Consider the following 144,179-nt stretch of genomic DNA (forward strand, 5'->3'; position numbering starts at 1 on the left):
TCCCCATTAAACAAAAACCTCTTTCCCGCTCCAGAGAACGTAAGTGCGATATAATCATTTATGTAATAACCCACAGGTCAACACAGCCTAAGCATATCCATGTACACATGGCAGATGCCTTTTAAAATTGCATTCCATATGCTTAAATACAAGATAACCACTTAAAGTCTATTTAGCAATTACTAAAACAAAGAACATGTATTTTTTTTTCCCCCAAAAAAAGCATCTTTGGATTTCAGTCATTCACTTACATTTCATCTGCAAAATTCACCTGCTAATGTCTCAGGACCCTGACTTCCACTAAATACGAGAGAAGAAAGTTCTCCATTATCTTAATAATATGCTGGCATGAGATGGTTTTCAAGATTTCCATGGTTGCTTCTTACTGTGTAAGGGAGCGACATCAAAACTGTAAAAGAGGAAATGACTGGGGATTTCTGCTCACTGTAGTTCTGTTTTTAAAGGAAACATTTTAATTACCAGACATGTAAGAGTCCCCTGAACCAAATTTATATAATCTTCGAACTAATATGAAACTTTTTCAAGTTCTTGCCCAATTAGCCAAAACTTCTTAATGGCATGTGTCAGCAGCCTGTGACAGCTGAACAGGAAGCCCACATCGCTGCTTCCCCACGCAAGCTCAGCCTCCAACCATCCTTCCGCAGCAGCTCTGAAATCCCATCCTCCTATTGCCTTCCCACCGGCCCTACACAGGGAGAAGGGAAAGAGCCCCAAAGTCCGGACCTGGTCCTGCCAGGCCGTAAGCAAGCCTTAGAGCTGGGCATGCACCAGTGAATCCCCGCAGTGGGCTGGGGCCTGGGGCCAGACTACAAAGCTAAGGCCACCCTGTTCACTGGCTTGCTGACCCCCATTCCTGCAGCCAAGTGGACCCTCTCAGGTGCCCCCTCGCTTTGGGATTCCATCTTGATCCTTTCAGCTGGGAGGGACTTCCACCTCAGAGGCAGTACAAGAAATGACTGGAATCACTTTGCCTTTTTGCTCAGACCAAACAAACCAATCCAGGAGCTGGACATTCCCTCTGTACTGGGAAAGACGTCCCAGTGCTCGGTGGCCGAGTCAGGCAAATGGGAATCAGCTTTTCTGACTTTCAGCTTTTGATCCCAGCATTGCTTATTGGGATTATACACTGGGAAGACATTTCCTTCTCAGCTCGAAAAACACTGAGGTTAACATCTCCACGTCTTCTTCATAAATCCTAAGGGATGTTGGGATTCTCTAACAACCTATGGTCTCCCAGAGGACTTTAAGTGACCTAAGATTGTCTCTCCCTAACCAGCTAAATAACGCAAAGTCGGATTTCAAATCATTCCCCCTTCAGAATTTTAGCAAGTCCAATGATTTTAATTCTGCCTGGAAAGGGTCGTGGAGAAACAGCAGTTCCGTTAACACTGTAATAGGGCAACACTTGTTTATCAACATTTTTATATGCTTTATTGAAAGTTGACAAGTGCAACAGTTAAATACAGTGACACCTCACAACTGTGTAGAGAACATGCACAGAAACATATGCATAGAACTACTATACAGGTAATATGCAGAACCCCTAGGGGAACCCCTCTCACTAGCTAGAACTGATCTCAACCCAAAGACAGGGAACAGGATTTACTTGAGGATCTTCAGCAGACTTCAGCGTACACACAAAGTGACTGGGCCAAATCTGTCAAATTTCTGGATGTGGCTTTTGTGGTGGAGCAGTTTCTATGTCCATTTCTCTATAAAAGACGATCCACACCTCTGCAAGACAGCCAACGAAGCTCCTAAACGGCAATCTGTACAACCTAAATAGTAGTTACAGTTCTCTATGGTACAAAATAGTTACACTACATACACAAATGTACAATAAGCAAAACAACCTTCGTGGGAAGATTGCCTAGGCCCCAGCTACCTGTCACCGTTTGCTTTTTTGTCACTCGAATAGTTTTGCGTCATCTGCTGTTTCAGTAGAGGCACAGTACTATTGTTTTGTATGGACTCGGGTGACGGTTGTCTGTTGGTGCAATGCACTCTGCGCCCCCCTTGGCTTAGTCTTGAGCCTCCCTGGATTGCCTCCTGGGGAGGAGAGGATAGTCTGGTGGGAAGCGCCAGTGCTAGGCGACCCCATGGAGAACCCTACATGTGCAGATGGGAGAGAGGCTCCCGGAGCAGGGGGTGAGGGGTGGGGAAGGGTTGCAAGGCACCCTGCTCGGCTCGGTTCCGCAGCACGCGACCTAAACTACTTCTCCGAGATCTGCCAAGCTGCCTGGGGGATGCCCGGCACATCCATGCTAATTCTCTGGTTAACCTGTAATTCACCCAACTAGGACATGTCTTCAAGCCGAAAGCATATGAGTGTTTAATACTGGGAAAAAGAGAGAATGGCATGTCAGTCTCACGTCTCTTTTTGCCGCGAGCAATGAAATGGGCGACTGTGGAGGCGGACGCTCCCTAGCACATCTTCTGCGGTCTGTTCAGTTCCGACAGCAGCAGCCAGTTCTGCGCGGGTGGGCCCAGGCGGCTAGGCGGTCGGTCCCGAGCCCTGAGACGCCGGCTGCGCAGGCGGCTGCGTGCTGCCCTGGGGCTGCGTGGTGGCCGGCGGCGACCCTGTCTGCAGCTGGGCCTGAAACTGGGCGAGCTGCTCGGGGCTGGCCAGTGTCTTCAGCAGGTTATTCTCCTGCTCCAGCTGGGAGTTCTTCTCTATGAGTTCTTTGATCTGCTCCTTCAGGACCTCCACTTCCTCTCGAACCGCATACATCAAATGGCTTTTCACCAGATCCTGAAGAAGGAGCAGAGAAAAGCAAAGCTGGTGAAGCGGCCGGTTCCTCCGCTGGGGCGTTTCCAACGCTGCCATGATCTTCCCCCAGGCATGCAGATATGTGGACCTTTTACAGTTTGTTACAAAGCATTCCAGCACGCCCTAACCGTACGGTGCTTTCAGTGCCAGGGATCGTGCCTTTTTACAAGTCTGGGACTCCTCTGCAGCCCTTTAGCCAGCAGTGCACAGGGCGGGGGGTGTCCCTGCTGCCCGAGATGCGCCCCGCGCCCCCTCGGCCTGCCCGGCCCGGGGTGTCCAGGCCCGCCAGGCGCCGGTGGCCTCCTCCCCGCCCCCACGGCCTCCGGCGCCGCCTCCCTCAGCACCGGCTGCAGCCAGTTCCTACCGAGCATGTTGCCGCATTTTCTTCCCTCCACCCCAGCCCGCTCCTCCCCACACCACCCCCCTCCGCGATTAAGCTGACATCACAGAAACCTGGGCAGCAGTCGCGGCCAATGGGAGCCCGAGTTATTTATAGCTCCGAATTAAAGGTTCGGAGTTTGCCTAGCAACAGTGGGCAGAGAATCCCGTGAGAAGAGCTACAGGCGCTGCTCCAATAACAAAGAATGGCCGAGGCGGAAATAAAAATAGGAGAAATCCAGGCGCAGGCTTACCATGAAACTTTGCCCCCGACCCCCGACCCTTCCCCATTGTTGCAGGGGCCAGCGTCACCCGGGGGTCCCGTTTGTGCACCGCCCGGGAGGGAGGGCTTCCCAGTGAAAAACCTTAAAGGAGTCCAGCTTCGGCCCCATCCCTTAAGAAAAAAAAAAGTGTTCTGGGCCCACGCTAGGGGACGCGGAGCCTGGTGCTTCCCTTAGCCTATCCACAGCAACGAGGAACGGGCAGAGCCGGGGGAGAACCTTTTAACACCCCCAGAGCCCCCTTTTCTCCCAGTGCGTGTGGCCTCGAGCCCCCCGGATGCCGAGGGGGCGACCCAAGGCATCCGATGTGAAGGGAGGCGCCGGGGTTCCACCCCAAGACAAGCCTGTTTGTGCGTGTGCAATGCGCCCACATGTAGGACAAAACAGTTTTCAAGCGTTACATACCATAGCTTGCTCGATTTTGTTGTCAATAGCTACCACGCTTGCACCAGAGGAGCTGAAAAAGAAAGCAAACAGATCATCGATAGCTGAAATTTATCGAAAATATATCCTAGGTTTTTTTTCTTTTAAGAGGATCTCCCAATTAGGCGACATTGCCAAGCGTTATTTTTGAATATATTCGTTGGTCCTAGGTAGTGTGCCAATCTCCAGAAAATACCAGCTATTCCCTAGCAAATAATCCAGGCATTTCCGTATTTTAGTTAACCACAAAAGAGCTAAATTACATAATGTGGGTTTTGGAAAAGCCAGAGCTCTGGGCTGGACCCAGCCACCACACAGTTATTCTCAACATTATCAAAAAGCAACAGCCGCGGTCACCGGTCATCTCTCGGCAACGGACAAAGGAATTAGCCTGGTTACTCTTCACCTGCAATATTTGCAAGTGATTTTTACAGCTAGAGGAGGGAAAAAAAAAAGATCCCGGCCGACATTTACCTATTGTCAAGTCGCACAGAGGCGTTCTCCGTCCCCAGCAAGGACGACAAGAAAGAAATCGAGAAATGTCTCAGCTGGTAAACTCCTAGATCCATCGCCACTGGTCTACACCATTGGGATTTCATGCAATTGCAGCCAAAAACACTCTCACGGAAAAAAAAAAAAAAAAAAGAGGGAACAGCAGCAGTTCTGTTGGAGCTAGATAAAAATCTTCGAGCCTTCTACAGCCCGGAGGAGAGAGAGCAAAGTGCAGCCCTTTAATTTAAGAGGAGACTCCGGCTTCTTGGGCTTGGAGACCTCGAGCAGGATGCGGATCCCAGCGCTGTGCCGAGCAGCCAGGCTCCGACTCGGATCTAACACCCGGCGCCCCGGGCTCAGTGCAAAATATCAGCGGGGCTTGAGGAGGAGGCGGAGGAGCGGCGCCCATTGGCCGCCTGCTCGCCCGTCCCGCCCTCCGCCTGCTTCCCGGCCTTTCTCCGCCACCCCGCCCCCAGGCGCCAGATCCCGCTCTCCCGAGCGGGGGGGAGGGGGGCGCGAGAGCCGGGCGCGGGGCTCGGGGGGCGTCCGCCGCCCCCTGCTCGGGGCGCCTGCCCACCGCCACGGCACGCGAGCCCAGGGTCCCTGCAGAGATGCGCTCGGAGCCCACCCGCACGTGCTTACGTTTCCAGGGAGTCAGACCCCGTCCCAGGAGCTGCCCGTCCCCGTGGCTGCCGCGCGGCGAGAAAGCTTCCTATTTGCAACCAGACCCGTCTGAGCTACTGGGCATGCTCAGTCCTTCCTGCTTCAAAGACTTGGAGGAGCTTGGAGTGTCTCGATTTCGATTTATCTAGTTCTCACAGGCAACAGCAATGGGAGGATTTTTCTAGACGGTTTTATTTATCAGGATAAGAACTGTATTGCAACAGTATATATTTTTGAAATGCCAGTGAATTTTTAGAGGGGAACATTGTGTTTGCTTTTTTCAGATACTACCTTTATCAAAACAAAACGTGTGTGTGTGTGTGTGTGTGTGTGTGTGTGTGTGTGTGTTCTCTGCTAGGCATACAAAAATAGAGCCAAAACCGAATCCACCAGATGGAGTCCAGTCGATCTTCCTTCTGTCCCTAGGACCATATAAATCATAGAGTGCATATCCCTAACAATGCTTTCTCACCAGTGATTAACTATGTATGCCTTCTTCCATTTTACAGCTAGAAAAGTCAACCCACGGGCTGAATATTACATAGAGCTATTTTCAGTAAGTCCTTAAGGCACGCTTTTGGAAATTAAGCAGACAATGCCTCTAAGACTCAATGCTGTGAGCCTTCATAAGGATTGGAATGTTGCAAAGAACACATCGAAAACACACAAACTCCTTCAGGTTGATCCCTTTGCCCACTCCCCGTGTCCTGAATCGGCTAAATAGCCCAGACTCTGCAGGCTTACTTCTATTTCATCCTAGGGTCACACAGACCACGTGTTTTCCTTCTTCAAGGCAAAAATCAAGAGATTCCCCGCTTACAAACTTTCCTCCATTATTTTAGAGGCATCAATTAAGTTTACAGTTTGATATAATATGCATGTAAGCCCTGACCTTTACTTGACCATGGTAAAACACAGTTTGCATCGCAATGCAATACGTGAAAGAAAAACTTAACCTCGACAATACTGCCCTCTAACGGCACGCTACTATGAGAACAAGAACTCCAAGTGCGCCGGGAGGCCTCTCCCAATCCCTACACAAATCCTGTCCTCACAATTTCCAACATGGAATTTGACCACAGAACCTACACAGCACGTATTGTGTTCACGCACACACAAGCACACACGCAATGCAATCTCTCCTGTCTCCCGCAGCAGCCTTTCCTGACAGCCTCTTAGATTGACCTGAGACCTGCAGGGCAAAAGTCTGGGTGTGGAAACCGTCAAGAGATTCAGAACCAAACCTAATGATACACAAAATAATTCTCTTTTGGGTTAAAAACCGAAATCTGACAAAATCTACATCTCCAGGACTCCTTTTTCATATGATCCAAATTTTGAGGCTTCGTTTTTGTGTACAAAATAATGTTTTCAGGGCATCTATAATGTGTAAAAACTAATTACATTATTTCATATAACACATTCGCTTCTAAGAAGGCACCAATTTTCAATAAGAATGGAACAGAGTGTAAGTGGAAGCCTAAAAAATCGTGATAAGTTGGGGGTCAGATCCCCAAGCCTACAGATGTTAAACAGAATTGCCACGGGACAGTGTCTGCATTTTTAAAAATTTATGGCTAAAACTGTGCATTTCCCTGATTGCCCTCTGCAAAAAGCAACAGAAGCTGATACAAGCAAGCACAGTCTGCTGAGCCTACCTCCCTACTCAGGGGCAGGGTGTGTGTGTGTGTGTGTGTGTGTGTGTGTGTGTGTGTGTGTGTGTCCGTCCTTAGGCACGTGGAGGTTTCTGGAGAATTCTGGAGAAATCTGCTTGGCCAAAGGACACAAACCCAGAGAAATACCAGAAGGTTACACAGATCTAGTCATTTCACGTAAATGTATCAGATCCTGATAAAGACTAGAGTTTATGTGAAACCAGAAGACAGAACTTGAGAAAGTGGAGTCACATCCTTGGATTACAAATACCTGGGGCCCAATTGTCTGGAACTACATTCAAGACACAATATCTGCTTCTTGGGGCCCATCCAGGGCTCACCAAAGACCTGCTGCTGGGACCAGGCACATGCTACGACTGTTCTCAGGGGCACCTAGACAGCTGTGCCCCACCAAGGGGCTTCAGGCAGGTGTCTCAAGTGAGTCCGGAGGTCTCACTCCCAGGAGTAATGCGGGCTGCAGGGTGAGACAGGGTTATTTTGCTGTTGTCTATGTAGTCTTCTTGTGTGGCAACCGCCTTTACACACTAGTAACATGGGGAGGAACCAAGGCAGGGACTGTGTTCTAGGTTAGTGACACCTGCCTTCCTCCCGAATCTGATCCGCCCTGGGCAACATAGCTACGGGTGGGAGGCTGCCACCCAGACAGAACAACCCGTTTCTCCCCTGTCCAGATTCCTTGCAAAGCTAAAGCGACTGCCAGAAATGAAACTAGGGTACTTCATTCAGCCCTGATAAATCACTGCTGTGAGTGGACTCCTAGGCCACCCCCACTTTGCTGGTTGACTGTAATTAGGCACTGGTAGAGGGTTACCAGGTTGAACAAACAAAACTACAGCAGAAAAGGTGGTACACACATGGGTAAAATACTTATTCAGCCCCAATAGAGAACAAAAGTGTGTTATTTGCAAAAACACAGATGAATGTGGAGGACATTATCTTAAGCAGAATAGGCCAGGCACAGAAAGACAAATGTGCATGCTATATAATCCCACTTGTATGTTAAATCTAAAACAGTTGATGACAGAAAAGCTGAGACTATATGGTGGCCTCCGGTGGCTGGGATGGTTAGAAAGGGGGAACGAGAGGATGTTGGTCAAAGGAAACATGAAGAGGCTTTCAAACATTCACGGGAAAGTGGAATTCAAGCATAACCTGCATTTTCCCATGAGCTTTTGAAAGACCTTCCATATAGTTACAGTCAGATAGCAGGAATAGTTGTAGAGACTTACTGAATAGCATGGTGATTACAGTTAGCAATCATAAACTGTATTTGTAAAAAATGCAAAGAGTGAATGCAAGTTCTTACTGCAGAGGCCTGTAAGACAGTGCATGTGCTAACTGGCTAGGTTTAACTATTCCACAGGTTACAGATACTGCAGAGCAATGGGTCATACACAATAAATGCATACAATTTTATCTGTAAACTTAAAAAATGTGGTCAGAAAGGGAAACTGACTCACAGATAAACATCAAATAATGCCTTGGTGTTGGGACCCACACACTGAGAATAAGCAGTAAGGCCAAACAGACTTGAAATTTCATACCACAGGGGACAGACAGCATTTGAAAACTTGCAAATGGGAAAAACAAGGTATAAACACAGGACTAGCATCAGAATGGTTTTGCTGGCTGCTGGCTAAAATTCCTTTACAATTCCCAATGAAAACGATTTTTTATCTAGAATTCCTCACTTGGCCAAATCATCATCTGAGTGTAAGGGTAAAATAAAAGCATCTCCACCCGCCGTCTCTGTGTCTCTTCCCTCCCTCTTACAAGAACAAAACAACACATTTTTAGACACTTCAGAAACTAAAATGGAAGAGCAAATTAAGAAAAGAAGCGAGGAAGGAAAAGAAAAAAGCAAAGCAAAGAAAGCATGAGAATAGGAAGCAGAGACTCAGACACCCAAGAGGAGGAGGAGAACCAACAGGCCAATGGTGATGAAATCTGAAAATCTCAAGCAGACAGCTGCCAAGCAAGCCTAACCAGCAGGTGGCCTGCCTCTAGGCTGTGATGCTGGAGGAAGATAGAAGATTCCAGACCAACAAACACACCTAAGCCCTAGCAGTGGACAGGGGAGCCGCCACAAGCATGGAGCAGTCTGAATAGGCCAACCAGATAACCCTCCAAGGCGGTTGTGCAAGATGACGAAAAGCAATGGAATGCTCATAAAATTTACAGGACTACATTCATTGTTTCAGTTTCATATTAACTTTCAAAAGCTTTTTGGGAAGTCTGTAGGGACCACATGGTGGGAATGGTTTATGAGTGCTCGGTTGTAATCCACTCTGTAACTTGACTATATGTTATCTAAAGTTGACAAAATATGAAGTAATATGGGGATAAATATATTATGTAGAAAGGTAGAGGTAAATGTTAGAAAAAAAAATAAAGTTGAAAGTGGGTCTCAGAAGGACAAACTGGAAGGAGTAAAAAAAAAAAACAGGAACTGCTAATTTTTATTTTTACTCACTTTTTTTTTTTAATCTTTAGGGATGCATATGCATTGCCTTACAATTTAAAAATAAATAAATAAAACCAAGAGAATCAGGCAAAGAAAAGGACTTGCGTGGGCTGGGGCTCCAGCTGAGTGCTTATCCACATGCACCAGGAGGAAACCACTTCAAACCAGCAGGGACAGAACTGGGCACAGTGTGGAATTCGTTGGTGTTAGTGCCCTCTGAGTGAAAGTACTGTGTAACTGGGACCACTGGACACGAAAAAGGATACTGCCTGAGGACAGATGCCAAGGCTGTCCTTGAGTGAAGGGTGTTCATCCTCTAAAAACTGATTCGAAAGGAGCAAAGTATTTCTAAGTTACTTAATTTTGTCCCAACACAAAATAAGTTCAAGGATATTTAACCCAACAAGGTCTTGAACATCCAATAATGAATAATGGCGCTAAAAGAAGTACCAGGCATATAAACAAGTAGGGAAATGAGAAAAATAAATTAGAATGACCCAGTTATGCCAAAGATGCTCAAATCTATAGACAAACAAACAAACAAACCAAAAAACCAGCTATTGGGATTGTATATTATATGTTCAAGAAGACAGAGAAATTCATTAACATATTAAGCACAGTGTGAAAAATATAATGGAAAAACACAAATTCTACTTACAAAGATGAAATATACAACATTTGGATAGAAAAAAGATTGGGGTGGGATTAGTAACAGATTAGATGAGCGAGAAGTGTTAGTAATATTATAGCAATAAAAACCATCCAAAACAGAAACAAAAATAATGACAATGTGTCAAAAACTGTGCAATCATTTAAGCAACCAAATGTACCTTAGTGAAGTCCTCAAAGGAGGGGAGAATGTTTAAGAAACAATGGCAATTTCCCCAAACTTTAATAACAAACAACATACCCTGCAAGTTCACTGAACTCTATGCAAGAGAATAATAATGAAATCTACAAGGTATATCATAATCAAATAAGCATAAGAACAGTGAAAAAATCTTCGAAAAAAAGAAAATTGTTGGAAGTGGCCAGAAGTAAAGAACCAGATTAGGTATAGAACAGTCAAAGGTAAGAGGAGTAAGGGTAGGCTCCTGGCCGGAACCAGTGCAGCAGCACCCTTCGGTTGCTTCAAGGAAACATCAACCTTCCACCTACAAATAAAACACCTTTCGCAAGTATGAAGCGAAACTTCGACTTTGTCAGATATACAAATACTGAAGATATCCATCACCAGCACACCTGCACTGTGGGATCTGTTAAATTTAAATCTTTCAGATAGAAGGAAACTGATACTAGGGGGAAATTTAGTTTTAAATATTTTAAACAATAATTGACTATTTAAAGAAAAAACAAAACAAAAAACAACATATGGGGATAGGCTATAAACATTTGGGGAAGTAAAAGGCTAAAACAAAACAAGGCCGGAGGTAGGAAAAGTACTTATGTGAGGTTCTATTGTCAATTGAGTGGATGATGGTGTTCAAGAATATGCACCTGCTGAGCATCCTTCCTCCACAGTGCTTGACACACCAAATGTTCCAGATATTGTTCCGCCCCCACCCCTGATTTTAGAGAATTATCTGTATATAGGGAAGGAGCTTTGGCAATGGGATATAAATCATAACATATAATTCATTTATGTTTCATAAACACTTTACACATAGACCAAAGGTAATCATATAAAATGTTTTCGGTGCATCTGCATTTTATGGAGAACTTATCATAGGAAGAATTTTCTACTGTGACACCATCCTATTGACACTCAGGTAACTTTCAGATTTTGAAGAATTTTAAATTTTGGAATTTTAGTTTAGGGATGCTCAACCTGTACTACAAACTCTAAAGCCAATAAGCCAACATAGAAGGAAAAATGCAACCATAAAAAAATGCACAGGGGTTGGTATTATAGCACAGTGGGATAGGCTGCTGTTGCAAGGTTGGCATCCCATATATGAATGCCAGTTTGAGTCTTGGCTTCACTGCTTCTGACCTAGTTCTCTGCTAATGACCCACCTACTTGGGTCCCTGCTACCCATGTAGGACACCAGGATTGAGTTCCAGGCTCTTGGCTTTGCCCTGGTCCAGACCTGGCTGTTAGGATCACTTGAGAAATGAACCAGGGAATAGAAGATGCTTGTCTGTCTCTTTGCTCTACTTCCCTGTTGTTCTGCTTTTCAAGTAAATAAATCTTTTTAAAAGTTTGTAATCTAGAGCTAGCATTGTGGCACAGTGGGACAGGTCATTGCTTGGGATGCCAGTATCCCATACCTGTCAAGCTACTTTCATCAAGATAGTCTAGTATTGGTAAAAACACAGAACGATGGAACAAAACAGAGAAGTTGGAAATTGATCCATATGCTTAGCAAGTTGATTTTCAACAAGGAAGTCAAGCCAGTTCACAGCAGAGGAGACACTCTTTTCCCCAGATGGTGCTAGAATGGCTGGGTAACTGCATTCATAAAAAGCAAAATCAGCAAACCCACCTTGATACATGCACATACCACATGAGACCTACTTGTAAAATCCAAAACTAGAAAGTTTGTGGAGGAAAACATAAGTGAAATCTTTCAGACATTGCATTTGCAAAGATTTCTTAGATATGACAAGAGCACAGTTCTTTGAAAGAAAAAATAAACTATTTGATTCAATATGAAAGACTACTATTCTTTGAAAGACAAAAAGTGAGAAATATATATATATAAAATATTGCAAGTTATTTATCTGGTAAGAGTCTTACACAAAAATACCTGGAGAACTGAAAACTCAATGGCAGGAAAACAATCAATAAGAGAAATTGGCAAAAGACTTTGAGACATTTAATCAAAGATTTAGGAATGGCAAACACATGACAAAAAACATACTAAACAATACTATTCACTACAGAAATGTAAACTAAAGTCATAGAAATACCACTGCTCACATATCAGAATAAAGAAAACATTTTACACCTGGAAATCTCCAGTGTTGATAAAAAAAAAAAAGCTTGTGGGAGCTGAGACAGTGGGAACGCACGCTCCTGAGACCACCTGGCCAATGGTTTTGCAGAGGCTTATAAAACTGGATATTCACTTCATAACACCCAGTAATTCTGATTCAATTTCTTTACCCTAGAGAAATAACACTATGACAAAACTTTCATTTGAATGCCTGGAGGAGTTCCAACAAATCACCCAAACCCTGATGATCCAAATCTCATTCAACTAAGAAAAGGAAACAGATCAGGAAGCATCCAATAAAAACAAATGAACTACTGACACACGTAACAACATGAAGGACTCTCAGACATACTATGATAATGGAAAGAGCTAGACTCAAAAAGGTTTGCAAACTATCTCTGACCTGCTAGAAAAGGCAAAACCATAGGAACAGAAAACAAATCAGAAGCTGTTGGAACCTGGAATAGGGAGGGAGATTTTTGAGAGTAATTGAACTATTTCACATTTTGACTATGGTAGCATCCTCATTATATCATTCTTTTGTTTTGTTTTCTGTGTTTTGCAAAATTTGTGCAACTATATACCCAAAAGAGAAACTTAATCTAAAGCATACCTTAAAAAAAAAAAATGACAAACAAGGGCTCAATACAATAGCCTAGTAGCTAAAACCTTGCCTTGTGTGTGTCCAGGATCCCATATGGGCATTGGTTCGTGTCCCAGAAGCTGCATGTCCCACCCAGCTCCCTGCTTGTGGAGTGGGAAAGCAGTGGAGGACAGCCCTAGGTCTTAGGACCCAGCACCCACGTGTGAAACCCAGATGAGGCGCCTGGCTTTGGATAGGCTCAGCTTTGGCCATTGTGGTCACTTGGGGAGTGAATCAGCAGATAGGAGATCTTTCTCTCTGTATATTTGACTTTCCAATAAAAATAAATAAATCTTTTAAAAATAAATGAAAAATAAAACAAAACCAAAAAATGGGTACCTCTTGATAGCAAATTGAAAAAAAAATAAAAATTAGTGTTTTTTTAGTTAATTCTATTTTATGTTTATATAGAGATGTATTTTAGAAAATAGTAAAAAGAACAAAAATTTACCATTGTAACAATTTCTAAGCATATGATTCAGTATTAAGTATACAAACATTGCTGTGAAATACACCTCCCTAACATTTTTATCTTGCAAATCTGAATACTTGTTTAGTATCTCCCCATTCTCCACCTTCTCCCAGTTCCTGGTAGCTGCCATTCTACTCTCTTGGTATGAAATGGGCTATTTTATATACTTTAATATATCTTTAATTAAAATAATACATATATATGAAAGTAGAAACAAATAAAAATATTTTAAAAATACAAGTACTTGTGTATGTTGATCGAAGAGACCTAAAGTTTCCTATTTTATGTAACTGATTTTTTTTTCTTTTAAAAAGACTTGTATATTTGAATGGCAGAGTTATATAGAGGGAGAAGGATTTTCCATTTGCTGGTTCAGTCTCAAATGGCTGCAATAGTTAGGGCTGGGTCAAGCACAGGAAACCGGAACCTCCTCATTTGGGCCTCCCACATGGGTGACGTTGCCCAAGTACTTGAGCCATTTTCTGCTGCTTTCTCCAGCATATTAGCAGGGTGCTGGATTGATAAGAGCAGCTCATACTCAAACCAGCACCAATAAAGGATGGCATCATTCTAGAATGGCTTAACCCAATGCACTCGCCACAGCTATTTTATTTTATCAACAGCTCTATAATCATATGAAATATATGATTGGGCTTGCACTTTAGTTTATAATCTTGTTCTTACAGCTACTAAAGTGGGCCCAGTGTGGTAGCTAGTGGCTAAAATCCTTGTCTTGCTTTCTCTAGGATCCCATATGGACACCAGCTCGTATCCCAGAATTTAATTTCTTCAAAAAAATTTAGGACAGGGAGCAGGGTGATGCAATGACTGACCGGCAGAACAGGGTTCAAAGGTAGACTTCAGGACTCCGTGTTGGTAATAACTTTTAAAATTTATTTGAAAGTCAGAATTAACAGAGAGAGAGAGAGAAAGGAAGAGGTGAGGAAGGAGGCTGAGGGGAAAGAGACTGAATTTTCCATGTGCTCTGGTTCTTTTTCTAAATGGCTGTAATGGCTAGGATCAAGTCAGGCCAAAGCCAGGAGCTTCATCTAGGTCTGCCATGTGGGTAGCAAGCAGTTGGGACCCAAGCAGTTGGGCTATCTCCTGTTATTTCTCTAATCTATAAGCAGGAAGCTGGATCAGAACAGAACTTCCAAGACACAAACTTGTACCCATACGGGATGCTGGCTGCACGGGTAATGGTTTAAACCCCTGGGCCACAATACTGAGCCCTAAGAATGCTAATTTTAAAAATCTTAACAACATGTTTGTAAATGTATGGGAACTCTTTGCATGTATGATACCTAAAGCTCTTTGTAAGTGCTGCTGCTTGGGATGCCCACATTCCATGTGGTAGTGCTGTCTGTTTCAGCGAGTTCCAGATGCTTCGAATCCAGCTTCCTGCTACTGTGACTGGGCGGGCAGCAGATGGTGGCTCAAGACCTTGGGTCCTTGCCACCCACATGGGTGACCAGGACGGGGAGTCTTGGCTTGTGGCTTCCACTTAGCTGAGCCCCACTTGTTGCAGCCATCTGAAGAATTAATCAGAAGATGGAAGGTCTTGCTCGCTTTCAAATAAGTATACCTTTAACAAATAATACTTTAAAAAAAAAAGTAGTACGGAAGACTTTAACTGAAGATCAACTGCTACAACAGGAGTTTCCCAGTAGGAGAGCGATGAGGTTCAACATTACTCAGTGCCAAAAGTACTTTTTAAAACTTTTACCTACATGAACATAATAAGCATTTCAAAAGGAAATCTTCCCATTAATTACCACTTCTGCTAAACAACAGATTATGAAATCTAGAGTCACATACAAAAAGAAGCATCAAAAACTGAGAAGCCAAATGACATTATAAAGTATCAGAACTAAAAAGTTGGCCTAATTATGATTTTCTATTTCTAGAACTTAGTGTTCTTTGAAAATGAGTTTTATTTCTATTCTACTTTTGTTCAGCTGTGAAAAATAGATGCTTTGAGCTTCTCTTTTACTTTTTTTTTTTAATAACTAGTTACTTCAAGTTAACTTTTCATGGTAAATTGCACAAGGTAGGGAGCTGGGCTAATTCAGCCTAGCGGTTAAGGTCTTCCTGTCCCACATTCAAGAGCTTTGATTCAGTTCACCACCCAGTACCCCACCAAAGAATTCCCTGGGTTACTAATGGAGTTCCTACTCTCCAACACAGGAGACCAGAGATTGCACTCCTGGCTTTTTGTTCAGACACCAGGTCATCTCTGCCACTGCTGGGGGCACCTGGTGAGTGAACAAGTTGATGGAAACTCTTTCTCTGTCTTTTTGCCTCTCAAAAACAAAACAAGGGCCCAATCTGATAGTTCAGTGACTAAATCCTCATCTTGCAAGCTCCTGGCTCCCATATGAGTGCCAGTTCATGTTCTGGCTGCTCCACTTCCCATCCAGCTCCCTGCCTGTGACCTGGGAAAGCAGAGGAGGATGGCCTAAAGGCTTGGGACCCTGCACTCTCATGGGAGACCTGGAAGAAGCTCCTGGCTCCTGGCTTCAGATGGGCTCAGCCCTGGCCGTCGCAGCCACTTGGGAGAGTAAACCAGCAGACAGAAGATATTCCTCTCTGTCTCTCCTTCTCTCTGTAAATCTGACTTTCCAATAAAAATAAATAAACCTTACACAAAATGAAATCTGGAAGTTGAGCAGTACCAACAGACGAGCCAGTAGAAATGATACTAATCATTTCATGTTTCCGTGCACGCAGACCCACATAGGACCATAAGAGTTGGTCCAAAATAATCTCCTGAAGCTCAACTGAACAGCTTAACTTACAAAGCTGCAGATAAATTCACAGACGTCACAGAGCTACTGAATGCTGAAGGTAGTGCAGCACCGAGTATGCATTAACACATGAAGATGACTATTCCATGCTAGGTATACGTGTTTGGTAACTCCGTTTCCTTCAATTAGTGGACACATTTCTACTCAGCTCTGTGATTACATAGTGCTTGAGGGTTATTTTAAGGGATCTATTTAGAATTTCAGAGCTGAAATCAGTTAGATTTCTAGATATCAATCAGTTTTAATTTCTTCATTATTATAAATGGAGGCCAAACAATGTTAAGTATTGTGACCCACACTTGTCTAATTAATTGTAGGACTGGGTTCAAAGCCAGGTTCCCATTCAACACGCTGTGTTCTAGAAGGGCAGCCTATGAATTCTAGATCAAGGCAGATGGTAATTCAACCAATGACTCTCACAGCTGGAAGAGTGAAGGTATAAAGCAGCGAGCCTTACTGCTCATCTCTGTGGGACCACAGTCATCTTCTAAGGTTTCCCACATTGGAGAAAAGGAAACCAGCTGGGAGGCTGGAGGTGAGGCATGTGAACCAGGTAGCCCAGCCGCAGGGCTTCTGGTCTAGTTTAGGGAAGGAGAGCTCTGGTGAGAATGGCCTTCTCCAGCACCGTATGCTCCTGGACAGCTAACAGGATCACCCAGGGGAGCTCTGGGGCCAGCGAGTCGCACAGTCCCAGAAGTCTGGAAGTGAGCAAGTCTTACCATAGTCACAGAATACCGGCCGACATCCCTTACGGGAATGTGCCTAAGAAGAATTGGCAGACAGCTTTCATCAACATGGTGGCTCCTTAGGAACCTTCTGGAGCTACCAAGAGGGTTAGAAGGAGTCCACGCAGGTTAGAGAAAATGGTTCACTTGCCAAGGGCAGTGTACTCAAGCCTGGGGACTAAACATGAAAGGGGAACTGGCCTTGGCTGCACATATCTCTGGGAGCCTCTGTGTTGTCCCAGTGGTCCCTCTGGATCTTCACTGTTACTGTCACCTAGGATCTCCCTCCACATCGTCACCATCTTATTGTGACTCTGGCTCTATGCTCTTTTCTTCAGTTAAATAAGGGATGGGGCCGGCACTGTGGCACAGCACATTAAGCTATCAACTGCGATACTGGCATTCCATACAGGCACCAGTTTGAGGTCCGTCCGTTGCTTCACCTCCTATCCAGCTCCCTGCTAATGAACCTGGCAAAGCAGTGGAAGATGGCCTAAGTCCTGAGTCTTGTGTGCCCACTTGAGATAGCATTTCAGACTCCTGGCTTCAACCTGTCCCAGGCCATTGAAACCATATGGGGAATAAACTGACAGATCAAAGATTGGTCTTTCCCTCCTTCTGGCCCCTTGCCTTTCCAATAAATAAGTAAATCTTCAGGAAAAGAAAAAATAAAATAAAAAATAAAGGCAAGGGGCCAGCATGATGGCTCCGTTGGCTAATCTCTGTCTGCCAGTACCAATATCTCATAATGGCACTGGTTCATGACCTGGGTGCACCACTTTCAACCCAGCTTCCCGCTTAGGCCTGGGAAAGCAATGAAGCATGGCCCAAAGCCAACCCTGCTAACGGTGTGGGAGACCGAAAAGATGTGCCAGGTGTCTGGCTTTGGATCGGCTCAGTTCCACCATTGCAGACATTTGGGCAGTGAACCAGTAAGATTTTTCTCTCTGTCTCTCCTTCTCTCCGTAAATCTGCCTTTCCAATACAAATAAATGCATCTTAAAAAAGGAGGGCAACAGGACAAAATAATAAAAATAATAAAGTACTGAATGGTGCTACCAAGGCCAATGGAGTATGAAATGTCAATTCATAATGATCATTAGGATTTTTTAGTATTTAAACTTGTTGCCTATACTGTATGACACTGTACTACAAAAAAAAATCATAAAGTTGATGAAAAGCTCAAATGTTTGAGGAGATGGATATGCTTACCCTGATGGGACACTGCTCTCTGCTGAGCAGCTATGTAAGCGCCTGGAGAAACTCATTAGGTAGGATAAAGCAAACGACAAGCGAAGGCTAACCCAGGTGAACGCCGGATGAGTTCCCTGCATCCCTGGGACCTCCAGTGACAGCCATCTGCAGAGCAGCTCTGATGGCCGGCCACTCTTCCTTTTAGGTAGACTCTGCTCTTACCGGGCCGATGGTGTCTGTCCTACTCCAGCACCTACACTTACACATGGAAACTGTTTTCTGTTCTTATCTTTTCTTTTTATCCTGGGACTCTCAGGTGAAAAAACAAAAACATGCTTAACAAACAATAAATGAGGACAAGTTTTCATGTCAGGACAGCAAATGCTGGTGTAATTGTTTAATTTGCGGCTTCTATAAACAACTTGTATAATGCAAGCGTAGAGAAATAAGCGTCCCTCTCCTTCAGATGACCCTTCACTTTGGCTTAAAGGCATAGTACTTAGTCCAGATTTCAGCAAGTCTGAAGTGAACTGGGGCAGCCCTTTGGTAAGACAGAGCCATGAGTCTAGCAAGCATGGCAGAGGCAGCTGGCCATGAGTTGTTCTGCAAGCACCTGCTTTGTCGGCCTAGCCTAAGGTATGAGGAAACCAACATGGCACAGGTGTTCTCATTGAGCAGGCGGCAAGTGATGGTCAGCTCTCCATTGCCAGGTCACCTAGGGTGCTTTCCAGAAAGCCAGCCAATATGACTCTCCTGGGAAAGAACATTCCTCTTTCTTCTGAAAGGGCCTTCAGCCAGACAGTGCGCAGGACACAGAACAGCAGCGGTGCAACCAAGACCAGGAGGAGCCTGCGGCAGCACCTTGCAGAGGCACCTTGCAGAGGCCTGCACCCTCTGTCCCTCCTGCCTGCCCCAGGACTGCATGCCAGCCCTGAAAAGAGGGAGAGGAGACAGGGAGAAACCAGCAAGGCTCCACACCACCACCAGCATCAGCACTGGATTTTCATGTTTCTTTCTTTCCTTTTCAGGAAAACACACACACACACACACACACACACACACACACACACACACACACACACAAACTGTACAGAAAGCAACAGTTTTTCACTTAGGAATGAAAAGAACTATTTTTTTAAAGTGTCTGTTTAAATGACCAAAATCTGTATAAAGATGTGGGAATGTGTCGGCATGTTGGTAAGGAAGCCTGCTACCAAGGTGAAAGGAGAGTCAACAGGACACACGGGTAGCAGCTGTCACCAGCAGAAATAACGCCAAACCAAGGCACGTTTGTTCTCCCCGATGAAGGCAGACACACTAAGTGAAGAGTTCTGAGGGTGAGCCAGAAGAATGAGGCTCAAAGCAGCAAGTCAGCTGGGACCTGGGGTCTTGCAGTGCACGAGCCTGCCAAGACCTCAGCAAGGACTGTGGGGCACAGGAGCACTGCGAGCTCATCTGGCACTGCCTGGTTACGCCTCCGTTCCCTCTCCTACACCCCTGTCCCACGTTATTTATTTATTCGAGAAAGGCAGTACAGAACAGACAGATGTGAGACCCAATCAGCTCCAGCTAACTCTACTCCAAACTGCTAGAGAGACAAGCTTAACCCGAACTGGCAAAAGAGAACTCTCAGGAAGGCACAACACGGAGGCAATCAATCCTAAACTAAGTTTTAAGAAATAAAATGAATCTGCTTAAAAATCCCAAAAGGTAGGAATATGAATTGCTACAGGTATTGTGAAAAACAGTACTGAGGTTCCCCAGAAAACTAAAAACAAATCACCCACGTGACCCAGCAACCCCATTAGTTAGGTATGTACTCAAAGGAAATGAAATCCACTTTTTCAAAAGGCATTTGTACTTCCATGTTTGTTGCAGCAATATTCACATAGCCAAAGTGTTCATCCATCAGTTGAAATGATAGATGTGGCATGCATACACACATACACACGAATATTACACAGCTAGAAAAAATGAAGTCTTGTCATTTGCAGCAGCATGGATTAAATCGGAGGTCATTACATCAAATGAAATAAACCAAGTAGAGGAAGGTAAATATGATATGACTTTACTGATGCGTGAAGTGTAAAAAAACAAGTTATGTCATGAAAGAAAATAACAGTGGCTACCACATGGCAGGAGGGAAGTTTGAAGCAAGGTTGATTGACAGGTGCTACATTACAACTGGACAAGACTAAGTTCTGGGCCTCTACGGCATTAAATGCTTCTTTGTAAAGCAGGCCCAGAAGTTAGGATCCGGGATGTTTGCATCACAGGTGTTAGATGCTTGAAGAGATCATTTTTTTTTTTCTCTGATAGTATACAATGTGTACACGTAATGAAATGTCACATAGCACTCCATAAATATACAATTTTTATGTCTTAAAATTTTTGAAAGTAAAATATTAAGAAACTAAAAATAATTGAAAAGTTACAGATCTCTACTGCGATACTCCAAAGCAGCTCCCTGGTACAGAAACAAGGAAAGCGTTTATAAAGGTTAAAGCTGGCTATAATTATTACAGACATAAACTTCTCCATATTCATATTCCCCAAAGGTGTGACTCCTCAATAAGCTTGTATGTACACATTACTTCATTTAAGGTGGTAAGGACTACACTTTAAAGTTTAAAAAAAAAATTGGGGTTGAGAACAATCAAAGACTTAATAAATTGCAGAATCAAGATTCAAACTCAGTCGGCTCTACTATCGGAACAATCCAACTATGAAATAGAACCAGAATCTGAGTTGTTTTTATGCATCGCAGAAATGGACAATTCAACTAATTTATGGGGAAAAAAAAGACCCATGCGGGTAGACCTTTGTTCGGCAATTAAGACTCCTCCTGGACATTCTTATTGTGTATCAGAGTGCCTGGGTTCGAGTCCCAGCTTTGCTCTCAATTGCAGCCTCCTGGGATGGCTCAAGTCCACGTATCCCTGCCGCCCAGGTGGGAGAGGGTGGCTTGGGTGTCTGCCTCCCAGCTCTGGCTTGGTCCAGCCTGGCTGTTGTGGGCATTTAGAGAGTGAATCAGTAGACAAGGGGTATAATAAAACAAAAATATAAAGCAAAAAAAAAAAATTAAGTGTTTTAAAAAAATGACACTTATCCTTAAAAAATGTTACTTGTAGTCAATATGATTACACAACTTGAACAGTTTATATCTTAAACTGATTTATCAATTAGATTTGTAGCTCTAATAAAAAAATTGTCATTTGTAATTCACTTGAAGATAAAACATAGTGATTAATATAGAGTGATGGAGGAAAAACTAAGTCCTTCGTTTCATTACAAATTTATCATTAGAAATTTTTAAATTCGGTGAAATTATTTTGAATAAGACAAGCTGTTTTGCAAAGACCACTAAAATTATATCAGTGATAAGATATAAGTTCCATGACCTAATTACTATCACAAGTCAGCATAATTCTGCAAAAATTATATAAAACTGGAACACCATGTAAAACATAATTACAATAAACTTCAGCCGCATTTAATAAGGTAGATGGAGGGGGTCGATAGGGTACCAGTTTGTTATAATAAAAGATGTACAAAAACCCAGCTTTCTGGAGCTAGCACTGTGGTACAGGGGATTAAGCTGTCATCTGTGACACTAGGATGCCATACAGGAGTCCAAGCTGCTCCACTTCTGATCCAGCTCTCTGCTAATGTACTTGGGAAAAGCTATGGTAGATGACTCAAATCCCGGGGCCCCTACATTCACACAGGAGACCTGAAAGAAGATCCTGGCTCCAGCCTGGCCCCGTCCCAGTTTGGGCAGCAACTTAGGAATGTAGCAGACAGAAGATCTCTCTCTTTATCCCTCTTTCTCTCTAATTCTGCCTTTCAAATAAATAGTCATTATAAGTCCAGCTTCCTTCCTAGTCAGATAATTAGATTTAATGAATGATTAATTTGTTTTAACACCAAAGTATACTTGGGATAGACAAAAGACTTTTTTTTTAGGAAATGATATATTGAAAGCATACAAAATGTATCATTTATGTAAATTGGAAGAAATAACAGTAAAACAAAACACTCGTATGCCCACCACAGGATGTCACCCTCACTGCTGGAGTCCTGTGTGCTCTGTCCCCCAAGCCCCATGCAAGGGGCAACACTGCACCAGCCCCAAATCCTTCTAAGTGACTGCCATGTACATACTTACTAAATTTATTGCTGCTTCCTTCTACTAGAACCTACCAGAAAAGCATGGAGCTTTTTACTGTTTTATCAATGTGTCGCAAGCAGAAGTATTCATCAGTAACTAATGATAATAAAATAAGACACTTAATCGCACTTATTAGTTGCTGGTCACTATTCCAAGGCCTGGTTCATACACTAGGCAACATTATAATGGTCATTTATACGCATGCGAGGAAACCAAAGGGAAGAAGGAATTACCTGCCTTGGGTAGCAGCCCACTCATTACCACCACGGAAAGTTGCCACAGGTGCCATCTATCCCGCTTTGGTAATGCTCACTCTCCTGAAGGCTGGCTACCAGTGGACACTTGGAAGTAGCTGGAAAGGTAAAGGAAACCCCACAAAAACACATCGTGTACCCATCTGTGCAAGGCACTGTTCCAGTGGGAGGAGGGAGGAACCCCTGGAAACATTGTTCTTGTTAAAGTTATATTCAAATGGGCTTAAAAATGGGCTTAAAAAACAAACAAGAGGGGCCTGACATGATGGCCTAGTGGCTAAATCCTTGCCTTGCCTTGCATTCCCATGATCCCATATGGATGCCAGTTTGTGTCCCAGCTGCTTCACTTCCCATCTAGCTCCCCTGCCTGTGGCCTGGGAAAGGATGGCCCAAACCTTTGGTACCTTTCACCCTTGTGGAAGAACCAGAAGTTCCTGGCGCTTGGCTTTGAAGATCCAGCCATTGCAGCCACTTGGGGAGTGAGCCAGCATATGGAAGATCATTCTCTCTCCTTTTTTTTGTAAATCCACCTTTCCAGTAATAATAATGATAATAATAACAATAATAAAACCCAAACAAGACAGGTAAGTACATGCATAGGAAGGGAGGCAGTGGCAAGGATTGTAGAGACGAGATCAGAGGCGGCCACGTTTTAGATAAAGCCTTTGAGAAAGGATGCCTTGAGAAAAAGAGTTTGACGTAGAGGAGTGGAGGGAGCTGGCTGCGCAGATGCTTTGACACAGGGAGCAGCCAGAAGACACGCATCCCTGCTATTCATGCTTTAACAGAGCCGCGCCGGCAGGCAGCATCGGTGGAGTGTGCAGCGATGCATGCGAGATTCCATGAGGCAAAAGCTCGCTCTTACCTGCTACCTTCATCAGAGAGTCCTCTGATGCTGGGGTAGAGAGGCAGCTTCTCTGAGCCATCAGCATGGTACACCGCACATTTAAGAAGCACTGTCACGCACTTAAGAGCAGCAGGTATTCTATCCCACCTTCTATTCTAAGGGACTGTCAAGGATTACCAGAGACCTTTTCATCTTTCAATAGAAATCCAAGTCTTTCCTGTCTCGAGACACACATTCATAACAGCCTATGTTCGAAGAAATAATGGTAAATCATCTGCCCACCACGCTTATGTATTAGATAGGCGATGATCGCTCTTTTCTCATGCTTGGTTTAGTCTCATGAAGCCATGCACTTAACCCCAGACAGAACTGACTTTATTACAGATTGTGTAAAACCATTTCTGTCTAAACATGATAGCTTGAGCACATTTATCTCTGTTTCTACCTACAGATCACTAAAGAGAAATTTTAAACACACAAGACAGCATAAATACAGGAGATGTGTCAATCTCAACACATTTCAAGGTTGTGGGGAGAAATGGTAACTTCTCAAGTGAAAACCTAGGCAAGCAGTAGAGAAAGCCTGGAGTATGGCTGATGTATGCGGAACAACTCTGACAGAGTCCACACTTCTAAAAGTGTGAGGGCTGGCATAAAGCACAGACTACTAATACAAACAAACAAACAACAGATGCTATGGAGAAATTAAAACGCTTTCAAAGGGGGACTGGGGTTGAGCACTTGCTTGAATCCGAGCTGCTTCAGTTCTAATCCAGCTCTCTGCCAATGCACCTGGGAAAGCTGCAGCAGATGGCCCAAGTGCTTGGGCCCCGGCCACCCATGTGTGACACCCAGACGCAGTCATAGGATCCTGGGCCCAGCTGAGGCCATGGCTGCCTTTGAGGCAGTAGGTGGAAGCACTCTAACGCTGCCTTTCAAGTAAAGGAATCTTTTATTTTTTTTTAAAAGAAATGTCCTGTAAGATTACATGTGTGAAAGAGGAAGGAAAGGACAGCACCACTCAGACCAAAAGAGCTCCTGGAAATCGGAAATTGATTTTACAAGAGCACAAGGGAAAATCTAGAATGAACAGAAAGTGAAGTTTAAGAAATAAGCCAGAAACAAAACAAAATATCAAACAGGGGAAAATAAAAAAAGAAAGAATAGCTGCTTACAATGGCTAATATCTATATGACAGAAGTTTTAGAATCAGTGATTCTATTCTTGACAGAAGTCAGGAATACTTCCTAGGAATGCAGATAAGGCTTTTTAAAAACTAACAGAGCCTATCAAGGTACAATCTGTTCTGTATAAAACTTATTTTAAAAATGCTAATTTGTTCCAACACAATTTACATGTTAGAGAACAATTTGAGCATCACATACATTTCTCATTTGCTTCCATGTGGTTTTGTCTGCAAGAAACACCAGGTGGATGCAAGGAATGGCACCCAGCTAGATTAAACCTCATGGCAAAACACAGAAACACTCTTGGGCCTGGCGCAATAGCCTAGTGGCTGAAGTCCTTGCCTTGCATATGCCAAGATCCCATATGGGTGCCAGTTCATGTCCTGGCTGCTCCACTTCTCTTCCAGCTCCCTGTCTAGAAAAGCAGTTGAGGACAGCCCAAAGCCTTGGGACCCTGCACCCACATTGGATACCCGGAGAAAGCTCCTGGCTCCTGGCTATAGATGGCTCAGCTCTGGCTGTTGCGGTCACTTGCAAAGTGAAATAGCAGATGAAGGATCTTTCTCTCCGTATCTCCTTCTTCCATAAAACCGCCTTTCCAATAAAAATAAAAACCTTACCTTTTCAAAACAAAACAAAACAAACACCTCAATCATACACGACCCACTCAGCTCACCACATTGCCATTCTACAAGATTAACTTGTGCTGTTCTATGGCAAACGCTAACTTTTCTATACAGTGAAGGACTCGGTCAACATGCTAAGCGTGTTTAAATATCCTGGCACATTAAGCAGTGCATGCAAAAAAAAAAAAGTATTAAGAGAAAGCCAGAAATAAGGGATTTCAAAAGAAGTTACAGAACACGTGATCTCTCCCAATCAACAGACTGAAGAGACTCCAAATTCAGGGACGGGCATCAAAAATAACTTGGGCGAAGAAAGAAACACCTACTGTCAGACCAATTTCAAAGAACTGCCACGTTAGTCAGAACAATCCTTAGAGAAAGAGAATGGAAAGATCACTGCAAATATACATTAAAAAACAGAAGAGAACTAGATTCCAGAATAACCCTTCTCACAGGGAGAAAGCAGGAGCTGTAAAGAACGAATGGAAATGGAAATCATCAGAGTCTGCACAGAGCGCTTTGCTCACAGCTCTTGGTTTAGGAATTTCAAACATCGCTACCATTTCCAAAGCCTTCAGCCGTAAGGTGAAGCAGACCGCAGGAGAGAAAGCTGTAAAAGGTTTTCTAACAGAAATCTAGAAGTTACTTTGAGGGTAGCTATATATTGAATCTTCAATTCGGATGAAATAGGTGTCTGTTTTAAATGCACACATCTGACTTAAGCCAAAGATCTGAGTCTTCTGACACTGTTTTATATTATTATTAGATGGACTAAGAAGATGAAATTTCTAAGGATATCGAGTTTTACTTACATCAAGACAGAGAAAGTGCTAGGCTCCACTTTCACTTTTTACACAAGCCAGTGAGCCTGGGTTACATCGGAGTCACTACACTCTATTAAATTTGATCCTAATTTCTGATTCTGATATCAGCAAAAATTTTCCATATTCTCTGCACAGCATAATTCTAATGGCTCGAGAGAGGCAAGCTAAATGATGCTGACTTCTCCTTTTTAACTTCAATTAAAGTGTCACTTCCAAACAACCCTTAAAAGCACCTATGATGTTATTTGAGTCATTTAAGTCCAGATATGCAATTAGAAAACCTTGCCGTCAGTACTAACTTTATTGTGCAGCTCTAAAGAGTAAACATCAGATGTTGAAATTTGGAGTTGGATTCCAATTCAAGTTTCCAAAAATAATTTTTTCATATGTACAATGAGATGATAATATCAATTTCATAATATTATGACTATTAAAAGAGATAACACCTGGGAAGAACCTAGTATTTTTCACAGCAATTAAGGTTACAACCGTGTGTTCTGAACTAGTTGTTTCAGCCGTAATTGGGGTTAATTAAAAGAGATTTGCACATTTCTTTGCTTAACTTTTTTTTTTTTTGAAGAGGTATTTAAAGTAGAAAGACTCTTGAAAATGGTCCAATATAAAAAGTACTGTTACGGATTTGACCCAAAAGAAATGTTTTTCTACTATTAAAATCACCTGTTACACAATTAATTGTCTTTTTCCCGAACAGAATGGTTACCAGAGAATGAAGGTGTAAGTGACTTCAGGGTTAAGCTCAAGTCGAATCAGTGACAGAATGAATCAGCTCAGGGAGTGATTCTCAATACACAGTCTTTGCATCTTTAAAGAGGAACCCCCTTTTCTTCCTCACCCATTTACTCCAGGTCCCGAGCTGTGTTAGTCACAGTCCTCGCAACTCTGTCACGCAGATGGCCACCTGCCATCTCAGCCTCTCCTCCGAGAAGAGATGGAAAGTGTGACTCCCAGCAGCTCCTGCGCGTCCATGATTTGGGATGTATGTGTTGTTCCAACAGGGAATCAGGTGACTTCTCTCCAGGGAAAGCCACGGAGCTGAGGAGGGCGGAGGCTTTCCCACCACAGCAGCCTCCTGCAAATGTCAACTGCGCAAATCTTTCTTTCATCGACATTTGGAAAGTTACTAGTTCAAGAGTGAGTGGCCCTTTCTTTAAAAAGCTCTCAAGTCAGAAAGCCCTAGACTCTGGTAAACAATAGTTTTTCCCAGCGTTTGATAAAAAGCAGGTTGGGAATTTGACTCAAAAATCTAATTTCTTTCTATACATTTAACTATGTCTCAGTGTTCATCTGTCCCAAGCACTTTGGTAGGTCTATAATTCAGTATTTAAAAGCAACAATTGCAGGACAAAGTAAGAGGTGTGATACCTTAGCACAGGTATGGCAAGTGTCAGGAGAGAACAGGAGGGAATAACCAGAGCAAGGGGCAAGGGGCAAGGGGCACACACACTGGATGGCCACGAAAGAAATGCTGATACGGACTGGTGGCTAAATTCTCGCCTTGCACATCCCAGGATCTCATACAGGCACCAGTTCTAGTCCTGGCTGCTCCACTTCCTATCCAGCTCCCTGCTTGTGGCCTGGGAAAGCATTGAAGATGGCCCAAAGCCTTAGGACCCTGCACCTGCGTGGGAGACCTAGAAGAAGCTCCTGGCTTCAGATTGGTTCAGCTCTGGCCATTGTGGCCGCTTGAGGAGTGAACCAGAGGAGGAAAGATTTTTCTCTGTATTTCCTTCTCCAGTATATCTGCCTTTCCAACAAAAATAAGTATTTTAAAGAAAAAAAAATGCTCTGATACATTAAATCTTCAAGAATAATCGCAAAGTCAGAGAATGTGCATGTCAACGAAAACGAAAAGCATTTCCAAAACACACACAAGCAGTCAGTCCCAGCCCCTGTTGAAAAGTACACCAGAAGTAGGGACACCTGAAACAGTTCTAGAATGCCAGGAAATGATGTCAGGGAGGCGTCACAAAAATATCTTTCAATCTCCTAAAATTTTCAAAGTACTTGTGAAGAATCCTCAATTGACCCCACATTACACGTTCTGCACTCAGTCCAAACAGATGCTGTTTGCAAACTAACAGGTGCAAGTTAGCCAGCTAGCAACCCAGCTTCTAAGGGAGGGTGCGTAGCCTGAGCAGTTCCATATTTAATCAGGGTAGTCCTGGACATGGTACCAGGGCTGAACAGAAACAGGACAAAAACAAAAACCAGGGAGGGATTCTGCTACAAGATCTCTGCTAGGGGAAGGAAGAGAGAAGTGGTTTTCAAAGAATCCAGGAAATCAAAACAGAATTATCACTTCAAATGAGTCTCTTTCATTACAGCAAGTAAGCAGAAACCATGACACATATGATGCATGAGAATGTTCAGACTGGTGACCCTTATGTGACCCATATGCATATGTGGAAATGCTATAACAAGAATAATCACTGGCACTTAATGAAGCATCTTCTATTCAAGTTATGTAACATAAAACATCAGTTTTACATACTGGCCAACAGAAATATGAGTCTGCAAACTCTACAGCAGCCTACTTTAATCCTTTATGGGTGCAGAATCCTGGGTTTTGTCCAACAAAACTAAGGAGCAGTGATACATTCCCAATTAGCCTTTCGTGTCCCTCTTTATCACTACTTCACAGCAGAAGTTCAGGAAACACTTTGGCCCACACTACGCTTAGTTAGACGGATCATCTACTCCAATAAATCATTTCTAATTCCGTAAATGATCATGAGCAGAAGCCCAGCACTTGAACTCTAAGAGAAATCTTACACAACATCAAGATACAGAAATTTCACTTAGAAGTCCATTATTACCTTGTAATATAAGATAAACTATATTACCTTGTAATGTAAGATAGTAGAGGTTACTTGTGGTAATTACCCAGGGTGCCTAAAGTACTTGATACACATTATTCCCACATCAAGGAGAGAATAACTCTTAAAAATTTCCAGACTCGTTTGCCATCTTAATGGATTCAACATAGTATGTTCATTATTTTCTGTGTTCCTTATTTTGCTCTAGTTTTCGAAGTTACTTTTTATCCTTTTGGGATTCTCTGTGTATTTTTCATATTCTCTCCTTAGTATTCCATCATATATATATGACTAGACCAGAGCAGCACACCAGCCACAATTAGAGCATTAGAGAATAGGTGTGGGGGAGAATTTTATATATATATATAAAATATATATTATTATATATAATATATATGTATATATATATATATATATAAACACTTTCTATTTGTCCAATCATCTATTGATGGACATCTGAGATTTTTGGTAGCTTTTTTTTTTTTTAAATTATTCCCTCCCCCCCATCTATTCTTTAATCCTCTAATTGTGGCTGGTGTTCTGCTCTGGTCTAGTCATTTGTAGCCTGGCTTCACATTGGAAGTACTTGGAAAGCCCCTGCCCCTCCCCACCCTGCCCCACATAAAACCAACTAAATTGGACTCTCTGAGGGGTGGGCCTGAGCGTCTGTCAGAGGTTTCCTACTAGATTCAAAAGTTCAGCCAAGGCTGGCAACCACCGAGTGATCCTCACTATGGTCCTATAGACCAAAGAATGTGCCACCATCTAAAGGGAATATGATGTAGGATGGTTTAAACACAGTGCTATTGTATGGAGGTACAACAGCGGGGTTGGGGATACCAAAAGCCTCTTAACTCAGTCATCAGAATTGCAGGGGAAACATTTTGTCAAAAAGAAATTCCTGAGCCCAGTGTCAAATCTAAGAATTAGAATCTTTCAGAGGTAGGAAATAATACTGGCAATTTCGCATTTACCATGTGCCAGGCAATCTTGTAAGCAGTTCTAAATATCATTTAATTTCTGGAACAACTCAAGTTCTTGGAACACAGCACAGGGAAGTAACTCACTCACAGAACAGAGACCCAGGTTTCAACCCGAGTATCCACTCGGTCATGACCTTCTGCACTACCTAGGGTACCCTTCCTTCACCCCAACAAACTAAGCGATTTTGAGGCAGCCAGTATTTGAGGAACATTTGGCAATGGGAACTTCAGAGTTAGCCGTGACTTTCCTTCCATGAAGTCAGGCTCAAAATCAGCAGGCTTGTCCACTACTGGGCTCTTAGTCATACAGCGTTATCCCCTATACTGTGGAAGATGTTACAATATACTCAATTCACAGAAATTATTTTCCTCCAGAAGTCAGGCTTGCGTCCCAGATTTCTTTTCTGACAGATATAGAAATTGTACATGACGTACATTTTTCCTTAAATTCACACAGCAAGTTTCCAAGTCTTCCCAATTCTGCCCTAATCATACCTGTCATCGTTGTCTTTCTGCTATCCTAATCCAGATTCTTAAAATTCCATATTTACTGGCTGCCATACCATCTGAAATGCTCAATTCAGGCACAATCTCTATCCAGCGAGATCTAAGCAAATCCATACTGTATACCACTTTCAGGCTCATTTTCTTATTTCTTGCCCGCTCCCCAATTACAACTCCTTTAACAATTACAGGCTACCTACAGGAGAAACCCTCAATCTTTAGCCGGTATTCAAGGCTGTAACCAACTGCTCCCTACCCATCTCCAATTTCTTTCTTATAAGTTACAATGTAGTATATATTTAATCCAAAACTCCTTCATAAAAAATAAGAATCTTATGACACATTTAAAATGGAAAAAAAAACCCTTAAATTTCAGGTTAATTTCTTAAACCCTTTTAATAGGATTCTAGCCATCTTAGAATTAAATGTTCAAATTTCACATTACTCCAAATGAGCTGCTTTTGTTAATTGTTCTTACGCTGACAGAACATGTAGGAGTATGTTCTTAACACAAGCTAAGCTCTTGCATCTGATGTTTCTGGTAATCTCAAAATTAAGAGTTAATTGTGTTTCAGAGGGTATAATTATACACGCTGCCCCCAAGGCAACAGGGAGAGTTTAAGCTGTGTCTTAAGACTTAAATCTTTTATATAATCCACCAAACCAGTTTGTCAGTCTTTAATAGGGTTATTTTGCTTTAATGCTTATGGTAGTCTGCTAGTAGAAAATGTATCCACTCTAGAAGCACCTGAGTCCTTCAGAAAGTCTGTGGAAAAACAGAATGAAGAGTCGAGTTTGGGGCAGGCATCTGGACTAGCGGAGGGAATGCTTCCTGTGAATGCAGGGTGGGGAGGCAGTAGCGATGGCTTAAAGAACTGGGCTCCTTCCACACACACGGAAAACCTAGACTGAGTTCCAGCACCACACTTCAGCCTAGGTCTGGTCTCCACCACTTGGGGCATTCAGAGAATCAATCAGCTGATGGGAGTTCCTTCTCATGATCTTGTTCTTCCCCCCCCTCTTAAAAAAAAATAAAAAGCTAAGTTTATTACATCTACATCCCATGTTTTTTTCATAGTATACATTTTCATTAACTTAAAAATTCTTCCTATACATGGCTTTCAGAGATTTTACCAAATAAATGTAGCTCTTAGTTCCATGTTTCTACTAACTTTTCAAAGCAAGCTCATACAAGCTAGAGACATTTATTCACATATTCTACTAATGAAAGTTACAGTTGGTCATCTACCATGTGGGGGTGGGGGGGTACTAAAATTATCAAAGTGAACTGGAAAAAAAAAAACAAACCAGGATCTAATGTCCACACCAAGTAAAGCCAACCTATCAGTTATTCACCCAAGATCCTCTGCATTTCCTATCAATGTTCTTCATTCCTCAGCGAGGACTGAGAGAGCTTTGAGGAGCATCTCCACAAGACGAGGGGTTCTGTAGCCCTTGTGCAAGATCCTTGCAACTTGGGGAGTGGCATCCAAGCTGACGGACGCTCTGGAGAGCCAAGAAGCGGAGGAGGGCTCTTGGAACCCGACTAAGTTCTTCTCCTCCTCCCTGACAGCTCAACTATTGCCTTCTCAGTGCTCATTCCGAGGTTAGATTCCTTCATCCTGAAAGCTGGCCCAATGAATTCTATATACTCTCACTTTTAAAAGATGATAACAGAATTATGAAGATAAGGACGGAAATAAAGGCAGAAGAAAATTGCTTCTGTAGTCTAATTTTTCGTATCAGATTTGCAGACTTGGAAGTAAGTGGGAGGCTCTAGAGAAAAACAGCAACCACAAGGGAGTCCTAAGACCTGCAGATTTTGCCCCATTGCTCGTGTCACTGGCAACAGATGAAGCTAGCTGCCCAGGAATAGCTCTCCAGCAATCAGAACAGGGCACTGGTTTCAGCAGAAAAATATCCTTTACAATCAGCATTATATCAGTCATGCAAAGTGCGGCCCACCTAGGAGCTATGGAGCTAAAGCTGTTGCACACCAGTAAGAGTCTAATATTTCCCCTAACTCCAGAATCCCGTCATGGTCTCTTGTGACCTTTACCAGAGTGGCCTCAGATGAACAAATTTCAAGGTCTCATAATTTGTTCTCCTCCCTCAAATACCCTGCTCCACAAACCCCTTTGGGAGAAGGCACTGCCTGACTACATATGCTACTTAATTTTGCAGAGAGCAGCTACGTTCTACCATGCCAGAGCCTGGCAGTTGACATAATTCGTCTCACCCTTAATAGGAAAAATGCAGATAAGCAAAAAGCATGCCGACATTAGGCAGTTTTAAGAGCAGAAGTCTCGAGTACCTAATGGAACCAGGCTTCATTCCCTCCATTCCACCATTATCTCCTGCTTCATCTTAACTGGTATTCCAATGGTTCACTGAGAACGGTGAAATTCTATTTAGTGTTTAAGAGATGAAAAAAGTAGGGAATTCAGTTCAGAAGTTTTCTATCAGAAAGGTTAAAATTTAAAAGTTCTGACACATAACATGATTAACAGTTAACCACATGGAAAATCTAAACTTAAAAAAAATCAAGGGTTTGTTGCATGACAAAGAAACACACTATAAAAATGCAATCCTGCCACCTTGTGGTACCTATTCAAAACTGCTTCATGTCACAGCAACAAATGTTACAACTTTTGGGGGAAAAAAAACCTCAAGGAATATAACAATTACTTTTAAAAATTAAATATTGATGTTGTTTCATTAAAGTTCACCAAATTTTTAACTGTCGCTATTTTTCTTAATGAAAGTATTTGAGGACAAAATTAAGCTGTTACTTTTTAAGTAAAGGAATCCAACGGTGTGGCAACTGAAACTGTCATGAAACTCTCAGCACCACCCTTTCCTCGAACAGCTGAATGACCATGAAGCTGCAGAAGCAGAGCAGCAAAAATGCTCCTACCTACCCAACGGCTGTGCTTGACCAGTTTTAAAGTATGCAAGAACAATAAGCTCAGCATGGAAAACTTCAATAGTATCTTTACTCAATGTATCTCATAGTTTTTATGTTGCCAAGTCTTCAATTAACCAAAAAAATTATGAAAGTTTTTAATATCATACTGGAATTTTAAAAGTTTTAAGGGATTGCCACTGACACTTTCAGAGTACCAGCTACGATAACTAATTTTTTTTAGAAAATTATTTGAGTGATGACTAAGTTTCCTCTGACCTACAAAGCACTAAAGGCAATCTTCTATCATCTATCAATCAGAAAATTCTGATGCTGATGACATTAACTGAATCCTGGGAACTTTTGATTTAGGCGGAAATGGATCCATGACCAATGCTTGTTAGATCACAATCCTGTGCTATGTATGTGGACCTGCTCTGTCTTACCCTAAGGGACACAGCCTCTCCGCTGCTTCTCACTCTTGATGGCCACACTCACCAGTCCTGAGATCCACAGAGAAGGAAAAAGGGATCCTCTGTTTAAAATATTCCTGAAATGGTCATTAATTCAGCCTTATGGTTAAAACTGTTTTCCTGTTAATGACAACAAGATATTCCTTCTTAGGTTTCCTGCTTCACTTCAAAGCTTTCAGGAGAGCAGGTGGAGAAAGATCATTGCATTTTTCTGTTCTAGGCATAATGTAAATTAACTTCTCAGGATTTAACAAACACTCATCTTTTACCTCATAACTGCTCAACTATTTTAATAAGAGCCAGCTTTTTTTTTTTTTTTACACTGCAAGCTGGTAGCAATCTGTCAGACACTCAAATCCACTGGCTTATCTAAATTTTCTCTCCTCTCTCAAACATTTAAACAAAGATTTGAATACCTGCTATGTGTATCTAGGTTCTGGGAACAAACACAAAAAGGCATAAACCTTACCCTCAAAACGTGACTAGAGAGACACAACAGGACTACACACGAGTAAGTCAAGACAAAGACACACAGCTGAATCTGAAGGACAGGCAAGGCCCATTTCTTGCAGCCCTTCTGGTGCTATCTCCCGCATCATGTGCAAACAAAGTCTCACATCTGATTGTGTAGCTTGGCCAACAGTTTGGTCTACAGCGCAGCCTTGTACTATTAAAAATGATGATCGGTATTAATAAAAAACAATATAAAACAAAAACCTTTATGGGGTAACAACTACGCAAATATGTCCAGACAGACATGGATACTGTACAATCTTGCTTTTTCTTTTCCTCAGTTAAAATGTCCAAATAAATTTACTAAACGGCTATGGGAGACATGTGGATATCATCTATAAATTCTGTAAGAAAACCGAGAAAAATGCAAGATTCTGAAAAATTCAAGAAACAGATTTGAATGCCGATTTGCTTGAAATTCCGTTGTTATTCAAGCATCATGTTTGAAGGTTCCTGTACAGCCCCTCCTGCAATTCTTTTTTTTTTTAAAGATTTATTTTTATTATTATTATTTTTTTTATTGGAAAGGCGGATATACAGAGAGGAGAGACAGAGAGGAAGATCTTCCGACGATTCACTCCCCAAGTGAGCGCAACGGGCCAATACTATGCCGATCCGAAGCCAGGAGCCTCCTCCGGGTCTCCCACGCGGGTGCAGGATCCCAAAGCCTTGGGCCGTCCTTGACCGCCTTCCCAGGCCACAGGCAGGGAGCTGGAAGGGAAGCAGGGCTGCCGGGATTAGAACCGGCGCCCACATGGGATCCCGGGCGTGCAAGGCGAGGACTTAACCACTTGCGCCACCGCGCCGGGCCCCCTGCAATTCTTCCATTCTGTCTTTGCATGTAAAATAAACAGCCTTCTTTGGCCTCTCCCGAAATACTCCCATAATTAAATGTAAATTCCCCTGGAAAAGCTTCTATACTTCTATACTCAGACAAGTATCTACTATCACATTTAAAATATCAAATATAAAGAATGATTTTAGTTTAATACACACGTATATGCAAATATCTATATAGATACTTAGGATATAATTATGTCTCAAATACAAATGTAGATACAAAACTACAGTTTCATATACAACAATCCTACAATGTGATAATTTTTTATCCTCATCCAATGTCTTCGGGGTAGACAGATTTGTATGAGATTTTTTCCTCCTAATTTTCCAAATTTATTTCTTCCATATTTCTCATCAAAGAAATTCCTCATGAAATCTTGAATGAGCATATATCTATGATGAGAAAATATTTATGATAATTTATCCACTAAATATAAGTTGGACCTCCTTTTATGGATTACATCTACATACAAACTACAAAATCAGGGTCCAGTGCAAAGATTCAATTGGCTAATCCTCCTCCTCTTAGTGTTGGGATCACATAAGGCCTCCGGTTCAAGTCTAGCTGCTCCACTTCCCTTCCAGCTCCCTGTTTGTGGCCTGGGAAAGCAGTGCAGGATGGCTGAAGGCCTTGGGACTCTGCGTCCATGTTGGAGACCCAGAGGAAGCTCCTAGCTCCTGTTTTGGATCAGCTTTGCTCCAGCTGTGATGGCAACTTGGGGAGTCAATCAGTGGTCAGGCGATCTTCCCCTCTTTCCTTCTCCTGTAAATCTGCCATTCCAATAAAAAAAAAATTCTTAAAAAAACAAACATACGGGCCCGGCGCGGTGGCGCAAGTGGTTAAGTCCTCGCCTAGCACGCCCGGGATCCCATATGGGTGCCCGTTCTAATCCCGGCAGCCCCGCTTCCCTTCCAGCTCCCTGCCTGTGGCCCGGGAAAGCAGTCAAGGACGGCCCAAGGCTTTGGGAACCTGCACCAGCGTGGGAGACCCGGAAGAGGCTCCTGGCTTCGGATCGGCATAGCATGGGCAGTTGCGCTCACTTGGGGAGTGAATTGTCGGAAGATCTTCCTCTCTGTCTCTCCTCTCTGTATATCCGCCTTTCCAATGAAAAAAATAATAAAAATAAATCTTTAAAAAAAAAAACAAACATACAAAATCAGTTTACCAGACTCAGCCCTACAACTCTGACCCACTGCACATCCATGAGGAACAATCTACTAACCCCAATATCTTAACTTGCAAAACAAGGCAGAGTGTGTTTGCCTTACTTCCCTCACAATGCATTCCACGATTCACTTGGATGGAAAGGCACTTAACACAGCTGGTAAGTTACTCGCAAAAGTAATAATTAGAAAGGTAAACTGCAATATAGAATTGGTATGTAAAAACATTATTTAGTACTATAATCAAAATAAAATGTATGCTACACATAAAATACAATAAATTAACCACTAATTTCAGTGCCAAATTTGTGGAACATGAATTTACTAGGTTTAACAAAAACATATCTTAAAAATTATCAGTTTAAACTCCAGATTGTCCATGAAGATCACCTACTAAAATCTAAGTTATTTCAATGATCTTTTAAAAAACAATCCATTTGCACCTATGTTGCTATAACAAATATTTGACGAGTAATTGTGTCACTTTTTATTCTAAATTATGTGGTTATTATTATAATGGCAGAAACACTTCTAAAACTCATAAATCAAAGATAAATTAGAATTTTGAAACAATGGACTCATTAATTTGTCACTAAAAGTTATTTGAAAATTTCACCATCACACCTAAAGGATTAAGTTGACCAAATGACTTATCTTCCTTTAAGATTCAAGAATTCAGGGCTGGCATTGTGGCACGCTGTAAGCGCCTCTGGTCAAGAGATCAGGCTGCTCCAGTTCTAATCCAGCTCCCTGTTACAATGCCCGAGAAAGCAGCAGAAATGGCCATGTCCTTGGGCCTCTGCACCCACGTGGGAGATGCGGAAGGAGAGCCTGGCTCCTGAGGATAACACCTCTCTCTTTCACCCTCTCTCTGTTACTCTTTCAGGTCAAAATAAATAAATCTTTTCTTAAAAAAAAAGTAAGATTCAAGAATTTTTATTTGCACAAGCGTAAATTTTTCCATTTGAATCTCAAAACTAATATATCATTTTTATTAATTTTTAATTAGTTTTAGCAAACTTAATGCAAAAACTTAATATCAAGTATTCTGAAGTATTTTAAATTTATTTGTAACTGTACACGTAAATAAGTACTTTCGCCAGCATTCAAATCAATTTAGAAAGACAGTATATATTTATACAAATGCACAAAGTCTAAATATATATCTATACATGTAAATATATACTGTTTCCTTTAAGTATATAAACATATTTATATATGTATATATAACATAAATATAATCATAAATATGAATGATAGGTGTAGATACATACATATATTTCTGGTATATATGTATTTTTAAGTCATTACGACAGAACCAACCAGCTCCAAGAGGCATTCATAGAAACTTTTGAATGTTTCAAGAATCATGTAACTGATATTCTATATATACATTTGAAGACTTCTAAAGACATGCTAACACACCTAACGTTATTTCTCAAGTCTGCATAAACTGAGTATTTCTAACAGAAAAGTTCAATATGGAATTCTAAATCATTTATGATTTTAAATCAATTCATAATTGCTTCAACAGAATCAAATTAAAAAGCCAATACTGTAATGTAACTAAACTTTACACCTCTTATACTAAAAAAAAAAAAAAAAGAAGAAGAAGAAAAGAATAGACTTTATGTTCACTTCAGTTAACGACTAAAGGGGGAAGAAATCTTCTGTCATGATGTCTAAATAATGCTCCAAGTGATTTTAAAATTTGCTGGCTAGGAAAAAAAAAATACCAAACCCCAAAAATGGCTGACCTGAACCTACTTCTGTCCTCCAAGGTGGGTACTGGGAAGCCAACTGCCTTTCCAGGTAGCAAACCGTGCTTGGGACAGAGCAGAGATCCTTCCTGCCACAGTTACCTGAGTCACAGTTAAGCACTCCCAGCAGCTTTATCCCTGGACTACAGCAAAGGTCTCATGGTACAGACACAGCCTGGCTGGCCTGGGTCTCACTTCCCACCCAGGCCCAACTGACACTGGGCCCCACAAGGAAGTGCTGCAGGGAGAATTCCAACCTTCCAGCAGCCCCTCCCGGCAGTTTCTACTTAAAGGGCCAGTGATCCAATTTATTCATGATGACTCGCTGCTTCAGAGAATAAAAACATTATAAACATGGTGATTTGCTCAAGGATTTAAAAAGGCATAGGAGATTCTTTTCTTTGGGGTTTTCCTAAGAATGTAGCAGCTAACATATAGCCTGTGATGATCATTTTTCCTTAATACAAAACTCAGGTGCTGTTGGTGTTAGGGAAAGGATTCAGAAGGGAAGGTGAAGGGAGGGTGCAGACGGAGGAGGGAGGGCAAAGGAGGAGCAGAAGCCAAGGAGAAAAAGCAGGCAGTCAGGCGAGCCACTCTGAAACAAGTGTTTATCATGAAGTCTCAGACCTTTTCTATTCCCATGAGATTTCATTTGTGTCCCACATATATACAACTATATCACTTTACTGGAGCCGAAGTGGGGATGGGGTGGGAAACAGAGAAATACACTTCTTTACAACAGTCTACTCCAGAAGGTAGAAAAAAGCTGACGATAGAAACAACCAAAGGAAAATGAACATAATTAACAAATAAATTGGATGGCATGAGTTAGAGACTGAAAATGTGTATAATTTGCAGGTAGATATAAAACTTGGATTTATGAAAACAGTCTAAATTTAGAAAACTTATACAAGTATAATAAAAAGGTTTGATAGCATAAAACTGTTTAAATTAAAAAATGAAATGAAATGAACTATATATCAAAATCTGTACAGTTGTGGCTAAAGCAACACTCAGACAACATGCATAGTGTTGAATATCGGAATAAAGACTGAAAGATTCCTGACTCAAAGATATATCCAAGAGCTGAGCAAAGAAGCCAGCAAAAATAAAAATAATATTCAGGAAATAAAGTAATAAAGACAACAGCAGAAACTACTAAGATGAAAAACATGTCAGATCAACAAAGCCACAAGGTAGCTCTGTGGAAAAGACCATAACATGAACTGGGAAACCTTCAGAATAATCAAAAAAGAAAAAACAAGCAATTTCAGGGATGACAAAGCCATGTAAGCATAATTTAAAATAAACCAATTAAATGGACAAATTAGACAAATATAGTTTACTCAGATTGACAAAGAAATAAAGATCTGAATAGTCCTCTACTGTCAATGAATAAAACTAATAGGAAAAAAGTTCCACCAATAAGATCCAGACTGCACAGATCTACCAGCCAGTCCAGCAAGACACTGAGTGACTCAGGCAGTGCAGGGCCTGCAGCTTTTAAGACAAAGAGCAGCACAAAGCCCACCAGGAGGGGCACGGCGGACAGCCCAAAGAGAGAAAAACCAAAAGCAATGCCGTGTGGTGGGCACATGGACATAATCCTCTGGCAACTCCAAAAAGTACTCGGAACAGGCCTGGTGTCTTTCATTAGCAGGCAAGGTCACCGCCACTGAAACAAAGATCATACTACCACTGGGAGCCAATATCCTGACAAAAGCGTTAAGTCGTTGAGGATGGAGGGATTTTAAAAATTAGCTGATATGTGATTACTGACATAGTATATCGCTAGGAATGATTCAAAGTCTACCTAGCTTTCTACATTAGCATTCATATAAGCCATAACACAACTTGCATAATTTATTTTCAGGGCATGAATATAAAACCTAGGAATTATTATTTGACAGGCTCATTAGTTCTATGCCAGTCAATATAGATATAAATTATCTGCAATTTAAAATAAACTTAAAATAACTAACAAAGCGACTCTTCTTTTCTTGGATAATCACGGAATGAACACTGTCCACAGACAAGAAGCCAGGATAAAAACAATGTGAGCAAGAGAATTTATAGACTAAATGATGATCTAATCTCTCCATTACCAAGAACAAATGTCTTAGCTCTTATTTTAAAAGCCAGATTTAATTTATAAGCCAATAGAAAGTTTTACATTTATTTTCTATTTTTAGCATTTATAATTTACATTAAAATACTTTATTTTTATTTATTCTTATATTTTCTAAATCATGGATCTTATTGAGAAAATTAGACTACTCTGGTTACCAACTGACTTAAAATGTAAGACCATTATATGAATTTTTTCTAAGTGGGATATATTTAATGGGAAAAGGCATATATAAATTCACTGCAAAAGTAATAATTTACTAATTTTTTTTGCTATAGTACATATACATCATATACAATAATGGTTGCAGTCCATCTCTGGGCATTTAAAATAAGCCAATGTTTGGAATGTATATCACATGGTTAGTCTCTCCAAGGTCACACACACCCAGCAAGACAGCATCGACATTCTGTAAACACACGCATCCCACATGCATGTTGTGTATGTGTTCAGTCAGGCTCTCCAACACCAAAGATTAAATCTTAACGAAAAAAAAATAACCCTTCTGCTGAGACAGCTCCGTGAACAGACACAATGATTCCAGAAAACACCAGAACGAACCATAAATCAATGGGAGGCATAGCAATGTATTCACAACCAGCAACCCTAAACTTGAGTCTAAAAAATGGCTGAACTTTTGCGCAGTTCAGTAAGTTCTCTCAGTATCAATACCCCAACCATTATCTTCTCCGGTAGTTAAGACCTTGCTGGAAAATCATGAACACTTGTTGATCATACAATCCTTAAAGCTTGATTTTCTCATTTTCTGAGCCTTGAGACATAAAATGCAACCAAGTCAAGATGACAATCCGTCAGCAGTCATTCATACTAACTCCAGAATTTTGAATATAAAGATACAAAAAGCATGTGGCAGTCACCAGCCATGAGATAGCTCATCATGCTCCACATTGAATCCAGTAATCATCAACCTATAATCTCAGGCTAAGATTAGAAGTTTAAGTTTTGATGATCTGAATAGTTTTCTGACAGCAAATAATCACACCTTTAGAAATCAGGTAAATAATTTGTTCACATTCAGGCTTTAGATGTGTCAGCCTTGTTAAATCTACTAACCCAGAGTGGCCCCAGTATGTATCATTCTGTATGTGAAATTTTTATTTCCAAAATAGTTGCAAAACCATATATTCCATTTTTTGCTATCAAGGAAGAAACTAACATGTCATTAATTCAAAGTATCCAATAAACAAACATGTTATTAAGTACTTTAACATTAACGTTAAAATTAGAAAGTCTATTGCTTGATAGTGCTTTGGCATGTTTTAAGGAAATAGGGCAAGGGTAGCAATTCCACAAGAATTAATGATTGCCGAAAATTCACCTCTACATATAAAAAGTATTGGCTGAGCACTGACCATATGAAAACTGTGACGGGTATTGGAGACAAAGATTCCAATGAAAGAAACAGACATTAATCAAATCATCAGAATATGACGCTTTGAGTTCTATCAAAGATGAAGGAGGTTAAGGTCCCAGGGATGCCAGGACTGAGTGCTGAAAATAAAGGAGTTTCAGATGATTTACATTTAATTTTAAAGGACAGAGTGCCTCTTGATACTAAGAGATGATAGAATATGGAGGGGACAGATTACACAAAATGAGGAAATGATGTGGGGCCCAGTTTGGATGGCAGATCCAAGTAGTTATGTTCACAGGAAAGCTGAAAACACAGCGAGCTCTAAAGAATAGTTGAGGAACAGGGTGAGCAGACACTTGGAGAGGCCGAGTCTCCGCACAGACTAAGTGTCCCGGGTTTTTGTTGTTGTTGTCTCACACAGATTTTATGTTTTAGCTTTAGTTTATAACAGATGCTGGGGAATGCGAGGAGCCAGAGTTCACAACCAAACCCCTCTGCAGCAACAGGTTATACAGGTAAATCTCAAATAGACATGGAATCACAAGCATTTGGGTAAGATCTCTGGAATGTGGTAAAAGCCTGCAGTGTGAAAAAACAAACAGCAGATGATAAAAAATAGGAATGCATCAACATTGAAGGGGATTGGAGAGAAAAAATAAACTCAACAGTAAGTAAATGAGGATGAAAAGAAGAGAAGTAAGAGAAAGAATTAGAAACAGGACAGGCTGGTGCACTGGAGTCAACGGTAGGAAACGCCAGGATGTTAACAGGCAACAATGCCAACCACGCAGAAAGAAGAAGATAAAAAAAATAGGTAAGTGTTCTTCTCACTTGAGACTGGGCAGTTAGAAAGTGACTAGTGGTTAAATGCAGATCAATTTCTGAAGTCCAGGTTGCAGGCAGATGAGCAAGAAGGAATGGCTTTCCCATCGCAGCACGACGGAGGGTAACAAGGAAGACAAAAGGCTGGATGGGGATTAGGGCTCGGTGGTTTACACAGTTGTCCATACAGCAGAAAAAGATGAACCACGGGCCAGCAATGTGTCATGGTGAGTGAGTTAAGTAGTGCCTTGTGACACCAGCATACAGAGTGCAAGTTCCAGTCCTGGCTGCTTTACATCCAGTCCAGCTAATGCACTGGAAGGCAGCAGATGATGGCCCAAATGCTTGGGTCCCTGCCACCCACGGAGGAAGACCAGAATAAAGTTCCTGGTCTATGGTTTCAGCCAGACCCCCTCCTGGCTCCTGCAGCCACTGGGGAGGGAACCAGTGGTCAGTAGATCTTATCTCTTTGCCTTTCAAATAAATAAACTTTTCTAAATAAGATAAATAAAGATTAAGCAAAGCAAGAGTTGATGCATTCAGATGAAGCAAAGTCCCAGAAGACACAGGAAGGAATTAGCTATTTCTAAATTTATACATTTATCTCACTGTGCTAAAAACACTAGTTTCAATCCATATACCTGTGATGTTCTCATTTTCGTTCATTTATTCAAATATTTATGAGTACTATAGTCAGGAACACTACTACTGGCCAGTTATCACCACACTCCCATCCTACCCTCCACCAACGTGAAGGCAGAAGGCACCCACAGCTCTGGACTGTGACACTGGGAGGAAACATGAATCAGCGAATAATGATAGTAATTTGTGAGTGGATTTTATCTTCTTCCTGTGTTCCTAGAACATCCAAAGGGTCATCCAGTTGACCTAAATGACAATAATAGAAGATGAGGAGCATGGACTCTGGGACCAGTGGAAACAGTGTTCTTCCTTCGAACGTCACGAAAAAAAGAGACCTGTATAGTTTACACAGCAACCATACAAATATTTCCACCTGAACCATTATTCAAATTTTTAAAAATCCACAAACATCTTGTAACCTCATATTCCTTGGGAATGCCATAATCTCTTTGTATCCTCTGAAAGTTTAGGAGTCTTTCAAATACAAAGGATGTTGAATATCTTTTTAATCTTAGTTTAATACAAAGCAAAACTTTAGACATATGTACATGTCAGAAAGTCTGTGGCATGCTATTGAAAGAGAGAATTAACATTTATGCTCCGCTGGTCTGTCGCACGCCAACAATGAAGAATTTGCACGGCCATGATATAATTCACAGTGCTGATAACCGACGGAGTACAGACTGGAAGCTCAACTAGCTTCAGCCACTCTACCATGCCATCCCTCTACTTCAAGTGACCTGCAGAAACAAACAATAGATTCTGAACACTTGTGGTCCTAAGCCACAGACTTTTATGTCAAATATCAAAGACTGCAATACCCCCAAAATGATATTAGTTATTAAGTTTTAGATATATCGATTGAAATATTATCTCTAAACATGGAAACAAATATTACTAAGAACAATGATAGCAGCTAATATTTATCAAGTGATTATTAGTGTGTCTGATGTTATGTCAGTGCTTGGGATAATTTTACTGATTTTCAAAGCACTTGCTTTTCAAAAAGCATTCAGTTACTCATTTGGAAGGCAGAGAGATAGAAGGAACAAGACAGATAAAACTGTCTGCCAGTGCTTGAACCAGCTGGGGCTACCCTAGCTGAAGCCAGAAGCTGAGAACTCAGCCCAGGTTTCTCACGTGAGTGGCAGAGACCCAACCAGTAAAGCTGGCATCACTACCTTCCAGGATGTGCTTTATGGGGGCAGAGCTGGCATTTGAACCCAGCATTCTAACAAGGTATTAAGTCATCCCAAACAGGGTCTTAATTTGCTATGCCAAACAAGCACTTCTACAAGGACAAAGGATATAAGCTTCACATAACCCCATGAGGTCAGTGCTATCATTACTATTCTCATTTACCAGTGAGAAAACAGAGACGCTGAGAGTCCCAAAATCACAAAAGGAACAGGTGGTGAAGTGAGCTTGTAACTCAGGAAGCCCTAGCTTTAAAGCTTAGCACTATTTACTATACTATATAAAACTTTCTACATAGTCTTTCTATTGAGAAATTAAACTACAGAGACCAGTGCTGTGTACAGCCAGTGAAGCCACTGCCTGTGATGCCAGCATCCTATACAGACACAGGTTCAAGTCCCAGCTGCTCCACTTCCCATCCAGCTCCCTGCTAATGTGCCTCCGAAAGCAGTGGAGGACGGCTCAGGAGCTTGGGCCCCTGCACCAGCACGGGAGACCCAGAACCAGCTCCTGACTCCAGGCTTCGGACCAGCCCAGCTCCAGCCTGTGGAGTGAACTAACACGTGGGTGATCTCTGACTACCCCTCCTCTCTGTAACTCTGCCTTTAAAATCAATAAAACTTTAAAAGACAAAGGATTTTTTAAAAAAGGAATTAAACTCCAAGAAAGTAACCTTCTTACTTAAACATAAGTATTCCTCAAAGTTACCAATACATTCGATACTGTGTTAAAACAGATTTGGATATTTGAATGATTAAAAAACAAGCAATAATACTGAGACGCAGCTTTACATGAATAATCTTTCAGTTACAAATGAGTGGTTCAACTTGAGTTGGACTCTCGATATATTAGTCTTTATAATAAAGGTCAAACAATTAACAAGTGCTCAAACATGAATAGTATATAGAAAGTCAACATAATCAGTTAGCTTTAACATCCTGAAATGCCAAGAAAATGATACGAAAATTTGTCATTGCTAGATGGACAAGCAAGATCTCCAAAAACTGGCAATCTCTGAACATCTGCAGGATATCATCTGAACAGCCTCAGACTGGTTAACTAAGTAACAGGATCCACAGTAAAACCTAAGACTCAGGATAGGCCACCACAGAAAATACAAAAGTACACCCAGAAGTGATCATTGTTCAACAGTAGGTGGCGCTCAAACATCACAGCCTATCAAAAGGTCCAACTACAATATGCATTGCTCACACACACAAACCAGGTGACTTTACATACAATTTCACTTATGCAGTATTTCATACAATTTCATTTCTAGTCTCATTTTCTTTTCATAAATATTTATTTACTTTCACCTCCTAAAAAAGTAAACAAAAGAGGCAGTGAGGGGTCAACATATTAGCTCAAATATAATCCTCTGACTACAAGTGTCTACAAGCCTTATGGCTGCTGATTTGTGTCCCAGCTGCTCCACTTCCCATCCAGTTTCTGCTTGTGGTCTGGGAAAGCAGTAGAGGACGGCCCATAGTCTTGAAACCCTGCACCCATGTGGGAAACCCGGAAGAAGTTCTGGGCTCCTGGCTTCTGACCATTGCAGCCACAGGGAAAGTGGAAGATGTTTGTCTCTCCTTCTCTCTGTATATCTGCCTCTCCAATAAAAAATAAATAAATCTAAAAAGGGGGGAGGGGTGGGAGGGAGAAAGGGATAGGGAGAAAGACACAGAGATGCAGAGAGATCATCCATCCACTGGTTCACCCCCCAAACAGTTGCAACAGCTGTGGCTGAACCAGGTGGAAAACAGAACCCCAAATTCCACTGAGGTCTCATGCACAGGTGAATAGGAGCCCAAATGCTTCAATCAGCTGTTGTCTCTCACGAGAGGAAGCAGAGCAGGTGGGACTCAGGTGGAAGTCCCAAGTTGGGGCTGAACTTGCTGCACCACAATGCCCTGCCCCACACCTAACTTTAAGCTGAGCATATTCTCATCTTACACACAAACCAAACTTTTACAAAATCAAACTATAGAATTTGTTAAGAAGTACAACAAACATACTAAAGTGTAAACAGGGGGCAAAAAAAAAAAAAAGAATTCTAATAGACAAGCACATTTCAAAACTGAATGTTTTGAGATGTGACTGGCCCAAACATTGGAAATTATCCCTGCAGTCAAGTTAGGGAATTTCAAAAATCTCTTTAAAATCGAATTCCAGGACTTCTGCTTGTTACTGTCAAACTCTGCAGCTCCACGGAACCTACTGATTCTCTTCTGACAAACAATGGGCACAGCCCTTCCCCTCTGCCCACGCTAGTGATTCTTCTATACTTTGTAAGCAGCAGTGCTTTCCGACACAGAGGTCTAAAGAATGTCTCTAAGGTAGACATGACAGTTTAACCGACTTAACCAGTCTAGGAAAAGAAAACTGCGCAGCTATTCTGACGTTACATCGCATGCTTGTCTTGGATGGCAGTTGGAGAAGGCAGGAAATGACAGAACTTATTAAAACAGCAACTATTACTCATGATAAATGTTATTGAATGGTTTGTGGTGTAACTCAAACGCAATCAGAGTCCTCTGTAGCACTGCCGAATCACGGTGGCGTCATGGTCCCAGCTGAGCGGCTCCTTCCCACAGCCGCATCAAGCCACTCATGGTGGGGCCACTGGTCTGATGGCTCACATGCAAAGAAGTCAGAATGCAGTGCAGCTTCGCCTAAATGACACCGAGCTGAGGAAAACGCACGGGTGTGTGTGTCTGGACTGCTACCCCCAACACTGACACGCACACGGGACGATACTCGGGGAGACATTATACAACTTTCTAACTCAGTTTCTTCATTTATAAAATGGAAGGTTGGGTTGCAATGAGAACTGAAAGAGATAAGATACAGACATGAGTCAAATATGAAAAGTCAATGACTGCTTGAGTCCATTTTTTTTTTGCTATATTAAAAAAGTAATAAGATCTAGAAAGAAGTAACGGTGTAAATCCACTTAAGCTAGTAACCACCAAGGTTCATAAATGAGGCATATATCTGAGGAGCATATCTGAATGTAGACAGCTGGCCCTTTCATTGCAAAAAAAGCAGTAATATTACAATTGATTTAACATTTACTTAAAATGTTAAGTATTATTACAAGTCAAATATTCCTTTTCCATGAATGCCACAGCAAAGACCAAACAACTTTTTTGGAGAAACAACTTCTTAAAACATGAGTTCTATTATTTCCCTTGAAACTATCTCAAGAGACACATCTTCTCCGTAGGTTAGCTACACCTTCCAACTGTGAAGTTTCCCCCTCTTTCCAGCTTCAACAGACTTAAGTTCTGTAAAATTTTCTTTCTTCAAAAGACCCCCTTGTGAGGGTGCCAATAGGGGAAACAGAGTGGTTAACGCTGCTGGCCCCTTCCTGCTAACACTGAAAACGACTGAGCAGCGTTCATCAGAATCAGCTCTGCCCTAACTCTGGAAAATTGCAAAAGGTCTGCAGCAACAAGCGGATGCTGAAGCAAAAATGATGAATGGTGAAAAGCCTGCCTAAGCTTTTCTTGCCCTTACCCCATACCGCTGGCATGGGGTCTTGATACTGGCAGCCCACATCCCCAGGGTGGGATCCTGACCCTGGGTGTTACTGCAGGGAGCAGAGGGTGTGTGTGTGTGTGTGTGTGTTTTGACATTTCTGGCTTTACCTTTATTTCATCTAACTGTTGGAGAGCAGAAAAGTAGCTGTACAGAAGGCAACTCATTGTCACCTAAGACAAAAAGATTATGGCTAAGGGACACAAAAGCTTTTGAGATTCAGGATACTGAAAGATTTTGTACGTGGTTGATTTATTTATTTATTTTTACTTGTTTATTACTTATATGAATATTATTTGTTAGTTATATTATTCACAGATATTTATATTTTAGAATATAAAGATCCGTTATTTATTCATTTATTCATTTATTTATTATCTGGCTCAGCAGAAGCAGGAAATGACAGTTAAGTGAAAACTTCAAACGGCCCAGTTAAACACTGAGGTCAACCTACAAAAACTGGGAGAGTTGTTTACTTATCTGTTTGCTTGTTTACTTGGTGACGGTGGCATGAAGCTTCAGGTACTGAAGGACTTTCTGACCACAAGCTAAAGGTACAGATATGCAGAGGCCATACACCACAAAATAGTCTTTACAAAAAAATTAGCTGAAGAGGGACAGGCATGATGGCTCAACTGGCTAATCCTCTTCCTTGCAAGCAGTGAGATCCCATGTGGGTGCTGGTTTATGACCTGTCTGCTTTACTTCCCATTCAGCTTCCTGGTTGTTACCTGGGAAAGTAAAGAAGGACAGACCAAAACCTCAGACCAAAACTGCATTCACATGGGAGATCTGGAAAAGGCTCCTGGCTCCTGACTTTGGACCAGCTCAGCTCTGGCCATTACAGCCATTTGGGGAGTAAACCAGTGGATAGAAGATCTTTCTCTGTGTCTCTCCTTCTCTATGTAAATTTGCTTTTCCAATAAAAATAAATAAATCTTTTAAAAAGTAGTTTAAGAAAGTAAACAGACAGAACTCAGAAGAATAACAAATCCTAAGGGTAAGAATGTGATCTGCAGAGTTAGCACACATAATAATCAGACTGTTCAATTTTCAAGAAAATGTACAAAACACCTATTCACAGAAGAAAATTAACAAGAAACTGCACTCAATATTATATTTACTGCACAAAAACTTTAAGTATACTCTAAGGGTTTATGGAAACCGTGGACAAGGAACTGAAAGAAACCAGGAAGATGATGTCTCACAAACCCAGACTACCCGAGAAATGTTTTAAAGGAACCAAAGAGAAATTTTAGAATTAAAAAGGCATAATTACTGAAATGGAAATTTCCCTAAAGATTTAACAGCATATTTTAACAGATAAAAGAAAGTATCAGTGGGCTTCAAGATAGGTCAAACAGAGTTCCTGAGTCTAAAGAATCCTAAGAACAAAGAAAACAGAACTGAAAGAGCTTTGGCATACCATCAAGCTCATCAATAGCCGCACATAATGAGAGTCCCACAAGCACAAGAGAGACAGAAAAAGAACTGAAGGAGTCATTTAAAGAAACACTGAACCCAAGATGCAAAATTTGCTAAAACATGATTTCATGCATCCAACAAGGTCCATGAACTCCAAGAGGGAGGAAAAAAAGGAGACATAAACCAAGACACACTGTAATCATACAGTCAATTTCAAACAAGGAGAATTTGAAAAGCAAATTGCCAGGCACAAGGGATACTCAATGGCATTAACAGCCGGTTTCCCAACAAAAACAAACCATGGAACCCACGGTGTGAGGAGATGACATATATAAATTACTACATATATATATTTAAAGTTGAACAGGAATTCTACATTTAGCAAAACTATCCTCCAGAAATGAAAAAAAAAGTTAAGACTTCTCAAGGCATCAGTGCTGAAGGGACTATTCCGTTGCTAGGAGAGCTGCCCTGCAAGCAATGCTGAAGTCCATTTGGAGGAAGGGAAAGAAGAGAGGACAATATGACCAAATCACACTGAGAAATAAAGAACACATGTAGAGGTAAGTACATAGACAAATAGAAAAGTCACTGCTACGCTGGCAACTTTTTCTTTCCTCTGTGTTAACATACACATAAAATGTCATAAGTCTGCTATGGTGGCACACTGGAAAGTATATTGTGTGTAACAACAAGAACATAAAAATAGGCTGATGCATTAAGAATCCAGAAATAAGACTATACAAAACTACGGAAAACTGACTTTAGAAAAGGGTATCAAGACCATCCAATGTGGAAGGGATTACCTCTTCAGCAAATGTTGTTGGCACAACTATAAACTCAACATGATTGGATCCCTATGTCCTATCATATACAACATATATCAGATTAATAATCTGATAATAAGAGTTCAAACTTTAAAATTTTTGGCCAAATTTTTTCAGATGTTCAACTGAATAATTTGTGAATTATACTTTAAAAAAGATTTATTCATTTATTATCGGAAAGTCAGAAAAACAGAAAGGGGGAGAAAGCAGAGACAAAGATCTTCCATCCACTGGTTCACTCCCCAAGTGGCCCTAAAGGCCGGAGCTCAGCTGATCTGAAACCAGGAGCCAGGGGCTTCTTCCAGGTCTCCCATAGGAGTGCAGGGTCCCAAGGCTTTGGGCCATCCTCCACTGCTTTCTGAGGCCACAAGCAGGGAGCTGGATGGCAAGTAGGGCTGCTGAAACATGAACCAGCACCCATATGGGATCCCAATGTATGCAAGTCAAGGACTTTAGCAGCTAGGTATCATGCCAAGCCCCAAACTTTAAAATTCTTAAGAGCAAAACAATGTAAGCAGGGGCTAACATTGGGTGTAAAGCCTCAGCCTGCCACACTGGCATTCCATATGGATGCTGGTCAGTTCCCAGCTGCTTCTTTTCTGATCCAGCTCCCTGCTAAAACACCTGTGAAAGCTGTGCAGGATGACCCAAGTCCTTGGGACCTGCACCCACGTGGGAGACCTGGAAAAAGCTCCTAATTCCTGGCTTTGGCCTGTCCCATCCCCAGCTGCTGTGATCACTTGAGGAGTGAACCACTGGATGGGCAATCCCAACTCTGCCTTTCGAATAAGTAAAATCTAAAAACATAGGGTACACTTTCATGATCTTGGATTTGACAATGGATGTTCAGATATATTGTCAGTATATAAAGAAATAAATATATATATGTGTGTGTATATATATTTAGCATCAGTAAAAGAAACAAATCAGTTATATCAAAATTTAAAGTTCTATGCATCAAAGAATATAATCAACTAAGAAAAACATAACCCAATCTGAGTCAAATAACTGATAACAGAGTTGTATCTAAAATATATTAAGACAAATTTTACAACCCAATTATAAAATGAGTGAAGGATCTAAGTAGATCTTGAGTGTGTATACCTAGAAACAAAATTAAGATGATATACAAAAAGCAAACAGTGCATGAAACGTGCTTATTATCAGCCATTGGATATATAAAAATCAAAACCTCAGAATATCACTTCATACCCAGTAGGGTGACAAGAATTAAAAATACAGAAAGTAACAAATTCTGGTGAGAATATGGAAAAAGTGGAGCCCTCATACAATAGTCAGAGGGTAAAGTAGAATAACCACTACAGAAAAATCTGGCAGTTTTTCAAACAAAATTACCATATAGCCCAACAATTTCACTCTTAGTTATAAACCCAAAAGAACTGAAAGTAGGTAGCTAACATACTTCTCCATGGAATATTTATAGCAGCAGTACTCATAACAGTAAACAGCTGAAAACAACTCAAATAATCATCAATGGATGAATAAACAAATGTTTGCACATATTTGTACAGGATATGATCCCTGTACATGAACCAAGCACAGATCCATGCTCTCAAGTGGACAATCCTTGAAATCACACACCAAGAGAATGAAGCCACATTGAATAATTCCATTCATGTGAAATATTCAGAAGAGGTAAACTCACTGAGACACAATGCAGCCTGGGGCTTCCTGGGAGTGGCCATGACGCAAACAAGAGGACTGCAGCTTCACTGGAGTCGTCTTTTAATAATGAAAATGTTTTGTAACTTGATAAAGCTGGTAGTTATCCAACTCTTTCAACACATTAAATGTCATGGAACTATGCAGTTTAAAGTGCAAAAAAAAAAAAAAAGTTGCAGCTCAATTTACAATAGCTGAGAAATGGAATGAACCCAGATGTCTGTCAATTGATGATCAGACAAAGAAAATGTGGTATATATATATACACTTTGGGATACCATTTGGTCATAAAAAGAAAAGAATGAAAGCCTGTCTTTTGTAATAAAAGGGAAGCAACTGAAAGTTGTTACGCTTAGTGAAATAAGCTAGTCTCAAAAACAAAAATATTTCCTCTCTTTGCAGCAGCTAATACAGAATACAAGAAAAAAAAAAGATAAAGGTACAAAATGGTCAGCTTGGGATATGATCGCCAGTTTTAGCTTGTCTTACACTCCAGTAAAATTGTGGTCTTCCTAGTTTTTACTTGTTGAACACTATTAGTGACAAATCACGCCTGGGAATATAAACTGGGTCAAAACTGTGTGTTTGCAAAAACTGATGAAGAGAGGGGGAAAAGAGAAGGGTGTTTGCAGGGGGCAGAGGAATGAGTGAAAGGTGGTTGTCTTCTTGGACCAGTACCTATGGAATGCACAAAATTAACTGTCTAAGGATAAAAAAAAAAACTGTCAAACTGAGAAACTTTATGCTATGTTTAAGAAGACTACTAAAACAATTCTGAGGCCTCAATCAGAAAAACACAAATTATCTTCAATTTCTTTTGCCATCATCCCTCCCATCTCATCTGGGAAGGAGACAGAGGGTCTTGAGAACGCCACCTGAGGATGCCATTCCCTCTCCTGCTCCTTGCAGCTGTTCCTGCCTTCATCCACCCAGTGGAGGACCAGCGGCACTCACTCAACATACGAGTTTCCCAGGTAATCTGCAAACAGCATCATTCCTCACATTTAGTCCCTTCCCCCAGCTGCTGCCAGATTTTGTCTTCCCAAAATGTAAATCAAAGCCTCTAAATTTTCTACTTAAAATCCTCTCCACATATCATTGTAGCTTTTAACATACAGTGAAGCACCCTTTCCCAACACTCAAGATTTTTTTCCTATACTAGCCTCTTCCTACTTCTTTTGTCTCATCTCCTGTCATCAGCCCCCTTCTCCACGGTACATGTAAGGTATACACTTCCTGTTTCAAAGACCTATGCTTTAAATTCATGCCAAGTGAATCATGTAAAGTATTCAGAACAGGTAAAGGTCTTGGTGTTTACTTTGCCTGAGAAATCCTTCCCAAGTGAGGATACCTTAAAAATTGATCTTGATATCTCCTCCTCTAAGAGGTTTCTCCCCAGCTCCAAAATCAATAGTTCTCTGAGCACATTTTTCTCATGTTTCACACTATAGTATAACTGGCTTACTGTGCTATACTCTGGAATCAATGCCCTAGCCGATTCTGAAAGCAAGAGTCAAGACTTTGATCATTCTACCACATGTATCCAATCCAGCAAATTTTCCTCCACTCGTTCACTTCAGAGGATGTGCTGCCATCCCGTGCCACTCAGCACTGGGTCCTCAGGGCTGCCCACTGTCTCAGAGAACAGTGAACAATTTGTGCATTTCTGCCTAGTGGTCTATCCTTCAACTCATTACAGCAAGAGTTCTGACTTGATGAACACATTCATTCATGCAGGAATATTTTCTAGTCTTTATTTTAAAACTGAATACTGGTCTATGTCAACCTGAGGAAATGTTAAAAATGCATTCATTAAATGATACTACTGCCAAGGTAAAAAATCCCTTAAATAGCCAAGATGAAAAATCAAACAGGAAAATTTAACTGCTCTCGCTTTTGAGAGATTTTAGGGACAGGTCTAAAGTTACCCTCCATCTTCTAACTCTGTGGATCATTCTGAGTCCATTGCCCTGTGACTTCAAGCACAGCTACTGGTAAAATTAGATTCTTTCAGAATTATTTTTCAAAGGAAGTATTCCTACTGTTTTCCTTTTATTACTGCTAAACATACTAGAGATTGGAGGACATTTTGACCATCTGAATTTGAAAAGATTCAGCAAACCCAACCTGGACCAGAAAACGTCTCTATATTGGCAACTCTGGATAAATTATTTTGAAATCTCCAACACACACACACACACACACACACACACACACACACACACACACACACAACAAACTAAAATTACCTCTTTTCAGTTAATGGGATTACTCACATTCTGATTGTTTGAAATCAATTTCAGAAATACAGAAAATCCATTCAACTCCCTCACTCTGATGTTCCTGCAGGGAGACTAAGAGGGAGTAAATCCACAGTAGGCAGTGTGGGGAAAATAGCAGATAGAAAATGGACAAAAAGCCTGCCAGGCAGGCAATAGTAATTAGGCAAGTGGTTGACATGAGGGAGTTTTAACACGAATCAACAGCTATCCTATCAGATGAGACACTGCAAATTTCACACATCACAGTTCCAAAGGCTTAGCGTCATAAAGGACAAAGTCAAATCCATGTAGCCCAAGTACCTGAACTGGACTTATGATTGGGAACTGGTCATTGGAATAAGGTAACAAACTTGTTATAAGTGCTGAGAGATTAATCAAAGTAGCAACAACTACCCTAACTGGCGAATCTCCCAATGTTGAACTTGAATTTTTTCAATCCTAAAATCAGACACTGTTCCAGAAGCTGGGCTGGAGGGTCGGGGGCAGGGAATGAGCATATTGGGGAAATCAAATCGAAATGAAGGAAGATGACCAAGACAGTCATACGCAGGATAAACTCAGAGAAGCACACAGTACAGGATGAAAAAGTCAAGACTGTATAAATGAATACATAAAAATTTTCCATGTACACATTATCAAAGCCACAACAATTGGGCCTGGTGCAGTAACCTAGTGACTAAATCCTCTCCTTGAATGTGCCAGGATTCCATATGGGCACCACTTCCCATCCAGCTCCCTGCTTGTGGCCTGGGAAAGCAGTTGAGGACGGCCCAAAGGTTGGGACCCTGCACCCATGTGGGAGACCCAGAAGAAATTCCTGGCTCCTGGCTTTGGATGGCTCAGCTCTAGTAGTTGTGGCTACTTGGGGAGTGAACCAGAGGACAGATCTGTCTCTCCTCCTCTCTCTATGTAGAACTTTGCAATAAAATAAATAAATGTATTTTTAAAAATCCCAGCAAGGGTACAATTTATTAAAACTGTGTGTGCAACAGGAAGTGAAAGATTGAGAAGATAGCGATGCTACTATATGCACTATGAGCTGATACTCACTGAAACAGTTCTTTCCAAATCAATGATTCTTGTAATCAACAAATTTTAGAGATAACCTAAAACTTCGATATGTCACTCTTGATCAGATGAAATTATCTCTCAACTTGCCTTTACTTGCAACAAAGGTTTTTATAAATCATTTGCTATGATATCCAGTTGCCGTCTCTTGGCTGGTAGAAATTTGTCTCTCTCTTCCATTCCAACCCCCAGCTCACACCCTGTTTCTCCCGTACAGTCAATATGGTATTTATAAATTTAGCTTACTTGGATAAATGTATCAAGAGCATTTGCTTTTCTATGTGCAACATCCTTTCAGATGTTCAGTGCCTTTGTGATGGATAAATAAGTTATTGATTTTCCTGGTTCCATTTGGTCCCAGTGATACAAAGTAATTGGACACTTAACTTAAAATGGAAAATGCTTTCTGATAACCTTGATTTCTCTTGACCTGAAAATCTCTGCCTCTGACTAGTTAAGTCGCCTGCATTTTTCATCATTCAGCAACAATAACTGCTAATGCTTTTTAGGCCTTTTTCAGTGTGCTTAATTATGTAGTAACTCATTTAATCCTTCCCTGGGACCACACCACACACAGGAAGTTAGGTGGCTGTCTTCTCAAGGATCAAGTATGACTAGCACCATCCCAGAGCAAAGTCAATTCATTCATAGACACCGCAGATCGCCAGAGTTTGAGCTTCCCAAGGAATCTCATTTTAAACACCGTATATCACAAGCAACCCCACAAGTAGATCATAATCATCATTCTCCATTTGACAGATTAGCAAACTGAGGCCTAGTGTGAGTGCCCTGACTAGGCACACCTGGCTAGTAAGTGGTGGAATCAGAATGAAAATCTGTCTACTTCCTGAGTTCTTTATATTACTCCAGTAAGTCCAGGCCAGAAATTCTTCCTTTGTGTTGGCAACAAAAAGACCTAATCTTTACAGCACTGCTCTTTTTAAAATTTTAAAATTATTTCAGCTGAAAATAAATTTGTCTCACAATATGACTATTAACAATTTATAAAACAAAGATCATAAAAACTTCCCTTACACTCTCACAGTATAAGCCTCACAAAAAGTTCTCAGAATTTAATTGATCACTGCCACCATCAACAACAGCCATAAAAATGTCAAAGAACCAAGAGTGAATTCAAATAAGTAGGACTAGGCTACCTGGCAAGAGACTGAGCAATCATCAACGTTCAGTATATATATGCTAATAAACACATGCTTTACATTTTGAAATTTAGAAGTAAAAATATGGGCAGCATTTACAGAACATAAACAGTCAATACTTTTTAAGCAATCCTAATACACAAATATGAGGATTGATAGTTCAGCAACTTTACATTGCAGTTCCTTCTGATGGCTTCTAATGTGCCCTCTCAGGTAACCTAAAGTACAAAGGGAAAAACAGAGTACAGAGGGATGGCATAGATAAAGATTAAAATCTCTAAGGAATCTCTTGGGGATCTAGTTTACAATCTATAAATCTAAAGTTAACATGACAGGAGAGAAAAGAAAATCAATGACTTCCATCAAAATGATAGGATGCCCTACATAAATACCTTTGAATTTTCATATTGTTGTCATTGCTAATTGTTTTGTACCTCATCCAGTAACCCAAAAGTTTTCTTCAAATTGGGGTGGGGGAGAGATATAATAGAGAATATAAAAACCTTTCAGTATTTCCAACTCTGAAAACAGGGAAATTCACTTTCAACACAAAGGTTGTAAAGACGAATCAAACAAACAGCAGCACAACTTGGCCAACTGATGAATAGGTCATTCTGCCGCCAATGAATATTTCAGCACAATGACTTGATACCTTTCCTCCTTTTACTTACAGGAGGATTCATTACAAATGCTTGGGTATGTAGATTCTTGAGTATATCTCCATTTTAAAATACAGATGCTTAGGATATCTTAACATTAAAAATGTTGGAAATACATTCATGATAAAATTAGAAGACAAATAAATCTTAACTGCTTATGAGCATATTAACATAAACTGAAAGAAATTTCATTTTTTTAAACTATGTAATATATTTTAATTTTATTATAAAAAGGACATTTAAGTTATAGCTTAACTGGCAAGACAGTAACCTCAGAACGATGCAAGTGTTCTGTCAGTTTCTTGAAAGCCTTTGTAAAAATTAGGTTAAAAAAATACTCAATATTACCAAATGGAATGTCTTAAGAAATTTAGTTAGGTTTTTGCTTACTGGCAAAAATTCAACAATTTCTCCTCTTGGAGTCAGAAAAATACAGTCAGTATTTAATGAATATTTCTTCTGTTTTCCCATGGAAACCAAACACTACTCTATTTCACTTGCTTTCTAGTTTTTGAGCTTTCTTAAGTTCCTATTAAAACTCTCATGCAAACTGATAAAAGTCATTTAAGTGAAATGTCTTCAACCATGATCAGTTCACTATTTCTTCAAGATCAAAATGGTGTCCAATATTTAAGCATGAAACATTACTGTAATTCTACAATGTAGTAACGCTTACACAAGAAAAATAACAAATTTTAATCCTAGACATCTTGTATTCCATTCTAAAGCTACTCAAGAAATGCTACTACTTGCTAGAAAAAATATATAATATGTGAGTTGGTTTCAGAATGGAGCTTAAAACCAGTGTCCTTGAAGGAAGATCTCACATAACTGGATAGTTCTACTCTGTGATACTTAGAATTTTTTTCTTTGTGTGAAAACTGTTGCCCAGTGCTTCTTAGTATTTGTTGCTTTTTCAGTAAACACCAAAGCCAATATCCAGGGGTTCACTATTTCATCATCTTTGTATAATTCTGCTTAGGATTTATACATTTGTAAAATGACATGGTTTTCTTTACCCAAACCATATAATTAAACAAAGAAATAGTATACTCTGCTATTACATTATTCCAGAAAAACTCTGTGACCTCACTTTACAACCACTGAACTGACTCCATTAAAGCTTAAACAATCCTATTTCAAAGCCAATGCAAAGGAGTTGCTAATGAACTGGGCTTTTCAACAAATTTGTTTTATTCGGTAAATACTTATTGAATGCCTATTCTGTAAAAGCAACATTAGATTATTTTACCCAAAGAACAGGACATTCACTGCCTCCAAGGAGTTCAGAATAGGGGAAATCACATTTTTTATCTGTTTTTTTCCTTTTTAAACATGGCAGTGAAAAGCTGGGCAATCTGAGACTCTAAGGTGGACTAAGTCAGCCAGTGAATTCTGGAAAGATTTCATCATGCTTGGAATGGTGAGACTGGCAGCAATTCAGGATTGTTGAACTATCAAAATGATTTGAGCTGTGCCCTCACAGCATGCCCCATGTTGGGGACCCTGGGATGGGTGGGGCTTCTCCTTTATCTCCCTGTTTACCCCAGATACAGAAAGAATAAAAGAGAGAGAGAACGAGACAGAGAATGTGGAAACAATGGTATTACCCATTTTCCTGTAGCCCTTGACCATTTGTGCCCTAATCAACTATGTAGATTATCAAAATAAAATAATTTTAAAAACATGCAATACTAGAACATATCTCTAAAGTTCAGGTCAGTTTTCTAAGTGTTTTAAGTATATTTCACTTACTCTCCACAACAGGCATGTGGACTAGGTACTATTACTATTCCTAACCTCTAGCAAAACCAAGGCCAAAGGAAGTTGAGAAACTAGATGTGAACACAGGCAAAGACAGCAGAGTTCATGTGTTTCAAGCTCTCTTGCCTTGTTGCCTCACAAATAATGATGGATGTATGAAGAAGTCTGAGTGGAAGTTTTTCAAAAGTAAAAACAACAAAAACATATAGTCTCTCCAAAAGATCACATCAAGTAGAACATGAAATAGAGTCCCCAAAGGACAATGTGAGGTCCAGGGGAAGAGCGGATGGGAATTCTGAGTAAAGGGAAAAGGGGCTAGTGGAGCAGAAGTTGGCTAAAAGGAAACAACAGGAGGACAATGAAGATTCAGAGCTTTGCAGTGAGAGGTTTTCATCCCTGTGTGGTTGGGAAGGAGATAAGGCTTGTACCCAGTTTGGTTAGTAAGGTTTTTTTCCTAAAAAACAATCCCAAGGAGTGTAGGCAGCCTAAACTCTGGGGTGACGAAACGCATATGCGAAAGCATGACACACTGTAGAATCAGAGAATGGATGACTCCGTGAAGAGTGCCTACTGTGTCCCACATCCGGGCACGTTGGAGGCAAGGGTCATCAGGCTTTCGAGCCTGGATGACTGGAAGGTTGGGACAATCATCAACAGAAGCTACAAGCTTCAGAAGGGGCTTAGCAGCTCAGAACAGGCCAGTGGGAAAGAAGCCAGTGTTGAAGACAAAGATCTAGAGTCACCTGCAGTTTAGGAACAGTGGCAAACGCTTCAGGAGTATGATAATGGAAAGGAACAGAGAGGACAACCTGTACAAACCCACACTTAATTCGGAAGGAAAGACAAATACCTAAAAAAAAGTAGGTAAAAATAGCACAGGTTAAGTGTTGTATGAAAGGAGAGGTTAGCATTTCCCTTGACAAGGATGGAAGAGGCCCTGGGGCCTGACAACACACATACGGTTAAGGCCCTGCTACCTACCTTGTGGCATCTAATCACTATTTTTTGATCACGCATAAGAGATGGTTTGATTGCCTGTAAATACCTGGGATTGTAAGTGTCCCTTTTAACACTGTTTTTGTTACATCTCATAGGTAATGATGTTCTAGTTTTAATTCTATTTTCTTCAGCTCACATGGGACATGCAGTGGCAGCAATTTCTACAAGAAGGTTTTTATTTTCTTTTTTATCACTCTAGTGATGCTTTGGTATTTTTGTCGCATATTTGTTAACTTCATGTTGATGAAAATTTACTCTTTTTCTCCCTGTTGCGCACTGTGCTCACCGGCTCTGTATTTAAGGGGATGTATAATGGAAGTGTAGCAGAGACTGACATGTTCAGATGTGCAGATAAAGTGAAGCATGTCTCTATGTATCCAGACCAAAGATGGACTCCCAGTGAAACAGTTGAAAATATCCTAACAGTAGGCTGCTGAACTTTCCGACATTGTCCCTGCCCACAAGGTCAGGGGACACTTCAATAACAGCATGATGAACTTAAGACTGTTCATGGAGGACCACCCACTGTAATACTTGAGGGGAAATCAATGGGTGGGGGGAGGGCAGTCAGGGCAGGGGCACAGGAAATTCCAAAGCTTATGGAACAGTACTATGAAACAATAATAATAGAAAAGATTAAAAAAAATAGCCGAGGTAAGAATAAAACTGCAGCAGTGTGGCGTCAAAATAAGGGACATCGCAAGGGGCCAAACACCAAGCTACAAGAGGACTGTCCTTAGGAAATGCACCGAAGAACACAGGAGCTGGATGCTTTTCAAAATGTTACTCAAGGAATTACTTTCCCAAAATCTATTCCCTACAGAAAACACAGGAAGCTAATTTAAAGTAAACAAAATAGTAAATTTAAAGTAAACAAATTATAGGACTTTAACAGACTGGAAAAGAAAACAGTTGCTAAAAACATATGAAGTTGCAATATAAATAAAATGTACAGCACCTACAGTACTAGCTTCACTCAGGATTGAAGTATTTAAAAGGCTGCCTTGCGGAACAAAGTACAAAGTATTCAAAGAAATTTCACTCTTGTCTCAAGTCCTTTCAAGTATATGTCCTCAATTCCCCAGTTCACTGCCCCCGGAGTACGTCCTCAGAGCATCGGGCGATTCAGCAGAACAAATGCTCAAGAAGGTATGGTAATGAAGTCACACACAGAGGGACCCCTCTCCAGCCCTTGTGAACCTCTCTGGAGCAATTTCAGGACCTTTAGCTTGGAACCATAGCTAAATCTGTGAATAATATGTAACTAATGTCACAAGAGCAACATATCCGGAATAATGTGTGCCTAAAACGTGCATGAAACTTTCAAATCTCATCTATGTAGTGAAGGAATAATTGGGAAAGAATTAGACTAAAAATATGGTGTTGGTAAGATGGCACTTGCAGTCAAAAGAACCTAAGAAAGGGTGTTTTTTTTTTTAATTTTAAAACTGTAGTGCCTAGACTTATTCTTTATATCTATATAATAAGAATATATTTCTGGACTCACTAAATTACCTAAAATTAGAGATTAGTTGGTCTTACAGAATGTTCAAAGACAGTTTGATGGTGAACTTGCCAGATTCACTTGCAAATTATACCCAGCCTGGCTTATTTAGCTTGAAATGTGACATTAACAAATCCATCATCTGATAACTCTCACTCTTCAGCACAGTAACCCTGGCCAGTCGAGTTCAGAGTTACTGCACGTGGTCACCTACAGAGTAGAAAAAAGAAGGTCGTGAAGGAGTGTTACAATGCTACCATGTTAACTGGAAAAGCTTAACTCATCTGCCTGTTTCCACTCTTGTTACTTTACAGACTATTTCTCCATCCTGCCACCAGGGTGATCTTTTAAGAACAGATCATGTTACCCTCCCCTCCCAGCTCCAGTTAAAATCCCCCACAGAGTACAGGGTGTAGTTGGAACCCAGCTCTGGCAGAGCCCTACAGCATCTGGTCCCCATTTCCCCCTGCAGCTGCACCCCACACCACTGTCACCTAGGCCTGCCTTGTGTTCCACAGCAAATCAAGCTCCTTCCCGTGACCAAGCCTTTGGACCTCCGCCAGCATGGAGAGACACACACAGACCAAGACGTTCTCACGCCTAAGAACTTAAAAGGAATCAAACACCTCAGTCAAACCAAACATAAATTTCTTATACCAGAAGTAGCAGATGAGCATTCATCTTAGCACAAGATATTAAGTTTAGCTAAGATGAAGATGAATGAATGAAGAACTATCAAAGACACTTCAGCAACTACCAAAGATCCAAAGTAAAGCCAAAGAGTGTACTTTCATACCTGGATAAGCCAGTCAAATTACTAGAAACAAGTAAGTTAGGATGGTGACTTTTATGTTATGCCATTTTACCATTAAAAAAAAGGTTAGGAAAATTTCAACATAAATTTAAGACTGAAAGTCTATAGCTTCTCATCCTGAAGAACATAAAAGCTGAGAACACTTATCTAGATCTATTAAGTAAATTATGCTCATTTGGTTACCATTTTGAACTAAAGAAGAAACAGCAGATAAGTGAAAGAACATATAATTTTGACATGTTTACCTTCACTTACATTAAAACAAAATATTGTATAAAATCTAGAACATAAGCAAAAAAATTTTTAAAAGATAGTAATCCAAGAAGGGGAAATGAATAATCTCCTATGTGGCTACACTAGAATCAAAGCTCCTCTGAAAAGAAACTGGGTCAGTATGCAATAGATTTTGTTTTAAAGGACTTATTTTTATTGAAAAAGCAGACTTTCAGAGGAGGATACAAAGAAAGAAAGATCTCCCGAGTTGGTTCACTCCCCAAGTGGCTGCAACAGACAGAGCTGAGCTGATTTGATCCGAAGCCAGAGCCAGGTGCCAGGAGTGCCCTCAGTCTACCATGCGGGTCCAGGGTCCCAAGGCCTTGGGCCATCCTCTAATGCTTTCCTAGGCCACAGGCTGGCAAGTAAAACAGCTGGCACATGAACTGGCACCCATATGGTGTCATATGGCACTTGCAGGTAGACGATTAGCCAGTTAAGCCATTGTGCCGCCCATTCATTAGGAATCTTGAAAATGGTTATGCTAAAGGAGGATGGTTCAAATCCTTTGGCCCCTACAGCCTCATGGGAGACTCAGAAAAAGCTCCTGGCTCTTGGCTTTGCATCCATTCAGGTCTGGCTGTTGTGACCATTTGGGGACTGAAATAGTGGATGGATGGAAGATCTATCTGTCTATTTCTCTCTGTAACTGATTTCAAGTTAAATAAATCTTTTTTAAAAAATGGTTATGCTCTTTTTACTAATAATTTCATTCCTATAAATTAACTCTAAGAAAATAATCCTGAATGCATAAGAAGCATAAAGTACAAATATGAATATTCATCAGGTACTATGCACAATGAAATAATGTAAAAAATGAAATTAATATCTGGTAATAAAAGAAATACTTTTACTTCTGTATGTTTCTACCTATTAAATAAAAATGTTTTTGAAAATTGTGAGAAGATGGTTTAAAAATTATGCAAGTTGTATATAACCAGTATCATTTCCGACATGAACAAGTATCTTTGCCTAGGATTTTTCTGCTTTTCTAGAGCTGAGCTTATAATAGTCAGAAGCAAAAAGCTATCTTAAGAAATAATTCTAATTCATACTCATGAGGAAAAAATAAGGGAAGCTAAACACTTTATAAGACATCCCCACAGCTATCTGTTTTCACTGTTAAGGTTTTGGTACTCTGAAATAAGGAGCTAAGCCTAGTTACATCTAGTATGTAACTGGTTAACACAGTATAGTTGTTTAAGATGGCATTTTTAAAAAGCCAACCCATTCACAAGCTAGCTTTTTAGAATGAAGCATACACAAATGGCACAATTATTTAACAATCATAGAGTCAAGAAACCCAAAAAGCTAGGGCTCTATGAGGCAGTACTTGATTTTGTTGTTTTAAAAATGCTGCCACACGGGGCCTGGCGTGATGGCCTAGCAGTGGTTAAGGTCCTCGCCTTGCACGCCCGGGATCCCATATGGGCGCCGGTTCTAATCCCAGCAGCCCCACTTCCCTTCCAGCTCCCTGCCAGTGGCCTGGGAAAGCAGTCGAGGACGGCCCAAAGCTTTGGGAACCTGCACCCGCGTGGGAGACCCAGAAGAGGCTCCTGGTTACAGATCGGCATAGTATCGGCCGTTGCGCTCACTTGGGGAGTGAATCATCAGACGGAAGATCTTCCTCTCTGTCTCTCCTCTCTGTATATCTGCCTTTCCAATAAAAAAAAAAATTAATAAAAATAAAATCTAAAAAAAAAAATGCTGCCACACACTAAATGTCTTTAAATAAAATGCTACAAAAAGTAGTAGAAATGGTTTCATGAGAAAGACAGGCTTTAAATTCAAACATCGAGGAGGTCATTTGAATTGGTCAGGTGAACAGTTCGGAAGCCAACTGAGGTGATAGGAACTGCCAAAGTCAAGGACATAATTAGCATCTTCTATTCCATAACAGCTGATGTTCAGGAAAGTTCTACCTACAGCCTGTTGTACTTCTCATTCTGCATATATTTTTTGGGCAATTACAGCTACTGTCATAACTTTTAACTATCACCACTAAAATGACAGCTCCTACAACGAATACCTTCATTTTGAAATCTTATCCCTAACTTCAAAATCAAATCTAAAAGCCTATTTGCCTACTCTATTTGAATGTTTCAAAATCAACATGCTTATAATTGGTTGTTCTTTCTCTAAACTTTGTATTCCAATGTACTCTGTTTCTGTAAAAAAGAACCATTTCCCATTGTGATAACCATTTTAAATTTACCATTTTTCATCTGTCATTTCCTTGTAACTATAGCCATCAGAAGAATTTCCTAAGTCAGCCTCTTCATTTCCATCTTTAAAGCCTCTGTCCTAATTTAGGCCCACATTAGTTTCTTCCTAAATCCTGCAGTTGCCCTAGCTGATATTCTTGCCTGTAATCTGAACTCTCGATGCACTTCAGAGATTAGCTTCAGTGTCACCCCCTAGGAATGCCTGGACTAATCTGGACTTCACGGTGGCAGAGCACACAGCACTCCTCTGCCTCTCCTGTCCTCATGTCGTCTAATGTTCTTTCAAAGGCAGTCTATGTTAAGTTAGATCCTGCAGGGACCATCTCTTACACTTCCTCATCTATGGCTTACGATTTAGTGCATACAATCAAATTAGTAATGATTACTTGGATATTGTATATCTCAAATATGTATCTATTTCCTTTGTAAAATTTAGGAGGGTACTTTTTGTTAGAAATATTAGACCGGGCCCGGCGCGGTGGTGCAAGTGGTTAAAGGTCCTCGCCTTGCACCCCCGGGATCCCATATGGGCGCCGGTTCTAATCCCGGCAGCCCCGCTTCCCTTCCAGCTCCCTGCTTGTGGCCTGGGAAAGCAGTCGAGGACGGCCCAAAGCTTTGGGAACCTGCACCCGCGTGGGAGACCCGGAAGAGGCTCCTGGCTTCGGACCGGCATAGTATCGGCCCGTTGCGCTCACTTGGGGAGTGAATCATCGGACGGAAGATCTTCCTCTCTGTCTCTCCTCTCTGTATATCTGCCTTTCCAATAAAAATAATAAAAATAAATCTTAAAAAAAAAAGAAATATTAGACCGATTCATTTAAATCAACTGTTGGGGTTGGTATCCCACATAGGGGTTGGGTTCAGTCCTGGCTGCTCCTTCCAATGCAGCCCCCTACTCACGTTCCTGGGAAAGCAGCAGAGGATGGTCCCAGTGCTTGGATTCCTGAACCCACATGAGAGGCCTGGAAGAAACTATTGTATTTGGCCTGGCACAGTCCTGGCTGTTACAGAGAGTGAATCAACAATGGAAAATCTCTGTCTCTCTCTCTGCTTTAAAAAGAAAGAAAACATTAAATTATTGATAAATCACATCTGCAAGAAGTTTTTGTTATGTACCTTCACAGACACTATATTAAAATATGCAAATGTGATCTCTTGTATTACAAATAGGTTAATGCTCTCAAAAACATGGATAACCAGATTTTTAAAAATTAGTTAAAAAGAATAATGAAATAGTTAACAACAGAAAGCACCCCAGGAATAATATGAATTGACTAGAGCGGAGATCATTTTATAAACTTAGGCTGCCCTTATGCTTTTTCGTGTTTGTGTGTGTGTGTTTATTTTGATTCAGCATTTGTGTTAACCACTGGGAACTCTAACCACTAACACATACACAACTAAAATCCTGCCCCAAATCAACAATGCTATGGTGAACCACAGAAAGGAAGCTCAGGCTATCTATTCCACCCTCTCCTACCACTGTTCTGAGTTAGCTAAGGCCCTTGGGGGAAGAGAATTCAGATGACTAGTTACTAAAGGAAGGACTAACAATCTTAACCACCAGTTAACAATAGTTTAAACAGATAAACATATGCCACAATAAATTCTAACAAAGTAGACAAAAAACTTGGCAAAATTCCTTTCAATTTCTGGTAGCTAACTGAAGTTTTAATATCTCATATAATAAGGGAACTAAGAATTGAAGATGTGAATTTTTCCATTACTTATTCTTTATTTCACCCTTTCAGAATATTGAAAGTATCATCTAACAAAACCTCATGATACGACCATCTAGATAAAATATACATTATTCATTAAAAATTGTTAGAATTAGGAGTCATCTATAAAAAATTAAAGGTGGATCCATTCAAATACATCAAAATAAACTTCAAAAGGGAACAAAGACAGGCACAGAAAAATGAAAATAGTTAAAATGAGTGTAAGATTATTTTTTTATAGCTCTGGAGTAAAGGTCTGACTCACAATTCTAGTTGTGAAAGAAAACTTTTATGAATTTGACTACTGAAACAAAAAAGAATCTCTGTATAATCAAAAAGCAAAAAAGCAAAAACCCCACCATGAAAAATAAACTGAGAAAAATATTTTGCTCATATCATCAACATGGTGCTAATCAAAAACACAATATGAAGCAGAGAAGCAAAAACATACTCAAAAAAGTCTAAAGTCACCCAGAAACAAAATACAAATTAAGCTACTTTGAGACGCAATTTCTACCTTGAAATATGCACAAAAATCCAGAATTTTAATAGCATGCTCCTTTGACAAGGCAGTAGGAAAAGAGGCTCTCTCATCCACTCCCAGTGAGTAGGATTAAATGCAGAACAATTTAATAATACCCATGAAAACTGTAAATACACCCTCTGACCCCGCAATTCCACTTTTAAGAATTAATTTCACTTATGAATGTAAGTACACAGACAGCAAATCACCACATACAAGGTCACACATCACAATACTGTTCATAGAAGTGAAAGAAACAAGTTAAGTACGCATTAGTCTGGTTACATTAAATAAAGCGCATCTATTTGAGGCAGCACACCTATACATGCAATTGTACAAAAACAGAAGGAAATTGTCCATTTGCAATGTGGAAAGACTGCTCAATAATACTAAATGGAAAAAGGCAAGAAGTAAAATATAGCACACATTTTGTGTAAAAACTTTAGAAGCAAAAAAGTCTAAATCATTAATCTCTGGGAAAAAAATCTAACATCTGAGAAAACAAAGAATTTAACAGCAGCTGCCTAGTGTTAAGGTTAGGGTTAAAGAAGTAGGCAGTGAATTCAGAAAAAAAAAAAGGCAAGAGTAAAACTTTGCAATATGCACCATTTAAATCTTGGAACTTTTACAAAGAAACACAACCACTTTGCTTTGAATAGGCAGTAACTTCACTGAGCAAAAATAAGGTCATCAGTATGAGCAAATTCCTGGCTTCTAGGATACTGTTTCTGAGGTAGGTAAATATTTTTCAAGCTGTCCTGCCATAATCCATCCCAAGTGGAGCTAATAAAGACACAGCTCATTTTCAAAAAGTTTATCGGTTTTAGCTAGTATGTCAAATCACTGAAGAAACACATTACTTGATCTGCAAAACTGCAGCATCTATGCCACACTAAAAAAAAAAAGTTCTCTTACTGAATGTCATTAATGTACTTGGGAACCTAAGGGAACACTAGAAATTGATGCTAAATGATGGAGCAATCTCTCCTCCACCGAGGATGACCGAAATTATACTGATGCTGCTTGGAAAAAAAAGGTCTCTTAATACACGTTCCTGAAGAGCAGAATGTAGACTCACAGAAGGTACCTGGAAATAATGGCTAAGGGACACTAGTCACCTGCTAGCCAGCTGGCAACAAACACACCTGAGATCTCCTGACACGTCAGCCACCTAGGCCATGTTCAAAGTACTGCATTATACCAGCAAAGAACTATTCTTCATCATTCAAACAAACAAAAATCATGATAGTGTAATGTACTAATTTTTTTAAAAGGTTTTATTTTTACTGGAAGTCAGATATACAGAAAAAATGATCTTCCATCTGCTGATTCACTCCCCAAGCGGCTGCAATGACCAGAACTGAGCAGATCTGAAGCAGATCTGAAGCTGTGAGCCTGGAGCCTCCTCTGGGTTTCCCATGTGGGTTTCTCTCTACTGCTTTCCTGGGCCACAAGCAGGGAGCTATAGGGAAACGAAGCCACTGGGACATGAACTGGCACCCATATGGGATCCTGGCACGTGCAAGGCAAGGACTTCAGCCGCTGCTACTGCACCAGGTCCCTGAAGTACTATTTGTTTAGTAAAAGGAGCTAAATGGGAGCTGGCAATGTGACATAGTCTGTTAAGCCACCATCTATAATGCCAGCATTCAATATGGAAACCAGTGCCAGTTCCAGTGCTTACTGTTTCATGTCCAATCCAGAATCCAGTTCCCTGCTGCTGTGCTTGGTGAAAGCAGCAGCAAATGATCCCAGCGTCTGGGTTCCTGCAACCATGGGGGAGACCCAGAAGAGGCTCCTGGCTTCTGGCATTGGCCTGGCTCAGCCCTGGGTGTTGCAACCATGTAAGGAGTGGATGAGCAGACTGAAGATTTCTCTCCTTCTCTCTCTGTAACTGTGCTTTTCAAATAAATGAATAAATTTTTTTAAAAAAATGTACAGACACTTTAAAAATAACACTACAAAAATTCACTTACACAGCAAAGATGATAAGGCACTTAAGTTTCTCCAAAGACAAAAACTTAACAAGTTCTTCCTCTATAATTCCCATCCCCCTTCCTATTTCGGGAACAGCAACATTACTAACAACAACAAAGTTCTCAAAGAAGAAAAAATGTTTCTGCCAAGGCAGGCTAACTACCTGTAAGAGGGAAGGCATCTGTTCCTCAGTCTTACCCAGTTGTTACTCACTTCCTCTCCATCCTGTTACCACATCCCCACGCCATGCCAACTACCTGAAAACAGCAACCTGCAATTACAGGTGTCTGCTCCACCATGCTGCCTTTGGGCTGGTATCAATGAAATGTCTACACACACTTACATTACGTGTGTGTTCACAACACATACATGACTTGATCTGCATTGTGTGGGGTAGCTTCAACAAGTTTACAGAAAATGTGTGGCAAAAGTGGAAATGTGTGTATGAATTTTAAAAAGTGTGTAACAAAATAAACATTTTCATTCCATTTCTCACAAAGTATACTCATGTATATTTTTCATAGTGCAATTTCTCCATGAATATTTTAAAGACAGAAGGTACACATTACAAATTTAAAGTGTGCAGAAATATTATTCCTTCAACTACCAAAACCTGAACATTTGTAAGTTTTATTCTAGCTTGATGGTACTTTTTAAGAAGTGTACAAAATAAATCAAACTCAAAGATATATTAGTACATTCAAAAGAGTTGCTGAAAAAAAAGTTTAAAATAGCACAGGAAAGTAACAAGACGCCTCAGGGCAGGAGTAAACAAACTCATAAAGAATATTTCTAACTAGAGAGATAGTGCCATTTTCCCCAAGAGAATAAATTTTAAAATATGTGGCTTATTTTATACATGCAATCCTAACTACAGTATCTAGCTATTTAACTATTACAGATGTAGTTTGTTATTTTCATCAAATCGCACTTCATGATTTACCTAAGATTGTATATTTCAGATTTCAATGACATTGGACAGGAAAACAAAACAAACAAACAAAAACAAGAAACTGGTAAAAATGAAGCTGATGAGGTTAAGCAAGGTAAGTATTTAACTGATACACAGATCATTTTGATTTGAGAGGACCAAGTTTGGAAAACCCCAATTATCTACAAACCAGTAATCTCCAACAGGGCTATATGAAATACATTCCACTTATTGCAAAAAGGAAAATATTGGAACAGTTTATTTCTCCCGATCATTTACACAAAGTTAAGAAAGCTTGGCTGACACTAACTATGCAGATTGACACTGGCACATTAACTAGCCCATCACTTCATCAGGTGTGAGGTGCGTCCCCAGATCCCAACAGACCAGTTGTTCCAGTAAAGGCATCCTCATGGGGAGTTCCACAAAGGTGTGAGAACTTTCAGTTACAACTTTACCTGGTTGCTCTGAATGTGTTGAATTTGGCTGCAGTTTAGGGGCATGATTAAGTGAATCATACTCCATTAAAAAAAAAAACTAAATAAAGCCACACTAAAGAGAGAAATGCCTTCAGAGCATTCCTGAAAACAGAATGTTATAATACAAGGAGATAAAAGAAAAATACAGAGCTGACCACTTTTCCTACCGTGAGCTGATAAAATAATCAGATAAACCCAACCACTAACAAAATTGACACCCCTAGTCTTAAATACAAGGGTCTTCAAACAGTCCACAGAAAATTAATAGTGAAATCATTTATGCATTCCAAAAATTTTGCATCAAAATAAACTTATGCGTTCCCATTATCCATAGCTGTGAAGTCTTACATATTGTGTAATCACTGTGTGGATTATAAAGTGATTACTATTCACAAGAAATCTAAAAATTAAAAATCTAGAACAAATTTTTATGACTTTAAAGATATGTTTAAAGGTAGGCAATACTCAATCTAGTGGTTTTGCCATCTAAGAATAGTCATTAAATATTACTAAAAGACAACAAACATAATTATATTATACTGGGAAAAGACTTGTCCTTTCTGGTAAAAATATATAAAAGCCTTTTAAGAAAAGTATATTGAGACTAAAATGTAATCCTTTGTCAGCAAATATGTTGAAAGTATTACAGGACTGTGTAATATCTGAAGAAGGAAATACTGCAGTGAATGATGGAATACAGAAGACTGGACACAATACAGAAAGCAGGCATTCTTACACATTTCAGCATTGTGTTTGCTAGGTTCATTTTCCAAAACAGAACAAACATTGTGTGTTTCTATATGTGAAGGACAGAACGCAGTACTTAAACAGAAAAGATGTAATCTCATAGGTATGTATCTTATTCAATATCTGTGTTAAGTATAACTTCTGACCCAACACTTGCTTAAAACGAAAGCGGCTTCTCAACAAGTACAGGCAGAAAACTGAATTACTCACTCTGTCACAGTAAGATAATGCAGTGTAGAAGCTGAAATAATTTGTGTACATTACAGTTTCAGGATATCACATTGTGTGGTATCAGTAATTTTGAAAAGACTTAAGAATGAGGATTAGGAAATTTTGAATACAATTGTGATTGAAAATTTATCTGAAGGATGTGAAAGATTCACCAGCTATAAATTGCCAGTCTCTGCGTAACAGCCAGATAGTATTAAAAATACTGGAATTATGAAACATTATCATTCAAATGACATTTATGAAATGGCAATTCTGAAATTCATAAAATTTGTCAAATTGACCTTAGAATCATATTTGCATTTTTTCAACCAATATTGTAAACAAAACGAAGCATGCTACAGATAAATTTAAAGACTGCCTCATCATTCTGTATTGTGTATTGAAATGTTGGGGAGTGACCTAGAACCCCCAAAGCAAGTACTACTAAAGGTGAGCTTAAAAAAACTTTACAGGAGTAAGCCATAAAAAATAACTTATTTAAAAACATTGTTCTTTAATAGATTCTACTTTTCCAATTAAGCCAAATATAAAAAATAAGAGGCCCAGAGCTAGCGAACACTTTTAGTATCTAATTTTTCCGTCAAAAATGACAGCTAGAATTTACAAATAAATATGTTCATTCCTAGTTGAGTTCTCAACAATTATTAGTTGAGTTACAACAGTTGACTGTATAAAAGGAATTGAATCTTTCAGAGTAACAGGTCACCTAACTTTTTTCAATGGTGTAGGTAAAAATTGCAATAAAAATATGTCAATACTGAGATGCTACAGACCTAGCACATATTTAAACACAGGTTCTGAAATTTACACTAGTTAGAAAATGTGCAGAAACTGTCCTCATACAGATAGTTCCCTCCCATCACCAACAGAAGTCTCCTTACAATAAAGACAACTGTTACAAGGTGACCTGGGGTGTGTGTAGATGAGGGAGGGTATTGAAATATACAAAAAATTAGTAAAATTACTTATTTTGTAGTTAGCACAGACATGGGCCATGAAAAACACTGATAGGATGACACCAGCTTAAAATTAGGAAACGATGCATGTAAAATGCTTGAAACAAAAATTACTTATGTAAAACATTGAGTATGATTAAATTCAGAAATTCTAGCAGTTGATATTTGCCATGTTGGAGTACATGGCTTCAAGTCCCACCGTCGCTCTCCTTTCCAGATTCCTATGGACGCACACACTAGGAAATAGCAGCTGATGGCTCGGCTGATGGAGACCTTGCATTCATGTGAGGGTCGTATATTGAGTTCCCAGGCCCTGACTAAGGCCTTAGCCCAGATCTAATCATTGCAGACATTTGGGGAGTGAATCAGTAGATGGGAGCTTACTGTTCCTTTGTCTTTTAAAGATAGAATGAAAATCTTCATTTGATAGAAAAAAAAAAAACTTGAAATTTTAGGAAACATTTAATAAACTACTTTATATAGAAATAATCATCAATGTGTAAATAGTAACTCTGACTTGGAACTAAAAACTTATTTTCTTTCAGAGAAATGTACATTTAACCGGAAAAACAAAGATATGTAGTTCCAACTTAAATACATCTAAATATCTTCAAAGATGCTAAACGTGTATCTATCAAGCACAGTATCTCAAAATGTTTCACTACTATTACTTCATTCAGCAAAAATGTCCTACACTCTGGTGGCTTTTTTCCTTCACCAAAGGACATCTCAGCACGAGTTTGTTTTCCTAGAACAGTTTGTTGTCCAGTAATGTATATTGGCACAACCCAGTTTTCACAATTGCCACAAAAACTGTTGCAGCATGCTAGGCAATTCGAGCAGGAAAATCAAAAAGAATGAAAAGTGTGTTATTTGAGAGGTAGAGAGACAAAAGAGCAAACTCCAATTAAGATTTCCAGTTTCCTTTGATAAACTATGATGTTTTATGGAAAGCTGACTTTCCATTTGAAATTTCTCTTATACATGTATAAACTGAATAGCAACAAAAAAGGAATGTATGAGGCAAGCGGCCTCTTCTCTCTATGACAGCAATGCAACAAATATCTGAACTGAGAATGGAAACAGAAATGCTAACAGCAGTCACCCCTCTTCTCACAAAAGCATGAGGAAAATTGCGTAAATTGATAAAGCAAGCAAGCAATGATTCACTTATTTGTGTTCTTAAAGTATTTGATATTCTTAAAGCCATCACTAAATATAGCTCCACAAAGTGTATTCACAAATAAAAACAACCTTAGAACCTTACGAACCCTACACTTTAGATCAAATTAAACAAACTGGGCTATTTTAAAGTAACAAATATTTTTTAGGTCAAGAAGGTTTTCATAGTAAAATCATTAAATGTCCATTTTTTTTTCAGCCAAGATTCAGAAATACAAAACATTGTGAATCTTTTTTCCCTCAGGGATATTTCTCTTGCCATTAAAGAAAGTTAGTGGTTAGGAGAAAACGTTAAATTAAGTTTTATAGACTATTGGATAATATTGTGATTTACCTTTCATTGGTTTTAAGCAATAGACTTTATATCTCTTGCACTAGATTTCTCTTCACTTTAGTCTCCATTTATTTTCTTTCCATTGTTTTCATAGCAAAAAAAAAAAAAAAAAAGAAAAGAAAAAAGATAGCACCCTGAAATTCAACGAAATTAAGGATATAAACTAGTTACTGTGTTCATGAGCACTGGCACAGTGAACAAAAACCAGATTCTTGGTCTCCAGTGGTTTATTGCTAGGAAAAGAAATGGCATGCAAAGAGTTAAAGCCAAGACTGTAATGAATGCTACAGTACACACCTGGCACAGCATGAGCAAACAGGATGGTGATCCTGTCCAATCAAGCACCTCACAGGAGGTGGCTCTGAAATAAGGAAAGGAGCAAGAGACAGCCAGAAACACAAGTGGCCAAAGATAGCACTGAAGTAAAAAGGGAATTACTGATCTCTCAAGATTTCACAAACACGCCCCAGCACAGTAGCCTAGTGGCTAAAATCCTCACCTTTATGTGTCAGGATCCCATTTGGGTGCCGGTTCTAATCCTGGTGGCCTCACTTCCCATCCAGCTTCCTGCTTGTGGACTGGGAAAGCAGTCAAGGACGGCTCAAAGCCTTGGGACCCTGCATTTCCATAGCAGACCCAGAACAGGCTCCTGGCTCCTGGCTTCAGGTCAGCTCAAGTCTGGCTCAGAGATCAGCTCCAGCTCAGCTCTGCCTCAGTTCCAGCCATTGTGGCTACCTGGGGAGTAAAATCAGCAGACAGAATCTTCCTCTCTGTCTCTCCTCCTCTCTGCATATTTGGATTTCCAATTTTTTAAAAAAAGATTTCACAAATAAAAGATTTTTACATTTATTCTACTCATGGATCCTAAAAACCATGGGAAGCCAAATGCATGTCTTAATTGAAGCGATAATTTAACTTGCTAGACAGCACTCAGGCCACATGGTGAAGAGTGAATTTGATTAGCACAAGGCTGTTTACAAGGAGACCAATGAGAACTGTTGGATTGCAAGTTGGCAAGTAATGCATTGGGCTAGGTAATGACAGTAGAGAAATGGACAGGGTTTTGATGCATTGCTAACCAAAGCAATTACCAGGACTGGCTACTGGGTGGGGTGATAAGGAATAGAGATGGTTTCTAGCACATAACTGGATGCAGGCTGTCTGACGGTGACACTGACTAAGAAATGCTAAAGAAAAATCAGACTTGATAGCATAAGACATTAAGTGTCTTTGGAATACCCAAGAGATGTCAAGTAAGGAGTTAGACCTTAGAAAGATAACACAGGGTTTTATACGAACGCTTTTAATCTGCAGTATGGCTACAAATGTCCAAAGAATCTATAGATGCCACCTGAAGTTGCAGCGTGTGAAGTCTCTGGGACCCAAAGTGTCCAAAGAGAACATGGGCAGCTTTGTTGAATGCTGCTGTGGGCACAGTAAGACTAGATAGGAAAGCTGCTTGTTTGATTCAGTGATACCACTGATAACTTCAGTTGTACTACTTCAGTGCAAGGTTAAGCAAGCCAGAGAGGGAAGAAGCGGAGACATTACAGTTTTTAGATTTGAGTGTACAGAGAAGGGGGGACAGCAGGCAACAATTATATATACAAAGACATTATATATAATATTATATATATAAAAGCAGAAATGTCTGTATATATATAACAGAATGTATATATATAACAGAAATGTCTTTATATATATATAATATATGTATATATATAGAATATATATATTCTAGACTTCAGCATGATTTTCCTTGGTGAGAATGATCTGGGCAAAAAGAAAAAAATTACATATGAAAAAAATTACAATTACAGCAGAGGTGATGGAATATTCATCTGTGGTGAACTAAAAGGAAGGGGACTGACAGAAGTCATACATACACTTGTTATCAAGAAGCTCTTCCATGCTTATTGCAGTGCCTGGCACATATTTCATACCCTGGCCCACATACTAATCAACCATCCTGGGAGGTGGGTATGTTTATGGGCTCTTCACAGAACTAAGGCACAGTTTTAAATGACGTGCCCAAGCTGAATGCAGTGCTACATAATCTAAAAGCTGACTCTAGAGAGTAAAGCTACATTACTCTGCCACAGGATGATCTCTCAGTGGGCTTCAGACATTGCCTAGGGATCTGGGGATCCTAACCCTAGGACTGCTGAAATTAGAATTCTGCTAGGCCCACAATACCAAGAAATGAAAAGTTCAAGTCTAGGCTACAAGGCTTCATAAACTGACATCCATAACCACTAGCTCATACCAGTGACAAAGATTCCGAAGTGTTGCTTTTTTCTTCAATCTGATTCCTTACCTTCCAAGACAACAACATCCCACTAGAACTGAAGCGACACTATAATTTACCCATCAAAGTATGGCTCTCCTACTCACAGCATATAGGCACCTCCAAGGTTGGTCTTTTTCAATCAACTATTTGTTCAGTGCCTACTTGTGTGAGAGTCACTGTGGTAAGTGCAAAAAGCAGTAATAAAACCAGAACAGAAATGAACTCTGGTCTCAGGAAGACAATAAAAAAGACCAATAAATGCTTTTAAACTGTGACACACAATAAGATGAAATTAGCATGTTAAAGAAATTAAAGTCAGAATAGAATGAGACATTTAGATACAGTGACTAGAAAAGTTATTTGTACAGAAGAAATACTTCAGCTGAGAGCTAAATGCGGGTAGGCATTCCTGTCACTATGAATCCCTAAGATAACAGATGAATAAAAAAGTCAAAGACAAAAATAAGAGGCATGAGGAATAACCTGGAGGAAAAAGTAGGACCAGCTCCATTAGGGATGAACAAAGAATCTGGAATACATTAGTTGTACAAAGAAAGCAAATAACTCTGAAAGAAATTAACTTGTACTTGAAAATTAGATTAAATCACATTCTGTGAAGAAAGCAGAGCCCCAGATTCAAAACTGGTCAACAGTGGTTAATCTGATAGTTCTGGCAATAGAGGATGGCAACTTGGAAATGGAGAGAAGTGACCAGGTACACTAAGATTTAGGAGGTAAATCTGGGTGCAGACAAAGGAAAAAAGATAATTCAGTAGAGAAAGACTAGTCATTTCATCCAATGGTACTGGAAAACTTGATGCACGACTCAAATGTGAAACAAAACAAAAACGACAAAGAGTAACGCTTAAGAAAATACAGATGACCTTGGGTTTGATAATGAGTTTCTGGATACAACAAAATCATTGGGGCCCGGCGTGGTGGCCTAGCAGTGGTTAAGGTCCTTGCCTTGCACGCCCGGGATCCCATATGGGCGCTGGTTCTATCCCGGCAGCCCTGCTTCCCTTCCAGCTCCCTGCCTGTGGCCTGGGAAAGCAGTCGAGGACAGCCCAAAGCTTTGGGACCCTTCCCCTGTGTGGGAGACCCGGAAGAGGCTCCTGGCTTCAGATCGGCATAGCATCGGCCGTTGTGCTCACTTGGGGAGTGAATCATGGGACGGAAGATCTTCCTCTCTGTCTCGCCTCTCTGTATATCCGCCTTTCCACTAAAAAAATAATAAAAATAAAATATTAAAAAAAAAACCAAAATCATGATCCTTTAAAGAAAAATACTGAGAAAACTGACTTCATTAAAATTTTAATATCTCCCTGTGCAAGAGACACTGTGAGGAGAATGCAAAGACAATTCGAAATGGTACAGCCACTTTGGAAAAGACCTGGGAAACCTCTGCAGCATCAACCAGGGCCAAGGCTTACCACATCTCTCAGCAATCACACATATCAACCGAAAACTTAATGCCCACATAAGAAACTACTCACATATGTTTGCAGCAGCTTTATGCACACCTGCCAAAAATTTCAAGCGAGCAAGATGCCCCTCAATGGGTAACGAAGTAACTACAGTGGACATATACAAGCATAAAAAGAAATGAGTTATCAAGCCAAAAACAAACAAACAAAAAGACAGAGAAAAACCTAAACTACATATTGCTAGTTAAAGGAGGGCAGTCCAAAAACCCCACATACTCTATTATTCCAACTCTTAAACTTTTCTAAGAAATGCACAACTAGAGAGACAGTAGCTGCCAGAAGCTGGGGAGAGAAGGGATCACCATGCAGAGCACAGGATAATCTCAAAGGAACTAAAATTATTCCATAAAACAAAATGATGGACACACAACATGACTGTGCATTTAGCAACCCCCATGGAACTGTAGGAGGAAAACAACTATATCTTAATGTAAACTATGAACTTCAGTGTATGAAAACTGGCTCACCAACTGCTACAAATGTACCATCCTATTATAAGAGCAAATTTTAGGGGAAGGATTAATACTTGCACTGAGGGAGACTAAGAAAAAAAAAATATGATCCAAGGCTGGACATGTTGAATGCGTTCAGTTTAAAAGGAATAGACAGATATATCATACTAATACTAGCTGGAACAAAGTGGCAATAGCAGTATTACTTTCAAAGCAAACTTCAGAAAAAGGAAAATCTTCAGTGATGAAAGAGTAGTGATAGATTAATACTCCAAAAAAGATAATACCATGCTCACAGGTGTGTCTAATTACAGAACATCAAAGTATGTGAGGAAGAAGCTGGTCAAATGTAAGAGATAAGACCACTATTACAGTTACACACTTAAATACCCTGTCAGTAATTAACTGATCTGGGGAGCAGAAAATCAGAAAAGCATGATATGATGGAACTTAACAGTGGAAATAAAACATATAGCAGATATCAAGCTTTCAGATAATAATGGACGTTGAATTAAAAATCACTTACACATACCACTAATAGCTGGAAAACCCAAATATTTGAAAATTCGAAATACTTCCAAATATCACATAAGGTAAGAAGAGAAAATTTGTAAATATTTCAAATATAATAAAACTGAAAATAGAAGTTTTGAAATTGGGAGAATGTAGCCAAAACAGTGCTTAGGTGAAAATTTAGAAAAATGAACATACGTGAGAAAAGATAAAAAAATCAATCATCTTAAATTCTACATAAGGAAAACCAGAAACACAATACCAATAAAATATAAAAGAGACAAAAACACTAAAAATATCAGAAATTAATCAAACCAACCAGTGTTTGGCAAGGTGGTGTTGCCACCAGTCTCACACTGCAGTTCCTGGGCTCAGTTCCCAGTTCCAGCCGCCAATGGGCACAAGCAGTTGGATCCTTGCCATCCTTGAAGAAGCCAGATTGAGTTCTTGGTTCTGGACTTCAAACTCCCAGCCAATGTGGGTGCATGGGGAGTCCATCAGTGGAGTTTCAATGTCTCCTTCACATATGTAGGGGTATATTTCACTCTCTGATGTAAATTTAAAATAAATTTCTTAAGGATCAGGTCTGTAGTGTAGCAGGCACTGGCACCCCATAGAGACAGGCACCTAGTTAATATCCCAGCCAGTCCACTTCTAATCCAGCTCCTTGCTAATATGCCTGCAAAAACTGATGACCCAGGTGGTTGGATCCCTTTAGCTATGTCAGAGACACAGAAGAAACTACTGACCCTGGTTTCAGACTGGCCCGGCTTGGCCTTCAAGGCCACTTGGGAAGTAAACAAGAAGAAGGAAGATCTGTCTTGCTTTGTCTTTCCAACCAAAATATAGTTCTTTGATCAATAAAACTTATACTCATCAGACTTTAACTAATTAAAAAGAAAAAACTGGTATCACAAATGAAAAAGGTGATATAAACTGTTAACATGAAAATGATAAGTAATACGATGATCAATTCCATGTAGATGAATGTTAACTTAGATAAACTGCTGAAATGAAACAATTTGCCAAAGCTCACACTAGAATAAACAGTTAACTAAAAGGACTATATAAAGAAACAGAACCATAAAAACATAACCTTCCTGAAGAGAAAGTTCTAGATGCAGATTTTATTTCTGAATTCTACCCAATGTTTAATGAAATTACATCAATTTCCTATCTCTTCAGAAAGCAGAAAAAAAAGGCATCATTCTATGAAACCAGAATTACCCTGACACCACAATCAGAGAAAATAAAGGGAAATTAGAAACAGTATCTCTCATGATCGCTGATGCAAGAATACTTGACCTTATATTCACAAATGCAGTCCGATGACACATAAAAAGAATTATATACCATGACCAAGTACGATCTAATCCATATATGCAAGACCAGTCTGACAACCAAAAATCAACTTAACATAACCCTCTGCATTTACTTTCTAAATAGAAAAATCTTGTTAGCCAAAAAGCATTTGACAAAATTCAATACCCACTCCTACTCAAAAATTCTGAGCAAGGGTCTGATTTGGTGGCCTAGTGGCTACAGTCCTCACCTTGCATGAACCAGCAGGGCGCTGGCTCATATCCCAGCAGCCCTACTTCCCATCCAGCTCCCTGCCTGTGGCTGGGAAAGCAGGCAAGGACAGCCCAAAGCCTTGGGACTCTGCACTCACTTGAGACACGAAGAGGCTCCTTCCTGGCTTCAGATCGGCTCAGCTCCGGCTACTGTGGCCACTGGGGGAGGGAATCAATGGATGGAAGATCTTCCTCTCTGTCTCTCCTCCTCTCTGTGTGTCTGACTTTCCAATAAAAATAAATCTTTGGAAAAAAAATTCTGAGCAAAGTAGGAATAGAGAAGAACTTCTTCTTTAGCAAGAAATCAGATGCCTTCCCTAGTATTTGCAACAGGACAAGGGTGTCTCCTGTCACCACTCCCATCCATCATTGTGCTGGGTAGCCCAAGCTAGTACAATAAGCAAAAGAAATGAAAAAAACATACATTGAAATATGTAAGATGTTGTGCACAGATCAGATTATTTTAAACATTCAAAACCCTTGTGAATTAAGGGAAAAACTGCAATTAAGTGACTACAGCAAGGCTGCAACACAAGATTAATATACAAAAGCAGTTTTTTTCTTCTACACATCAGAAATGAACAATTGGAATCTGGAATTTAAAACCCAATACTAGGTATATTAACAACAAAAAAAGAAATACTCGGGTATCTAGTGAAATGTTATATAATATTTATTAGTTTCATGAAATAATTAGTATCCCATGTTCAAGGACAGGATAATTCAAGATTTTCGGGATCAGTTCTTCCCAAATAGATCTTCAGATGCAATGCAATCCTAACCAAAGTCCTAGCATATTTATTTTGTGGACATACTGATTTGAGACTTTATGGAAAAGATTATTCAAACTAATCAGCATAATGCTAGTCAGAACAGACACAGAATGGTGCCAGCCAAAGAACAGAACATTGGACTGGAAGTAGAAAAAAACATAAGCACAGTCAACTCATTTCTGAAAAAGGAAGCAAAGCAATGCAGTGTAAAAAAGGGTAGTTTTTCCAGTAAGTGGTGCTGAAACAGCTGTGGACCACAATCTCTCCCCCAAAAAGTCAGCCTAAACAGAAACCTCTTTCACAAAACTTCACTCCAATTAGATCACAGATCTAAAACCCAAGCATTAAGAAACTGTAGAAAATTCACGTCTGAAAATCTAGGTGACTGATTTTTGTAGTGGTTTTTAGATACATCACCAAAACGATCTCCCATTGAAGAGTGAAAAAAAAAAAAAATGGGCCTGGCATGATGACTCAGTGGTTAAATCCTCATCTTCCAAGTGTTCAGGATCGCATATGGGAACCAGTTTGTGTCCTGGCTGCTCCACTGTCCATATAGCTCCCTGTCTGTGGTCTGGGAAAGCAGTAGAAGATGGCCTAAAGCCTTGGGACCCTGCACCCACACAGGATTCCCTGAAGAAGTTCCTGGCTCCTGGCTTTGGTTTCAGCTTAACTTGGGCCATTACAAACTTTTGAGAAATGAATCAGTGAATGGAAGATCTTTCTCTATCCCTCCTTCTCTCTGTAAATTTCATCCGTCTTTCCAATAAAAATAAATAACAACAACAACAAAAAACCTGACAAGGTGGACTTCAGTAAAATTTAAAACTCCTCCGTTCAAGATAATTAAGAGGATGAAAAGACAAGCCAGTCAGGGTGACACATGCCAAACATCTGACACAGGACTGGCATCCAAAACACACCAAGAACCTGCAAAACTTTGTGATCTGACACCTTACCAACGTGAATAACAGAGATGGAAAATAAGCATATTAAAATATGCTCAACATCACCTAGCACTGGGAAATTAAAAATAAAAAGGTGCCACTACACACCTACTAGAGTGGATGCAATCAAACACTGACCACAAATGCTGGTGAGAACATGGAGTTAACACAACTAGCATTCACTGCTGGCCAAATACAAAATGGTACAGTATTGGGCAGGGTGGCTGAGCATAGGCTTACCATATGGTCTAGCAATCGCACCAACAGGGAAACAGTGCATTTCCAGGGCAGATAAACAATTCTGTATGATACTATAAGGTAAATACATGTTTGGCAAAACCCATAGTGAATTCTAATATAAACTTTAGACTACAATTTGTAATGTATCAATATTGACTCATGAGTCATAAAATGTGTACCATAGCAATGCAAGATGATAACAGGAAAAACTGGGAGGAAGAGTAGAGAGAACTTTTTTCCCATTTTTCTAAAAACCTTTTTTAAAAACATATTAAAATGCATACTAATAATACTCTTCATCCACTTTAATTATTCAGATTATATACAAAATTTTCCTGAGACTGCATTCTCCTGTTAAAGATATTTGACCATCAATAATACAACAACATTCTTTAGAATATTTCAAAGGTATCAATTAAGGCTTAATGATTATACGTGGGCACTCTAACTTCTGAACTTCACTTATATGTATAAAATACAAAGTTTATCATCTTATGTTAGTGGAATTTATATAAATATACATGAAGTACCTCATAAAGGTATACAGAGAAACCACACAAATATTTCTTCTTCCTTATGTTTCCCCCAAATGCTAACTCAGTCAGCTGTCTGCATCCAGTTTCCAAAAATCAAGGATTAAAAATACTGGAGGAATAAATGGTGTCCCTACTAAGTATGTACAGACCTTGCTCTCCTCATTATTTCCTCAATCATGCAGATAGCTATTTACACGGCATTTACAACATATTATTATAATCTAGAAAATCCAGGAATATGGAAAGATATGTATGGGTAATAAGCCAACATTACACTGCCATATAAAGGATTTGAGCATCCACAGGTTTTTATATCCTAGGGCATTCTAGAACCATTCCCACACAGGTACTGAGGGCTCCTACGTATTGGCTCCATCTCAAACAGGGTTTCTCAGAGAGTACTGGCACCATTAGATGTACTTGCAACTGTTAAACAAAAATTGTTTATCTTCCTGGAGTTCATTTTAAAAATTTGGGGGTGATGACCAAATATTGTTAACTGGTAATTTTATAGTGTTGTTAAAACAATGTTGACATAGCAGACAGAACTGTAATTCAATGTATAGATTACTCTCCAAGATTGAGGCCACATCCTTGAAATTTCAGGACTGTTCCTCCTCTTCTGCTGTATTTCCCAAGCTTTTCTACTGAAGCACTACCTTTCATTCTTAATTTTTATTATGTTACTAAGTTCATTTTTTTGGGCCCAACGTGATGGCGCAGTGGTTAAGGTCCTCGCCTTGCACGCCCGGGATCCCATATGGGCGCCAGTTCTAATCCTGGCAGCCCTGCTTCCCTTCCAGCTCCCTGCCTGTGGCCTGGGAAAGCAGTCAAGGACAGCCCAAAGCTTTGGGACCCTGCACCCGCGTGGGAGACCCGGAAGAGGCTCCTGGTTTCAGATCAGTATACTATCGGCCGGTGCGCTCACTTGGGGAATGAATCATCGGATGGAAGATCTTCCTCTCTGTCTCTCCTCTCTGTATATCCACCTTTCTAATAAAAAAAAAATAATAATAATAAAAATAAATCTTTTAAAAAAAAGTTCATTTTTTTTTTCAACACACCAGTCAGGTGGTAACTATTTGATTACAACAGGCCTAGTTATCCTTAAGTTTTAAGGACACTCTAAAAATATTTTATACTTCACAGGTTGTCTAACATATTCTGTAACAACATATGCCAGAATTGTTGAAGCAAGAAAACCAGAACTAAATTGGAGATTATACTTCTGTACTGAAGATTTCCCAGTGTCTTAGCCATTACCTTGTACTGGTTTTTTGTTCTATTTTTACCAAATTACACACAATTTACAGTCTTTGCAGACTTCTGACCTCATTCTTAGGTCTAAAAATATTTTGCATATTATTAAGTCATATATTGATCTAGGAAAATCTCAACATGTATACAGCTAAACACCTTATTGGAAAAACATGGAGGGACAAAGTGAAACGATTAGTCCACTGCCAAACATGATGTCATGTGCTTTTAACAGCCCAGGTAAAACACACTTATACTGTTGGTTTAGTGCCAAACATTAAGATAAATGAGAAATGCATTTAAAGAAGATCTAAAAATTTTTCAGGACTATCAGGTAAGAACAAGGGGATACCTAATCTAATCGGTCCAGGAGAAACAGTGATATAGACCTCCAAGCTGTTAGTCTTGAGACCTGAGTCTTACTTTTCATTATCCACAGTGTAACTTTAGAAATGTGATATTTTGGGTATGAGTTCTCTCATATGTAAAATTATGGCAATAATCCAGATGATGTCTAAGCTATTTTTCAAATAGAAAATGGCACAGGAACAAATTCTGGATCAGCTTCTTCCCACCAGGGCACCCAAAGCCCAGCTAGCTCATGGGAAGGTAAGGTCTATCACTAACTTACCACAATTATTACTTTGTTCTAAGGGGAAAGTAAAATAAATAAAATAGCAAATTATTTAAGTAAAGCCAAATGCCCATGAGCTAAGAATTCAAACATGGCACAACATTATTGTTTTCTTGTGACCATCTAGTAAGTTACCCTAGTAATTCAATTCCAGGGAAAACAACGCTTATCAGTTTTCCTATCACATCAATATTCAGCATTGCAATTTGTTTCATTTTTCCGATATAATTATACTGACAACTCTTTCAGTCTACTTAATAGTTTTAGGGAATGGGAATAACTTCTTTCTCACAATAATTTTAGAAACTGGGTAACAATTCTACACCTTAATTTTCAATAGAAGATCTCCCTTAGTATTTATGAACCTCCATAAAACTACTTGAATTAATTTCTCAAAAGTTTTAGTTGAAAACTGTAAGTTTTTTTCTATCATATAATAAAAAGACAAAACCCATATAAGGTTCTATGCCTGAACTATGTTAATTTGCGGGTGTTCTTTGGATTATTAATTCTTGTTGTTTATCTCTAATAATATTGTGAAAATATTTCCCCTGTTTCAGGCTGTTATAGTGTGGTTTTCTAAATTTGTTATAAGCTTAATAAATTACTAACACATGTGTCTATCTTAGAAAAAAAAAAAAAAGACAAAGCCAAAATGATGCCAGGCACTAATTTCATGAAGTGTACAATCAACATACCAAGCAAAACTCACTCTTACAGTGCTCAGGGTTTAAGAAATACTAAATTAAGAGTCATAGACATGAAGAGAGCAAATGTAGGGGATGTCTGCAAGTCTACCTCACACTCATCAAAAATAAAACAAACAAAAAAACAGTAACAAAAATCTATAGTGATCTACATTCTATCTCTAGGAGGCAACATTGGCAAAAACTATTATCCTAATTCTGTATGTTGCTGAAAAAAAATCTAAGGATGCTAGTTGTGGTTTACCTTATCCCCAGACATCATGCTGCACGTGGCTTGCACACTTTTCTCTCTATGCCATACCTTACCTCTTGAGCAGAGATCCCTTTGAGCACAATTTCTCAACATGTCCGATGCCCACTTCAAATTTCCCTAACATTTCCACTGCAGTAATCTAATTACCTGATAGAAATATTAGCAGAAAAAAAAAATCTCTGGAGCACCTATGTGTTTATTTTTCAAACAATTTTTTTTTCCATTTTTGGGAAAAATTAGTATTAAGTTCTTTTAGTAAAAGATCAATAAAGTAGGAAATACTCAAAACTTAGGAATTCTGAGCACTGACATTCTGTGTAACTTGCTATATGGCAAAGGAAAGTAAGATCTGCATACAGACTTGCAGTAGGCTTTAATATCTTGACTTGTTATTTACTTAAAAAAAATAGCCAACTACTTAAAAGGAAGCAAGAAAAGCTTAAAAAGCCTGAAAAACTCAGGCACATCTTAATATGAAACTGACCAATTATAACTTCACCAACCCAAAAGGCTATGAACTTATACCCTGAAAAATAATGGTCAAGCCAAATTTAATATTCTGTAACATTTTTTAAAGCTATCAATAGTGTAGGGAATAGTCTATGTAAGAAAAACCACTGATTTAAAACTTTACAAACCCATTATTTTTGTGATATTTTTGAAGTTTCTGCAGCAGATTAATTTTTATCCTCCATTCCACCCCACCCTTTTAATACAAATATGCATAGGAAAGATTTACAAAAGCTCCTGTTTTTTTCCCCACATGGAATATAGTCTTTCACTGAGAAATATTTGGTTCATAAACCTTTTTAAATTCTAAAATTCAAAAACCACCTTTATCCACAGAATCTTTTACTTATCTTTTCCAAACTTACCAGATTAATAAAGCCAAGAATTTTATCTTCCTTTTCCTACTCCTAATACAGTTGGCTCTTCTAAATCATTAGATCCTTTTGTGTTTCTCATTTTCTCAGAATTTTGGGGGGGGGGGACCAACTTTCACCATCTTAAGCCACAGGGTGTCATTAATTCAACTTTTATTTCTTGCCTAACATCCATCCAGGTGTTTACTTTTAATTTTTGAAGTTTATTTTTTTATAACTTTTCTCCAAATTCAAAAGGAAATCCCCTTGCTTCTAGCAGATCCTACACAGAAAAGGTGCATTATTCCACCAACCCCAATTAACCCATTATGTTCCAAGCATTCAATTATTTTGCAAGTGCTTCAATGACACATTTATCTGAAAGTTACCCTCAGCACTCAAATTTTCATAGGTGTCCTATATAAAGGACAAAGTGACATTGGGGTAAAGCTTATGTAGCTGTAAAGACATCACTAAAACCAAAATTTACCCTTTCCTCTGCTATTTTGATAATACTCAAGAGATTCAGAAGTCAAGATTTCTCATTTTTCTAGCCATCTGTTCTAGCAGAACATTCACACAGCAAACAATCCTCTTGCAAGTAGTTGTTATCAGTTGGGTGGTCCCCCAATCACCCACCATTTTCAAATGTTCTTTTTCTGGGTAGAACTGTTCTTGTCTGCCATTTTGTAAGGGGATATAATTTGACTAACCTATTTTTAAAAGATTTGACCAAATTATCCCTGACACCTACAATACAAACTCGAATTTTAATGGTTTATAAAACTGACGTATAAAAACGGTATCTAAAAAAATCCAATTCCAGAAACAAAGCTAAGACAATGCAATTAAGAAAATGTAAAAATAGATTAAACAGATCACCTATGTCATATACATTCACATGGTGACCCCCATAAAGAATCATTTTTAGTTTCAAAAATTTTTTCTCAAAAAAAACCAAAAAACCGTTACATACAAAGGACATAATTTATATTCAGAAATGCTTAGCGGAACACACATAAAATTAAAATACACTTAAAAATGTTGTTGCAATTTTCACTTTCTACTGCTGAAACAGAAATAAGCCATTTATCAGTAAGTGCATTTTTTCATGGACAAAATATTTATTAGTTTTCAAATGATCACAAATACAAATATTACACAATCATTCTAGAAAAAAATAGCTTATGTTAATATTCATAAAATAAACATCGAAAAATGCATATTGTGACACGAAATATAAAAAAACTAAAAGTAAAATGCATCAAAATAAAAGTTTAAATAAACAAATCAGTTCACAATAATATACAAAAATGTTTCACTTTTAAATAGCTTTAGTGGCATGAGGTAAATAGAAATGCACTTACATTTCTTTTGTACACTTTAAAAAGAACAACGCTAAAGTTTCATCAAAGCATGAGATTAAAAGATTAACTCACTTTTCATCTTCAAAGCTAAAACAAAAAGCTAATAATCTCACAGGCCATAAAATGGTTTTGTTCTGTGGTTCAAAGAACTCAACCAACTTAATTTCTAAGTAAATCTCACTTTCAGTTCCCTAAGTTCTTTTTAACATGTTGGGCAGCTGTTTTTTTAATTTGTAAATCAATAAATATTTAACAGAAATCAGTAACGAAAAGCTGTAATTCAGAACTCTCTAAGAAAATTTTAGTTCAAACTAACCTTTTAAACTTATTTTTAAGTACTAAGAAAATTTTTAAATTGATAACGAAAAGGTATTTCTCGTGGACAGCCAAGAAAAAGTAAGGAACTTTGGCAAATGTGGCTTCTAAAAATCTTTGAGATTTTTAAGACATCTTACTTGCAGTCATATTAATAATTTAATGATTTCATTCTTAAAATTTGTATCAAAACAAAACAAACTGGCAGCATTAGATTACTTTGAAAAGTTTCTTTAATAGCTTTTGACTGACCAGTTAAAAGATAAAAGACAGAAATAAAACATTTTGGTAACTGCTTCAATCAATTATTGACAGTTTGGGTAACTAATTTATAACATTTAGTTACACCCATGAGCTTCTTCTAATGCTACTGATCCTCAATGCTCCATTCACTGCTGCTATGTGACACTATCATTCAAATTTTAATGTGCCTTTAGTTTGGAACAATACCTCAAGTTTAACAGGTATTAATGATTTCAAAAGACAGATCAAGCTACTTTTAAAATGTCTCTTGTGTTTCTATACTAGATTTTGTTGATTTGAGAAATAGAATAAGAATAAGGCTCAAGATCAGCAAAAGATGAGCTAAAGAGCACAGGCTAGTATTAAAAATGCTTTTGGAATAATTAAGAAGTTCACCTTTGATTTACCAGCTTCTTTCAGTGTAAGTTAACAAAAAACCATTTCTTTTTGTTCTCTGGATTTCCTATACTACTTGCCTACTTTATCAAGGTGATTTTCAATCTCATAAATTCTTTTAATGGAACAGATACAGAGAGCTGCTTTAAAGAAAGAAGTCTCTCAAGCTTCCTCTATGTCAGTCTTCTGAATAGAAAGAAATATTTTCATGGCCATGTAAAATTCCAATATGAAAAGATTACTTGAGCCTTTCCATGTTCAGACCAAGAGTAAATAAACCAGAGTAAATCTTAAAAGTTTATAAATGACAAGATCAGGTGGCTGGCTCATTCTTGTGTCTTCTAGACATACTGCATGGATCCATTCACCACTGCCTTCCACTGCAGATGCTGGCATGTGTGACAGATATCATCCATGAAGGCTCTGCTAGAAGAATTCCTTTTGCTGAAGAAGTATGATGTTTTACCAGTTGAAAGAAATCTGGGCAATTAGAGAATAAACCGGTCTCCCATTATCAAGATACCTGGAGTCACAGAAGGAATCCACCAAGGAAAAATGAAAACTTGCCAAAGGCATCAAGTTTACATTCTACCCACTGTAGATGACAAGAACTTCCTGGAATCAAATCCTTCCCTCAGCATCAGAGAAACTAAGAGCAAACAATCTTAATACCATGGGGAAAATCTAGGAGATAGGCTCTTTTGCCACAAACATTATCCCCTAGGGACTAGAAAAATGACTTTTGAGTATATTAAATATAGTTTTCAGGATTATTATATCCTGAAACAAATTCATACATATTTATTCTGTTAAAGAATGAAGCCTAGATTTGACAGTAAAATCATGATGGTACTATCATCATATCTCTTAACATATCAAACATGAAGTCCTAACATTCGGGGTAGGAAAAGGACCAAAAAGTTCTCTAACAGTGTAGGATAATACCTGGACATCTGATTACATACATTAACAGACCAGATGTCTTGTTTGCCCAAAAAATGAAAAAGTGTTAAATTACAGAAATATAAGAGTACTTTAAAAGTCCACGAATACCATAAAGGCCAAAACAGGTAAATATTTCCTTTTTAAAATTTCTGTGGACTACATAGGTATTTACCAAATGACATGCCCAATTCATCCACTGCTTTAACTGTCTGGAGAGAAAATTTAATGAATTTCAGGTTTCTTTTTTGAATGGGCACTAGTTAGCACTCTTAGACAAACTGCATCCCCACCTGGTTCTTACATGAACCCAAGGAGTTTACCAATAGAATGGGCAATGGAAGGACACTCCAATCAATAAATAAACCCAAGTAAATAATGGAAAGCACCCACTTGTTTATTATCCTTTCCCACTCTCTCCAGAAGCTGGATATTCTGTCTCCAAGGGTTCAGTGGAGAAAGAGGACCCCTGACGTCAAAAGCTCTCCGTGGTCTTGGCTGAATCTGTGGTTCTAGGATCACTCCTTGCACCTCTGGTAGGAGAGAAGCACTGAAATAGAGAGCTGAATATAGATTTAAGAAAAACTTCTTATTAAGAAATTACATTATCTGGTCATTTGAGTTTGTAATGGCTTATCCTCAGGATTAAAAAGGAGCTACCTTCAGGTATGCTTTCCTTAATGCCTTCTTAATTCGAATTTTAAAAATCTGTCAACACAAATGTTTAATTTTTCAGAACAATTAAGAAGGGACCTGTATTGGTTTAAGCCATAACACACTCTGTGACAAACCACTCAACATCGAGTGGAAGACTGAACCAAAAAATAATAAATTATGACTGGAAATAAGATCATAGCTGTCGTAAGGGGACAGGGAAAAGGCACTCAACCTCGGAGACGCCAAAGGAGGAGTCCCAGTTAATTCTTCTATCAAAGAGAAGATGATGGAATGAAAAGCAGAAACAGGGCAATGAAGCATATTAACGGGAATACAACTAAACTTCGGGAGTATCTAAGAAATTGAATTTGTTTCTAGGTTTTCAAATCAGTGGTCATTTAAAGAATTCATCACTCTAGGTCCATATTATAGCAACAAAAAGCTCAACTTGCATTTCATCAAAGCTATGATTACTGTCATGAAAAAACTGATTCTTCAAATCACTTATCTTTAAACTTGGGAGGGCAGAATAGCAGACACAGATAATGCAGATTCAAAACCCTTTTAAAAATGCATGATCATTTTTACCTTGGGTCAAGAAGGACCATGAATGATCATTAAGTGGCTATACAATGTAGAAATTAAAGCAGTAAGATATACTCAAATAACAGATGATGGCAAAGATACCAGAAAATAGTTAAGCTTTATTATAAAAAGGTAAATGGAGAGGAGAAGGAAGTTCAAAGTACACAGTATCTGATCAAGGAAAAGCTGAAAGGAGAATAAGATATGGAGGTACATATTTACAGTTACAGGTCTGCAGGACAAAATTGAACAGTACTACCTTTGGAAAACAGACCAATTATACTTGGTGAAACAACCCTATTAAATCTCATTTATTGTTCTAAATGTAAAGGTGCTACATACCCTAGCTATGGAATAGTTTGATGTCACAGTGTCCTATACTAAGGATAAAATGCTATCACATAATCTCCCTCTCACAGCAACTGTTTATGACAAAGAATCCTTACCTGTTAGTGGAACGAGGCTTGTGCTCTCTTGATCTCTATCAATCAACCAACAAAGGTTTTATCTCAGCACTAAGAAGGTAGCAATCAACCAAAGTTAGTGTTTTATGCCTTCACTTGTTCCTGGCTCTGGCAGCCAGTTTGGAATATAGCAAAAGCTGAAAAGGAATGGTTATTCCATTACCTAACAACATTCAGACTAAATTTTAAAAGCCTAAAAGATGAAAAGAACAAGCCAAACACCTGGTTAGAAAAATTATCCAATTCTACACACATGAGAAATCAAAACAGTTTGGCCTAAAAAATGAAAAACCTGTAAATTTCACCATCAAATCTACGATTTCCAAAAGTGAAAGGAAAGAAATGAAAAAAGAAATATGAAAGCAGCAGCTGAAATTACCATTCAGCATAAGGTATCAAACAGATAACTGTGCAAGTCTGCTATGATCTGACAGCTACTTTTTTTTTTCATCGTTAGTTTCCAGCGGATTTTAAGTCCTGAAGTCTCTCAGTGTTGAAGAAACCCTTATTTTTAGGTCAGGTTTTTTAAAAGTATCTTACAGAATTATCATACTGAGGAGGTATGTGAGGGATGACAAGAGGAAAGAAGCACAAATCAGAAAAAAAAAAAGATCTGAAAGTCTTTTCAAGAGTCAAAAAAAAAAAATGATTAACAATGAACCACAGTGCAGTTCTTAAGGGGCAGCTCCTCCACATGAGACAGACTTAACATTATGTTAGAGTTACCGCAGGGAACGCTTGCATAGCGCAAACAGGAGCTACAGAAGTGCTTTCAAATTATATAAACAATACTATTATAGTTTAGGAAAAAACATTTTCTTCATAAGTCATTCTTTTTCAACTATATAGTGAAAATAAACAGCAAAAATAATCAAACATTTCTAGATTAGTACAATAGTAAAAATATTAGGTTACCTTTGTTAGAAATTATAAACAAAATCCGATTTTTCCAAATTTCCCAGTTTTTCTTCATCTCTAAATTACTACTCAGTAATAATACATAGCTAAATGAAAACACTGCAAAGAGGGAAAAGCCTATTTGAAATAAGAAATATGCCCAGCATATTTTTAATGGAAAAAAAAAATCCCTAGAAATCGTTATCTTATACACAGTAATAAGGACTTGTTTTATAATTTATTCTCCAGGAAGAACTGTTCAGTTAAACACCTCCAACACTTTCACCACACAAATATACATTTGAAAAAATGCAACCTAACCAACCCCAAAAAAGTATTGGGTCTGGGTTATAGAGCAAGTTATACATGAGTAGACTGAGTCAAAATAGATCCATTTATCAGCTTCTCCCAAGGGAGCTCACTTTCAGAATATCCAAAATTCCAAAGTCTACATACATATTCGCAGAATTAAACAAATCTTGCTACAAATATTTCGAGAGCCAGCATTTCCTTAAAGAGTGAGTCACTCATTAAGACTTAGGATTTAATAATATATCTTTACACAGAAAATGAACAGGTATTCTCAGAATGAGGTTTTTTATTCAAATGAAGAATATAGGAATACTGAGGAAGATAAAATGATACAGTAAAATCTTATCTAGCTCCATGTTAATTAATTGCATTCTCCCATGTGCTTTATTAAAAATGATATGATCTGGGGCCCGGCAGTGTGGCCTAGCAGCTAAAGTCCTCACCTTGAACACGCCGGGATCCCATATGGGCGCCAGTTCTAATCCCGGCAGCTCCACTTCCCATCCAGCTCCCTGCTTGTGGCCTGGGAAAGCAGTCGAGGACGGCCCAAAGCCTTGGGACCCTGCACCCACATGGGAGATCCGGAAGAAGTTCCTGTCTCCTGGTTACAGATCGGCATAGCATCGGCTGTTGCGTTCACTTGGGGAGTGAATCATCGGATGGAAGATCTTCCTCTCTGTCTCTCCTTTACTCTGTATATCTGCCTTTCCAATAAAATAAATAAATCTTTAAAAAAAAAAAAGTTAAAAAAAAAAGGTATGATCTAAACTTCTTTATTTCTTTTACCTGAGAGGCAGAGAGAGAGAAGGAAGGTATAGAGAGGGAAGAAGGCAGGCAAGGGGGATGAAGAACAGAAAGGAAAGGGAAGTGGGGCGAGAGAGACTGACTTCCCATCCACGGTTTACTCAATCCAAGTCTCTCACATGGGTGGCAGAGACCCAACTATCTGGCCCATTACCTGCTGCCTTCCAGGGTGCACCAGCAGGATGCTGAAACCATGAACATAACTAGGACTTCAACATAAATACTGACTTGGATTGCAGGCATCCCAAGCAATGTCTCAACAGGCTAGGATAAATGCCATCCTATGTGATATTTTATGAGGAAAAAGCTTAAGTATTTATTTGCACTGTAGGATTCATATTTCAACTACTAGAGAATGAATTTCAGTTTAAAGCGAACAAATCAGCAATGACAGGCTACCTCAAATGAAGTGTTTTGGGGCTATTTACCTGTTAATATATCAACAATCTGAACATTTTTATAAATACTTAAATCTTTAGAATCTTACTGGAAATTTAAATTATAAACAGTAAATATAGGTATTTCACATACAAATGTCATAAGCATTTTCCTGAGATGTATATCAAATTAAACTATTTGCAATATTTTTCTAAATCAGCTTAAATAGCTTATGAGTTCTAAGCATTTCTAGAATTTAAAAAGGGGACAGCATTCTAATTACATTAAGCACAAAACAGGGTAATCAGTTTCTACAAAAACTACGATTTCTAGTCACTTCTTATATAATTCACTGATCTTAAGTTGACTTTGCCATTTTATAAATTTATAATTATTCATGAGCCTAGCACAATGGCTCAGTGGCTGAATCCTCACTTGGCATGCATGTGTTGGGATCCCATATGGGCGCCAGTTTGTGTTCCAGTTCCTCCATGTCCCATTCAGCTCCCTGTTTTCCCAGGGAGGGAGGACCCAAAAAGCCTTGGGACCATGCACCCACACGGAAGACACTGAAAAAGCTCCTGGTTTGGATCAGCTAAGCTCTGGCCATGGTAGCAACTTGGTCAGTAAACCTGCAGATGCAATATCTTTCTCTCTGTACATCTGCCTTTCCAATAAAAATTTTTAAAATCTTAAAAAATTTCTAACTATTCATAAAATGACATTCTACATAAGCTGGAAATATGATATAAAATTTGTCACCTACTTATCTTTTAATTGCTTATTCTTACTGATTCTAAGGCACTTCTAAAAAGGAAGGAAATTCTTAGGACCAGCACAGTGGCTAAACAAGCTAATCCTCTGCCTGCAAGAACTGGCATCCCATATGGGTGCTGGATCCTACCCTGTTGGTCCACTTCCATTCCAGCTCCCTGCTTGTGGCCTGGGAAGCAATGAAGGATGACCCAAAGCCTTTGGACTCTGCACCCACACTGGAGATGCAGACGATCCCGGCTTCAGATCAGTTCGGCTCTGCCTGTTGAGACCGCTTGGGGAGTGAGCCAGAGGATGGGAGCATACTCTCTCTCCTTCTCCCTCTGTAATAATGCAGTAGAAGAAAGGAACACTGTAACTGAAGCAGTCTGTGTATCTCCAGTTCTCGGGGAAATGCTTGGCACACTCAGTTGGTAATTCAGTACATGTTTTACAAATGAAGCCTACTAATTAAGAAATAACTTTTTTTAAAAAAAAAAGGAAAATTTTCATGGCTATTTAAAGCAGATATAAAAGCTTGAATTTTTTTAGGTTAAAACTTTCACTGACTTTCATTCTCTCTCTCTGGGGGTATCACCAACTTCAAGAATTTTTTTAGTATGGTATTTGAAAACTCCAAAAGTGATTATCCTGAAATCATAACACTACATATTTCTGATGTTCTTTTCCAGAGATTAGTAAGTAGTAAGAAAACAAACCAGATCCTTGCCAAAGCATGTAATTTTCAAATCTTTAATTTCAGAAATGTTAATTTGCCCCCCTCCAAAACAAAGAAACAAACAAAAAAAACCTCATATTCCTCAGGAATAGTTAAATGAAATATTAGACCGATTCTAGAGGGAAAGACTACTTTTAAATGGGAAATTATATATATATAATCAAATGGGATATCCCTTTAAAAAAAAAGAAGGAAGCCTGGAAATTAAAGGGATTCCATCATATTCCATTGTATTTTGGAGATAAAAGACTGAATCACAAGAAACAATTTAGCAAAACAAGACAGCTGTAATGAAACAGAAAAATCCAACAATTATACTGCTTTAGAGCAAATATCTAACCAAATTTCATTATTTTCTCCCCATCCTTTTGGACAAGAAACCATCCAAAACATCATTTGCATTTAAGTTACTCAAATATCTAGCATTTCTTAGAAGCAGTCGATAGCTAATCTGAATGTTTCATGCCCTACTAACATGTAAAAGAGGAAAAAGAATCCACAACAAAATATATTTTTAGAACAGTTACTAACTAAGGAATAAAAGATAACAGGCAATCATTAAATTGTATCTGCCTAAATTATACTGAATATTAAAGGAGGAGAAAAACCATCAGGATCAACATGATGAAATTAAAGGATGAAATTAAAGCATTTAAACTTGCCATTTAGTCCTTTATATGCAAAAAAAAAATGGACTCAATAAGCCTTTAACATAATTTAAAAACGTTATTTGAAAATTAAGCTAAAGAAGGCCTGGGTATTTGGCAAAAATAGTAATTGGTGAAAATAACTAAGAAAACCTGTTAATTACTCTAGTAAATGCATCATTCAAAGTAACTTTCATTAGTTTTACTCCTCTAGCATCTTCTTTGCTTAATTTTTTTGTTTAAAGATATACTACTTGAAAGACAGAGTTCCATAGAAAGAGGTTTCAATCTGTTGGTTCATCCCCCAAATGGCTCATAGTGGCCCAACTGGGTCAAACCAAAGCCAGCTCTTTCATGCAGACAGAAGGAGCCCAAGTATTCAAGTCCTATTCCATTGCTTTCCCTAACGTGCATTAGCAAGGAGATGGATTTTAAGTGAAGCAGACAGGGCTTAAAGCGGCACTCACAACTTAACCTGCTGAGCTACAATGCCAGCCTGCATAGATCAGCTGCTTATTTATTCACCTGCCATGAGATAGGTGGCTTTGTTCTTTAATGCTTAGTATATTCTGAAGTACACATAAAGCATTTTCACAACAGAATTATTTCTATTAAGCTTTTTTTGAAGATCTTTGGTTGTGCTACAATCATAATGAGTACATTCAGAAAAAATTATATAGCAAGAAACGTACTTTAAGTTTTACAAATTAGGTTGCTTTCATCTTAATTTCTTTGGGATTATTATCCATTTATGAAACTAACAAGAAAACCAAAAGAAAAAATTGTTAAAAATTCAAGTTAAAATGTACCAGTAAAGCAAGAGTATCAATAGCTGCCAAAATTAATGGGTAGTAGAAACAGTATTTACACTGTGTCAAAATATTTCTGTGAGACATTTGTTAATTACAAAGGGGAAAAAAACAGTAACTTGACAGTTTATAAGCCTGGTAGTCGCCTCTCTTAACCAAAGGATGAAGAGGGACACTACCAGCTAGATGGCAAATCGGTACCACGTAGCTCCTAACAATACACTGGTGAGGAAACTCCATCTCTTCTATGGCACTCCTGCCAAAGATGCAGAACTATTTTTGATTAGACATTTGATATAAAATCAGTCTGAGCATGAGAAAATAACAGACAAGTTGAGGGCAGATCTAAACAGCTATTATTCCACTAAAGGCATGAAATATAGAGAACCAACAAGTAATGGGCCGAGACTGTCAGAGGCAGGACAACCAAGTACCACAGGAGATCCTTGCCTGATTTCCCAGTCTAGAATACCGCCGTTTAATGGAGAGCATCAAAAACAAAACAAAACAAAACAAAAATGACGGACTTGTTAATGCTGATTCCTGCATCTGTACTATGGGTACACAAGTATAAGCTTCAAACATTAGCGAAATCTAGGTGACGTGTATGTGGGAAAATTGTGTACTATATTTTTGCAAATTGAGACTAGAACTATTTCACAACAAAAAAATTTTTTTAATTAACAACAGTCTGAAAAATTTTCATACTGGACACACATGAAGAATGTCCTGATAATTATGTTTGTTATTCAAATGAAAAGTTTTTGAGCTTTAATCTTTCATGAAAATGACAATGTTGTGGCATGCCCTGTTCTAATTTCAGAGTGTTCTAATTTCAGAGTGGTAACAGTCATTTTTTGTTTGTTTTCTTTGGTAGTTTTCTTTGGTAGTTATCTGAACTAAAAAGAAAAAATTTTGCCTGCAAACAGGAAAACTTATTATCTTTCTATAAAATAAGTTCAGAAATTAACTCTAGGCTACAGCATACATTGACATAATAGATGGATCAAAAAATTTTCCCAAATTATACTACCATGTTTGTATTTTTATTCTACATTTAAAAAATGGAAGGCTTTTAATTTTTCTGTACAAAAATTTCTATAAAGAGCTTAATGTCATCATGAACACACCTCTTACCCACTTTTATTATAATTCAAGATAAAACTCCCAAATAATGTTTTCACTTATAAGCAAATATTGCTTTTTGCTGTAATATTTATTAAGAGCTTGCTACATGTACAGTGATACCTTACACTCCTGATATATACTGACTTACTCAATTCTAACAACTCCATGGTTTCTGTATTTTAGCACTATTTCCACACCTTCTCCCATAAAGAAAGGAACGCACAAACAAGTTAAGGAAATCACCTAAGAACACATACCTGGTAAGCTAAAGCACAGCAAATCCAAAGAAGTGTTCACTAAGATTCTGAGTCGTAATTTATTTATGCTTTTCCAGACATTTTAATTAACAATCACAAGTGTTGGCTTTAACTCAGTCTATGAGAATTGCTAGAATAAATATACTATTTTACATACATTTCTGAAATTCAATTTCATATAAACATACATCAGTTGACAACTGTTTGTTCTGCCATTTCTATCAACCTACCAAAGCTTGACAAGGAATAAACTTTAAAATAAAGTGTAACAAATTTAACAACTCAGAATCAGCCACATAAATAATCTAGGAACAGATGTTTCTACTGCACTAAAAAGGCTATATTTAAAACAATCTTCAAATAAGAAATCCCTCTAACTTAAGTATCTGCAAAAGGATTTTTTTCTAATTAAAATTTGTAGATTACATATTTTGTATCTATTGACTTGCCTAAAAATGTATAGAACAGTATTTTAAACATATGATAATTTCACACTTTAGTAAGCTTGTTATATTAATAACACAGACTTACTACAGATTAAATCACTTGTTTGAGGTATAAAATGCTAATCTGGAAACAAAAATTGGATTCAGAACTCAAGTCTATTACTTGAGAACAAGCCACTTTACTGCACAATAGAATTATCTTGCAAGAATATTGTAGTTGACCTAAATTTCAATATATTCCAAATGTTATTTACAGATGGCTTACAATGTTTCTACTCAAATTCCTCTATATATAAAGACCAACAGAAGGACATTTTCTTTCTCATTTCACTTAAGTCTAACAAAAAGATCAGCATAAATATATTAGACATCTGCAAAAAAAGCTTAATGCAATATTCTATGTAAGAACAAGGCGCAAACTATTCTTTACCAATAAAGTGGGGTTTTTTTCCAAATCCAGAGTTTATCTACCCACAAATAATTCTTTCAATCTATTCTATTGCAACTTGCATAGAAAAAATTTTTTTACATCTTATTGACTAGTCACAGCCTTCTTGCATAACTCTTTCTACTTTCCAAATACTTAGCAAATAAAATTTTGATAATGCATTTCAGAAAAGAAAAATAACATTAAAAAAATTATAAAAAGCTATGAAAGGGGAAAAAAAAACCACCACCAAACTGACACTTAAAACACACGATTTAAGAGATATGTGGAATTGAAGCAAAACTTTGGACTTTGATAGTTCAAGTTCTTTCCTTAGAAAATCGGATGTCTACATGTGAATAGACCTCTAATAAGAAACAAAACGAATGCATCTTTCTTCATATATTATTGACAACCTCACTCCATTCTCCCTCCATAATTTCAACCAAGGGGCTGTAGCAATGGCTCAATTGGCTAAGAATCCTCCTTGAAACACCAGCTTCTCATATGGGTACAGGTTCATGTCTCAACTGCTCCACTTCTGATTAGCTCCCTGCTTATGGCATGGGAAAGCGGTAGAGGATGGGTCAAAGCTTTAGGGACACTGCACCCACGTGTGAAACCCAGAAGAAGCTCCTGTCTCCTGAATGGTTCAGCTCTGGCCATTGTGGCCTTTTGGGGAGTGAACCAGCAGATGGAAGATCTGTTCCCCTTCCTCTCCATAAATATGCCTTTTCCACCAAAACTAAATAAATCTAAAAAAAAATGTTTTGGCCAAACTAATACTTAAAAGTGTCTAGCTTACACGACTCTACCTTCCTGTCGCTTCATGATGCTCCACCTTAGAGGCATTCCTCAAACAGTAAAAAAAAAAAAATCCACTCCTATTTTACCAGTGTATCTTCAGAAACATATCCAACATATCAATGAACACATTTTTTGACCTCTTATTAAAATCCCTAAAAGACTTCAACATCTGTCATTAGGATTTTACACCCCTTTTTGTACTTTATTGTATTCCATTTCTTAAGTGTCACATTTGAAATGAATAAATAGATTCAAATGTTCAATTGGCTCCCTTACTCAGTTAAACTAACTCTGCAATATTAGAAACAGAACACCGAGTATATTTTAACTGATAGTAATTAGAGCACAGAACAACTTCTGACTAACTTCCCTTTCTTGAACATTTAGAAATCAACTAGCTCCAATGCATTTACAGATTTCCCCAAGATCTGCAAGTCATGTACAAAGACAGTGTTCATTAAATGAGCCTCTAAATATGTGTCGTACTTCTTAAAAATGTGCCTAAACATTTGTTGTTAGATGTCCACTTGGCATAAAAGGACTCTCACATGACATTTACACTTTCACTTCATTTCCGGTAAGAATCATATGCTTACAGAAAACAGACTAGTAAACAGAGAGAGGATAGAATACCTCTCAGTTACAATAAGTACAGATCAGTTCCCGTGAGGTCTGGTATCACTTTATATGACCCAGGATATTTCTGATATACAAAGGTAGGCAAAATTAACATTCCCTAATGTGTATTTCAGGAAATAGTGATTTTCAGATTAGTAATACATGTGGAATGATGAATCAAGTAGGGTTTAATAAAATTGTTTCTTAGGACTGCCCAGTTTCCAATAAACTAATATGTAGTGTCAACTTCCATGATATATATAAGAGCATGCACCAAAACTATTGTACCACAAAGCTATTTTGTTTCATCTGAACTATTATCATACAAACTCTAGTTTTGAAATTTCATACTTGATTTCAAAATCCAGTTCAATAAATCTTCGAAGCTTAAAAAAAACCCATATATTAACTTCATTATCTGATTTTTAAAAATCAATTAACCTCATTCATCTTAAGGAAATAATTTTCAGTTACCATGTTGGACTGAGCTTGGATCAGAAAGCCTTCAAGGCATCAAGCCCATCTAAAACAGTCTTTAGAAGAAGCTTGAACATCGCTTGATTAGGGTATGGCTTCTGTTCTAGAATATTAAACTCTTTCATGACACATTTAAGTATCTAACCCCTATTACAGAAAAAAGTGACAGGCTACTATGCTACAACTTTCCATTTTTTATGTTAAGAATTTCAAAGCAGATCTTAAATAACCAGATATATTCTTAATGTAGAAAAACTAGGCACTAATGTCTCCACCATGATGAACTGAGTTTTCTCTTATACATCTAGAATGATGGTACCAAATATATTGTTAATTCTGGGGAACTGATTTCGTAGTCATTCCTCTCTCACTGGAGATTAATTTCCTTACGAAAACTCCAGATGAGAATGCCACAAAGATTCTTTAAGACATGGAATCACCAATATAGAAGGTTATAATATTTAGAGATTTCAAACAGGACTTAAAATAGGAACTATTCTTACTGGGCACAGCAGCAAGAGCAGCCACCATTTAGAGCTACCAAGAAAACTGAAGCAAGTGCACTTAGAGCTTATCTCCTTGAATCCTCCAACAAAATGCAAAGGGAGCCATTACTCTTGCCTAGCAAGCAAGAAAACTGGGCTTAAGAAAGATTGACTTACAAAGGTCAAAAATGATGCTATAAACAGAACAAAAGTAGATAAAACTCTACCTCATTACGCTTTATGCTTATTAATCTGCAACCTTGATTAATCTAATTTGAAAAGTCATGCATATCATGTACTGGATAATAAATGAGTATAATATAATTTAATTTGGATAATTCAAGAAGATACATCAGATCTACTAAAAGCTTCAAAACTCTTAAAGCCAACCACGTAATTTTTTTCTTTGCATCATTACTACTTTTGCTAAATAATCATTCAATAAATATTTTGAGGGCCAAATGCAGTAGCCTAGTGGCTAAAGCCCACTTTGCATCCACTGGGATCCCATTTGGGTGCCAGTTTGTATCCTGGCTACTTCACTTCTCTTTCAGCACCTTGCTCGTGGCCTGGGAAAGCAGTCGAGGAAGGACCAAAGCCTTGGGACCCCACACCCATGTGGGATACCCAGAAGAGGTTCCTGGCTCCTGGCTTCAGATTGGCTCAGCTCCAGCCATTGCAGCCACAGAGGAATACCAGGGAGGACCAAGGACTCAGGGCAGGGAAGAGATAAATGAATAAATGATTTTGGAAAATACATCATCGTAACAGCAAAGATAACAGAAGTTTTGTTAAAAACCATTATGGATAGGGCCTGGCGCAGTGGCCTAGCAGCTAAAGTCCTCGCCTTGAACGCACCGGGAACCCATATGGGCGCCAGTTCTAATCCTGGCAGCTCCACTTCCCATCCAGCTCCCTGCTTGTGGCCTGGGAAAGCATTTGAGGACGGCCCAAAGCTTTGGGACCCTGCACATGTGTGGGGGACCCAGAAGAAGTTCCTATCTCCTGGCTTCGGATCGGCGCAGCACCGACCACTGCAGTCACTTGGGGAGTGAATCACTGGACAGAAGATCTTTCTCTCTGTCTTTCCTTTTTGTATATCTGACTTTGTAATAAAAATAAATAAATCTTTTAAAAAAAAAAACATTATGGGTAAATGGTCATTTGGCCTAGAATATTCAGTTCTGCCAATCTCATGTAAATTTATAAGAAAAAAAAGTAATGTGAATATTATTTACTTTCAGTAAGTATCAACTGTATTTCTCCAAAAAAAAAAATCAAGATGTGGTGTTATGGCTCACAGCTATGTAATTCAGATATGTAGCACGGCATCCAGTTTCAAAATCTCATTCCTTTCTCTGTACATGCGGACTCTATCCTTCCTTTCTGGAATCTCAAAATATGCAAAATTCCTAACAATGAAATATAACCAGCAATACAAATGCATACACCCTGCATGTCATCAGTGAGTCTTTAATGAAAGGCAGATCCTTATAGAGGAAAATTGTGCAACAAAGGTGTATAACCAGCCAAACCCTTTGTTTCAGTAATCTGCAGTAAGATAGAACATACCCCAAAATAAGAATTGGCTCCATGCATAACTCTAAAAGAGAAACTTAGATGACCTTTGAACAAGGGAAAGTCTTTCAAAAAGAGAAAGAAAATAAAGATTAAACAGATGGTAGTTTATCAGCACCTGAGCAATGGACAGCACCATAGCCCATACCAGGAATTCTCACATAGCTCACCCCACCTGGCAGCCAAAGGAATATACTCAAACAGCATGAGAGAATTTCAAAAAATTCATGAAGCGGCTAACACTGTGGTACCTTCAGCCCACAGGAGTTCAGGTCCCAGGCGCTTCACTTCTGATCCAGCTGTCTCCCTCTCCACAATCCTTCCTCTTAATAAGTATTTTTTATATAATGCACAGAAAAAGTTTATTCCCGTGCATTTAGAGATCCATGCATATGAGGGATTTAGAACGTTTGTGCTAAGTGCACACTATGAAAAAACTAGTACAGATAAAGATTTTTCTTTGCATCAAAATAACCTTGTCTTTTAAATTCCATTTTAAAGTGTCTACATGTTTCTTATAGCACATGGTTTTATTTTGTGAGGGCAATTTCAAGCAGTTTTTAAGGCCTCACATTCCAGAGCTGTGTTCCAAAGGATTAAGTTACCACTGTTCAACCCTGGACAGGTGGAGTCTCATCAAATGTGAACTAGAAACTTATCTCCCTACCTTTGCTGATTGAGTACAATGTCACTGATCCAAACCACTTTTTTCAGATGGCACGGGCAAAAAGGTATACCTCTACGTCTACCACTGAGGACGCAGAATTCAGAGCCAGATAAAGGATGAAGCCCTTCCAAGAACACAGCACTGACCAGGATGTTCCACTGCACCACTATGAAGAGTCCTCCAGTCTATGTCCAATTAAGTGCAGACCTCTCAGTCCTCAGAACTCTGCACCTTTTGCTCTGTTTTCTCCACAAAAGTGACTTACAAATTGCAAAACTACCAAACTTCTCAAACTGACTCCCAGTGCTGCTTTAGCAGCATCTCTCCTAACACATCTTTGCTATTTTGTCATTACTGACATTAACTATCTCTCATCTACTGGATTTCTATCCGAAACTATTCTTTAAAATACTATTTAAACTTACAAAAACAGAAATACCCCAAAATAAATTTATAAATAGGTGATTTTTTAAAAAACTGAATCAAAAAGATCAAAACTTATAGGAGAGTAGCTAAAGGAACCTGTCATTTTTTTCACACCAACTCCCCCAACACAAACACCCACGCTCGCTTACTTGTTGACTCCAATAGTAGGATCTGCTTGCCCTTCAGTATCCACAGGAGACTGTACCCCTCTGATACCAAATCCCTTAATGTTCATTTCCCTGATACAAAATGACATAGTATTTGTATGTAATTTATGCACATACTATTATACAAGTCATGTCCGATTACTTATAACAATACATTATCATATACTATTATAACGCACATGATCTGTGAAGAGTTGCTGTGTAAAAAAGTTGCTATGTGAAAGTTGTTATGCATTGTTTGGGGAATGTCTTTGTTTTCTGTTCCTAATATTAATATTGGTTCGAATTTATTTGAATTTCCTTATAGAATTGTTATACTTGGGACACATCTGCTATGGATTACAGATAGATAAACCATATGAAAACATTAAATTTCCAAAATTCCTACTTCAAATTCGCAACCATTTATCTTCCAGCCTTAAAATACTAGCTGTGGAAAATACATTTTTGGGGGGAAATTGCATTTCGGTTTTGGGGGGAAATTACATTTCGGGTCTGTTTCTCTTTTCCAAAATGAGAATAGAACATTGCTTTGAAGAAGAGAAGGTAGGAAGGAGACTAGAGCTATTCTTGCTGTTTTTAAGAAATTGAGGACTATGCTAACCAAGGTCACTCTGTACTGACTCATATCACAACAGAACTCACTATCCTCATTTATTTCCTTCATTCATTAACAAGTAGCAGAAAAACTGTACTTCATAACTGATCTTTCCTGCTTCCCACACAGATCAACCTAGAGTTCCTTCAAACTAACCTTCCTTGACCACAATCTAGTCAACAAATGCTGAGGGCCAATCACTTCCCAGTTCAACCTGTCATTTCCTACCATATTTGTCTTACTGTTGCCCTAAGTTTTTCACATACACAACATACTCCAATTGGTTAATATCTCCTTCCGGAAACATTCTCCCTCATCCCAAAGCTTTTGAAAAGTCAGTTCAAACAGCTCTTTCCTTAACAAAGATCAACTCTATTGCCTAGAAGCTTGGCCTATGTCATTCTGGTAACCAGAATCCCACTTACAGTCTAAGAAACATAACAGAGAATTCACTTATTTCTCTGAACTTGTTCCTTCATGTACTAAAATTATATAAGATTTCAAGATTTTCAGGTTTAAATTTCTTTGTCATTTCATAGTCATTTAAAATTTACTTAGGGTCAGCACAATGGCATATCACATAAGACTCCATTTGAGGTGCCACCATCCCACACTGGCAATGGTTTGTATACTGGCTGCTCCATTTTTGATCCAGATTCCTGCTTATGGCTTGGAAAAGTAGCCCAGGATAGTTCAAGTTCTTGGGCCCCTGCAGCCATGCTGCAGACCAGAAAGAAGCTCCTGGCTTCAAATTAGCTGAGCTCCACCATTGCAGCCATTTAGGGAGTAAGCTAGTGAGTGATAGGTACTTCTCTCTCCTTCTCTCTGTAAATCTGCCTTTCAAATACAAATAAATTTTCAAAAAGTGTTATTCAACCCTTACCTTGTTGTATAACTTTTTTGAGTATGATCTTATACTCTCCTTGAAGATAAGAACCATGTTTGGTTTTACCTTTGCCTACATCATTACTGGATACAATGAGTTACATCTACCAATCTGCAAAGTATTATAGGCATCTGATAGATAAGGGTGAGAATTTAATACAACAAGTAACAGAAAAAAGTAAGCCTTGACCTTGTTTTATCAAAACAACTGTGTACCTAATAGTAATAATATGGCAAATTATTTGGCAATAATTAAATTCCTATCCTGGATTTGACTTTTTTTTTAATCCTTACATGCCTGAATTCACTTATTCAACAGGTATTTCAGAACTAGGAATTCAACAGGATACCAGACAAGTTAAAACCCTTGCTGTCATAAATCCTGTTTTTCAATACAGAAAAAATGACGTCTTCACCCAAATTCTGAGATTAAACCAAGAGTTTTCTGATGACTTGCTTAACACTGTCTGCATACCATGGTTTGAATGTGATTTTTTCCCCTCCAAAATTTACATCAAATTTGACTGTCATTGTGGTAGCGCTAGGAGGTGGCACCTTTAAGATTAGGTTCTTAAAAAGGATTAATGCCTTTCTCACGGGTCTAGGTTACAAATATTACAAGATTTTGTTGTTATAAATGGAGGCAGCGCCTCAAGTTTTCCATCTGCCTGCCCCTCTCCTTTCTGTCAGGAATTGAAGCAGCAGCAGGCATGTAGCAGATGCAGTTCCCCAACCAGAATTCCCAACCTCCAGAACAATGAGCCCAAGTAAAAACCTCATTTCTTCGTAAGTTATCCAGACTAATACATTGTTAATTTCAGCAATGTGCAATTCATTGCAAATGACTTTAGGAAACAACAGTTAGAACACACTGATTTTGATCACATGCTACAGGAACAATAAGGTAACTATAACACCATATACTCCGGAACCACGGTGCCTATTTTATATCTTAGCTCCCATGTACTGAACTTGAAAAAGGCATTCAATTTCTCTATACCTCAGTTTCCTCACATGCAAAGTGGGGATAACAATGGTACTCATGGCTTATAAGGATGTTTTGAAACTTAAATAAACTAATGGTTTAAGAATACAGTGCTTAAAACAATCTGAAGCGTAAGTAATTCTAAATTACTCCTACTGTATTACTGTTACTATTACTAAATTGTTGTAGAGTCTACAAATAAGCTAAAAATAACACAAAAGAAATAAAAAAGAAAAAATAATTATAGGCTAAAAAATTTATTTTAAACTCAGTACTAAAACATACTAATACCATATGATATAGAAAATTTAATGGTAAGTACTACCTCAACTTCAGGTGCTATCTTCATAGCACTATTTATATTCCTAGTGAATATATATTAAGAACGTAGAATAACAAAATTAGATTAGATAAACTGGGAGAGAATCAAGAGTCATCAACAATTAACAATTTAAAGATGGGCCAGTACCATGACTCAACAGGCTAATCTTCCACCCTGTGGTGCCAGTATATCATACAGGCACTGGCCTAAGTCCTGCTTGCTCCATCAACTCCCTGCTAATTAATGTTCCAGTACCCACATGGGAGATCTGGATCAAGTTCCAGGATCCTGGCCTTCAGCTCCCCTCAGCTCCAACCACTGCAGGCATTTGGGGAGAGACTCAGCAGATGGAAGATCTGTCTCTCCCTTTAATTCTGCCTTTCAAAATGCTAAAATAAATCTTTAGTATAACAGAGAATCATTATACAGCTAATAGCTGGGTCAACAAAAAGCAGATAAAAGCAAAAGTAATAAGGGTAATTCCAATACTGAACTAAGTGTAAAATTCTTTTGTTTCATTCATGCCAGAAACCTTTTCACTGGCATAAATATAAATAAATATGAAGTAAACATAACAGGAATATTTATGAGAAGCAGCAACTAAGCATTTTTTGGCGCACAAATACAGTACAAAGCAAAAGCAAACCAACTGATTTCCAGCATCTCTACTAAAACAGAGTAATGATGTTATATGATCATGTATAAGAACTTAATTATCTTTAAAATCTATCATGTTTTATTACACCAATATTAACAGCCTATTTCTTCATTAAGCTGCTTCTGACTGAGTATTATCTATCAGGAACTGAAATAGGTTTTGGGTATATGACAGCAAATCACACATCCCTACTCATGATGTTTAAAGTGATTAGATAACTACAAAAAACAAAAATGAAAGAAAACAACAAGTACTATTAAACTGTTAACAATGAACCCAAATTAAACAGATGTCAGAGAACATCTCTCAAAAAGTGAGTTAAGTTACCAGCAATAGAGCAGAGGTAGCACAGGGGATAGAAGATATTTAGGCTAAACGATCAGCATGTGCAGAGAGGCTTAATGGAAGAAATAAGAACTAATGGCAAGGTCAGAAACTGTGAAAGAAGATCAAGTGCAACAGACCACAGAAGGAAGGGGAGAGGAGAATACGATACAAGGCCAGGAGTAAGCAAAGAATCAAAGTAATTACCTTAAAATAAATGCCAGGCCTTAAAGGGACAAAGTGAGTTACCTGAATAGAGTTCTATTTCAAGAAAAGCATTCTGACGGCAAGATGTCACATTAACTAAAGACGTCTGAGTGAGTCCTGATGTTAAGTTTAAGAGTTGTGTGGCAGTAAAGACTAAATAAAAGGTGAATTCATGATGATACTGAAGTAATGATCAGGACGTGAAGGCTGAGAAGGAACTACCAAGAACGAGTCCCAGGTTCTAAAGGCTAAGACTGATAATGAACAAAAGAAAAACTAACAGAGGAAACCTGAGAGGTCAGGTCATCATCAAAGGTTACACATCTGACCTGCAGAAACTAAGAACACAGGCAGAGATATTCAGGGGGCAATCCAAGGCTCAAGGAAGCCTGCACCAGCAAGATGCCTTCAGGAATCGATGGCACACAGATTCTAGCACAACCACAGCCTCAACACAGTCAAGGAATCTGAAACCCAGACTGAAGTCAAAAAGGTGGGACAACAGGATGAATACATCACACACAAACAAAAAGAGTAAATGTTTTGGTAGGGTAAACAATGGTAAATGAAGTTTGCTGGAGGTCCGGTAAGAACTTCTGGTCAAACTACTGAGAAGAGGAAAGGGACATTTGAAAATACGAGGGACTGAGAAATAAGTCAATCTAGAATCTAAAACTCATTCCAAATATGTAAAGACACTTCAAAAATATTCCCCCAAGTAAACTTTCTTTTCATGAGCCTCTAGAGCACATTTTTATGATATATCAACCTCAACAACAGTGGCATGTTAATAACCAACCACCAAGGTTTTGATATTGCAGTATCAGAACAGGACATGCTCTGCACAATTTCATGCTTTTAAATTAAACTCTCTAAAAAATTAAGAACTAGCATCTACTGGTTTTGCCATTCAGAAGCCAACGTTATAAAGATTGGATTTAAGTTAGAAAACGAAAACGTTTCTTGAGAAGAAAATGACAATACATTTTCAAAAGAAGAAAACATGTCCAAATTTACTCATTAAACATTTGAATATCTACTCCATTTTAGAAACACTTTTTGATGAGTTTCTCCTTTTTTTAATTCTTGACATTTCTTTCAGAGTCATAACGGCATGTTTTTGCTATAGCAATTCCATCATTATACAAACATAAGAAACAATAAGACCTGTATTTAGGTTTTTCAGTACTCTACTACTATTATTATGGGCACTGGCCCTACCTCTTACTGACCCGAAACTCATAAGTAGCAATAGCACTCAATTTTGAATTGAAAAAAGGCTTTGCATCCTAGTTCTGCTTTGCTCCTATGTATGTAACTTTAGCTGACTTATTTATTCTAATAAAACCATTAAGTTTACTCATCCGTTAAACAGAAAAAAATTCTCACAAGTTTATTAAATAAGCGTAACAATAAATATCAACTGAATGTAATTCTTGCACATTTGATCACTGGAATGAATTAAGATACGCTAAATTACATACTATTCTTATAATGGATATATAAGCAATCCTGCTCATAAAATATATGTACTCATTATATCTATCCTAACGCCTTCAACATTAGCATTATTCTATGATTGAAAGACACATGCAATACCAGTAAACATTTTTTTCACTCCTTCACCAAAGAACACACTAAAACATTAAGAAAAAGGATTTTCTGACATATAAAGACACAAACCAACGGAAGTTATAAGATATGAAGACAACAGCAACACATCTTCGGAGGTGGAAAGCAAATGGCTACCAGTGACTTAGCAAACACAAGACAATCCAGTCTTTCACAAACAATGGAGAAAGTCAAGGACAAACTGAACTTAAACTGAAATTTCCAAGACTCAGGAATTGGCAGCATCATATCCATAGAAAATGATGCAGAGAGCAAGAGTTCAGAAGGAAAATTGTTTTAAAAGTCTAAGAAGCAACCAGTCCCACAGATCCCAACTCCCCTTCATATTCAAGAAAAAACCTAAACAACAAACTATAAACAAGGCTGAGTGAAGAAGCAATTTGGAGATGCTGAGAATCTACAACACCTTTCACTCTACTTCTCTCCTAACCTCTTCCACACCACCCCAGAACACTGTGTAGACAGGCCTTCATTTACAGCAAGAAATCAAAGAGCCTTTGTAACAGGATCAACCAGCTATGAAGAAATACATGAAGACTCTAACATCAGAAGCCTCTTAACTAACCATCCCAGCCAGGTTACTGCACAGTGAAACTAACATACACACCTGAGAAATTTCTCACCAGCATTTTAATTCCCTACTCTATTCTTCCATGTGATTACCAAACCATGAGATGAACAGCTCTGACATGAATGACAATGAACAAAACAAAACAGAAAATAAAAGCTGAAACAGACTACACAAAAAGGAAAGCTTTTTAAAAAACCTAATATTTACTATTCAGACAGCAAACAGAAAAAGTACTATCATTATTAAAAAGAACAGTAAACTGTCAAAAACAAAAATAGTTCAACCCTTGGGTATTACATATTTAATAGGAGAAATAAAATCTTTTTTAGAAACAACAAAATAGTTAAGAAAATAAGAGAAATTGGTAAGCTTTTGGTACAGCAGTTAAGATACTGTTTTTGATACCCAGATTCCCTATAAGAGTGCTTGGGTTTGAATGGTAGGTCTGTTCCCAAATCCACCTTCCTCTAATGCAGATCCCAGAGAACCAATGGCTCAAGTAGTCACATCCCTGTCACTCATGTGGGAGACCAAGATCAACTTTTGATTTCCTAGATTCAACCAGGCAAAGCTCCAGCTGCTGTGGAAATTTGCAGAGTGACCCAGCAGTTAGATGGTCAACGGCTCTTCAGTCTCTCTCTCATTGTGTATCTCTATGTCTTTCAAATAAATAAATAAAAATTTTTGAAAATGCTAGAAGTACATCAGAAGACCAGTTAAGGTTTCCTATCCATAAGAGAAGATTGTGAAAGAAAGAAAAGGGAAAAAAAAAAGTGGAAATAATCAACAATTTCATTCAAGGAAACTAATTCCAGAAATAGAAGATGTTTCCACCTTAAAAAGATGTACCAAGATTTTGGCACTACAAAGGAAATAGAGACATACATAGAAACTCAACAGTTAAGAATGGTAAAGGCTTTCAGAGATTTTAAATATGCAGAGAGAAAGGAGAGAGGAAAAGGAAGAAAAAGCAAACACGTTAGATATAATATCTGAAAAATCGGTATGCAATTTCTCAAAAGCAGCATGGACGCCAAAAAGCATTGGTGCAACATTATGAGCATAATTTCTCCACCTGTATTCATGACCTAATGAATCAAGCAAGTGATCAGGTTAAACCAAGTCATTTCAAAAATGACAAATAAATCAACAAGAAGATCCAATTCAGAAAATGAATGGAATCCCAGAACAAGCCTACAAGGCAATCAGAAAGGGAAGAAGGTCAGAGGAACAGGAAAGAAACTTTTCTCAGGAAGACAAATTGATAACAAAACCAGATAGAATGTATGAAACAGAAAGAATGATTAAAATGAGGAAAGTAAGCAAATGGGGGATGAGGACAAACAATGAACATCAGCCAGATCACTTCATGGTAAAATCAAAAGTCAACAAACCATAAGAAAACCTGTGATCATCTCTTTAATCAACAATCAGCAGGCATCTGAGGAAGGGCTGTTGTCCAGAAAGGTAGAGGCCAAATAAACAAAACAGGGAGGGAAGAAAAGGAAGAGAGGAAACAGGTATCTTGAAGTAAACAAATCACGCTAAAGATGAAAACTTGCAAAGGGAGAACACACATTTCTACAAATGATAGTTGGGGACAGGGTGGTAGCAACAAGGCACTCACAAGACATTGTATTTGATAGGAAAAGCAAACATACTTTACAGAATACAGAATAATCAATAGCCATACAATCCTAATTCTTGGGAAGAAGGGGAACAGCTAGGTAGCTGGTAAAAGCAGGATTAAGTCTTTGTTATCTATCCAAGAAGTCAATAAAACAAAAAAGAGAAAGAAAAGCAAGGAGTAGTTTAACACTTGATTTATGAAAGTCAAAGTTCAAAAGGCTTTCCAAGCACATTGAATTTTTAATGCAATCTTATGAGGCAGATAATATTTGTTTAAATCAAGAAATGTGAGGTATAGAGAGGTAAGTAGCCCAAAGTTACCGGGAAGTAGCCAATAGCAGAGGAAGAATCCAATCCAAGTAGCCCAGTACCCAAGTCCATATTCCCAGTGCATCGAGCTACAATGAGTATCTAGTTGCCACACAAGCAGGGTAAAGCCTAGGAGTTGAATATCACAGTAACCATCTGAAAGAGGTCACAATGGTTGCTTCTAGGACAGGAAAACTAGGAAGGAATGGACCAGGAGGCTCCTTAATTTTTTCTTTGAAGATAAAAATGTAAGCGACTCCACACTTCTACTGGTGCATATAAAGTAAGAAGTTATAATTTGGTATTCAGCAGCTGTTTCAAATGATACTACCATTCTCTGAAGCATGTAAAGTGAATCTTACCATTTTGTATGTAAAATATTCCTCTATAAATATCTGAGAGCCTACCATAAAACAGTCACTGTATTTAGAAGGTACTTTTCAACACATTTCAGACATTAGAAGATACTGTAGCTCCAACAGGTGTGCAAGACAAGAGACAACATAAGTTTCAAGTTGTAATAGGAAAAGTAGAGAAAGGTCTGCTCATTAATTTGCACACACACAAAAAATTTTTTACTCCCTGCCCTTGAGGAAATCCTAGTCTTTTGGAAAAGACTGGTAAGCATAATTGTAATTGAAAGTGAACAGCGCTTAAATAAAGGAACATTAGGAAGTACTAGGGAAACAACATGTCCTGGGCAAGGAAGACGTTTCAGAAGGAACATCTCTGCAGTTTTGAAGGAGGAAGAGAAATTTGACCAATTTCTGTGAGAGGCTGAAATAACAGATCACAAAAGATTCCATTTCAGTATGAAACACTGGCATCTTCCCATTACTGAAAGACAAAGCCAGGTTAAAACCTAAAACACTGAGACCTTTTCAGGCAGAAACGAATTTTGAAAAACAAGGTAATTTTAACGTTTGGGTCCCATCTCTACAGTCTGAAGGGGCCAATTGAAAGCATCTTCCACAAGTCTAATGAACCTTTTAAAATCTAAAGTATTAAGCACTGGGATTTGTTCTCCCATCCAAAAGTTATACTGTTGCACATTTCTAAGTCCTAACACTGAAATGATAATGCCCCTCTTTCTCCCACAAGAGGCACAGTAACCAAGCCCGGAGAGTACCAGTGAGCTGGAGAAGCTACCACAGAAGCAAACAGAATTTTTCTTCAATAATATCACTTTTTTCTCTTGTAAGTATTCTCAAACTCTCTTTCTTGGGAAAATTTAATGAACATTTCCTTTTCCAACCTGTAATTATAAAATAATCTGCACTAAGACACTATAAAGATTACACAATACTCACATCTATCCTTTCCAATTTAGCAGTATTTGGAGACCTGAGATGTGTTGATTTTACAGACATTGAAGGACATCTCCGAAACAACACCCTTCCAGTTCTAATGACTAACTCTAACGCTTAACACTGACTCCCAAAACATGAACAAACTGAGGACTGGTGACTTTTAGCCAGTATTTCATATCTCAGTGTTACCTTCTTGTCCTTTTCCAGAATTCTAACCTTCCTGTCCCTAATTACTCTCAATCTGTTATTATCTGGAAAATTTAATCTTGTACTAGTATCTTAAATAGTCTTCCACGACTACAGTTAAAAACCTAGTTAAAAGTAGCATCGCCTGACTTTTAACAGCCTGGAACAGCAAGCTCTGGAAAACCCTATCAGGCCCTGCCACCAGGACAGTCATACCAGGAGACCACAGTTATTGCAGCTTTGTGTTCACAACGTGTGGGTTTTCACTTGGGTATTTCAACTGCTTTTATTTCCCTAAAAGTAGCAGCCATGTGTTTTACCTGTTTCTATACGATCTTGGCTCACAATACACCATTTTAATTTAGAAAATATTTGATGTAAGTCTTTCAAACAAGTCATTATCAGAATGAAATCGATAAAATTAACATTTGACAGAATTGTGATGGGATGATGGAAGGAGCTGTGTCCTCAGCATCTATCTTTTGAAGAGTAATTTTGTACAAATGGTATGGAATACATTTGGTCAGATAATAATGTAATTAAAATCTTGTTATTTAGAAAAATAAAAATCCTGAAAGACAAGACTTTAACTTATTTCAACTAAACATGACTTTTTTCATCTTTCAAACACCTAAAAAAATTTTTTTAAATGTCACGGAAACATTTGGCCTTTTTTTTTTCTGAAATTGCAATTCTTTTGCAACATGCCCAATTTTCCAAAGTGAAACCCACAAATATACATATTGAATATCAGTGCTTCAATTGGTTGAAAAAGTTCAATCACAAAAATTTCCATGTAAGACTAAAATAAGTATCTTGCACACTTAAAATTCCAGTGCAAATGAATAGTCTTCATAATTCCTATATTTTAACCCTAGTTAGTTACAGATTGGCAAATCTGTGAAAAGAACATTCCTTTAAAAATAAATCAGGCTTCAAAACAATGTTAAAATACGAAAGATTTCACAACTTTTCTAGCCATTCCATTTCTTAAAAAGACATACTTTGATTCAATAAGCATAATGAACACACTATTTCCATCCTTAGAGGATCTTGATTTAATAATGTATTTTAAGTTCTCTGTGTATTTTTGGTAAGCCAAGTAGGGAACAGGTGTAGTAGATTAGCAGAAGAACATCTCATTTTCATGGCTCAACAAATGCAAGACTTTCTTTACTCTTAAAATGGCTACCACCTTTAGCTAATATGCAAAAGGAAAAAAAAACACGTGGCATACTAACAGATAACTCTGGTTATTTTAACAGCCGTATGCTCTTACACAGCAAAACATTTTTAAAGATCTCAAATTTTTCTTGTTGAGAGAAAATGACCATTGAAAGTGCACACAAAAGTTGGTCAGTTACAGTATAAGAGCAACCTATGTAACCCAGAGTAGGTCATCCTTTCCTCAGTGTTGGACTGGGGAAAGCGGGTAACAGAATCTTTCACAAAGATCAAAAACAGTGGAACTGCAAAAGGTTATCTAGTAAAGGAGAACAAATGCCGGGAGCACAAGCCCTCCAAGAGAGCAGCACAGAGATTTTTCTAACTCAAAATAATTATGTGTTGGCAAAAATCAAGCTTTTAATAACTAATCTTTCTAGAAAGCATTTTATAAATAAAAACCACGTGGTGAACCCCCCCCAACCTGTTTTAAATGTGAAAAGATGTTCAGTAGTAACTACCAAATTCTCTTTACCCACTTTCCTAGTCACTCTGAAATCATTCCACAATATTCCTTCCTCTAGAAAAGCTATGAAAATACATTTTCTACAACAAATTAAAACTATTTTGCTTTAGACTAATTTTGTGTATATATATATATATACAAATATTTACTAGATAGAATTTGGAATCTGTTGAATGTCTGCAGAAATATGACATGGTCTTACCTCTCATCTTCACCATCCACCAGGGGTGTCGTCAGCGGTAGCACCTTCAACGGGAAAAGAGAAGCAGAGGCTGCTAGGCTGCTGCTACTCCCATCTGAAACTGCCGACATTCCCCCACTGTCACCACTGATAGTCTGAGGTAAGCCAACTAATGAGGGCTCCGCTGGACGCCTGGCATCTTCAATTTGGCTTCCAATGGCCTGAGCTAACGATTGTGCAGAGAACTGAGTAGAACTTAGTGGTATCTGCTGTGCCAAAGGCAAATTTATATTAGTTGCTATCAAGGGAGGTTGGCTAACACTTTGAACCAAATTACCATTTTGAGTGGCAGGGGTTTGTGCTATATTCTGTGGTGGAATCAAGTTTGTTGGGGCAGAAGGCATTCCAGAAGGACCAGTTGAACTAACCTGATTTGTAACAGAAATACTACTAGCAGAGGGCAAAGGGCTAACTGCAGGCATCTGCTGTGAAACAACTCCTTGAGCTACTGGTTCTACTCCTTGTGGCTGGGGAGGCACAGTTAACAAGGTACTCTGGGGTGTAATAACCAATTGTTGAGGAAGGCTTGGAGCGCTAGTTTGAACTCCCTGATGAAGAATCCCAGTTTGAGCAGGTGGAACTACTTGTGAAGATGGAGGAGCACCTTGCTGAATAACTGAAGGTGTAACTTGGGTAGAGGACTGCTGCACTGCTGCAGGGATGTTTGCCTGTTGACCAATATTTGCAATTTGACTGCCAGCAGGTACAGCAGACACTGCTGTCGGAGCCTGGCCAACAGGTTGGCCCGCTGCCCCTGCAGGCTGTGCTTGGACTGCTGTGGGCTGCACTGGCAGCTGGACGCCCTGGGGCTGAGCCACAGGAATCACTGTTGTTCCTGCTCCCACTCCTGCAGAACTGGGCTGACCAGAGGACATTGCTGTCTGAAGGATCGGCTGCTGTTGCACAAACTCTGAAGTAGGATTCTGAGTCACCGGTTGACCATGGCCCGGGGCCAACTGCGTAGAAACCATTGGTTGATGTTGTCCATATTGTAACTGCTGCGGTGGTGCCCCTGGAAGAGGAGTTTGCACTGGGGGAGCCGTCTGGGAATATGGCAGTTGGGGTTGAGCCAGACTAGAAATGGAAGGTTGTTGACCTAAAGCTGAAGTTACACCAACCACATTCACAGGTGCTGGCTGGATACTAGTTGCAGCATTAATGGTGGCTTGCAGAGGTACTGGCTGAAGACCTTGCTTTTGCTGATAGCTCAGTTCTTGAGACTGTAATTGTACTTGCGATATCTGTGACTGAGAAAAACTCTGGGGCCCAGTGCTACTGAAATCCATGGGTTGAAGGCCTACCCCTTGATGAGCTGGTACCTGCAGCGGCTGCTGCTGCTGTGCCCCCGCTGTAGGGGTTCCCATCTCTCCACTTCCTACACTCTCTGTGTAGTGACTCAGAGTGCTGACACTACTGCTCACAGAGCTCCCACTCGTGCTCTCTCTCTCAGAAGGTACTTCCACCGGGTTCTGTCTTACAGTCTCCACCACCTTGTTGATCGCCACGCCTTCAGTAGCAGGTACAGTATTTTCTTTTTCATAGAACTCAGTGCAGGTCCATCTGCCTTTTTTAAAAGGCTCCGAACTAGAATCTAACTTCACAACTCTGAACCTTGACGTGTTAACTGTTGGTTGTTGCTGCTGACTTGAAACCAATCCCACAGTCATCCCTGGGGCTGCACTGGGGACACTGTTAACAGCCGTGGCAGAAGACACAGTCCCATTGCCCATGCCACTCAAGATACTCACATTTACACCACTAGGAACTCCAGGCCCAACACTCACACTAGCAGCACTAGGAATATTGCTTGTACTTATATTAGCACTACCCAGCACACTGCTTGTCACACTAGGACTGAAACTACCCACAGCAGCAACACCGACATTATTCACTGTATTAACGCCAGGAACAGAATTTATACCTATCCCGCCTGCAGTGCTAGGAGCCCGGATATTAGTCATTACAGACGCAGGTGAGACGCTCGATGATACAGCAGAAGCTGGTGCAACTGGTGCAACACCATCAGAGCTTCCAGTTGTGGAGAGTTTTCTGGACACTGGGCTTGAGGGTGGTCCTCCAGGAATGGATGCACTGGCCACAGCAGCATGGGATGGATGGTGGTGCCCGTGGTGGAGGTGGTGCCCATGATGAATGTGATGGTGATGGAGGTGGTGTGGATGAGCATTCCCATTGATCACAACATTCTGTTGGGGAAGGTGAGGCAAATGAGGTTGAGGAAGGTGGGGCTGATTGGGAGAGACTGCCCCAGGTGTCTCGGCTTCCTGGAAGTTATTCAGAGTCTCTTCTGAGGAGCTGCGTTCAGGCTCCCCTAAGTCAGTAGCCCTGGAAAGTGACACATCCAGGATCTCGGAGGAAGAGAGGTCTTCCGTGTGAGACTCATCCAGATCATCATAGCTCTCAGTGTCCTCCGCGATACTGTTGTTGGAGCTGATACTGGCGGAGATCTGAGCCGGAGTGACGCTAGTTATCTGGAAGCCACTTTTCTTTTTCATTTGAGTTCCGCCTGGCGCAAGAGGCTGTGCCTGCAGCTGAGCCTGCGGAAGGAGGTTCAGGCTTTGTGGAGGCGGAGGCTGTGGTCCCGACGAGGAAGATGCTGCGGGAGGCGGCGGCTGGAGCAGCGAGGGCGGCGGAAAATCGTCGGAGGATGTGGCAGTACTCCCGACGCCGGTACCTGCTGCACCGAGAGCAGAGGCGCTGCCACCACCGCTGCCCCTTCGAGGGAACATTGCCGGGTGCGCCATCTTCCTAGCACTAATGTCTGCGGCGGCCGCCGCGGCGGCGGACTCGGGCGGCTGGTGCATTGTGTCGGGTACCGGGGGGCGGAGGAGGCGAGTGCAATTTCCTTCTGCACCGTAATCTTTGTATTCGAGACGCCGGAGAGGAAAACGGGACCTGACGCTCCTCCCGGCGCGAGTCCTCCTTCTCCTCCTCCTCCTCAGCCGAAGGCGCCGGCAGCTCCTCCTGCCTTCGCGGGCGAGCTTCGGAAAGGGAGGATGAACCAGGGTGAACAGGGCGGCCGGGGACCCGAAGGGGGACCACCCCCCTCAGTCCTTCGCCATTCACTTTCCCTCTAGTCTCACACCCCCCTTTATATTCCGCTTCACGTGGGGTGCGGGGCAGCGGGGGGGGGGGGAGGAGAGCAGGAGAGGGGAGAGGAGGAGAGAGGGCAGGAAAAGCGAGAAATGCCCACCTTCTTTGGCCAACTCCGAAGCCACCTCAGCCCCCTCCTCCCGCCGCGGCGGCGGCCGCCGCTGCAAAAGCCCTCCCGGTCGCTCTGCACGGAGAGGCAGCGCCGAGCGAGTGTCGCCTTTCCCTCTCGCCGCCGCCGGCGAGCCCCGAGCTCACTGTCGCTCAAACCTCCCGTTCCCGGTGCCGCCGGCCCGGCTCGGCCCTCCCCCCACGCCCCGCAGACCCTTTCAAACCCCCTGGGCTCGCGGCGGCTGCTCCGGGAGGAAACGCTGGCCGCGGCGGGGGCCCGGGCGGCGCGGCTGCGAGCGGCGCGGCGACGACGGCGGCGGCGGCGGGGCGCCCGGTACGGTGAGCCCAGCAACGAGGCGCGGGCGGGCGCGCAGAGACGCCGGGTCCTCGCGGAGCACGGCCGGGGCGCGGCGGCGGCGGTGGCAGCGGCGGCGGGAGCCCAGGGACCGCTCCATCACTGGCAGCCATGGAGCCCGAGCATTTTCCTCCCTCGGGGCAGGCGCCTGGGCTCGGCACACGTCCTCGGGGGAGGAAGGGGCCGGCGGCGCCCGAGCCTCCCCGCAGGGCGGGCGGGACGAGCGCTGGAGCAGAGGTGTGTGCGAGCCTCTCCCTCGTCCTCTTCCTCCGCAGCCGGTTCGTCCTCACCCCGCCGCCGCTGCTGCTCCTGCTGCTGCTGCTGCTCCCGGGGCCGGGCGGAAGGGGGGCCGCAGGCGGTGGCGGCGGCGACGACGGCTCCTTTTCTCGGCGGTGTCGGTGGCCAGACGGGGCTGGTGCAGCGACTGCAGCCGACGCCGTTCAAAGGAACGAGAGGTGGGGTTGGTCGGTGTCGGCCAACGGGGCGGGGGAGCGGGTGGGTGCCGAGGGAGGGTGTCGGGCGGAGAAGGGGGCTGTGGTGGTTGTTACTAGTGCTCTTCTCGGGCTCCGCCGTACCCCCCAGTCTCTGGCGGCATCGGGAGAGGAGGGACCAGCGCCCGAGCGCAGGAGGAGGAGGGGCGACCGCCAGCGAGAGGCGGCGGCGGCGGCGGGAGGGGGCAGAAGGAGGGGAAAGGAGGGAAGATGGCGTCTGCGCATGCGCCCCGGCGCCGCAGACATAAAGCCGGGTCTGACTGGAAAGGAGGCGGCAGGTCTTCGGGCCTGGCCGAGCTTCGGGTCTTCGAGACGGAAATTGCCGAAGGCTGCCGGAGGCGCCTTCGCCTCGGGGAGGGAGGCGGGGGGGGGGGGGACGCCTCGGCCTAAGGAGCGAATCCGGGTCGCACAGAGTGACTGCGCCTCGCCGGGGGGTGGGGCGGCGAGCGGGCGCGCGCGTGCGGGTTAGGTGTGTCCCCTGCGTTCTCACACGCGGCCGGCGCGCGCCCGCGGGCCCGCGCACGTGGGCCGAGGCGGGGGCCGGTCTCGGGGGGCGCGCCCTGGGGGGTGTCCCCCTCCCCACCCCACCCCGGCCTGCGGAATGGGTAATGAGGCTTTTCTCCGCAGCAACAGCATCACGAGTTTCAATTCCCAGGAGCCTGTCGCCGCCGCCACGACATGAGTCAGGCTTTCTTCCTCGGCGCGTGGCACGGCCCTCCTCCCCCTCACTCCACCAGGGCCCGCGCCCCCGGCCCGTGCTGCCCCCGCCTCCGGTGCCGGGTCCACGCGAGGCCGCTGACCCGTCTCGATCGCTGTTGCCTTCTGAGCAGCGCGGTCGGGGCTGCCGTGCGCTGCCCTCGCCCGTCGACGGGCAGGAGCTGGCAGAGCCACTGCGGCGTGCTTCTGCACAGAGGGAGTGGCCGCGGCCCAGCCTTACCTGGGGCGAGCCCCGTGAGCCAACTGACCTCAACAGGTGGAGCTGCCTCTCCCGCAGCGATGTCTTCTTTCTTTCCCCCCACCTTTTGATTGTCCAGGCTGCGGCCCCACAGGTTTGACTTCTAAGAGGCTACATGGCCTTGGTAGCAACCGAAAAGAGAACCAATTCAGGGCTAGAAAAAGAGAAGCACCATCTGAATTGTTAGCGTTTAAAAAAAAAGCAGATTTCGTGGCTCTGAGCATAGTTCTTTACGTTCGGCCAAGGACAATTTACTGGAAGCTGTTCCTAGTATATGTCAAAGCCTTCCAGCCCTAAACGTTCCTTACTATGAATGGAGAATGAACTATTCACCCATAATCAGAAAATAACAAAGTCAGCTGGAAAGTCTAGAGAGAAATTCTTATTTTCTGCATGTGCGTTGTTAGGGGAGGGAATTAAATGCTGAATCGGAGGGTTAGACCCCCCTATTCAGGAAACCTGAAATTTACAGGTCTACAATCCTATTTCAGAAGCTCTGGAGGCTAAAGCGGATTTAAACTTACTGGCAGAGTTTGAAAAGCCTCTTCCTGATTCCACGTGTTACTTTTAGTGGCCTCGAGTTTTCCACCTGGTTCCATACTTCTGAAAGTTAAGCGATCAGCGTGTATGTATGTATCATTAAATAAAAGTTCATCCTCAACAGTCCCCTGTGTGTCCTGCATCAAAACCGGGATGTGTTTGTTGCTCTAAACAGAAAAGATATAAATTATGAATTTTTTTTTACTTTAATTGGCTAATGTAACTACTAGGCACAGAGTGAGTGCTTATAACTACTAAAAGTAATATGCTCATAAAAAGCAGAGATTTCCAGAGCAGGGTGCTTGTTTTATTCATCAACTGGTATGTGAGTGGCTATATTTTTAGATGATGATGTTCCCAGCCGCTTTGCTGCTCTGATACCTCTGGTTAATGACTGCTGTCCAATGTTGAAAGGCATGTCTGACACGTTTTTCAACAGTCCTTGAGTGGAAGATAACTGTCCTAACCTGTTAAATGGAACAGCACTACAACCCGAGACAGGCAGGTTGCTGTTTCTTTGGATAACAGTGTGAAAGAAAAGGCTCTTAATCCTGCAGTGTGTTGCTTTAGCTCAGAGTTTTAGCTATTCCCAAAACAACAGCTCTGCGCCCCTTGGGCACCTCGCAGGCCACCTGAATGCCCTATGTTGTATTTGGCTGGGAAACAAAGACTTGCAGAATGGAAGAGTTGAGATATCCCTACTAAAGCTCATAGCTGTTGGAATAGTAGTAAAGGGTGATGATCGTTTGGGGGCTATGTTGCGGGGGGGGGGGCAGGATTTGAGAATGTTACTCCTTTTAAAATAAAAAGGTTTGTTGTTTAAATGCTCTTCCAGGATAGCATGAAAAATAGGGGCTTTTCATATGCATTTAATTCTTTGTTTAAAGATTTATTTTTGTTGGAAATACAGAAAGGAGAAAGAGAGAATGATCTTCCATCCACTGGTTCACTCCCCAGATAGCCGCAAAGGCCAGAGCTGAGCTGATTCGATCCAAAGCCAGGAGCTTCTTTCGTGTCTCCCATGCAGGTGCTGGGTTCCAAGGCTTTAGGCCGTCCTCTACTGCTTTCCCAGGCTACAGGCAGGGAGCTGGATAGGAAGTGGAGCAGCAGGATTCGAATCAGCAGCCATATGGTTTCCTGGACTTAAGACAAGGACTTAAGCCATTAGGCTACCGTGCTAGGCTCTGCATTTAATTCTTGTCTATGTTCTCACTTGCAAGCTTCTGTTTGGGCTGCATCAAGTCCCACTAGGATGTAAGAGCAGCTCTCTGATGAAGGAACTCGAATTTTTCAAGGATCTAGCATTTTAAGTGGTCATTTGACTTAGCAGTTAAGATACCCATTAAGATAATTGTGTCCCATATTGGGGTTCCGGGTCTCCAGTCATGGCTGTGGCTCTCAATCCCAGCTTAGGGCAGGTCATTAGAACACTGAGCCCCACATGGGAGATCTGGATATGAGTTCCAGGCCTTAGCCCTGCCATTGTAGGGAAATGAAATCAGCAGATGCAGGCTCTGTTCCTGTGTCTCACTCTTTGCCATACCCATAGAAGATAAAAACCAGCAGATACATTTGAACAGCAAAGTGTTATTGCATTGTCACCTTTCAACAGAAAACTTCTTTTTCATGTAAATATTAAGTGCATACTACTGTGAATAATACTCATTATATCCTCTGGACCCAGCACTTAATTATCCTTGACCTTTTGAAAGACTCAGTTGCACTTCTTCTTTTGCTGAATGTATACCGTTAAATTATTTCTCTACTGAAGCAGAGATAGATCAGTCTATACTGAAATGTTCTCTCAAATCTAGTTGGTGGAATATTACACATCAGCCTGGATGTTTGAGCATGTTCAAGCTTTGTTTTGTCATAAAATAGAAAAGAAAACATTGTTAACACAATTTCACTGTTTATGAGAACTGCAGAATGGGCCAGAGTTTAAAACTGAGCAATTCTCGAAAACGCAAAGCCCTCGAAGGGCAGGAAGGAAATACCTACACTCAGATGGCTGTGACGAACCAAAATAAGTATTCAAAGAAATGTGTGCAGAAAATATGCTAGCGTTCCACTCCAGCGATTAATCTGACTAGCCAGCCCATTAGTCATACAATAGAACTTACTTGTAACTTTTAAATGTCAATCTGAAGAAGTCAAATGTTAAGTATGAATTATAAACATAATAGGAGAACACATTTTTATATTTGCAGGGGAATATTCTAACATGTTTATCGATCAATTTTCTCTCTGGAAAAATTTTAGATGAAACCTAGAGGGTGTTCCGTAACTTCCTGTAAATACCTCAAAATGCCTTTTTGTAGACTTTTATTAAAATTTTAATAGTTCAGCTTCTAACTCATTACTTTTTGTAGCTTCTGCTAGTTTTTTCAATATAAGCTATTTCTGTTCAGCTTGACAATTTTATATCCTCAAAGGAGGTCATCCTTATCAAGTAAGAAATATGAATTTATGGCTCAGAGGGCACACCGATGTGCAGTACTCATTGGATTCTACCTTTTTCAGGGAGGAGTCTCTGTCACTCTCATTTTAGAAGTCATCACAGAGATCTTAACTAACTTTCAAGGTTTATTCCTAAATCTGGAGTTTTCTGAACTCTTAAGCTGGACAAGTATTTTTCAAAAATATTAATTGGAAGTTAATATTCATAATGCTTTTGCTTGCCAAGGAAGACATAACATACATATAATAATTGCATACAGACTTTCTTCTGTATGAAGCAGATAAAGGCTTAACCTATTTAATTTACTTATTTTTATTTGAAAGGCAGAGTTACAGAGGAGAGACAGAGAGGGAGATCTTCCTGTTTGCTGGTTCACTCCTCAGATGGCTGCAATGCCTACAGGGGGGTCTGTCCAAAGCTAGGAGCTTCTTCCTGGTTTTGCTTCATGAAGTGCAGGAGCCCAAACACTCAGGCCATCTTCTCTTGCCTTCCCAAGTGTGTTAGCAGGGAGCTGGATTGGAAGAGGAGCAGCCTTTACTCCAGCTGGTGCCTGCTGTACTACAACACGGGCTCCGGGTTTCCCTATGGAACCAATATAGATGTTGGAGATTATTCTACAGAGTTTTCTGGCTTTTGAATGTATTAGAAAACTTCCTTACTACTTAATCATTTCTAACTACTGCAGAACTGTGTGGTGACATTGACTAAAAGAAATAGAGGTGATTATTTGACGTAGCTGTTAAGATGCTCACATCCCAAACCACAGTGCTTGGACTCAGTTCCTGATTCCTGGTCCCTCTCCCGGCTTCCCAGTGCAGACCCTGAAAGGCAACAGGTGATGGGTCAAGTAGTTGGATCCTGCTGCCCCCATGGGAGCCCTGGATTGCATTCCCAATTCCTGGCGTCACTCAGCAGTCATTTGGGAAGTGGACCAGGGGATAGGACAACTCTCTCCCTACGCCCTAGCGCCTTCCTCTATACCCTGCCCACTTTGGTACTCTCCCTTCCTCCTGAATAAATTAAAAAAGAAAAGTAGGTGGGGAGGGGGGGAGTAATTTGTTCATTTTGATTTTTGAAATCATAATCAAATAGGTCTCTGATTTTCCCCACATTAATATTTGTTTAGCACCGATTGTGTAGCACATGTTTTTCCAAGTGCTTCAAATGTTTTACTTCAACCATTTCAGTTGTGCAAAGTGGGAGTTAAATTTGCTGCATTTTGCAAATGAGGAGAATGGGATGCACTGAGGTTTTAAACTTCAATAGTGATGGGGACAATGACTGAAAATACCCTGTCAGTCTAACCATCCCTTCATAGGTACCTCCATAACATAACATTGGCTCTACCCAACTAAAGTTAAATTAAATCTCTACATAATATTCATGTTTTGAGTCTTCTAATCAGACACCTCCAGAGAATGTGAGTCCCATTTTCTTCTGATGCAGAGACGTATTAAGACAGTTATAGACCTTGCTGTGGCCACATAGGAATTGAAGATAAAGGAACAAAACAATTATTTGATTACATTAGAGTATCCATCATTGGTCAAAACAGTTGCCAAATGAGTGATGAAAGCCATTAAACAGAACTAATGCTGTGGCTCAACAAGCTAATCCTCTACTTTCAAGCACCAGCATCCTATGTGGTCTCAGCTGCTCCACTTTCAATCCAGCTCCCTGTTTATGACCTGGGAAAGCAGCAGAATCCAAGTCCTTGGGACTTTGCACTCATGTAGGAAACACAAAAGAAGTTCCCCTGGCTTCTGGCTTTGGATCAGCTCAACTCTGGCCATTGCGGCCACTTGGAGAATGGAATGGCAGATGCAACATCTTTCCCTCTCTCCTCTCTGTAAAAATGCCTTCCTAATAAAAATAAATACATTTTATAAAGCCATTGAAGCAAAAATGCTGTTTATGTAGGACAGAGATGAATGTTTTCCTGTTTTAGCAGTTAGTGTTTAATTAACATGAGAGCCCATAAAATAGAGAATAATCACTTGGTGTTTCCAACACATTCTGAGCATCCACTTGCATTTGAATCAAATTGCAGAAATAAACATGAGTATTTGCCATATTTGCAAATACTCCACTGTGTATTTGAAAATTTTAAAAATCTGTCCAATGTGAACAAAAACCAGATGAAGCAGTACAAATGAAAGCAGTCAATACCTCTTTGTATCAAAGATTCACTTCACCAAACCCTTAGGTACCTCAAGACTCAATGTTCAAGGAGAATGCGTGGCTGTTGAGATCATTCCCTAGAATGGAACTCTTCTTAAGTTGTTCTTTTCCCCTCTTCTCTGTTAGGGGGAAAAAAAATAATAATTTAGTAGTTTGTATTCAAATTATTTCCAGTTAATTTCATTGAAGAAAAGAAACAGGAAATCAGCAGTCTTAAAAGCCAAAATCTTAGGGGCTGGGACTGTAGTGAAGCAAATAAAGCCACTGCCTGCAGTGCTGGCATGCCACGTGGTTCCAGGTTCCAGTCCTGGCTATTCTACTTCTCATTCAGCTCAAGGGCTCGGGTGTCAGTACGCATATGTGAGTTGAGGAGCCTGCTGCCTTCAGATCCATGCAGCTCCAGCTACTGTAGCCATTTCGAAAGTAAACCATAGATCTCTCTCACTCATTCTATCCCTTTTAAATATAAATCAATCTGTAAAAAAAAAAAAAAGCCAAAATCTTTTCTGATTTTACTATCTCTTTTTTTTAAAGATTTATTTTTATTATGTTTTATTGGAAAGGCAGATATACAGAGAGGAAGATCTTCCGTCCGATGATTCACTCCCCAAGTGAGCGCAAACGGCTGATGCTATGCCGATCCGAAGCCAGGAGCCTCTTCCGGGTCTCACACGCGGGTGCAGGGTCCCAAAGCTTTGGGCCTTCCTCAACTGCTCTCCCAGGCCACAGGCAGGGAGCTGGAAGGGAAGCGGGGCTGCTGGGATAGAACCGGCGCCAATATGGGATCCCGGGCGTGCAAGGCAAGGACCTTAACCACTGCGCCACCACGCTGGGCCCCATGTACTTGTTCTATATGTTTTCTAAAAACTAAATATAAAGGACTGAAATCTGGCATATAAACCAAACTGACAAAACAAACAAACAAAATTGCTTCCTAAGTGAGACCCAAATTGCTTCCTAAGTGAGACCCAAATCTAACCCATATGGGATCACGGACGTGCAAAGCAAGGACCTTAACCACTTGCGCCACCACGCTGGGCCCTTTACTATCTGTTTTAAGAAGAATTAAAGAGGGTCCAGCGAAGTAGTCTAGTGGCTAAAAGTCCTACTTCTTGCATTTGCCGAGATCCCATACAGGTGCCAGTTCTTATCCTGGCTGCTCTACTTCCCTTCCAGCTCCTTACTTGTAACTTGGCAAAGCAGTAGAGGATGGCCCAAAGGCTTGGGACCAGGTACCTGCATTGGAGACCTGAAAGAAGCTCTTGGTTCTTGGCTTTGGATCGGCTCAGCTCCATTCCATCCGGATGGAAGATCTTTGTCTCTGTCTCTCCTCTGTAAATCTGTATTCCCAATAAAAATAATTAAATCTTTTTAAAAAAAGAATAAAAGCCTAAACTAAGTACAAACCGAATTGGAATCAGAAGCACACAATAAAATCCTATTAATATTGTGATCAAAAATATTTTGAAGGCCACAGTGTAATTGGCCTATGAAGGATATTTACAAAAAACTTTGAAAGAATGATAAAATTATTAAAGAAGAAATGTTGGAGTTCCAGAGGAAATTCTATGATGACATTTAGGAGAAAAATCCAAGCAAAATAGATTTGTTTCTTTATAGGAGCTATGCACACACTTTTCAAAGTTAGGAAAATTAAACGTATGTCTGCCTCAGCCTCTTCACTAAGTTAAATATGAAGTTGGTGCCAAAGATGCCAACAAAGTTTCCATAAACGCTAGAAGAAGTGCAGGTGCTCTCCTGCCCCGGTTATCTGTAGACAGGTACTGACACATGGCAATGTCGACTGCATGGGTTCATCTTGATGATTTGAAAGAATTTCTTTATTCCACTCATAACTGACACACAAAAATGAATGTCACAATTACATCAATATATGTTTTGAGTAAAAAATGTCTCAGTGTTGATCCCAAATTATTTGCTTATTTATTAAGCAAGACCATTGATAGAAATACCCACAATGAAAGGCATTATGAGAAAGGAGCTAAATTTCTTTTTTCAGTCAGGCATATGTCAGGAACTTAAATTCTTACATTTTCTTTAGTCCCACATTATGTAGTCATATTTCGACAGAATTTGTCACATGAACTTTGCTGCAGGACTTTTCACAAGATATTTCTAAAGAATATCAAGTTCAAAAGTGACAGCACTAGAAAAAAGCTTGCTATGAAATATTTTTGTCAAGAGCATATAATGGTATTATATTTCGTTCACTGTTCTTGACTTGATCCCTGAAAACTCTCCTTGTACAACCTAAGCCTATAACAGCTTGCTGACAACTCTCTTTTTGTGGAACATCATGCCCAATGCAGTTTTTTGTTTTGTTTTGTTTTTTTTAAGAAGCAAAGTTCACTGAAACTGGTAAGAAGATAGGAGCTGAGCCCATGTCTCCTTTTTTGATAGCTTTGCATTTGTTAAGGCACAGAGTGCTATGTTAAATGCTGAACAGGATCGAAATCTTTAGCTCTGTGGGTTCTAGAAATGTATTTCTTCTTTCCTGGTCTAAGGATGTGGGAGATTCATAAGCTTTTTTCGTTCTGATGAACTTTAGAGCTGTTTGCTCAAAAACCTGCTTGGTGATCATAGGCATGACCAGTCACAGAACTCACACAAAGCATAAAACCAATAAAATGATTTCAGATACGATGTTCTATTTTTAAAAGTTCCATTTAGCTAATCTCTCTAAAACATTTTTAATTAAATTTATGATCTTATCAAAATTGCCTATTTGTGACTAAAAGTGACTAAAACTGTTTTTAAATGTCTTTGCTAATTATAAAAGGGTGTGCTTTTTTTCTTTTTATTATATTTTATTATTATTACTATTGTTATCATTTTCTGATACAGTTCCATAGACCCCTGGCATTTCCCTTATCCCCTCCCCAGTTTAACTCCCCACCGTGTTCCTCTCTATCATTACTATAATATACTTCTTCATACACAGTCATATGTCCATCATTGTGGGCGTGGACAATGGCAGAGAGTCCACATCCTGTTGTCAAGATATAGTAAACAGTTTAATTGGGAGTCCATCTTTGTCTGGAAGTAGAGATGCATACTGTATTGTATCCTCACATCTGGATATGTTAGTCTCCATTTCACAGTTACTGTACATCCCCTTAAATGAAAAGCCACAATACAAAATCAACAATAGGAAGAAAAATAGAAATTGACAATGCCATGAAGTAAAATAGCATGCTACTAAATATGACAGTCTACTAATATATCCCCTTAAATGAAAAGCCACAAAACAAAATCAGCAACAGGAAGAAAAAAAGAAATCGACAACACCATGAAGTTAAATAACATGCTATTGAATGACTAATGTGTCGCTGAAGAAATGAAAAAGAAAATCAAGAAGCTTCTTGGGGAAAATGATGCTACTGTATGGTCTATGAGTCAGTGAAGAATTTAATCAGAAGAAAGTGTTTTGAAGCAATAAAACTAACAATAACAAAAAAATAAAAATCCATGAGATGTAATCTTTGTTGGTGAAGTGTGTCTCCTGTAGGCAACAAATAAATGGCTTTTGTTTTTAATCCAATCTATTAATCTATGACATTTGATTGAACTTCAACCATTTACATTGAGGGTTACTATGTATGGGTGGTAATTTGTTCCTGCCATTTTCGGAATGGGTTGTTCATTGGTTTAGTCTTCTGTTGTCACTTTACTGGGATGTTCTTCACATTTGCCTTTGCTTTTGTTGGGTGCTATTCCTTTTCTCTGTCAAGAGAACATCTTTAAGTATCTTTGGTAGGGCAGGTTTGGAAGAGGCAAATTCTTTTAACTATTCTTTACTGTGGAAGAATTTTATTTCATTTTCAAAGACAAAGGAAAGCTTTGCTGTGTACATTATCCTGGGCTGGCAATTTTTTTCCTTTAGAATCTGGAATATGTTGTTCTATTCTCTTTTGCCTGTAGACTTTCCTGTGAGAGATCTCCTGTGAGTTTAATTCGCATCCCTTTATGTCACATGCACATTTAAGGATCTTTTCCTTATGTTCGATTGAAGAGAGCTTGATGATCAAGTATTGGTGAAGATCGCTTTTGATCAAGCCTGTTGGGAGTTCTGTGCCCCTCCTGGATGTTGTTTCCCAATTCTTTCTTTAGATTAGGGAAATTTTCCCTTATTATCTCATTGAATAAACCTTTAATCCCAGTATCTCTTTCTGCACTTTCCGGGACTCCCGTAACTCTTATATTAGACTGTTTAATAATGTCTTTCAATTCTGGAATACTTTTTAAGGCTTTTTTTCGGCTTCCAGCTTTTTGATTGTTTCCCCTGGTGGCAGGAAATATCTTTCAATTCTGAGATTCTTTCTTCTGCTTCCTTCATTCTATTTTGGAGACTCTCCACTGTAGTTTTCATTTGCTCCACTGTATTCTTCATTTCTGATAGATCAGCTTTCATTTGATTCATTTCTAGTGTGACATATTGCTTAAATTCCTTGAACACCTGCTTTATGTGCTTCTCGCTGTTAAGCTATAAAACAAGTGTTTTGAGTTCTGTATCTCCCATTTTCTCAAATCTTCCAAAGTTAACTCTGAGGTTGGAATAGAGTTTTGCTTCTTTGCAGGGGTTTCTTCAGTAGTATTTATTTTGCCTTTGTCTTGGTCTTGGTTCTTTGCTCTTGGTCATTGTACTTCTGGTTATCAGATTCTTCTCCTTGGGGCAGGTTTCTCAGCTGTGTCACCCACAGGTCTGCTGTTTGGTTTTACTTATTGCAGTTGGTACATGACTCTTTGTTTGCAGTCACTTGTGCCACTCCCTCCAGCAAGTTCCAGGTCTGGGTTCTTATGTCACATTTCCTCCATGGTCTCCACAGCCCCAGCTCCTAGCTCACCAGTCACCACCTTCTGTGACATTGCACTGAGACTGCACCATTGTCTGCACAATCTTTCTCCCACTTCCAGTTGGAGCAGGTCCCAGGATTAGGGAGACAGCAGGTGTCCTATATAGCTAGGTTGTTGGTGGGGCTGATCTTGCCAGAACCTGTTGGCCATTATGTGTGAGGGCCACACAGACCTATTTTGACCCGTACAATGCTATAGTTGGCATTATTTTCCTGTGGGACCAGTGTAATCCATTGAGCTCAGTGAATTCTAGCCAAGCTCAGCACATGCACAGCTCACTGTTGTCCCCTGCAATCTTAAATTCTTTGCCACACGCTGTAAGAAATGGGCCTGATGAGCCACTGCTAGAGTTCTTGATGTGCTGGCTGTCAGGTCTGAGGGCTCTCTGGACCTGTCTTGGATGGAACTTCTAGGGTGCAACATTGTTGCAGTTCACTGAGTCAGAAATGAGTTCCCTCTCAGCAGCTCAGCCTATGCTCAGTCCTTTCTCTTGTCTTTGACTCCTTAAACAAAATGGTGCCTGATTTGGCTCTAGGAGGCAGACTGGGCTGTGAAATCCACCCTGTTCCGGCACTGCCTGCCTGGCATCTGCGGCTTTGTTTCTGTTCCTGGTCAAATCAAGCAGAACAGCAGGATGGGTAGTTCTTTGTCTGGGTTCACCTCTGGAGCTCCTGGTAAACGTACCTTCCCACCTGGTTGTTGGTGGAGTTCTGGCTGCTGCCGGAGTTCAGATTGCCTTTGGCTGAATGCCTTTGGGTATCAGTCACTGTAACCCCACACTCTTGTTTCTACTGCTTTCCTGTGTCTACCCCTCTGCTGTTGTGTCCTCTTCTACTTCCTCTCTGGAATGTGCCCTCTCTGCTTCATACTGGTTAATGTTTCTCCATCCGTTTAAACGTGTCCTTACCCTATTCTGCCATTTTGATATTCCCTAGTTATTGTCATTTATCATAAATTATTATTACTTCACATATTTTTTGTTTGCTTTTTAAAAATTTTTATCCATCTAGTTATTTATTCAATGTATTTTTATTTGTCTTCCCACCCTTTTTACCTTGGAATTACAGTTCATTTCAACAGTAGGTCTGGTTTTAAGCTCATGTTCATTTCATCTTATTCATTAATCCACTGGATTCATGGTATGATAAACCAAACAAGTTTCTCCCATTTGACTTGACATTTGATGCTAATAAAGCTCATCATAGCCGTGACCGTACTTTTTAAATAATCATTAAACAAAACTTCTCTCAACAAATTTGGTTTTGAAACCCTAATACATGTTAAACATCACGCTAAATTACATGTATAGAAGTCAATAAATGCTGGTGAATGAGTCAGAAAACTATCAGAGCTAACCATGTGGCATGGTGGGTAGGCCACAACATGAGATACAGATATCCCATATCGGTGCCAGAAATATAGGACAGAAAGTCATTAGTATTGTTTATGGTTGGCAATGGAGATGACTGTAAATGGGCATGTTTCTTTTGAGGGTGATGAAAATATTCTAAAATTAGATTGTGGTGATGGTATATGAGTACAGCTCTGTGAAAATCTTAAAACAGATTGAAATGTATGCTTACCATGGGTGGATTTTATGGTACATAAATAATCTCTAATACATTTTAAAAGATGTAGATTGAAAGACTCACTTGATGAAATATACCTTCTCAATCTGCAGGGACTTTGCAGAAGTACCAGTGTAACTACTTCTGAAATATCCAATATACAGTTCTGTCCCCTTTTTTGTTTGTTTTTAAACAAAACAAAACATAAATCCAGACTTCTTCTGGGCAGTTAGATACAGGGGACCATCTGATTTGTAGACTGGTTGTCTAAAGCATCTATCTATGGTGTAAGCATTTGGCACAGTGGTTATAACACCAATTGGAAAGCCCACGTCTCAAATCAGAGTGCCTGGATTTGACTCACTGCAGTCTGCTTTAACATTTGCGGGCTTACGGGGAGTGAACCAGTGGATGGAAGAGCTTCCTCTGTCTCTGCCTTTCAAATAAAATGAAAATAAATAATAATCTAAAATGCTTATAATTTAAAGCACACTCCATAGGATCACAGAAGACCCGTTCCTTAATTAATGGGTTAACTTGCTTTATATGTTCAACTTAACATTTTCATTCTTTCAGCAAATAATTATTGAATATCAACTATGACCAGTTTTAGGGAGAACTGCCACCTATCGTTGTATATAAGTGATGGCCCATGTAAACATTTTAAATGTCCTTTGAAGCCAAGTCTTCTAAACTTCATCTGAGCATATTCTCTTTTTATAAAAAGATAATGTCCATGACTCTTAGTCCATGAATCATGATAGTTAACACAATCTGAATTAGTGAGACCTTACTTAATCTCATGTGTTCATGCGGTTATTCTTAGTAAATCTAAATGACTCTATAAAACACTAATTAAAATTTATTTGACTCAAATTAGGATCATAGCATTCAAAATTCAACTTGTGGCAATCAAATCTAGAAGGTGACAATAACTGGACACCTCTTCTAAATTTTGGATGGCCAGCCTCCAATGCTACTGCTGCAGCTGATTTCCATGGTTTAGACTGGATCTGCATAAATGTGCTAGGAAAGCAGCCAGCCTGGGTTCTCCAAGATAATGGAGGCTTGGGACTGTTGAATGACTTCTTACTCCATTACAACATGCTAAATGGTGTTCTCGTGAGAGCCCATGTGAGTGGAAGACACCAATATGGTAAAACAGGAAGCCAGAGAGTAGCGAGGGACCAGACTCCGCCTTTGGTAACAACTCTTTTTGTTTGTTTGTTTGTTTAAAATATTATTTTATCATTTTATGATACAGTTTGATGGGCTCTGGGATTTCCCTACTCTCCTCAAAAACCTCCACCCATCTCCCAATGATTTCCAGTGTATCACTACAATAGTATAGCCCTTCACATTCAGTCGTAAGTCCATCATTCTGCTGTTTAAGTGTATCCTAGGTAACAACTCTTTTGTAAGAACTAATCAGGGTTGCATGAGAACTGAATCTCAGCTGAGAGTGACAACAAAATGAACCCCCCACTAAATCCCAACTCTAAAATGTCTGCCAATACCTTTTTAAAATTTTAATAATGTCTACATAATTGAGAAGGATGCACACCCACGTGGGCCTCAAATTAGGGTGGGGAAGGTCAGGTATGCAGGAAGGTGAGTGGGACAAATGTTTCAGTTTCTCTCTCTCTCTTTCTCACTCTTTTTTTCCCCCCTTTCTCCTGTATCTGCAGGGGAGGATGAGGAGGGAGCAGGAGGAAGGCATGACATTTCCCTAACAAAAAAGTTAGGAAGCCAAGTCAATGGGTAAGGCTGGGTCCTCCAAATATAAAAGTGTTTGAGTAGTGTGTGAGCGCTATCCTCCTCCAGAGACCTCTACCAACCAATTGCTCTCTGACCAATTGCAAGTACCTGAGACTTTAAAGCTAATTTTAAACACTATTTTGGATGCAGTCTTTTTTCCTGAACAACATCTGTTTCCTTAAATAAGCACTTGTTCTGTGATTCAACTTATTGTGCTTATTCTTCGATGACCTGAATATTCCAGACTTATATTGGTTGAACAAATATGACAGTCTACCAAAATATATAATTAGAATAATTCTGCAACTGCTTCTTGGCTTTTTGGCTAAGATCAAGTGTAGAATAATTTTGCAATGGTCTGTAATGAGGTATATGGGCATAAGCTGAGTTTTCTGTTTTATATATTTTAAAAGCTACAATTTAGGCAAGTGTTTAGTAAATGTGTTGGGGCAGAGGAACCTTGTAGAAACAATGGCAATCAATTCTTCATTAACTTTACTATTAGAAGAAAGTCATTATGGAATTCTTCCAAAATAGTGGATAAACTATGAGAGACTTTGAATTAAATGCAGCTGATTTCTTCCCATTTGATGGATTTTTGCTGCCTGGACTCTTTTTGCGGGGAGGGGAGAAGTCCAGACTAAAGTTGGAATGATTGGACATTCCCTGTACATACATTGCAACATGGTGATGGGGAACCTGATTAATGTTGAGAGGTTCAATGTGGTCCAGGAAAGCAAACTACCCATGAGAAATCACAAGCAGATAATGAGTTGGTAATTGTACCTGGAATATTGATGAGAATGTAATTCACTCAATGTGGTAGACTTCAGGCTCTGCTCCTCCAGCCTTGGGCTGCCATAGCTAATTTAATGTAACGGGTCCTCATCTGAACAGGATAAGCAAATAAGCAAGTTTAAGATTTTAAAAATGGTCACTGTATTCCTTGTTCAGACCGGATTTTAAGCTTATGTTTTGAAAAGTCTAGTTTTGTGTTTTAAAAGGCAGAGTTGATAACATATGGTTACTTAGTTTTAACATAAAACCTACTTTCCAGTCTGTCTCCTTATGGGATACTCTGTCACTTTATGTATAGTAGTCTGCCATGGGATAAAATTGGTGAATGCCAAAGACATAATGCACAGACAGAATTTTATCCTATGCATGGCTGTGTGTTACTGTATGTTTACCAGAGAACAAATAGCCTCAAATAGTTTTTTAGGTGCTATGATGGTTCTTGTCTTCAGCCAAGATTATTATTTATTTTCCTGATCTTATTGTTAATATTGTTAGATTTAATTACAGAAAAACATAATCTTCCTTTTGATTGTTTTTTTTTCCTCCCCAAATGCCTGCCATCAAAAGCAGACAGCAAAAGCTCAACCAGAACAAAGAAAGGAAACAACTAATAAAATTCACATACTTCACTCAGAAGCAATCATTTTACCAAGAAGCCATAACAGCAGTTTTTATAGTTGTACCAGGAGCAACCATATCCTCTTCCTTAGCAGACGTATGTATCAAAGAGACCTTACCATCATGGTTTCTAAGCTATTTTCGTGGTGAGGTAGGCAGCTAGTTCAGTGTCACGAGCTAGCAAGTCACTCCCCCACCACCCTTCTGCCCAACTGCGACTCTTACCTATCACCTGAGAGGGGGTAGTATTGTATTTTTGTGTAACCACTCCTGTTACAAGCCCCTATAAAGGCTCATGATAAGGAGGGGCTCGCTCTCTTGTTTGTGTGCTTCTGTTGCTCTGGCACTCTGACTCTTGGCCTCCCCAGCACCTGTGAGGACAGGTGTCCCCTGAGCATGGTCCCTGTGTGCCTGTATTCCTCACCCTCTGTTCACTGCTTGGGTAGGACAATGAAGATAGCAATGCTAAAATGCTTTGTATTTCTATTTTGTGTACTATCAGGCGTTCCAGGAGAGGTAAAGCCCAGCAGTAGTGAAATCTGGGTAGAGAAGCCAGGGAAAGGTGAATGTTCGCAGCTTAATAAGTGTGTCCAGGTTATTTGTTGCATGTCTCATAGGATAACTTATATTGTTGGGGAAGTTGGGACATAAGTCTTCAGCTTAATGCATGGACTTCAGGAGAATGACCATTTGTTCCTCTGGGGATTATGATTGATTGGATTGCCATATGGATTTGTGCTTTGCTATTTCAAGTGGGCCCTGTTATCACCAAGCTAGGTTAATAAAGACTCCTTAAAAAAAACTTAGACATTCATGTATGGCATGATCTCACTTGTACCCCGCAACACTTTGTAGCCATTATTTCACATTACTACTAGTCTTATTTATTTATTAAGATCTGTATTCTGGGGCCGGTATGGTGGCCTAGCAGTTAAAGTCCTCGCCTTGAACACACCAGGATCCCATATGGGCACCAGTTCTAAAGCTGACAACCCTGCTTCCCATCCAGCACCCTGCCTGTGATCTTGGAAAGCAGTCGAGAATGGCCCAAAGTCTTGGGATCCTGCACCTGTGTGGGGAACCTGGAGGATAAATAAATTTGGCATCCAAGACCTGGCCTGTAAATCAAAGACACCTGAAAATATGTTAAGGCCTGATTCTTACATGAATGTCTCATCTGGTACAATCAATAAGAAGATGACAGTGAAATTAATATCTTAATATCACTGAAAATAATGTCAGGGTCTATTATCATTGGACATTTGACATTTTTAAAATACAGGACTGGGTGAACCAGGTGACTTGCCTCTGAAGATTGTACAAATTGGAGAGGTCCTTGAGCAAAATTTGCCCATGCTTCTAAGAGGTAGTAGAAGTCCTGTTATCTGCCAATTCATATCTCTTCATGGGGTCTGTATTTCAGCTACAGAATCATACCATTGAAAAAAAGAATTTATGGAATATTTGCATGCTTATATATTGCACTAAATATGTAATATACATAAAAAATGTACTTAATTTTAAAAGCACAACCTTGAGGAGAATCATGATGGCAGAATAGGGTAAGGACACGTTTAAACGGATGGAGAAACATTAACCAGTATGAAGCAGAGAGGGCACATTCCAGAGAGGAAGTAGAAGAGGACACAACAGCAGAGGGGTAGACACAGGAAAGCAGTAGAAACTGTGGTGTTACAGTGACTGATACCCAAAGGCATTCAGCCAAAGGCGATCTGAACTCCATCAGCAGCCAGAACTCCACCAACAACCAGGTGGGAAGGTATGTTTACCAGGAGCTCCAGAAGTGAACCCAGACAAAGAACTACCCATCCTGCTGTTCTGCTTGATTTGACCAGAAACAGAAACAAAGTCGCAGATGCCAGGCAGGCAGTGCCGGAACAGGGTGGATTTCACAGCCCAGTCTGCCTCCTAGAGCCAAATCAGGCACCATTTTGTTTAAGGAGTCAAAGACAAGAGAAAGGACTGAGCATAGGCTGAGCTGCTGAGAGGGAACTCATTTCTGACTCAGTGAACTGCAACAATGTTGCACCCTAGAAGTTCCATCCAAGACAGGTCCAGAGAGCCCTCAGACCTGACAGCCAGCACATCAAGAACTCTAGTAATGGCTCATCAGGCCCATTTCTTACAGCGTGTGGCAAAGAATTCAAGATTGCAGGGGACAACAGTGAGCTGTGCATGTGCTGAGCTTGGCTAGAATTCACTGAGCTCAGTGGATTACACTGGTCCCACAGGAAAATAATGCCAACTATAGCATTGTACGGGTCAAAATAGGTCTGTGTGGCCCTCACACATAATGGCCAACAGGTTCTGGCAAGATCAGCCCCACCAACAACCTAGCTATATAGGACACCTGCTGTCTCCCTAATCCTGGGACCTGCTCCAACTGGAAGTGGGAGAAAGATTGTGCAGACAATGGTGCAGTCTCAGTGCAATGTCACAGAAGGTGGTGACTGGTGAGCTAGGAGCTGGGGCTGTGGAGACCATGGAGGAAATGTGACATAAGAACCCAGACCTGGAACTTGCTGGAGGGAGTGGCACAAGTGACTGCAAACAAAGAGTCATGTACCAACTGCAATAAGTAAAACCAAACAGTAGACCTGTGGGTGACACAGCTGAGAAACCTGCCCCAGGGGGATAAGAATCTGATAACCAGAAGTACAATGTGAAGAATAAAAAAAAAGAGAGAGAAAATCATCAAAGAAATGTGCCTAAAATGGAGTAGATATTCAAATATTTAATGAGTAAATTTGTACATGCTTTCTTCTTTTGAAAATGTATTGTCATTTTCTTCTCAAGACACATTTTTCATTTTCTGCCTTAAATCCAATTTGTAACATTGGCTTCCAAATTGCAAAGCAAGTAGATACTAGTTCTTAATTCTTTAGAGAGTTTAATTTCAAAACATGAAATTGTGCAGAGCATGTCTTGGTGAAACAGCTTTTACCATGAAAAAAAGGTTTTCTTTTCTCCACTGTGAAAGTAAGAAAATGCAATCCTGCTTGTTTGCCCCAGGTAGGGGAGGATTGACAACCCTTGGGCTGGGATGCAGTTTTCATCTGATCTTCTGTCCTGTCATTTTTGCGGTAACCCACAGTCTCTTCTCAGTGCCCAGGTCCTAGTTTTTTCCTCCTCACTGTAAACTGGGCCTAGCCCTCCCCACAGATGGCTCTGAAGCAAAGGGAGGGACTGTTAATATCAAGATCTCCAATGAGCACAAAATGCTTGGGTAGAGCTTAAAAGCTACTTTTGTTTGTTTTTTTCTAGAGTTTGAGAAGAATCTTTGGGAGGAGGTGGAATAAATGCCTAAGTTGTGGGCAGTCCTGTCATTGTCACGCTGCACTAAAAGCTACTAACAACGGAAATCTAATGTCAAACTGCAATGTCACATTGACAATATCGTACTTACCTTGGGAGTACGAGCTCTTTTGAAGATATTTTCATATTTTTAAGATGTAGGTATTTCCCTCTTATTCAATAAAAAATATGTGAGTAAATCTTAGCAATCAGATTTGGTCTTGCAAAAATAACCACTCTGTTGTTTCCCTGATGCAGTTGTCTGTTGTTTAACAACCGGACACATTTCTAGATGTTTTCATCATTGTGTGAACATCATAGACTATTTCAGGGTATAGTCTACTATATACATGAGCTAAATGATATTCCATAATGCTCTAGGTAACAAGCCTTTATAACGCATGACTGTGCTGAATACTCTGTGCCATTCTAACACAATGGTCAATATTTGTGTATGTAGACATAGAAAAGGTACAGTAACGATAATAGCTCTATTATGATTGGACAAACCATGGAACCATAGATGTCCATGCATCATTTAAATCAACACTAAGGGCCCAACACTGTAGCCTAATGGCTAAAGTCCCCATTTGGCCCGTGCTGCTGGGATCCCATATGGAAGCATTTCTAATCCTGGCAGCCCTGCCTCCCATTCAGCTCCCTGCCTGTGGCCTGGGAAAGCAGTCGAGGACGGCCCAAAACCTTGGGACCCTGTGCCCACATGGGAGACGCAGAAGAAGCTCCAGGCTCCTAGCTTTGGATTGACACAGCTCTGGCCATTGCGGCCACATAGGGAGTGAATCAACAGATGGAGGATCTTCTCTGTCTCTCCTCCTCTCTGTATATCTGACATTCCAATAAAAGTAAATAAATCTTTAAAAATAATTAGATAAATAAAACATTGTCGTAGCTTTACTAGCAACTATCTTTTCATTATTTGCAAGTTTATGTAAGTAGCTTCATTGGAGTTGTGCTAATTCAATTTTTTTTCCATTGTACCTTCTCCCCTGTAATGCTTAGGATTTGCAAATGACAGTTGGTAATTAGGATAATCAGTCTTCCATCTTTAATTCTCCCCACCCCAGCCAGTGAATCTGATGCTTCCTGTTGATCTCTGTAATCATTATCTTTTGATAGAACAGGTTGTATGGTGGTTACAAAGAATGTTTTTCTAACAAGGAGGAAAGTTTGTAATAGAAAAAGTAAAGCAGGATTCAATGCATATGCAATATGAACCCAACTAAATGTTATTTAGATGTTTTGGTTCATAAAAAAATATTTTTACTCTCCTGGAATATTGGTAGTCCCCACTCTGAGTGGTGAGATCATGAGTAAGTTTTTAAACATATTTCTGTGTACTTTTCATGTTTCCTATAACAGGTATTTATTATCTTTCGCCAGACCTGGGTCAGAGCCAAAAGCCAGATAAGAGACCACAGGGACCATGTTGCTGAAAAGCTCTTGCTGTTGCCAAGTGCCCTTTCTGCAGAAACACTTCCCTTGACAGTTCTGTCTTGCAGTTGGTGGTTGCCAGCTCCTGGCAGGTATGTGTGGGAAAATGAAAGGACAGGTCTGGCAGTCTGGTCTCCTGGAAAAGGCCAGAGTTTTCTAAGTGTATGGTTAAAAACCATGCTCTGTCATTATGGGTAGAGTGGAAATAGCACCTGTGTCCAAATGGGAGAAGAATATCCGGAATCAGTGTCACTCATTTCACTCTGCAGCTTCAGCTTCAGTTTCCTGAGCTAGGATACTTGAACAAACTGATCTTGTTAACTCAGAGTAATAGGGGAATATTCAAGAGGTGTATTTTTTAACATCTGATTGCTCGAGTATGCCAACTGTTAAGGACCTCATAATATTCTCCCAAGTATCATGATAGTTTAGGTATAAATGTCTCCTGTTCATTTTTTCACTTAGAATCTGGCTCTTGATCATTAAATCGTGTTGCCTTTCTAGGATAGATAGAGTCATGTATGTACATTTGTGGTTGTGTGTATGTATGTGTGTCTGCCCTCCATCTTTACCTTTTTATGTTGCTCTGAGGACTTCATTCATTACTCTTCATTCTAGAAAATGAGACAAGAACTCAATTCCTGAAATCCTCAAAGGGTTAGTTAATAATTATCCCCACGTGAACATAGGCAGTCTCAGCTGAGAAACATGATTTATGGGACCATATAGGTCCCTAAGACCCAATCATTCATCAAATATTAATGAGTAATTTCATAGGGTGACTTTTCTGCTCATTCTTCAATAGAATTGAAGCCTAAGCAATTATTTTAAAAGCAAGGGAGTAGATTCTTGTTTAATTGAAGGATCGTCTAATTATTTGGAAGACCTGGTACAATAATACTAGTAATTTTCTCCCAAGTTAAATTTTCTTACACAGATAAATTGTTGTCTTTTCTCATGGCAAGTATGCATAAAGAAAAGACATTTTCAAGGAATGATTTTACCAGCACTAACAAATAGAGCTCAGCTTTATTTATTGAATCTTATTTCCCCAAATCTAGTCTCTCTACCTTATGAGTAAAAAAACAAACAAGCAAAAACCCTAGCACCCCAAGAATTTATAGGGTTTGATTCTAATTCAGTGTTCTGCTTTGTTACTCATTCCATACCGCAAAAGTGGTATAACAACTAGTTGCAAATATGGAAGAGGATTATTCTAACCCAAGATTCCCCTGTAGCTCTTAAAGACTTTACCTTAGGGTACTCACTTTGAGGCCCAGGGATAAAGAGGCCCATTCCAGTCTCACATTATAATTTAGTTAGGTCACAGGTGCCTTACCTTTTACAAGTATTTAGACACTTAACTCATATTTGTTAGTCTAGTGTGTGGAAAGGCTGGTATGAGGATGAGCTTTAAATATGAGATCATTTAGGATTCCTGGACATGCCAGATATTGGCAGCAAGCCATTCTCTATGGAGATGTTTGTCTGGTATTTAACACATGCCAAACTTTGGCATCTTTGGCAAGAGAGAGATAACAGATTTTCTGTTCAACATAAATGATGCTTCTTTTATATAAAAAGTCAATAAAAACTCAGTTTGAAACCAAACTTTTTCCCAATGTGAGTAAGTGTTCAATTATTTTCTCATGTAAGCTTTGAGATAGCTTTTCTTTTTGTAAAGTTTTGTATCTCATTTCCACTACAGATGTCTGTTGCCTTCAAAGCTTTCACAGAGAATTTAATCCTTGGCAGTGAAAAGAAAGAATCCCACAGGAGTAAATCTCTGGGGTAGGAGGAAGGACCAGCCAAGTTGAAGCAGTTTAATTTGAATTGAAAATCCTTTAGTTATGCCAGCCATGTGAAATTATCAAAGAAACAAAGATCTTACATTGTAAAAATAGGCAAACCTCTGCGTTGCAGACAACACATTCTCTAGTGCTCAAACTTGTGATGCTCATCCTATAATAGCTTAGTCTTGAAAAAATAAAAGAAGGGACCTTCATCTTTCAGAAATCCATTGCATCCTCATGATGTGATTATATTTGCTCCTAGAGACAGAGATGTGCCGAGCTGATTGAACACTAATTTGCACTTTGATTCAGGTTTAAGCTAGAATCGTTTGTGCCCAGTAGTTACTGTTTTGGGAACTGAGAATATATTCTCAGTACATCTCATTCCAGGCTTTGATTTCAGCATTTGTTCTCCCTGGTTTTCTTTATCCTTGGCTGTACCAATTAGAGCTGTTTGCTTACAAGCAATGGTATTTGTCTTGGGTAAACTTAAGGAAGAAGGGAATTTATTGGGGGAAATTGAGGAAAGATCCAATTCTTGAAAAGGCTGAAGACCCAGTGTTGGATAAGGCAGTGCGAGTGGCCCACTTGGTTATCACAGCGGGATATCTTGGCTGTCTCAAAGAGAATAAATGATTCAAATTCCCGGAAGTGAACAGTTAACCAGCTTTGCAGGGTCAACTTCCTTTTCCTTGGCTGAAGGAATGTAGAGCATTTGAATAACAGTCTCACAGATAGCATCCAAATAGAAGGATTTAATTCCCTAAAATCAAATGGAATTAGGTAGACTGAAACCTGGACAAGTAAAATGAATAAATAAAAATTAGTAACAGAAAATCCTAATGAGTATCACCTTTACCCCTTCTATTTTAGTATTTTTTCTCCTTTTATGTGTTTCCCTGTTCTTGCCCTTTAATTTTTTTCTGTTGACTTTGTAGCATTTTTGTTGTTGTTTCTACTTGCTTGCTGGAAACTTGATAATCAAAAAAATTTTATCACCAAAATAACTGATCCTTGTGGTCAACTGCCATTGACATGGTATGATTTTAGAAGAGATATTCCTCAATTTATCTGTTACAAACTACCAACTCATTCAACAGTCTACCATTATATCTGGAATTTAATTGTTATAAATCCCTTTGATTAAACCAAAATGCTTGAAGAATTTACCATTGGAAGACATTAGCCTATTATTTGTTATTTCTATCTTAGCATGAAATTAACCTATGTTATCACAGAAAGCCAAGGAACAACTCACCTGGCCAAATTAAATATGGGAAAATAAAGTTAGCATTTACTAAGGAGGCACAGGTTAGAGGGGTGACCTCAAATCTTTTTCTCTGTTGCTGTATGACTTTGGTCAAATGGTTTATCTGCTTCCAGCTTCATATGCCTCAATGGTGAAATGGGAATCTAATTTTTATAATAGTTGGTTTTGAAAAGTCAATTAAATTATATTTGTCTGACATGTAGCATATGTTCAGTAAGAAGGAAGAATCCCTCCTTCTTACTTGAGAAGCACCTACTGAGCCTCACACTAATCAAGATGACCAGAAAGCAGTGAGAGTAAAATAGATGTGCTTCCTCATTTCAGATGTTTTTTTCTACTAGGAAATGTACATACTCAGAATTTAATGAAGTATTGATATCAATAGATATCAATAGTAATAGATATATTAATGAGAGATTCACAGACAGTGGCACTAACACAACATAAATTAAACACGAGTTGGTTAAGGAAAGTATTCTGAAATATTCTATAGATGTCAGAGTGAACCTGATGGAGATATGTAGGCGATTCCTCTGGATACTCAGGGGAAGCTGTCCCATCTCTCACTTAAACTAAGAGAATTTTAGTAAAGGGATGGTATTTCTGTGAAATTGAGTAAGAAAGAGAGTTTCAGCGCAAGGATTTTGGGAGATTAAAATAGCATATTTGAATGATGTAGGCACTGAGTGAATCTATGAGCTATAGTTGAAGAGCTCAAAATCAAGACGCAAGATGATAAAAACTCCAATTTTAGAAGAATATGTTTAGTGCTTTTTTTTCTTTTTTAAAAAATAGATTTATTTGAAAGGTAGAGCTACAGAGACAAAGAGGGAAAGATCTTGTATCAACTGGTCACTTCCTAAGTGGCCAATGGCTGGGGCTGGGCCAGAGCAAAGCTAGGAGCCAAGAACTTCCTCCAGATCTCCCACATGGGTATAGGGTCAAGGACCTAGGCCATCTTCTGCTACTTTTTCAGGCACATTAGCAGGGAACTGGGTCAGAAATGGAGCAGGTACCTGAACCAGTGCCCATATGGGATGCTGGCAGAGCAGGTGACAGCTTAATTCACTATGCCTCAAAGCCAGCCTCAAGTTTAGTATTTATCAATTGCTTTTGCACATTTGTTAGTACTCCAGCGGTAGAGCTTTAGTTAACAGGAAACCCACACCTCACATTGGAATACTTCAGTTCAATTCCCAGCTTGGGCTCTTGACTCCTGCTTTCCGCTAATGCAGTTACTCAAGTAATTGAGTTGCTGCCACCTAAGTGAGAGACCCAGATTGAGTTCCTGGCTTCCAGCTTTTACCTAGACCTACTCCAGCTGTTGCACACATTGAGTAGTAAAACAGCTAGACAGATGCT

The 144,179-nt window shown here is 39.7% G+C and overlaps 1 protein-coding gene, 1 long non-coding RNA gene and 1 other non-coding gene across 7 annotated transcripts; 1 reads left to right on the top strand and 2 right to left on the bottom strand.

The window, feature by feature from the left end:
- Window positions 1-1,429: 1,429 nt before the first annotated feature.
- On the bottom strand, window positions 1,430-118,182 carry TSC22D1 (TSC22 domain family member 1). Of its 5 annotated transcripts, XM_040991365.1 has the most exons (4): window positions 117,090-118,182; window positions 115,130-116,843; window positions 3,856-3,907; window positions 1,430-2,773 (listed from the first exon to the last, which is right to left on the bottom strand). In XM_040991365.1, exons 1-4 carry the CDS (start codon window positions 117,988-117,990, stop codon window positions 2,516-2,518), a joined length of 2,925 nt encoding a protein of 974 aa, XP_040847299.1. In that variant the 5' UTR covers window positions 117,991-118,182; the 3' UTR covers window positions 1,430-2,515. The 5 variants fall into 5 exon arrangements, with proteins under 5 accessions (XP_040847299.1, XP_040847298.1, XP_040847301.1 ...); XM_040991364.1 differs by having other exon boundaries at window positions 115,130-118,182; XM_040991367.1 differs by lacking the exons at window positions 115,130-116,843; window positions 117,090-118,182 and adding an exon at window positions 6,842-6,855.
- LOC121163798 lies at window positions 59,293-59,415 on the top strand. The gene has a single exon (XR_005884958.1). It is a non-coding gene; the product is annotated as a U6atac minor spliceosomal RNA (small nuclear RNA).
- Window positions 85,942-92,487, bottom strand: LOC121163675. Its single transcript, XR_005884936.1, has 2 exons — window positions 89,487-92,487; window positions 85,942-88,674 (listed from the first exon to the last, which is right to left on the bottom strand). It is a non-coding gene; the product is annotated as an uncharacterized LOC121163675 (long non-coding RNA).
- Window positions 118,183-144,179: the final 25,997 nt, after the last annotated feature.

The sequence above is a fragment of the Ochotona curzoniae genome, unplaced genomic scaffold (genome assembly GCF_017591425.1).
Source record: "Ochotona curzoniae isolate NIBS_2020 unplaced genomic scaffold, NIBS_Ocur_1.0 contig_64, whole genome shotgun sequence".
Classification (NCBI taxonomy): Eukaryota; Metazoa; Chordata; class Mammalia; order Lagomorpha; family Ochotonidae; genus Ochotona; species Ochotona curzoniae.

Bases quoted from the DNA above. Each gene is read 5' to 3' on its own strand.
- TSC22D1 (XM_040991364.1), bottom strand. From the start codon at position 117,990: ATGCACCAGCCGCCCGAGTCCGCCGCCGCGGCGGCCGCCGCAGACATT. The intron at 3,908-115,129 runs GTAAGACCATGT...TTTCTTTTTCAG, and splicing joins GTGGATGGTGAAGATGAGAG to CTCCTCTGGTGCAAGCGTGG. The intron at 2,774-3,855 runs GTATGTAACGCT...CTCCTTCTTCAG, and splicing joins ACAAAATCGAGCAAGCTATG to GATCTGGTGAAAAGCCATTT.